The sequence below is a fragment of the Oreochromis niloticus genome, linkage group LG7, assembly GCF_001858045.2.
Source record: "Oreochromis niloticus isolate F11D_XX linkage group LG7, O_niloticus_UMD_NMBU, whole genome shotgun sequence".
Taxonomy (NCBI): domain Eukaryota; kingdom Metazoa; phylum Chordata; class Actinopteri; order Cichliformes; family Cichlidae; genus Oreochromis; species Oreochromis niloticus.
In genome coordinates, this window is record NC_031972.2 from 27,371,603 (window position 1) to 27,515,781 (window position 144,179).

Here is a 144,179-nt window from a genome sequence, read left to right on the forward strand (position 1 = left end):
ATTAAAATGTACAAAGGTAAAAATGATAGTAGATGGTAGTAGATTTGTGTTCAGATATTCTCTTGTTCTTTTTTTATGTTTAGACATACTTCTTTAAATTGTAAAATGTACACCATCTCACAAAGAAAGCTTGTCTCCTGAAAAAAAGTGGGGTTTTTTGTTGTTGTTGTTTTTTTGGGGTTTTTTTTTTTAAGTTCCCTCATTACAGCTATCAAAGACTATCATCCTGGACTTCCATAGGTTTAAAATCCCTTTGATGCCAAGCTTGCCAGAGGTGCTCAGTTTCGTATTCACTCTGTTCAGAGGTTTGTCACTGAAATGAGTCCAGGGCTTCTGGGGATCAAGACCAGGCCTCAACTGAACAAGATCTCATTATCTCTCCCTCACACAGACCCATGCGTACACATACAAAGGCACAGACTGTACAAAGACATAGACACACACGCATTTATGTATTCACACATGCACACACCTTGTCATGCCACACTGAGCAGCATGTCACAGTGAGGGACCATGTATGTATGTCACCGTGAACAAGATACTGAAGTCTATCACATATTTAACTGAGATTATATATTCTGCTAAAGGAGCTCAAAGGCCCAATTTGTTCTTACACTGTGTCTCTTACACACACAAATACACACACACACTTGCACTACAGGTGAAAATGTAGATTGGTATACTTGCAACCACAAGTAAATGAACCTGAACATACTTATCTAGAGAGACTTATTTCCTCTAATTACTAATGGACACTCCCATGCACACACAACCTGCATGACTCTTCGATTGGTAGAGATGTAGAGAAACACCTGTACCCGCACATCCATATCTATACACTCAGTATTCACCTTTTCTGCTGTCTCTACCAGGCAGACTGGCATACTCCTCACTGACTCCCACATTCTCCATGCCCACCTACTTTGTAGTGCCATCAGGGAGAGATTTGAAAGGTATTTGAAACTGTCTTCCTTAATCATTTCCCGGATCCCGCAGGACACTGCGTGACGTGATGGAGGAAGGACTAGGAGAAGAGGAGGAAGAACGAGAGGAGAGAAAGTGATGCCAGACATCAGTCAAGCCTTCTCTAAGGGTTCAAGAGGAACGCCCACTGACACAGTTGAGTGATTGAGTGAGTGAGTGAGTCTATTATTGACCAGAAAAATGTAATGTTTTGCACATTTCTAAAGGGAAAGAATTATGAATTTAAAATATTTATGACATATATTCCTTTTGCAATGAGAAATAAGCCAGGCCATAAACCCCCTTCAGCCATCACCTCCATCTCCTCCAATTCCGTAACACAACTAATTATATTTCAAATAGATAACACATCCTGTTGTGGGAAGCTGAATTTACTCCATGACCATTAAAAATTTAATAATTCATGCTTTTTGTTCACCTTGGTATACCTCCTCCTGATTTATTGTTCTTCAGGCACATTTCAGCCAAACACTCAAACAGGCCCTCATTGATCCAAAGTAATTATAACACACGCCAAGTGACCTCCCCATGTAATTTCAAGATTATAAGCTTGAGGAAAAAGTTTTCAAAATGAAGCCCTCCCTTTGTGGTACATCGTGGTGAGAGCGGAGGAGAATTTGCATCCAGGTGACCATTCGTCCATTTTCTTAACCACTTCTCCAATTTGTGGGTGCAGGAGAGCTGGAGCCTATCACAGCTGCCATACACATACACAGGTTGCCAGTCTACCACTGGGCTAACACATGGAAAAAGAAATATGTGAAGATATTTAGAATCACCAGTTAATCTAACGTGCATGTCTTTAGACTGTGGGTGGGCAGCACACAGACACATCAGATACATTTGAATTTGAATTGTCATTATACAACAAGAACAAGGAAATTGTACGCAGTCCCATTCAGTGAAAAGAAAACAATGTAAATTTCACATTAAACATGTTTTCTAAATAAGGGGAAAAAAGGAAAGAGGTTGAAGCTGGTCAGTAGATTCAACCTAGAGGCTAGGTCGATGGGTTGCTAGACTGAATACTGGTTTCCCCTATTATCATCAACTATTTAAACATTGAAAATCAAATACTACAATCCAAACCTGAACACCATTTATGAACAGAAACTACCAATTTACAAATAAAATCAAATGTGAAATACCAAAACAGGAAAATATGGCTTCTGTCATTTAAAAAAAAAAATGAGGGGGATAAAGGAGAGATACATCTTGGAAGATCAGGGAATATGTTTGACTATAAAACCCTGCATACCTATACACACCTCTGATGCTCTTATGATCCTCAATCACTTCAACATACAGTTGTCATGCTGAAAGTTAGAGCAGATGTAAATACCAAAAGTCTGTGCAGAGATGGAAATAGAGAGCTTGTATTATCCAAACAGAAAGCCATCACAGCTCAACCAGTAAAGCAGTTAAATGACTTGATGCCTATTTGACCTGAATAAAAGTTTTAACTGTAAAACACCACATGTCTAAATCTGCTATCATCTTTAAAAAAAAACAAAAAAACACATGCACTGAAATTTTGTGTCAGTGCTGTTACAGTGTTTGGAGAGTTGTTTGAAAACTACGAGTTATTAATCACACATTATTCACTACACTGGCTGCTTGTAAACCAAAATAATACCTTACCCATTTTCTCCACTAATAGAATTGGATTAAGTCATGAGTTCAAACAGAGGACTCGTCTCTGTTTTTAGCCGTACACTATGCGTGGGTGTTTATAAATTGAGGGCAAAGCACTGTGGGCAGCAAATACACTTATTAATGAGGCAGTATATTACTCTCAGATATATTAATCAACTGAGAAATAATCAGGAATGAAATCTTTGTCATTTAATTAATAAGGTTTTGATTAGTTGCAGTTAATGTCACAGTGCTGCATCAACATATTAACTAGATTTAAGGTGTGATATTATTGGATGCTGGGCTACATTTGCACACTCTGCATAGTGTGCACGATGTGCAACACATATGAAAGTAAAGCTCAGAAAAATATTTGGCCTCTGGCTGAGGATGAACTACAGACTGTACAAGCGTGTCATGTATAAAAAAGACAGGTGCGACAAGAAGGATTTGTCAGTCGATTAAGGTTGAAAGATGCAGAAAAAAAAGTAGTTGTCATGCAGCAGTTTAGACATCCCTTGGGAAATTATATTTTCTGACAATTTTATAATGGTTCAGGCTTTAAAGGGTTAAATCTAAAGCAATGTCATAGATAAAATTGGGATCTTGCGGTGATCAGTGGCTGAGTAGAAAAATAGGTTCCACTAAATATCCCTAATCCAAAGGATAATCTATAAATCCAACGTGAAACTTTTTGAATGCTCCTCATTTTAGAACTCAGCAAGAAATAAAGACGTGAAGATTGTTTCATTTTCAAAGTTCTGATCTGTGTAAGACTGACATCTGTTTGGAATTTACACTTTTCACTTAGGAAAATCAACATGGATGTAACAGGCAAAATTGACTGTTACATCCAGGTTACCTATTTTATTTTTATAGGCTCATACCAGCATCTCTTCAACTAGAACACCACAACTGTATAGTTATCAACTCAGAACGCTGCTACAGTGAAATACTTACCGTATCAGCATCCCTATAATGCTTTTAAAGGCTAAACTGAGTGTATGTACTTTCAGTTTCAAGTGACTTTCAAAGGTTTATTGCAGTTTATCTGTGTCTCAATAAGACTGACCATAAGTCTTGTACTTAGCATTCAGCACACATCAGCTTAATATTATTATTATTCAGGTTAGATTTATTTATTTATTCAGTTTTATTCAACTTAATAAACAAGGTCAGCGCACAAGGTTCAGCTGGACACTCTCTGGTGAATCTGGTGAACTGAACTGTTGATGCTTCTCAGGATCATACCTAAATATTTTTTTTGTTAATGGACATGGTTTAAAACAACTTGTTGAGCAGCTTAAATACTTAGGCTTTCTCACACACAAATAAATTGCATAAGAACAACACAAAAATGCAACGACAAATATTTAAGGTCTCATGGTTCCATTTGCAGCCTTAAATCTCTTAGCAAAGAGAAGAGCGGCATAGAGTGCATTTAAAGATCTGCTTTTTCTTAAATATCTTATTTGTGGCCTCTGTTTTTCAAATACAGCTTAGAGGTTGAGCTTAAAGAGAGAGCAAAGCAGGAATGTAGAAAGAGTGAGAGGAATATTTTAATCTGTAACATTCACATAGAGATCAGATACTGAAAGAGGATCAATTTAAAGCCGTGTCTCACATGTCCCTCCTGCACTCTTGGTTGAGTATGAAACAAAAGAGTCACCTGAACTGTCACTTTGCCTTCTTTTTTAAAGTTTTTATTTATTTACTCTATAATGAACAATGCTGCTGCATTATGCAAGTTCTTACATGTGTGTGTCACGTTTTTTTCTTGGTGCACTGAGCACTAAAAATGTGCCTTTAATGCACCGCATTAACCATCTCATGATTAAAGTTCTGGGCCAATCAGATCAGCAGAAGGCCTGGGATTACAGCAGCAACATCTGGGGGCCATGGTAATGGACTGCATATGTTTTCAATTTTAAGAGTTTGAAGTCAACATGTTGCTCTTGATTTCATGTAAAAGAAGGGGAACGGGTGAGTGAGGATGGTGGGTGTGGGTGGAGCTGAACGATAACTCTCCCTTGCTTTCTTTCTTTTAAAATAAGTCAATCACAACTGAGTGCAGCTGTCATCATTAACCAAAGTACCGTTGATGACAAGAGACCCACCCAAAGTGTGTGAGTGTCCCTGAGCACTAACAGAAACCCAAATAGCCCCATCTGTCAATTTTACACTCTATGATTTTTACTTAGTGCACACAGCTTCTGTAAGTGTAATATGCTGCTGGGATTTTATAAAAAGCAAATACACATGCTGAAGAATATTTACGCTCTCAACTATGTTTTTTAATCCACATTTTAGAGCGGAAGCAGAGTATTTTAAGAGTCAAACGCAGGTCAGCAGGGCCATTTCAAGGCAACTGGTATTAAACTTTTTGATTTGGGGTGAATAGAAAAGTCCAGTTCGTACTAACCATCTACTCTGGTGTGTTTATGAAAACATGAGCTTAAAATTTTAAACAAAGATAATTTTTTTCTTTTTAGAAAGGGATGAAAAATAATGTTTAATTACAGCTGTGTGTGCAAAGCTGTGTATAAAATGCCAGTTTAGGGGGTATTTCCTTCTCACTTTTGCTCATGCAAATAAATCTTCTGAAGCTGGTGCTGCATAAATGTTCTTAAGTCTTTCTCTGGCTTATTGGTGCACTGAAGGAAGCTGTGCCACAATAATTAGAATGTAAGTTTTACAATAAAGTTAAACAACGAGGTCAAGAGTCAAAAACAGAAACGGTTCTCCTTGAAAGTAATAGTTACACATTTTAAAGAACGCCAGCTGCAACAATGAATTATGTGGGACTAAAATGCTCCAAAATGTGCAAATTTTTTTCTAAAGGCAATACAACTGGAATACAACGGAGCCAAAATAAATAAATACAAATTTTTAATGATTTTTTTAAGCTGATAAACAGGAAATGTCAAACACGCCTATCCATCCATGTATATATAAAGTCAGCTTTAACCAAATTTCATAAACTAAATATAAAGGTGAAAAAAATAAAGAAATACATATTATGCTTCAAAATGGTGAATTATCTGTGATATGAGTGAGTGGTTTCACAGTCAGACATGGCCCTCCATGTCATATCCAGTTTTCTGAAACGAAAACAGCGACAGTGTGAATGCTCAACCTTAGACTTCAGAAATCAGTGGGTGATGACACGGTAGCTACTTCTATACTGTGTATGTTGTACAATTGTTAGGCCATGATTTAATGACCTCTTGATGAGAATCTGTTTAGCTTTTTAGCAAAACTAAAGCTCAGTGTCCCAAACGCCAAATAGTTCAATGAAACAATCACACTCAGGTCATAAAAAGTTGATTCTGTTCATCTGGATGTAACGTTTCATCATTTCACCCCAACCTTATAAACAGCACATTTGCATAACGATGAAACTAGCACAATAGGCAAACTGATCAGTGGCCACTGATCAGTTGTAAATGGCCATTGATCAATGATGTTCAATGATGATCAATGATGAAGGGAGTTTTTCCTTCCCATTGTCGCCAAACTGTTTGCTCATAGGGGTCATATGATTGTTGGGTTTTTCTCTGTATGTATTATTGTAGGGTTTACCTTACAATACAAAGCACCTTGAGGCGACTGTTGTTGTGATTTGGTGCTATATAAATAAAATTGAATTGAACTGAACTGAACTGAAGTGATGTCCAGATGAACAGAATCAACTTTTAGGGATTTCCTTACCTGGATGATTGAGCAACACCAAGATAAATCACTCTCAGGCTGAGTAAGATTTTAGGGTGCATATTAAGAACTGAATAAGGACTTTTTTCATGCATAATATTAATAACCTACTGCAATGAATGGGGTAATTTCAGGTGCTCTTTTGATTAAGCTTTTCTGTGTTTTCAGTATCTTCTTCTAGATTATCTGTATTGAGAACAATTTACCCCTCATCCCTATCTTACCTGTGTGTCTATATTACTCAAATACTGGCACTATATCTAGTGACAGAGTTGCAGATCATTATGTGAATGTGACAAGTCTTCACTAATCATCTATATGCCACACATATTTAGGTCCAAGTTTATAGCAGCGTGGAATGCTTTAAAAAGTACTTCAGGCCAGGTGCCAGATTAGCTCACAGGGTGACGAAGCAGCCAAATGCCCGAAGGCTGAAATGCAGCAGCCTGAGTTTGAGTCAAACCCGAGGCCCTTTCCTCTTTCCCCACTCTCTCACTCCCGTCAGTTTCCACTATCTAATAAAGGTGAAGGCCCAATAATAATTACAAATTCTGAATCAGTCAGTAACTGGCATGTTAATCTAACTTACTGCTAACTTCTAATTTTGCACAACCTTGCAAATCCTCTATCATCATTGTCTGGACACTTCTCTTTATTGTAACGCCTAGTAGAACAACCACATTGATCATTTTATTGGTGCTGATCGAATCTGGATAGTTTTAAACTGTCAGCTGTGCCTCTGCGCTTTTAGCTTTGGGGAATTGAAAGGGAACTTTGGATGTGGAAATGGCTATGACATCAGACTTAACACTCAGATAACAACATGTTCTCATCCCAGTATGACTAATACTCTTGTTTTATCAGAAGCCACTGCTGCCATCACAGAGATATGCACCAGGCGTCCTTTGGTGCTGGCGCCTTGGTACACTGATGGCAACTAGACTGGATGCAGAATTTTAAAATGTATTCATAGCAGTTGCATGAATCAAATGTTTGTCTACTAAAAGGCTTTGCTGCTTGGATGCCTTCAGGGGTCTCCAATTTTAATTGCTAATTTTCTTTATTTATTTTCAAGTTTAAACTACCAAGTTACAATTAGGATCAAAAACCTCATATACTGCATACAGCACTATACACTGATCATCTCTCCCAGACCTAATCAAAACTTTTGTAAGTCTTGTAATTATGTGACGATAATGAACTACATATGAATGACCCTTAGTAGGTGACAAGTGTAGCTGTTTTTATTATCTTCTTTCTGTATAACATCTGTCGGTAGGCATTGAAATATCCTAAAGATTATATCAGTGTTTGGGGCGAAATAATCCATCAAAAATAGAGGTGGAAAAACATCTTGTTGGATCTCATGTTTGGCACCGTGTTTTTGGGGGATACTTAAGTCAATGAGCATATCCTGTGATGTGTGTGTGTGTGTGTGTGTGTGTGTGTGTGTGTGTGTGTGTGTGTGTGTGTGTGTAAATGTGCACATGTGGCTTGAGCTTGTTTGGATGTCATCATCGAAAACAACAAAGGCTTATGTTTCTGTCATCATTAACGCCCTTAACTCTGTCAGATCACTGCCATGCGTCCCTAATGTCTCTCAGTTAATCCCTCAGTTCACACAATGTTGTACAAGGGTATTAGTGCATCAGTGGTACGAGATCAGGCACAATAATAATAACAATAATAGCAAGAAAAACTGTTTTTGATGCTGAGCTTTAATATGGGGGGGATCAGGACATCACAAACAATACAGATGTAAAATTGATCCATATGTGGCACTCTTGATCTCATTTAGGGGGGAGAGAAGAAGTTGTTGGTCTGTCATTAAAGAAAAATGTGTTTTGATCGAGCGATGAAATGTGAATTTGTCATTTTTAGTGTAGTTATATATTAGCTATATCATTAGTTGTGCTGAAATCGTCACATTGTTTTACTTTAAATAAATTTTCCTTGAAACTAAATTTTGGGACAAGTTAATTAGAAAGTTACCAAAAAGTTATTAAAATATTTGAGCCTGAATAATTTACTTTGTAATAAAGAAAGCTTTTTCGGGAAATAACAGGCTGTACATGTTATTTCTTATCTTTAAAACCCGCTGTGTGAGTTTTAATCTCCGGCTGCATGTGTACGTACAGTACGTGTGTCACATTGCCCGCCTATCAGTGTCCTGCATGTGCGATTCAACTTAAGCCAACCTCTTTCACACACACACATATACACACACACACATATACAGAGGGAAAGAGAGGGAGAAAGGCAGCTAATATTCATTGTTATTTAAACACCAGAGCAGATAAGCAGCTGAACAATAATTATTTTCTGGAACAATAATTATTACCATTTAATTCTGTTGTTTACCATTTTGCCCAGTGGCCCATCTTTAAAAGCCAGCCTCTATCTATAATGACAAGCCCTTGAGCAGAACTACATTTAACACAAATATCAAATAATTAAAAATCAAATAATTGAAAAGTAAAAGTGTGGCTTTTTTTTAAAACATTAATTGTCAAAGAATTTGCAGGCTGGTTCTTGTCAGTAGACTGCTTTTGTTCTTGTTTGTTTTTCCATAATTTGCAGTGCAGTGAGTGCGATGAGCATTGCTGGAATCGGTTTGTGTGAACTCAAATTTGTGTTTTTGTCATCTGTTTTGTCAAAAAGTGTATTGTTTTAAAAAAAATCTATAGAAGTTGGATTGTTATTTTTGTAGATGTTTAAGTAACAGGGCTTCTAGTTATTAAAATAACTTGTATCTGCTCCAAAGTTAGTTGACTGGTTTATATTTTATCTAAGACTTATGGCACTTGACTGATTTATATTTTTTAATTTATTGAGACTTGCTGCATTATGACCAAAAACAAAAGGCTCTTTCTAGCGCATGACTTGACAAAAAAAGCAGCAAAACTACATAAATAAAACTATTATAAATAATAATGTTTGTGATCATGGCTGATTTTGATTTCACTGCCTCAGTTTCAGTCCCTACATTGTGCATTCTGTCTCATTGTCACACTGCTTACTGTGGAGTAGCAAACAAAGCTGAAGCCGTCATTAAAGTATATTTCAAATCCAAAAGAGATGCAGGTAAAACAGCTCGTCGAAAGGAATAAACATTTGTATTTGTGAAGGATTGCTGTATTTGTGCTTTGAGGCCTATCCTGTTTACTTTCTCTCTTTTTTTTTTCAATAAAAGCAAGAGCAAAATCTGTTGTTTCCACTTTAATCTGTGATGTGAAGTTGTGTTTGTGAGTGCCTATGGATATGATCACCCATGTACTGTATGTTTGAAAGGATTACAAGCCGGATCACGGGATTACACAATTAAAGCTTGCCTGGGGTGAGGGAGCCACACGAATGTGATATTATGACAAGAAGAACTGAGGTAAACTCACACAAACACATGGGCTTAGACTTGTGCATTTGTTTCAAGTCATGCAAACACATACCATTCCCCAAAAACATACAGTGTGGACACAATAAGTGTCATAAAGACACTGTTAAATGTACCATATGTAAGTGCCATGTAAAGAAAAAAAAAACTTTTTTCTTTATATTTACTATTTGAATGTGTCCCTGACATTCCTGTCGTAACAGCATCTTTATCTGGTGCACTTTGAACTTTGCCAGTCTATTGCATGGGACCTTAGTAAGTACAGCGCAGAGTTTTTGATATTTAAAAGTCGTTTCTTTGTGACGTGTTTTCACAAGCTTGGCTGCTGCCATACTTTGTGTGTAGAGTTTGTCTTTGTTTAAACTCAGGCATGTATCTGTATGTGATGAGCGAGGAGTGAGACCAGGCTTGAATGGCACTGTTGAAGCACATATTTGATTTCATTTGACATGTAGTGAGGCAGCTCAGCAAAGGGCAGTATATTCAAGTATATGCAATATTAAGCTAAATGAATTTTGTATTGAATAGCGTTCAAAACAATTATGCAAAGCATGTGAAAAGAAAGTGGTTCATAAGCTGGGCCAGAGTAAGCTCAGCTTATCCAGCAAAAAAATGTCAAGGTCTGGCTGTGTGGCAAGCAGAGGTTTGACCCAAATGCAGGACTCCAGAGGCAAAACATGAACTTAAACAGCTTTATTGCTGAGAACTACAAACTCAAAGCACAAAACAATAAACTTCTTCGCAAAACATGAAGCACACAGCACAGGGGGGAAACATGGCGGAAGGACATGAAGACTGACTACACAGCATAACGAGAGGATGGGCAACAGGTGAAAACACAGCAGGAACAAATCCGACTAACGGAACAGGGGAAGCAAAACAACATAACACACGAGATAGGGTAGCTTCAAAATAAAACAGGAAGTGACACCCACTGTGAGACCCAGACAAAGACACGCGAGCTTAACAATAGGAGAGGGACACAAAGATGGCGAGAGAGAGCGACAGAGGGACAGAGACACTAAGGAGTGTGCTAAAGACAGAACACAGAGACAAAGACTATAATGAACATGAAATGACAACGAGACTGACAAACACAGGAAACACTGTGGACAACACAAGGAAAACACTGAGGGAGCTAAACCAGCACCAATAGGGATAAATAAGAAAAACTAATAAATATAAGAAATACTAAACTAGGAAATATGAATCTAGAAACACCATAATGATTAGTCAAGAAATCCATAAACACAAAGCAATTGATCAATGACCCAGGACCATGACAGAAATTGCTTTTAAAATTATTTTTTCAAAATTAATTTTCCTTGTGTTTTTCCTTGAGGTATTTTTTTCTCATAAGGAACTGTTTCAAGGAGGATCAAATGTTTAGATTTCTTTCAAAATGACTCTTAATGTATGAAAAAGTCCAACTACACCACAATGGGATGATTTGATCTTTGACTTACAGAGATGATTAAATATTTGTGGGCAAATGCATGCTGATCGAGGTCAATGATGGCTGTTTCCCTTTATTTTTTCTTTATTTCACTTACTGTGTTTGATTTCCCTTCTTTCTTTTCTCGTCTTTTATTTATCCCCTCCATCCTCGTATCCCTCTCTATGTTGTCTGGTGATTAAGAGGTAGTTTAACCTCCAGTCCTCATTAATTATAGACGAATAGAAAAAGCCTGGGTTGTTCCACTTCCTGTCTGTAGCACTAATAGAGCCCTTAACATTCACATTAACATAGCTCTTGTTTACTCAGGGAGATGGACAGACAAGTCAGAAACATGGCCGAGTGGAAAGATGAGACACATAAATGCACCATGTCAATAGCGTAATGCATGCAAACTGCATGAACAAGCCTATGTGGGCACCTGAGTATTACACCCACATGTGTGCGATAACGCATTTAAAAATGCTCCTTACAGCAGCCTCCACTTCTCTTCACTTCTGGGATATTGGATGTGACCATGGGCAGACTCCTAATTGTTATCTGTAAGTTGCAGCATATAAGCTAAAAGGAATGTGTAAACACACCCGCCCACACGCACACAAGACAAAGATAATCATGATGTTAATCATGCCTTTTATTTTTAAATGCACTCATATCATTTTGGAATTAAGCTCTTGTACAAGGTTAAATGAGCAATCTCAATCTAAAAAAAAGATCTCCCTCTCTCTGTCTCTTTCTTTCTCAAACACACACACACACCTCTTTCTCTCATGCACGCACAGCAAGAAAATACTGTTTGCAGGCCTTATGGGACGACATTTGTGGTAATTCATTCAGAATCCATTTTAACACATTGTGCAGACCTAAGTGCCAATCTTCCTTTTTGGTGAGTTTCCATGATTTTATGTCCCATATAAAACGATGCAGTTTGCTCCACAATGGCCTATTTAAGTTACATTACCGCCGAATATTCCCCAGTAAAGAAAATTAAGCCGTGATACTGAGAGATCATCTTGGTTAGTTATCTTCTCCCCGCCGAGATGTGTCGCTTTGACACCCCACAGAGAGAGCTGAATGATTCTCTTGGACGAGAGATAATAGTCTTGTAGTGCGTTACTTGCCTAAGACCTCTCTTTCTCTTTCCCTCCCTCTCTCTCTCTGCTTCTTTTCCACCTTTTAACAAACCTAATCCAAAAGGCTTTTATAATTTAAGTTGCATAATGCTGTTATAATAATTATCTAACACATCTATGGGTTACACAAGACAAACAATATCGCAACTTTACATAGTAACCTCTAAGAATCATAAAACAAATTTGTCAGTGTGAAAAAAAGACATGATAATGAAGCTAGGTGAAGTCACTGTTACTTCCTTTTGTCTTTTCTTTTTGTTTTTCCACTTTTAACTTGCACTGCTAAACATCATGAGAAAAATCCCCCAAATGTTCCAGTGTAAAAACATTTCACTCAGGAAGGGTGTTTCTAAATCCTGTTTCTGGATTATATTCGTAAACACACACAAACAATCTAAATGTACCATTAGTTCTACTGACTTGCTACTGCTTCAAAAGCAGCCTGCATCACATCAATCTGAGCTATATTCAGAAGATAAAACATTTAAAGAACAATACCGGTGGTTTTACATGTTTTAGGTTGTTAACCACAAAACGTATTATGAGCACTGCATTACTGCAGACAGCTTTCTATAGCATAAGTTTTTAATAGATTTCCCAGCTTAGATTGGTATCCACGCTTCCCATGAGTGCTAAAGACTTTTATCAAAACAGTCCCACTTCTCCAGTCCATTATGATGCGATGATAATGCAGCTTTGACCACAAAAATAAAACCAGCTAAACGGCCAATAAAATACATTTCCCATGTCAACAAGCTCTTAAAGTCATCCTTTTGGTGGAAAGTGCACGTACCATTGTGCTCTAGCTTGTGCACAAATGTGTCCAACAAACCGAGAAAACGATAACATCAAGCCTGCAAAGATGGACACACACACCAACACACACTCACACACACACACAGCCAAGCCCCTTCTGACCTTGCAGGCTCTCTGCTTGGCTTTAAAGCGCACTGTAGCGCCCAGCAGTCTGCCTGCACTGCAGAGCTAATTGGCTTCAGCTCAGTGTTCACTGTTAACGTCTCATTACTCATTCCACTTAAAATAACTTACACGAGTTTGCTTGTGTTCAGGGGTCATTAAAAGTCAAGCAAGCCTTTAATTATGAATCTGAGTCATTCAGTAAATAAAACTGTATCTTCCTACAGCTCCAAATTGTACAGTATCCTTTTTTAAGTCCTTCCTAACACACCTGGTCACACAGTGAATGCTCTGAAGGACCAAACATCACGAAACTTGAGATGACCATGGAAAAACTGATAAGGCTGATAAGTTAAAAAAATATTAAATGAAGGAACTCCAGGTGGGACTTCCACAAACATACTTCAAAACTTAGGTCACACTCGTAGATGAGTAAAAGCTCACAAAGAGCAACGTAACAAATTAACACAGGAAGTGGTCAACTTATTCTCATAAAACAACCTCTTTTTAAATAAACATACATTCATATGGGGACTCAAATCAGCAAGAATTATATTGTGAAAGATTATAGAGAGTATATCTGAACACACTCTGCTGTCTCAGAGGAAGGTATGTCTGTACTTCCTTAATTAATTAAATTAACAGTGCAAGGGTAGTTTTGTTACAAGTTGAACTTGAACACAATGAGGGCCTCTGCACATATCTGAAGCAGTAAAACACAGCATTCGTTACTTACACCTCCATTTGCCTGAAATGAATCTGGACCTGGAAGGACGATGTAATTATGCAGATTCATGTCAGGATTCATATTTCTAGGACTTAGCTACAGTATAGGCACACTAAATTAAATAGTGTTTTGGGACTTTCTTTACTTAAACATTTGCACTAAATTTAACACCTTTTTGAGACTAAGTTTTATTGCTATGTCAGAACAATGTTCACACACACACACAAATCTCTGCAGAGCAGGCGCGCACACAAAATATGATCAGATGAATGAGTATAAGGTTAGACTGGGAAAGAAGGTGGTGAATGTCTAAAAAGTGAAAACAGAACGTATGCGCTTATTTACACACGATTTAAAAGAGCAATGTGCCTTTTTGCTTGATTAAAAATTATTTTCTGTGAACATTGAGTCACGTGAATTTGGCACAATTATAATTTCTCAATAATTCACTGGCTAATGTTCCAGATCTTCGATGAAATATGGGAACCTTTAGTTGTTGGTCTGTTCTGCTAATTGGTACAAGCGCCTCGGGCAAGCTCACATCTAACAAACTGAGGACAGCATCACTCACAGGGCTGAGTCTTGATACGGGAGCAGTGTAAAAATAGAACCATGACAAATAAAATCTAAATTAGAACAGATGGCACCTGGAGTTGATGATTTACACCCATATATGAGAGCACTTGAAACATTAAGATTCCCACAGAAAAGAGGGGAAAAAATCGTGTAATACGTAAAAAGAAAAACTGTTTTTGGCCCACGGCTTTAAATAGGCGTTAAGATTCAGTGTAATAATGTAACCTAATAGGCTGTGACAGGGCAGCACTAATGCTGGAAATAGACCAGCACTGTTTCGGTATTCTTTCATTCTAGTCATTTATTTAAACTGGCAAAAATAAAAAAATAAAAAGAAGTAAAATGAAAAAGAAAATAGAGGAAAAAAAGCCAATATAATATTAAATTTAATGACTTTTTCGTATTCATTTAACATGTGTGTTAATTGTAATGCACTGTAAATCTTCGCTGCAGAACTGAGGACTCACTAGAAGGATTCAGTAGAAGACGCGAGGCATTAAGTGAGGATTTAAACTGGGGAGTGCAGGACGAGTGTGCGCCATATTGTAGCCTACATCTGCCTCTAAATCCGCAATAAATTAATATAAGCTCTGGTGAGTTGTTACAGAACCAACGTGAATATATTTTGTAGTCAAATATCAGTTTTGTTTTATATGCTGTCTCGTTTAAAAACATAAATAAATACAATATTCGAACAGCTTGAAGTAGGATGGATCTGAATGGCAGTTTTAAAGTTTATAAAACACATTCTGTTCTTGTTCTGTAAGTTGCATGTGTGTAACTGTTTCAAGAGAATGTGGGTTACTAATAAAATAATGAAAATCAAATCGATGCTGTGGGGTAATTCAGTCTTGATCCAGTGCTTTTTGAAAAAAGGAGGTGATGCATTTCAGTATGGTAATCGCTCACCCGGGGCATGTTTCACTTATTGACAGATTTGATGTTAAATGTCTCAAGATCACTTAGTGTTGTAGCTCTTAATTTATTATGTTTTTGGACGTGCAGCACTCGCTCTCCCTTTTTTTTCATCCAGCTTTGACCCTCCGAGGTCACACAAGCTTTTTTTTCCTTTAAACGCATGATTAATTTCTCAGTAGGGCGACCGACTAATGCATTACGAAAAAAAGTGAAATGTATTCCAACGGGACTAATAGCTCTATTGTATTCCAATACGTCTTTTCCTGCTTCACATGGTTTAGTCATGCTCGGATTTTGATAACATGTCAGAGACATCTCTGTCCGGGAGAAAGAAAGTTAACCCAACAAACGAGTAGACATTCATTTACTTCATTGCTGTTTATTATTTTACGGGGAATTTACACATCAACGCATTATTAGTGAGACCAATTCAAAACAAACACATCCACACATAAAAGTTATTTCTTATTCTACATTATTTCACATTCTGCAACAAATTGCCACATATTTATTTTAAATATCTGGTAACCACGTGGTAAACATAGATAATATAATCATGTCTAAATTTTTATTATTTTAAATAGGCCACTTCTGGATAGAGCATTACGTAAGTGTTTGCCAAAACGCATTTCTGAAGAAGGATTGGGTATCAGCTCTTGAAGGTAGGCCTACTTTACCTGGTTTTTACACTTTTTTATTCCTCTCGCCCTCTATTGTGACGTCACCAAGCACCGTAACTGCGGCCCGTGCGTGACTCCGCTCTTTGCCCCCCTTTCCTACCAGCCCCAACCCACCTCTTGTCCCATTGCAGAGTGTTCCCGTGGCGTCCGTCCGCGAGACAAAAGCACGCGCAGTGACATCCTAAATTGGTTTGAAAAGGAGCAGATGGGGCTCTCGCTCTCCTCTGTGTCGCACACACACACACACGCGCGCACAGATTTAAAGCAGAGCCTAAAAGCGATTCTGTCATGTTTATCAAGATGCTATTGAGAAAAGATTGGGCGAGAATAAATTACAGGCAATCTCAATATCCGGCAGCCTTTTAACCAGACTGACAGTTGCTCAGACAGATGAATGCGTAATTTGGATTTCGCAAGGAAGAAGTTGGATTAAAAGCGGGCTTTCCAAAACTTTCAGTTGATGACTTTTATGAAGAATCTGATGGTGTGCAGGGAAATTAATGGGTGGCATGAAAGTAAAAATCTAGGGACTGGATGTCTCTCGACTATGTTAAGATATGTCGAACGTTACAACATTTATGTGTAATTTAGAAAAAATGAAATATTAGTCCGCACTGCAGCTTTTTAAGGGAAGCGTTTTATTTATCCAAGCAATACGGAGCAAATAAAGATCCTTGCGTGTTTTGCCCCCGTGGTAATTATTTATTTCACCTTCCGACAGCTAAGATAATAATAAAAGTGGGGATAAAATGCATAATTTATTCCAATCTTCGTGTCTTTTCAAAAACATTCTGCTAAAAAGTTCCTTAGAGGTTGAGGATTTTACTGTAAAGCGATACCTCAGTTATAATTTGCAGTTCAGAGACAAACACACCTGTGTTGATGTTTAACATGCATACAGTTTGCTTTCTGAGACTGGTCTCTTTCTTATTTCCTACATAAAGTTTCCATCCTGCCCCACGACGAGCCACAGAAGAATCTGTCCTGAGAGCAACTTTGTTATCAACGTGTCTTAATTAACAAGGACGATCAGTATTTGGAACTAGGACTTCCCCATGAGTGCACTCGCATGAAGAGTTAAACGAGATCGTTTTGCGGATAACTTCAGATAAATGTGAGGCCGCTAGTATCTGGGTTATGGACTTCATATTGAGGTCTTCGCTTCACATCTGTAATTTGCCTGCATATTTTTAGTGGCAGGAGTAATTCAGCAGTTGCAAAAACACCTGCTTCGGAGCTTGGAGTAAGGGTTTGGTAACAAATGATCTGAACACCCCCCCCCGGGAACACTTATCCGATCCCTCTGCTGAAATTTTTTAAGGGCCCTTATCAGGTGAATTGCACCTTTTATAGCATCGTGTGTTAGCTGGGAGCATCGCTGAGCCTCGGTTACAACATATGATATAGATTGCAGTATGCTTCCTGCTGCCGTTTAAAAGTCCTGGAAACGACCTGCACATGTTTAGACAGTCATATTTCCAAAAGCCTGCTCAGGGTTGAATGTGGGTATCAGCTGCCCTGACAGATATTATTCTGATCCTCAGACTGTCTGCCTGCCTGTCTGTCTGCTGTCTCAGCTTTTATTTTTCCTTTCTTCGGCCCCCACGGCCAAGCTAGTGTTTTACTCCACACCATGTCTGTGTTTAAAAGCCACATTTCCAATTCAAGTCTCTTCGGCTGACCGTGTGTGCTGCCAGCAGTCTCTTTTAACAACAGTTTGGTGGTAATTAATTTGCAACTCGCGGTGTGCGTCCCGCGGACCAACAGCAGACAACCATCTGATGGCAACAGCTTGTAGCGTAGTTATGGTTGGTTCTGGATCTGTGTGGAAATAACCACTTAAGCTGAAATTAATATTCATTAGGCCGATGATATGGTTAGTAAAATAGCTAAAATTGCGCCCCTCCTAAATCCTGGGTTTGTCTTTTTTAGTGTAGGTGGCTGCTTAAAGTTTGAAGGCGCGCGCTCTGGACGCATTCCAGTGTCGTGCGTATGTTACCCTGGACCTCTGTGGCGTTAATTTGAGTTTTCCAGCGTTTCGCTGACAGTTAGGGAGACGTCATTTTAGCTGTTCACTTGGACAGAGCGGCGCAGTGAGGGAAGGCGGGAGGTGGGAGGTCTGTGTGCGCGCGTGAAGGTGTGCGGGTGTCTGTCCTGGATGGTGGGCTGAGCTCGCGCCACACGCCAATCAAACTCGAGGCAGGTGTGCTGCCGGGTGTGAGAGAGAGAGAGAGAGCGCGCGAGAGAGAGAGAGGGAGAGAGAGAGGAGGGGGGATTAGGACTGCGCGAGGTGTCTCAGAAAAGGGAATAAAGCCGACGCCAGTGCCGCAGTTTACTCACATCTCATGAGCAGGCTCTCTCCACAGTTAAAAAGTAAATAAATAAAAAATAGCCGGAGCCGCTTCCACGTGTTTCCCGGATACAATTCAGGTTTCTCGTTTGTTTGTTTTTGTACGTGATAAAATGAGTCTTTTAAAGCTGCGCAGGATAAATCGATTTCTCTCGTGACAGGGATATTTTTGACGCGTTTTGGGATTTTCCCCAAAGTCGAAGGTAAGGACTGCTCATCATTCCCGAGCTTACTCTGGTTAAAGTGTTGTAAAAGTGACCGTTATCGATTTGTGTTACATGAACAGTGGGGACAGAGAACAAGCTTGTAAAAATGATTCAAAAATGCGATGCATGTATAACTCACAGTCCTCTAGATTTCTTTGGAATATATTGTTATTATTAATGTTGTTGTTGTTGTTATTATTGTTATTATTTTGTTGTTGTTGTTATTGTTGTTGTTTTTAATTTTGTTCTACTGTTCTACCGAAGTTAAACGTGAAACCCATTTGTGAAAACTTTAATGGAAGCATTTGTGTTTTCGGCGAAAAAAGAGGAAAAAACAGCATAAGCGAGAAAAAAATAGAAATATGTAAAGAAAAATTTTAATATTGTAAAATTTAAAGACGGACTGAATTCTTGAGTTAAAGTTCTGATATACGGAGTCCTGCGTTTCGTCTTTATGCTGTACCTATGAGTAGTTAAATCAAATAGAAGAAGAAAAAGAAACGCTGTTGTTTTACATTGTTGGACCCAGTGTCCATTTTCTGTAATACGCAATGTAATTATTTAATTTCTTAGAATGTATAAATGTATTGTAATTTCTTAGCAACGATCTCTTTAATTTAAAATTTCGTGAAATGTTCGTAAAATATTATACTGGTTTTTAAAATATATCACAACTGTGTGTGAATGCAGAACCAATATAAAATAGATGCGCTGTGAGTGAATTATGGAAATTTCTGACATGCAAATTTGCTGTTTCTAAAAAAAGTAAAAACAATACATTTATAATACATTTACAAATAATAACTTTTATTCTCAAGAAGCTCATATAAATCTCTTATTTTACACTATTCGTTATATTCAGTAATTATCATTATCATACTTAAAATATATGCAAAAATATAAGGTATATTAAAATGAACACAATAAACAAACACAATAAAAAGTATATGAAGTAACGCACGAATGGGACATCTGAAGTGCCACAGTTCTATTAAAGGCAATAAGATTGGCATCATAGTTAAAGCAACACCTTATGAATGGTACAGAAATAATAATAATAATAACTATATGCAACCTTACTAAAATACTGTATGTGCTATTGGTGGTATTTACATTATTTTATTTTAAATTATTTTTAAATGATTCTTTTTTTAAAGTACACTTCACAGAAGTGCTTATGAAAGAGTGTTTTTTCATCCTCCTCTTTTTTTAGTTTATTGCCTATGAAAGCTCCCGCAGGCTAACACACATTAGAGTTATGAATCATTTTTCCCATTTGATAATTCAAAAATTCACAGGAGCCACATGAAGATATACCTCCTAAGCATTAAAAAAATATGTTTGCTGTCATCAAAACAAGTAACAGCAATAATATTCCATCTGCACAATTCAGCTTCGTTTTCTGTGCCCCTTATGAAATTGCAAGAATAGTTAAAATTAAAATACATTAAAATATTGAAATAAGCATTTAGTTGTGATGTCAAAATATTTCTAAATTAATTGTTCACTTTCTTTAAAAAAAAACAGACTTTAAAAGGGTAATCAGATACATTTAATTCAAAATATTACATTTCACTGGATTTTTTGTTTATTCTCTTTGCTCTCCCTTATCCACTTCTCTGTTATTTATTATTTTGAGGAATATTTATTTGGTTGAAGTGTATATTAGGTAATCAGAAACTCATTTCATATTGCTGATAATACAGGTAGAAAAGAAGTGCTCGTAAACTGTTTTAAAAGGTTATTTATGAATTAACAAATGTTGAACTTTCTTTCTTTCTTTCTTTCTTTCTTTCTTTCTTTCCAGGTTTTTTACTTTTCATCTGAGCATGGACAAGACTCATCTTTCAAGCCCTACTGATATCATAATGACAAGCTCAACAGGCCCCTACCAACAGGAACCCCTGACTCCACCCAGGCCCACCCATCTCCACTCTTCATCCTCTTCCTTATCGTCACCCTCTCCTTCTTCTTCCTCCTCACCACTCAAACCCAACCAGGTTGGCCAGGTCTTCCTTTATGGCGTTCCCATTGTATCACTGGTCATAGATAACACAGAGAGACTTTGCTTGGCGCAGATTTCCAACACACTCCTCAAGAATTACAGTTATAATGAGATTCACAATCGTCGGGTGGCACTGGGCATCACCTGCGTTCAGTGCACGCCGGTTCAGCTGGAGATACTCCGAAGGGCCGGCGCCATGCCCATCTCGTCACGACGCTGTGGCATGATCACCAAGCGTGAAGCTGAGCGTCTGTGCAAGTCCTTTCTCGGAGAGAACACGCCACCGAAACTGCCTGACAACTTTGCCTTCGATGTAACGCATGAGTGCGCCTGGGGTTGCCGTGGTAACTTCATTCCTGCACGCTACAATAGTTCAAGGGCCAAATGCATCAAGTGTTCCTTCTGCAACATGTACTTCTCCCCAAATAAGTTTATTTTCCATTCCCACCGCTCAACACCAGAAGCCAAGTACACCCAGCCTGATGCTGCCAACTTTAATTCCTGGCGACGACACCTCAAACTCACCGACAAACATCCACCAGAGGAGTTAATTTATGCGTGGGAAGATGTCAAAGCTATGTTCAATGGAGGCAGCCGAAAGAGAGCCTTGCCCTCGTCTGCTCAGTGTTCTGCTATGGGTCCCATGAAGAGTCTGTCGGGTTCGGTGGTGCCTCATGTGATGGGACCTGAGCTGGGTGCTCAGAAAAGAACCCGCTTTGAAGATGAGGACGATCTGGATGGAGGGAGTCTGTCTCCTCGTAAGACACCACGTAGTTACCCTGTCATTCCTGTCCCAAGCAAAGGTTTCGGCATGCTGCAGAAGTTCCCTCCTACATCACTCTTCCCCTCCCCTTATCCCTTTCCAGCATTTGGCCTCTGCCAGCAGAAAAAAGAGGACAGTGATGTGCCAGCTGGACAGAAAGGGGCAGGGTTGTCTGGTCTTTTATGGCCCGGTCGAAAAGACTCTTTTTATCCTCCTTTCTGCATGTTTTGGCCGCCAAGAGCAGCAGGAGGAATCCCTGTCCCCACTTACATCCATCCTCAGCCCAGCACCCTCTCCTCCCTGACAGACAACCCCTCACTCAGGCAGGCCTTTCTGGATCTCTCAGACCCCAGTGAATCTGGAGCTGTGAGTGGAAATGGAAATGGGATCAGTGCAACTATGACTCCCAGTGGCGGGTCCACCACACCCAAATCTGGGCTGTTTGACACAGAGTGTACAACAGTTACCACCGACCCTCGCCCTGTCACCTCAGAGGGCTGGCTCAAACTACTGGAGAACCCAACTCTCCAATCAAGGAAGCCAAGCTATGGCTCTGCGTTCCGACCTGTCATCAAAGATGCAGAAAGCATTGCCAAGCTCCACAGCAATGGCGGAGGAGTCACTGGAGCAACAGATGAGGACTTTGTAGTCACCAGATCAGACCAACACCCGCGGCTATCACCAACGAGCAGTTGCAGCTATGGAAGTGAAAGCGGAGGCGATGGGGAACCGGAGGGAGCAGAAAGCGAGGAGGAGGGGGAAGTGGATGTGGAGTCATCAAAGCAAGATGATGAAGAGGAGGAAAGCTTTACAAACAGACCACCACAGACTCAAACCGACCTGTACCTCTCTGCGCTGAGTGACAATGCTGGAGAGGATAGGGGGAAAGATAGAGGGAGTGGCGCAATGTATCCCGGTACTTCCCCTCGATCATCCTCAGATCCGATCCAGCAGGAGTCTCCCAGCCTGCCCACCTCCCCTCCTGCCAGCTTACCTCTCTCAAGCTCCACCCCACCTCACCGGGAGGACACAGCTTACAAAAACGTAAATATCCCCACAGGCCACTTTAGCTAATTATTATTTAAATGGTGCCACAGTCAGGCAGTGGTGTGATCTGCATAAGCAGATTGATAGGCTGGTTTCTCCCCATAGACATGAAGACAGTCACCTCACTCTGATACTAGCTAATAGGCCCAGGTGTGGCTTGTTTAATGGCCACATTGTGTTTGTTCTCCCTCTGTCACCCCAGCTTGTTAGGGCAACTCTAATCTTTAACCTGTCGACTCCCATGTTAACCAGGAAGTAGAGGTTCAATTATGACAATGGTTTTCTTTGGGGGGGTTAAACTATCAATCTAGCAACATACTGCAGATTTATCCCAGTATTCCTTTTGAGGAATAAAAGCATAGTCTCCAGTATATTGCAGATTAAATTATTATTAGTATTAGTATTATCAGTAATCAGAATCAGCCTGCCCTGCCTCAGTGCATGTTCCAATTTTTTAAATTTATTGTCTTATGCAACATGTAAATTAAATATTTATCAACTATATTTGATTTCCAGGTTCACAAAAACAGAGACGAAGGACTTCCTGCATATGCAACCAAAGACAATTCCAGCATTTCCGGTAAGCGCAAACATTTTAATCTTTTGGAACAGTTTTTCATTTTAAAGTCTCCACAACACAGAACACGGCATTGCAGAAATCTAATTAAATGCATTAGTTTTGAAACTGAAAAATAGTTGTTGACACAAAAGTTAAAAAGCACATTAAACATCATCCTTTTTTTTCTCCATCAAATTTGCAACAGCAAATAATCTCTCATATATAATCTCCAGAAATCACTATATTGGTTGCATGGTTTGTTGGACGCTACATCTTCCACCCTGCAGTTGTTTTACGATGTCTCAGTTTCATCAAATGTTTTTTACACTGTTTCATCAAATAGCATTACACAATCTATTTCAGCAAACTGTTACTATTTGCTTCATCAGATGTCCGAGTCTGTTGTATTATAGCATCTTTGTTTCATTTATTGTCTGAGTGAGTGGTTTTATAGTGTCCCTGTGTTCCTGTGAGGCTCATATTCCTGTGACGTTTCATTTGCTCCTCTCATCTCCCACTCTGACCCCTTTCCCGAAGAAAATGTCTTCCCCGTGTTTTCTCGCAGTGCGTTGACAAACACACATGCGTACGCTCGACCATAGCTCCCAAATGCATACACACAAAGGAGACGCACACATCATGCGTACACTTAGTTATCTCCATGTGTCCGGATAACCAGCTCAGCCAATGGCCCTTACTGAATCTCTCTTCCTGTCTGTCTTCCTGTCTTTCGCTCTCATCTTTTCTCAGATGAAACAAAAGAACAGAATAGTTTCTTTGTACCAGAGACTGAGACGTCGGCCCCGGACTACTGGAGGGAGAACTCAGGTATAAAAACTCACGTTTTTGTATTTATTCTTTTTTTTATAAGTGGTTGCAAAACAGCTGCATTCAGATAGAACACAGAAAATAAACTAAAGGCAAAAGTTGAAACTGGTAAGTCAGACACCGAAAGTATAATTACTGGGATGGAATGGGTACCGTCTGCTTATATTTGGTTTTTGATGACACTGATTATTATTTATATTAAGAAATAAACCTACTTGTGATTAAAATGCTGATTAAAAACTGACACTTTATGACTTTATTTGCAAAATGACACTGATTTCTTACACAAATGACATTCAGAACAGTTCAGCCAGTGAGGGAAAGCCTTTGACTCTTAAGCTTTATCCATCTCCATCTCCATGTCCTCTCAGATGGCAAGTTAAGGGATTCATATAAATACACACAGAGATGAAACAGCAGTGCAAAGCTGCCTCTTTCGCCGCTCTGCCACGGCTCCTCTCTTTAGTGGCGTTGTCGCTAGGGCTGTTACTCTTAGGGGGGCCGTTATAGTTCAACAAGAAAACATCAGCTCAGAGATAAGCAGCCGCGCTGGCAATCTCCATCCCAGACCCATATCGCCCCCGACATAATTGCCTTTTTTCCCCTTTCTCAGCGCAAAAAAACCTTTCCCGTTTGAAAAAGATCACAGCTTATTACCTTTTTATATCTGTCAGGAAGACATTAAAAGTGCTTTATGACATCTGTGCCAACATTTATATCTACCCCCCCATTCCCTCAACCCCCACACGCACACACATCGTAATGATCCCTGTGCATAATGTATAATGTATTTCGAAAAATTACACGAAACAAATTAAATGAGACCACCTTTCCCCTGATTGCCAAACGTCTCCCTGGGCGGTGGGAAGCTCTACGTGATTAGAAGGCCTGATTCCTCCGAGTCCCTCCACCCCCCTCCACTGTCTTTAAACTCTCCCTCTGTTTCTAGGGAGAAAAAATAATCTAATTTTCCATTTATGTAATGCAAACCGCCTTGGCTTTGACTATTCACGGTTAATTGACTGTCAAACGAGGTTGTTATCCTCGGGCACTGTCTGCAAATTTGCTTGTCAAATGAGACAGAGAGAGGAGAGGAAAGGAGAGAGGAGAGGAGAGGAGGAGAGAGAGGAGAGCTCTCTCTGTTCTAAATGAGAGAGAGAGAGAGAGAGAGAGAGAGAGAGAAGCATAGGGAGGCTTAAGGAGCCAGGACATGAAATGACTGGAGGAGAATACACATATCGAGGGTGCTCACTTGCTTCATTAAGGCATTCAATGCCTCATTGTCACAATTCAGACATTAGCTCAAACACACACATGCATGCTTACCATGACAGACACTGGAAATCTGAAGGAAAAACACAGCATGTAATGGAGATATTTGTTCTGAGGCAGACTTTCAAAGCAACAAGTAGATTTATCCTCCAGGAGTTTTAAAAAAAGACAAAACATATATTTTATAAAACATTCACACTTTTAACTGTGAGGATGTTTTTTTAAACCATATTTATGGCTTTGAAATCCTGCTTTAGTTTGCACGAACCACTTGTATTGGTCAAAAAACCTTAACGTTTGTAGTAAAATCAAAACTTTCCACATCTCCGCCCTTCTTCAGCTTTAACAGCCACCAGATGATTAACTCAAATCTCTCTGACTAGATTGGACGAAGCATGATATTACAATAAGAGGCCAGAGCAGTAAAGCTCGTCATAGTCTCCTGTCATTATGAGTAGTTTCCATGAACTTGTACTGACACCTAGAGGCCAGAACATGAATTGCAATGCTTCACTTACAGCTGACGGGAGAAAATTCACAACTTAAGACGTGATGCACACAAGGGAGGAGGAAACTAAATTAGTCCATGACAAAATAAAAACCAAGTAGTTCTGTCCTAATAATGGAGACTGCAAGCTGTTTTTGCAATACTTCACTTTACACTTACACTTCACTTTGGCTTTCTGCACACAAAGTCAGCTGACTTACTCTTTTAGTTTCTGAAGGGTTATCACTCTCTTTTTGATCAGTCTTTTGATCAGCAAATTTTATTGTATTTTTGTATTTTTTCTTTGTTATTCATACTGATTTATTAGGTGTTTATGGACATTGTTTCTCCTAATTTTTCCTCACACTTTTGCCATCCAGTCTGTTGCTTTTCTTTTCGGGTCTCACTGTGCACATTCTGTTCTCACCCTTATCCTGATCTAACAAACAGACCTAACCTCCTTTGGGCGATCAAATGATGCCCGATGCTTTCACTTAACTTTACTTACATTTGTAGCTTTTCCGGTTGCTTTTGAATAACTGATTTCAAGATCATTTATAGTTTATGAGCATGGCCTTAAATTCATTATTTTTTTATTTGTTTGTTTTGTACTCGTTTCCTGTTCATGGATCAAATCCCAGTTTAATTAACAATTCATTTCAAAGTTTGAAATGAAGTCTTTTCATGTTTTCAGGCGATCAAAGCCAGGGTGCTGCTTCTCCTGTGCAGCTGAAAAAGGATGTTGAGAGCATGGAGAAAGGTAAGGACTGTTTGAGTACATCTCAGCTGCACTGACCATAGAAAATTAGTAATCTATACTGGATGGACATTAGTGGACATTTGTGAGATTGTGAGAGAATATTTTAATGCAACCAACTCTCATATTTTCCTTCTGCTTTCTTCTGTCCTTCTGTAGAGGAGCTCCAGAAGGTTCTGCTGGAACAGATCGACTTCAGGAGGAGACTGGAGCAAGAGTTTCACGCTTTGAAGGGCACCTCACCATTTCCTGTCTTCCGTAAGTCAGTTTTTTCCCCCTTACCCTGATTTCCTTTTAGTTTCCATACTCTGAAGGGCAACGTCTCCTTTTCTGTCTTTCTTGCGGTCTCTTATATCTTTACCTTTATCCCCATTTTTACCTTTCAGTTTTTTATTTTCCCCATTTTTTTAGCTCAACCCTTTTCTGTCTTTATCACTCCACTTAATAATTTTCCAAAATGACAACACACACTCCAGCTAATTAAGGTTTGTTTTTATTGTACCCTAATTTCAGACAATTTTCAAGATCAGATGAAACGAGAGCTCGCCTACAGAGAGGAGATGGTCCAACAATTACAGATGGTAAGACTACTAATGGTAGTACTTAACACTGATGGAAATATGCTTTTAAATGACAAATTAAACACCCTTTTTTAGATACACAAATAAAAGAAAATCTTTGTGATTGCCTTAAAAATGTCTGCAAGGATTTCGAGAAAAAATATAATTAAGACTAATTATGCAGTACTTACTAAACTACAGTGACATGACATGAACAGAAACAAAAAAAAAATCAAAAACCGATGAGGAAATGTGCCAGTCAATTCTCTGACTACTGCTAGTATATGCATACTTGGGAAATCCTAGGCATGGGTTAAAACAAACACAAAAATTAAATGATGAATAAATGAAGCCATCACTAGGACTCGACCGGACACGTACGTTTGCTTATTTGTCCATCAAAAGACAGAGCCAATCATCTAGTTTGTCTTTCACGGGTGAGAAGTTCCTTTGCAGCCATCTGAGTGTTTCCGTCGACATCAATCACTGGAGCAGCTGGCAGACAGGCTGACAGACGCTGTTTGTCTTTGCTTTCTGACACATGCCACCACTGTACACGCTTGTGTGCACACAGTGGCAAGGCGTGCGCCAAAACGCACACAAGAACACGCTGCATTCATGTAATCACAAAGGCAGGCGATTATGAATATGGGTTCAAGCTAATTTATAAGCCTGTATGTGCACACCAAATGCACATACTCACGTAAACAATTGACAAATGTGTCTAGAACCAGCAGATGGATCTGTCTGAGAGTAATGACACATTAATTTCACACAGACATGCAAATGAACTCCAAAAAATGTTTAATTTGTGTTGTCGTGTGATAGAATTTTACTTTCACCAGCTTGGCTAGAGTTTTGGATTTCCATATTTCTACCAATGATAAAATCATAATAGTAAAGTTTACTTTAGAGAACCTTTTTTATTGTTAATTGTATTTCTTGAAGATGAATCTAACATTTTATGTCTTGTTTTTGCCTTTCAGATTCCCTACGCAAACATCATCAGAAAAGAAAAGATCAGCTCCCATCTCAACAAGTAGCAAAGAGGTGAATATTTTTCAGTGTATTTAAAATGAAGCTTGAAGAAATGTAAAAATAAGTAGTTATCACATTTAAAAAATAAAGAGAAAAAGCCATTTACCAATTTGACACAATGGATGTAGAGTTCAGCAAAGTTTCTAATGAGCGAGCTTTAAATTTATTTTATTATAGCTTTTGACAAACTAAACCGCATTAAGCTTCATATTTACATCATAATAGAGATAATGGCAAGACAGTGAAATATACTTACTTTTCATTTGATTGATAGTAAACTATCTTATAGCATTAACACACTTGGCTTTACTGGCTAAATTTTATTATAATTATCTGGGGTGACTCTAAACAATCAGTTAAATCAGTGTGGAAAAACTCTTACCCTGAATGTAAAACTAATGTAATTTCCCTTTTTTTAGGATGAGCACACAGAAAACTGACAGAGACCATCACCGACAGAGAGGATGTGAAATTATATCATACATTATATTACTTTTCGTGGGACAGCAATTATTCTGCTGCTTCTTCGATATCGCCTCTGTTAGTTGCTCTCTACACACTGCCTGCTAACTCATGTGAGGCTGTGGGACATCACACTGGTAAAAGATTTCTAAAGTTTTTCCTCTTCTTCCCTGGTTCAAGTTCCCTGTCTGACTGAGCTAAACTTAATTGACTGAAACCTGTGACACTGCGAGTGTGTTGGCAGTCACATTCAAAGCATTAACCAACCGGGACCAAAGCAACCTCAGCCTTTGAGGACCGCCAGGAAGGCAGTTGTAGATGTCAGAAAACTCATTTCCAGGCATAAAAAAAAGTAAATAAAGACTGGATGTTTTTATCTGCCCGTGGACTCAACTGTACATTGGCCAAACTCTGGATGAAAAAGGACTAAGATAGGTTGCATTTGTATCACCAAGTGATGGCCCTGAAGAGAAACAAGCACGACAACATTTATTTATTATCAACATTTGATCCCAAAGGGACTTCATCATGTTCAACTCTAATCCTTTCCTGTAAACACGAGCCACCACCACCAGTTTGTCAATGGCTGGACACACACAACCTTGGTTTAGTATGTCAGATGAATTAAAATAAATAAATAAAGCACTTGGTGAATCTACAATGGTACCATTACAACATGGTACCACAAAAAAAAAACCTCCAAAAGACTGTATATGTTCATACATTTTCCAGTTTACACACCATCTGATGTTTTTACCTTCTCCTTAATTAATGTCAGATCTGATTATGCATTTATTATTTTATTTATAAAGTCAAAGTTACCTGAAATGATATCCTGTGTCACATTAACTGCAGACTGTGTACCATATGGAACTGAGCAGCTGTAAGACACAGTGAAGGTATGGTTCGTTCTCCCGCCAGACGTTTTCCTGTTGTAACGTCTTATGATTATCACCAAATAAATATTGCTGCCATCAGCTGCAGAATCTGCCTCTGGGTTTTAGAAATGAAAACTCTGTACACGTGCTGTCTCTCCAGAAAGAGCATCCAGAGCAAAGGCCTGAAGTTTGTCAGTGTTGTATATTTATATGTAAATTATTTCACCTTATTGTATAAAATGTCATACATATGAATACTGAACTTCATAGTCATTCTACCTATCTCTGTGTGTGCGTGTGTGTTTTTGCTTTTTTTTTGTTTATTTATTTGAGTATCAACTCCTGAGACCCCAATTGTGAAAATACTATTTATTATAATGTGAAATGAAAAAGAAAGAGACACAGGGGTGGTGGCGATGATGGTGATGTTGGAGCAAAATCAAAAAGAGCAAAAATGACAACCCACCCATCTTGTTTATAAAATAAATGGACAAAGTTGTCATTTACTGAGAAAATGTTATCATTAGAAGCTGTTATTGCAGATGTATTTCAGAATGTTCTTGTAGTTTCTCTACTATTTATGTGTAAATTAAAAGTCTATATGAAAAACTGAATGTGGAGAATTAGTTCATGTTTGTGTGGATGGAGTCCCTTTACCCAGAGCATATTTACACGCCTGAAGTTCTTTCTGAAACTAAAAGCAGGCTGTTAAGAAGATCCCGGTTATTATATCTAAATGCAAACTTATGTTTTGTGGGAGGTGTGGTTCAGAAGATGAAGTGGGCTGTTGACTAGTCAGAAGTAAGTGTTTTTCTATATGTCAGACTATCCTTCAGCAAGATACCGAATGCTCAGTGCATCCATGAGAGTGTGAGTGTGGGACTGTTAAGTTAAAAGTGCTTAGGCATAGAAAAAGGTGCTTGTGTAAATGTATGTGTGTGACTGAGTGAATGAAGTTTGCAACAAGCAAGCACTTAAGGATCTGCATGCATGCTTGTGTTGCCTCTTAAAGATGCTGTAGAGAAAAAAAAAACTTAAAAAGGTAAGAGTGAAGTCAAACTGATTTATAAGACCAATTCAAAACAACAGCCGAACAGCTAAAATGACATGAAACAACAGGGCAGGTAAATCAAATGAAAATAGGATGAAAAACACCAATGAAGCAGTATAAGAAAAGAGTAATTGAGTGATTTGGTCACTTAATAGTAATTGCATGTGTGTGTGTTTTAAAAATATAATTTGGTGTTCAAAAAGAGAAGAAGAAAAAAACAAAGTTTATAGAAAAAAGAATTTAAAAGGTACCTTTTTATCTTGCTGTTGAATTGCAATACTATGCAGTAATATGGCAGCCGATTCCCACATAATCGAAAATAAAGGAATGAATGGAACTAAAAGTCCCCTTTTTTATTTACGAGACAAAAAAAAATCTAGCGACCCTTCAGCGTTTGCATTTACACCCGTGGGCGGGTACCTCTGTTGCACGACGTCGGCATGCCTGTTTACGGCAGCAGCATCTCTGGGAGTGGCGGTAGAAGAAGGAGGAGGAGAAGAAGAAGTTGCCAGCATGGCGTTTACTCTTTACTCTCTCATCCAGACCGCTATTCTGTGTACCAATGCAATCGCTGTGTTGCATGAGGAGAGATTTCTCAGCAAGAGTAAGTGTTTAAGTGTATTTTATGTCACGTACATCATATAGTGAAATAACTGGTTAAAAGCAGCTAGCTACGCGTTTACACTTAGCTGGCTGCCTCTTGGTTAATGAAGAGGCTCCTGTTTGGGATTTATAGGGACGAAATTAAGGCTTAAGCATTACAGAAAAAAATGCAATGTTTTGAATAACATTAAAGGTGCTGATCTTTTTTTTTTAACTGGAAAATAAACACGTATACATGCATCTGCTATCTCGTTTACTGGTGTTTCTCATCTTTCTTCCCATCTTTGTAATCTGTCTCCTGTACTTTCTCTTCTCCTTTATTTCTCCGTGTGTCTGCAGTTGGTTGGGGTGTTGACCAGGGAGTTGGAGGTTTTGGAGATGATCCAGGAATCAAAGCCCAGATTCTCAATCTCATCCGCTCAGTCCGGACTGTCATGAGAGGTCGGTAAGCTGCATTGTTCATAAATCCTTAGCAGATCTTAAAAATAGGTAAATGTACTCTCAGATTAACTGTAACTGTGAAGCTACAACAGAGTAGAGATAGTGAAGGCTTGAGGTTAAAAACCTGGGGCAGGCATTCAAAGAAGCGGACAGTGCACAAGAGAGGTGAAGAAGAGAGGGGAGACGGGGTGGAGTCGGTGGAGATGAGTGTTAAGAGGGATTTGTGGCAGGAAGAGTGAAGGGGAATGTTTAAAAGACAGTAGTGAGACCTGCTGTTATATATAGTTTAGAGATAGAGGTGACACAGTGACCAGAATAGCCAGGATTTATGAGTTTCATGTAGTGAAAGAGGACATTCAGAGGGTTGGTGTGTCAGAGGAGGACCTCACGGAGAGGGTGCATGACTTACTTTGGACAGACAAGACCAAAGTGGAGATTTGGGCTTGTTTTGCACCCACCGGACCTGATCACGGCCAAAATTGGGTCAATCAGGATGACAATGATCCCAATCCCAGCAGCAAATCTACAACAGAATGGCTGAAAAAGGAAAAGAATTCAAATGCTTCAGTGGCCCAGTCAAAGTCCAAAACTCAACTCCAATGAAATGCTGTGGCAGGACCTTAAGAGAACTGTGTGTACATGAATGACCACAAATATTAATGAACTGAAGCAACCCTGAAAAGAAGAGTGGGCCGATCCACAATGATGTTAGAGACTGATGAAAGGTGATTTTACAAGTTGCTCAATCGTGGGATGCAATTAGTTTTTCACACACTGCTTCTGCATTTTGGCTTAGCTTTCATTAAATAAATAATGACTTACTGTAATATATCATATGTAATTATTCATTTGCAGTTGCATTTGCCTATTTTTAAGATCTGCTAAGGATTTTTTGTTTAATACACAAAATCTTAAAAATGAAAGAGGGCGGACTTTAAGTTTGTCATGACTGTAAACAAACATTTTTTCTGATGTTAACAAAATCAAATAACTTTTTCCTAAATAACTCAGTATTAAATGAGCTAAATTGCTGGTTTGCTCTTCAATTTTTAATTCACTCTGCAACAGATGTATTTGAGTCAAGAATTAGCAGTTGTAATATTTCTGCGGTTGCTGATGGAATCAGTTTGATTGCTTTGTGTTTTGTACTCTTTTGTTTTTACAGTGCCTTTGATAATAGTGAATTCTGCCTGCATCGTCCTGTTGCTGCTGTTTGGTTGATCTTCGCCTGCCAAACTTAGGTGGACGAACACAAACATGCCAATGAAAAGCCACTCGCACAAAAACCTGAACTCTTTGCCATTTAGAGACTCCTGCCACTGTCAGTTATTGGGAGGGTGGAAATGTTTCTCACATGACCGGCGCTGAAATAGAAGATCAACTGCAGATTTTTAAATGCAAAGAGAAGAAGAACTGAAAAGTAGCTGGTGCAGACTTCCTGTTGCGTTTCATCACAACTAAAAGGACAAAATTGATGTAATTTTGTCGAAGTCATGACCACATAGGATGATGGTTTCATCTTGATCCCCAATATCATATCATTTGCAAATGTTTTTTTTAAATCAGTATTTAAATATCCTGTTTGTACAGACAGATTGGCTGACACTTCTTACTGTAAAATGGGCCTGCAAAGTTTTTTGTTTTTGTTTTTTTCAAACATTTATGGGGCATCTCACAGCAGGTTCAAAAAGGAACACAGTTCACAAATCTCTTCATAAATATGTGCTGAGTTGATTTGTAATTGGCCCACCTCTGAGGACTGAAAAGGCTAAATGGTATAAATGTAAATTTTAAGCAATGCTGCCAAGCGCAGCTCCAACCAATATATTTTGAACTGTTTACACTTCAGTGCCACAAAAATTGAGATACTGTCTTGAAATAAATGTATCACTCAGTGTTGTGGAATTCCTTACATTATGTTGCTTTCTGTGTGTGACAGCAGACAAACGGAAACAAATGACATTTCGATAAAACTTCCAGCTGTTTTGTTGATGAATGAAATATTAGATGTGTAGCAAGTAATGAAGATAAATGTTGCCTCTCCACTGTGTCAGGATGGTGCCGATTTACATTGGTGACCAACGTGAAACTGAATTTAAAAATACGGTAGTTTATGGTTACCTGGTGGCTTTACACATTCACATACAGTATTGTGCAGAAGTCTTGAGACACTTCCTGTTTTGTTTTTTTGTTGTTGTTGTTTGTTTTTATGTTTCTAAAGTGGTCTTGAACAATAGTTCTTTGGGAATTCTGAAGGCCTTTAAGTAGCCTGGAACCTATTGGCTGCTTTTGCACTCATTTCAGTGCATTCCTTACACTTTATTTTTTTATTTTCAGAAGAATGGTTTTGTTTGTTAAGCCCATCATACAAAATGCACCTAACTCAAGCTCTAAACCAGTGTTATATCTACCTATAACAACTTAGCAAAGGACCAATTTTAAACTGTGTCTTTAAGCAATTTGTTACTAGCAGCCTGTCAAAAAACACACAATTTGTTCCCATTTTTAGTTGAATATAAGAAAAATGCCAGAGATTCGAGTGTTATAAAACAAGGTGATTCCCAAAGAGCAATTAGCCAAGAACTTGGCAAAGAATATTCTGGCACAGCATGCAATGTGTCCTTAAAAGTACTGAGGAAACTGGGCAAGGTGGAGGACCTAAGACGGATAAACAGTATCTGAAAGTCGTGTCCTTAAGGAACAGGAAAAACGTCATCAGAAATTGTCTCAGTGGAAGGGTGGCTGTCAAGAAGCAGTGTTAAGCAAGGAAAACAGTGAGAAAGGACTGAGATATGCCAAATTGCACAAGAACTGAACCAAAAAACAGCAGCAATGGGTCTCATGGAGTGATAGTCCTCAGTATGTAAGGAGGAGGTCAGGAAAGAGGTGAAATGGTGAGTGTTTACAGTCATCTGTAGAACACATGAGGGCTTCATTTCAGTCTCTGGTTTTGGGGATCTCATCAAAATGGAATTATGAATGCAGAAATTCTTACTTTGTGAGTTTCCTTCACACAACTAAATAAACTTAACTCTATTTATTATTTTCTGTGCTCACAGTGGAGATTTTTTAGTTAGTTGTTTATTTAGTTGTGTGAAGGGAATTCGCAAAGTAAGAATTTCATTGCAGCGTAACCACTTGTGTTTTGCAGTGTATATGACAATAAACTATGAATCTTGAAAAGTACCATTGGATTTTCACTCTCCTTGCAATACCATCTGGAAAGCTGAATAGCAACAGGTGTATTTTTCAGTTTTTTCAGTGATTCCATGCAGTGCAGTAAAAAGCATACCTAGAATTAAGATAAGTAAATAAATCACTCAGTGATGGATTGCCCTTCCCAGAGCCCAAGCATCTGTATTACTGAAGCAGCCAACATCCAAAGAAGAGCTTTGAATCTCCTTCATGATGCCTGGAGAACTATTCCTGAAGACTACAGAGAAATTAAAAGAAAAGAAACAGTATTACATACACATAATAAGGAATTTAAAATTTTGAGTAATTGTATATGTCTTAGCTGGATACACTTAATAAATAGCAACTTTGTGTTTGGATTTACTGGGGAACAAGGGTCACATGCATCACTCTTTATTACAAGTATTTTTAACAAACTTCCCTTTTTTTTAATTTTACTCTCACTTGACCAAAAGTGTGCACTTATACCTGGATAAAGGACATCACTGTGTAAATATTGACATACACTATTTCTCTCATCTTCCTTTTTCTCTGTCTGTCCAGCTCCACATCATTAATAATCTCCATATGCAGTGAATTATCACCATTCCCTTTCCAGCTAAGCTCCACTTTTATTAACATTAGATGGAGGAGGGTGTGAGGGCAAAAGGGGATCTGCTGGAATTACAAGCATATGTTTATCAGAGAGATTTTTGCTGTAAAGCCACTTTGATATGTGATTCGTTTAGCTTGGAGGTCAGAAAAAAAAACTGTAAGCAAACACGCAATTATATCTGAATATGTGTCTGCAATTCACAGGTCAGGATGTGTGGTGTTTTGATCTGTGGGGACTTAATAATAAATCACAAAAATATGTTTTGAGAGAATTGTGGTGGGTCATTGTGCTTACTTTAAAGTTTAATTCGAAAAGTATTCATAATTTGAATATAATTTACTGGAGCTATAATAGAAAAATACCCATACTGTGAAAGAATACAACACATACAACAGAGATTAAAGAAAAACAAAACACAACACAGATCAAATTGCTGATTGGAGTTTTTAAAATACATATTAGATGAAAAAAGTGCAGGGAAGAGAGAAGCCTACAGTTGTTACAGGTGAAATTATAATTTAATAACAACAGATCGATAGCAAGAGCCAGTGGAAGTGTGAAAAGAAAGAACTACTTAAAACAAACAATTAAAATCAGAAACAGATCAACACGTTAAAGTTGTGTTTTTGTAGGAAGGGCCTTAAGATATTGTATATATTTAATACATTTACATTGTGAGATTAGCTTGTGTTTTCATGTTTTCCACATCTATCATGTGCTCTTCAAAATATTTATGCAAAAAATAAAACCCGAAAGCTAAAAAAACAACAGTTGTTATTCACTATGTGGAGGTAACATGCAAAGAGGATTTGATCAGCGGCCTCTGGCATCCTGTAGAGAGGTCTTTATCGCTGCGTTAATACCTCCCACCATATTAAATCTATCCGAATGCACTGAGCGACCTACTAATGCGATACATCTGTTACTTGTTAGTGTGATAGGACACATATGTTTTTTATTATTTTAATGAGTGATTAAGTGGTTAAGGAAAAACCTCTTAACTGATTACAAATAGAAATTGAAAAAAAAGATATAATAACACGTCAAAAAGAGATTGATATTGACAAGAGAGAGGGATATTAAACACATGGTACTAAGATATTTTTTTTCTCCATAAAAATGTAGAACAAGTTTTTTTCTGTGGAGAAAATATAATCCAGTACTTTGAGCTGCATTTGAGCTGCAGGGGTCAGCAGTGACCACATAACAAACCCGTTTTAAATCTACGAAGAAGAAAACGTCAACAGGAAGTAGGAGGGTTGCTGCTGCTGATGCTGTTGAAGGTTAGCTGTACAGGCTGTTTACGCTCTCAATAGGTCAGTTTTTCGCGCTTTTGTACCTTTTATATAAATGGAAACTTTTATTATTAATTCTCTCATTTAGGAATTAATAATAAAGGTGTTTTTAATTATTGTGACATGTATATAATTCCGAAAACATTCGAACCATTTTCTGTCTCATCACAAAATATTAAAGCTTACTTATTGTTATTGTGTACATTACAACTCTCCTGATACAGCATGTAAACCCGGTTTTTGAAAGAGTGGTTCAAAAATATTATTTAAAATACTAAATAGCTTTCGAAAAAAACCTTCCCCCTTGTGTTTTTGTCTATCTCCCAATTTTTTGACAACTAAAGTGGCCAAAAGAAGAAGAAAACCTGCTCCTTACTGTTCGAGGTTTTTAATTTCTCAAAGCAGAACGTTTTAGGGCCAAACCTTCAAAGCTTCAGAGTTTTGTCATGAGATGTTTTAATGCGACTTTTATTCAAAGATGTATTAACAGTTTTATGTATGCTTTTATTCGATTAAATTATCACACGGATAGTACACATTAAAGTTGTCAAACAGACAACACATCAGTTTATACACGTTTTCTCAAAAACCAGCCATTACAATGTTTAGTACAATTATACAAGCATCGTAAGTGCTGAAAGCTTTAAATATGGAACGAAAAATGTGTACGAGATACGAATATGTGTTAGATTTTATTCTTTTCCTGCCTGTTTCCCACTTCACTGTACGCACACTACAAGTGTGCCAGATATTAAATAAACATACAAAGTGGAGTAATGTTGTACAATACATCAGGCCTGAATGTAAGAGACTTGTCAAGCCTGTTAAGTTACATCTTTAGGTTATGTTTTAGTACCTTTACCACACACATAAACCAGGTTTATTATTTTTATCCTAGCACTTTCTTGACAGTTCAGTATTTTTTCTGTTGTCTGTAGAGATGACTGCAGATGTTAGATACGTAGTCTTACACGCTCTGCGTTTGTGTGTGTGTGGTTTTAGGTGGGTATTAAGAGCATTAATTGTACCCTTGCACTGATAACTACACGACGGAAATCCAAGTATGTCTAAATAATAGGGACTCATAGCCTGAAATCAAATACCTACAGATCCGTAAATCTGTATTCTCGGCAGAAACCCATAACAGAAACTGGTGAGTAATCCTCTCAGTTTGTCCAGTAATCTGACAGATTCTGCCACCACCACTGTGAATTATGATTATAAACATATAATCTCCAAAATAATAAATTATTATCAAAGAATAAGCTTTTTTTTAAAAACCAACTAAAGCTCCATTTACAGTGGACGATGGTCATATGTAGCGGTTTAGAAATCGTAATCAGATACTGCGTTCCAAACAGGTCTTATCTAATGTGTTATCTAAAATGTTAAGAACATCCTGTATTTGTGCTCTTTCAGATTTGTTCACAACAAGTGAAAACATTGTAAAGAGGATTTTGATCATTAGTTTAAGCAACAACAAAAAGGAAATGTCCCAAATTCCGACTTTGTAAATACTGCGCTTTTTTTCTTTAAATCTGAATAAATGTAGATAAATTTAGATTACAGAATATCATTCACCTTATATTGCAATTTTTAGTGTTTCCTTACGAAAATAACAGATTAATTTATTAAGAAAATGACTGCTTGTGACATCATTGCCTTTCTTTCCTGTGCAGGCCTCCAGGATGGCAGGCAGACGAGCGCTGAAGGCTGTGCTCATTGACCTGAGTGGAACTCTGCATATAGAAGACACAGCAGTGCCCGGGGCGCAGGATGCCCTTAACAGGTAGATGGCAGGAGGGAATAAATCAGACATAAAATGGCGCATTGAGAGTCAGGATGTTACTTTATGAATGAAAAGAAGGACTGAAAATTATTTTTTTATATTACTTGAACACTACTCAAAAGCCTTTTTCTGTCTTGTGCTTGCTGCATATCTTTATCTTAGATCAGTTCTTTTCCTATGATAGAGTGCTGTGAATTGTAAACATAGTTTGAATTGCTAGATGTTTGCTTTTTTGTTTTTGTGCGTTATCAGGTTACGGCAGGCGTCTGTAGCTGTCAAGTTTGTGACCAACACAACCAAGGAGAGTAAGAGGATCTTATTTGAAAGGCTGAAACGCCTCAATTTTAACCTCCAGGTAAAATAGCCACACCCTTTCTTATAGCAGATACTTTTACTGCAATACCAAAAGAAATCAAAATGACCTTTAGAAGGGAAGCCGCTGTGATCTTGTTTTGTAATGTCTGTGTTTTCCCAAAAGTAAAGTGATGAAAAAAATGTTAGTGCAGAAGTCAAAATTAGGCAAAGAAAAGCAAAACTGGTGATTTACTTAATAAATCAACAAACTGAAAGGACTGTAATGCCATTTTGACCTCTAGAGTGCTGCCTAATGTGATCTTGAAAAATGACCTTTACTGTACAGGAAAATGAGATCTTCACTTCTCTGAGTGCAGCAAGGAGTTTGTTAGAGCAGAAACAACACAGACCCCTGCTGCTGGTGGAAGACAGCGCCCTGGAAGATTTCACTGGTACGAAGTTGAGAGTGTGTGGTGGTGTGTGAGTGACAGAGAGGTAGACCTGAATTTATGTTGTTTTGCTTATCATTTGTTTCAGTAACCAAATAGGATAAACTATTTATGTTTAAGACATTATAGCTTTATAAAAAATTCAAATTTTCTACAAGCATTTTGTTAAAGATGAAGCATAAAGAATTCATAAATCTATATCTCTTTAGCAGTTACTATAAAATTATATAGATGAATAATAATTTTTTATAAAACCTCCAGTTTTATTAATTTTTTCTTCCTTTTGCAGGGATTGAGACGTCAGAGCCGAATGCTGTCGTCATTGGACTTGCTCCTGATCACTTCAACTACTCCACACTCAACAAGGCTTTCAGGTATTAAACTTGGTCATAAGTTTAGCAGCTGACATATATATCAGACAAAATCTTCAGTGTGTCTGATATTTTTACTCAAAAATATCAGATACTTTGTATTATTTATGTATTTTTTTGATATACAGTAGTAGCAAAGCAGTTATGTCTTATTTCTTGAAAAATGAGACCATATAATAAACTTGGTGTTTGTGATTTTGCTTTCTAAAATGTAATTGTTTTTAATGTGTATTTCTTTCAAGAATGATTCTGGATGGAGCTCCTCTCATCGCCATCCATAAGGCTCGCTACTACAAACGTAAGGATGGTTTGGCCCTCGGACCCGGGCCTTTCGTGACGGGACTGGAGTATGCCACCGACTGTAAAGCTACTGTAGTTGGAAAGCCTGAAAAGACATTTTTTACACAGGTGTGGAATTTATCCTGAAATTCTTTTTCCTCATGTAATAAGACGATTGTTGATTTTATAACAGATACGTCAAAACACAGCCTTACTTGACATTATAGCATCTATACAATCTTTTTGTGTGTAGTATTTGAATTTTTTTTTAATGCTTTTTGGTACTAACAACCAATGAAGCCTCTTCTCATTTCTTCAAATAGGCTCTGTCTGATTTAGGATGTAGCCCCAGTGAAGCTGTCATGATAGGCGATGTAAGTATATTATCATTTTTGACAGAAAGTGAGCTTTTGGCATTCTCTTGTATACAGTATAACCATTTTTTGTAATGTTATTGTTGCTGTTGACAGTTTTAGTACCTCTTACAAGATATAATAATTTTAAAAAATCTTTTTTTTTTCTTCCTAGTGGTAACATTAAAATAAAATTGTGGTCTTTACACTGAGTGGCCCTGTGATATCTATTTCTTCACCAGCCTGTGACTGATTAACACCCTCACAATTTACTAAAAGTAGGTCTGTGTTTTTTATTTTTTTGTTTGTTTGTTTTCTCCAACAGGACGCCAGAGATGATGTAGGCGGGGCTCAAAATGCAGGAATGTTGGGTATTCTTGTCAGAACCGGTGAGCTGGGAAACAGTCAGCTTCTCATTTCATCTTCAGCTGATCCCTTCAGCTTTCTCTTCCACTGTGGTGTCTTTATTAGAAGCTACATTTCTAGCTATTTCATCTGTCATAATTTTTTTTCTTGTTGCTAACCATCTTGTCTCCTGTTATGTTTTAGGTAAATACAGAGAAGGCGATGAGAATAAAATAAGCCCAGCTCCCCACCTGACATGTGACAGTTTCCCAGATGCTGTTGAACACATCCTGCAGAATCTGCTTTGAGCGTCAAGTAAAAATAAACTTCCAGTTTCATTTGCACAAGTAAACACTGCTAGTGTTTCAACAGTGGAGAGACTTAAGATACAAAATGATTTTCTTCAGAACATCCTGATAAATCGAAAACAGTCATGCTATAGTGGTTTGACTCAAAGTACCAGTCACCATAACAAAAGTTTTGTTGTATTAGGTTGTACATTTTTTTCAGATAATAAAAAAAAGAAAACAAATTCAACCAGCATTTTTTTTTTTTAAATTGTGCTGTACTAGTGTCAGACAGATTGGTACTCTCTCTCCCAGTCTGTGTATCTGTCCATCAGGTTTCGTGCTGAGTGTTTGGTGTGTTCAGTCACATTCAGGAAATCAGCCGTTGTTACAGTTTCCAGTTGGATGGCAGGCTGTGTCATCCGTAAAAGAGAATCAAAGTAAGACAGAGAAGATGGCTGTTGTAGAGGTAAGTCTTGACTTTCAGAATCAGAGAAACTTTATTAATCCCAGAGGGAAATTGAGTTGTCATAGCAGCAAATATACAACAAACAACAAGCACTCATATAATATGTAGAAACAGAGATACTGGTAGATAAATATTAAGATAAATATAGAGATATAAGTATAAATATAAAAGGACAAGTATGTTTGCAAATATGTGTTGTGGTGTACAAAAGTGACAGGGTGCACTGAGGTGTGATTAATTCTGTTCCACATGTGTGGACCTGACCCATGTGGATGAATGAAAGAGTCTGATTGCAGCGGGAAGAAACGACCTCCTGTAACTTTCCCTCAGACAGCGAGGTTGAAGGAACCTATTGCTGAAACTGCTCTTCAGATTGTCCAGTGTGTTATGGAGGGGGTGGGAGTCATTGTCCATGATTGCCAGCAGTCTTGCCAGCATTCTGACACTGATCACCTCCTCCAGGGTGGCAAGCTTCATGCCAGCAACAGACTCGGCCTTCCTGATGAATTTTTTTCAGTCTGTTTGCATCCTTTGCTTTGATGCCTGCACCCCAGCATGCTACAGCAAAAAAGATGGTGCTCGCAACAAAAGACTGATAAAACTTATAGAGCAGCCTGCTGCATACATTAAAGGATCTGAGCCTTCGTAGAAAGTAAAGCCAGCTCAGACCCTTTTTGTAGGAAGCATCCTTGCTGGCAGACCACTCCAGCTTGTGATCCAGTTGAACTCCCAGATACTTATAGGATGTGACTATTTCGACATCAGTCCCACCAATGCAGACAGGGGAGGGTTGGGATCTGTTTCTACCACCAGCTCATTCATTTATAGCTACATTCAGCTGCAGGTTGTGTGTGTGTGTTGTCCTACCATCCTGATGTGACTCCAGAGCATCAAAGATTTTTCCAACTGGTCTCATGGCAGCTTCCTTACATGCCATCTTATATCTGAGCCAGAGTCGCCCTCCATCTCCTGGAAATAAAACGCAGAAGCACGTGAATGAACACATTTCCTTATAGATAACATATATAATTTCATGAAATCAAATAGTAATTGAAAATTGTGAAGCATAATGATTAAACACCTTTGCCAATGCGTCGTACTCCAGTACAGTGCATAGCTCAACGCCTCCTGTGCAGCTGAGAGGAGGCAGCCAGTGAGAAGTCATGGCTTGGCGAGCTGGTGAAGAGGGAAGACTCATCCATCTGAACCCGTAACTCGGTTTTTATCCTGCGACTCCCCTTGTGCTCACCTCTGAAAGCAGTAAACAGAGTTTTTGTGGACAGCAGCAGTGGCACAACAAGATTTTACTGCACTTTGTGGTTGAGCTCACCCCATGCTGCTCTCTGGCCCATCAATTGACTCGAGCTCATCCAGGAAGATGGTGGATGGAGCGTGGTACCTGGCCAGCTCAAATAGAACCTGCAGACACATGTATTAAATCATTTACACTACATACATGGTCAACATATTTGTACAAAAGTCATGTTACTGAAATAAAATGAGTCATTTCTTAGCAGTTTTAATGTGCTCAAAACAAATATGACAGTCAAAATGCAAAATTGGCTCTAGTTTTGTTGTAATCTGCAATATTTATTGTTTACATCACGAAATGTATGCCAATAGTAATAGCCTATGGTTAATACCTGTAAAAAACCAAGTCATAGACTACTTCTTAGATTTCTTAGCCTGTCTCTTGTACAGCTGTTCAGGAGCATCTCTGGGGAGTGTCCAGCAGTAGTGAGCCAGCATGGTAGTGGACCATTTTCCCTGGTATCTTTGATCCATTTTTGCGATATATTGATGAAAAACTTCGCCATGTCCCTCACTAACCATACCACAGTTGTCAGGAAAGAAATCCAGATGGATATGAAGAAAGTGACTCTTTAAAGACATATTGCAGCCAAGTTTCTGATACTGCATCAATCATTTGTGTGGTTGTTTGACTCTCTTCACACCATGGAGACTGCAAACGGGACTGATGGTGTTTTGCCATTTAACCACTGTAAAAGCTGTGTTGTACATGTAGCATAGCATATATGCGGGGCCCAAGGCTTGTCTTGATCGCCAATCTTGCATCCGAAGTAAAGATGATATGCCTTCTTCACTTGAGAAGTGATACTTTCTTCTGGTTGGCAAATGTCATTTCCCCACAAATATAGCAAAAATTGTCCACGGTAGTAACACACTTTTGAGGCATTAGTGTTCTGTATTGTAACTAAATGGATAAAATAAAGACAATTTTATGTAACAGTAGCTTAAACTGTATCCCATGAAGTCTGAAATATTTCTCAAATTTTCCAGCTAGGCTTTGTATAGTACACTGCTGATGTCAGCTTACTTCAGCAGCTGCCTGGCAGTAGTACTGCATTGCATCAGGAAATAATGGAATAAACTCTGGATGATGTGTACATGATGGTATTATCCAATGTGATGCAATATTACATCATTCTATGCTTATTTAGGATGTTGTTACAGTCCTACTGGATACATGTACACAGTGAAACAGAGAAAAAAAAACTATATAAAATATCTTCCAAACGAGAGCAAATAAAACATTTTCATGCTCATATTTGTGTTCAGCACACCAAGACACTACAGATTAGGACCTTTTTAGGTCAGTAACAATTTCAGTGTTGACCAGTGTAATCAGACCTAAAAAACGAAACACAAAGTATAGTATACAAACAGGTTTTTGTAAAATTCTTCCTATAGCTGAATGACAACCTACCCTGACCAGTTTCTCAGAGTCTCCCCTCCACTTGCTGACAATGCTGGAAGCTGAGATGTTGAAGAAGGTTGTCTTACACTCTGTAGCTACGGCCTTGGCCAGCAATGTCTTACCTGTACCTACGTGTGTGAGGCAGTGTAAGGTAAGTTTTCATAGTGAGCCCCTGACATGTTTTAATATCCTGCACTTGAGTCCTTACCCGGGGGACCATAGAGCAGTAAACCCTTCCATGGAGACAGGATGCCTGTAAAGAGTTGGGGATACTAAGGAGGAGAGACTGAGTCAAAGAATGAGGGGGAAACATGAATAAAACAGTATAGATACAACTTGGGTAAATCACATCCTAGCTCAGTATGAGAACACACCGCATTTCCATTTTCAGCACACCAATAACAAACTGAGCTCTGTGCAAAGAAACCTGATAAGCCTGATTTGTAGCTGATCAGTGCTGCAAATACCACACACAACAAATTAGTTTAAATTTTAGGTGGCAAACACAGGCAGGCTCAAATGACCAAACTGACCTATAGCTCAGAGAATGAATAATAATGGGAGCAAAAGTTTAGGATTGTGGGAAGGCAGAGAGACGATGTTCAATAAAACAGGCTAGCAGAATATATACAAGGAGATGGACACATCAGTCCTCATCTTCGTCTGTAAATGTCAAGAGGATGCAGACAACCTGATTTGTTGTCATCATATCCATGAGAAAGGTCTGGGCGATGATGACAAAAGTGTGTGCATCTATTTCTGTGTGTGTGCGGGTTTTTATCTATTTGCAGAAGCACAAATTGTGTGATTGTGGCTGTGTATAATAAATTCTACATGGCATGCCACATGTGTCTTCCTATCCATCTCTGTATCTGTGTTACCATAATATCCCAGGTATAGATTTAATGTCACTCTAATAGACTGGCCTGACCCCACTGCCCTCCTTCTCTTTAAGCCCTTTAAAAGAGATGTATTCAGAATCGAAGATGGGCGACCGGAGCTGAAATACCAGCATGCTCGGGTAGCGGCCGCACCTTAATGGGATAAACGACGGCCTCTTTGACTAATCGCTTGGCATCCTCCAGACCGATGATGTCCTCCCATCGCACATTGGGGCTGTGCAAATAGATGTCCTTTGGAAAAACATACACACACACACACACACACAACAGAGAGTGAGTGATGCATGTGGAAGACATAAGCCAGAAATTGGCCCCCACACATGTCCCGGTTGCGTAAATAGGTGTCTTTTAGAATGAAACATCGGGTAAGTCTAATGGATAGAGCCTGGGCCTTCATTAATACAAAAGATCAATTCATTCAAAACAAAGCCCTCTGGTACTCTGTAGTGGACACATTCAGCAAGAGTCATATGGAGGATTTTCATATTTTTACATTATATTCCAAGGAACAAATTAAGATAAAATCAGCTTCTCCTCAGGCTTGTTTATTAAGGTGTGTGTGTGTGTTTGTGTGTACATCAACCAGTAGAGGGTGTCTCTAGGCAACCAGTGGATGCCGCCACTTAAATGTGGCTATGAGTGCATGCAGAACTTAGCTTAATGATTAGCTCAACGGCTAACTACCACACTTGTGAAAGCAACAGTGTAGAAATCCCATTACATGTGTAAAATAAAACAACTGAATAGAGGCTGTCAGGTGTTGCTTGCAACACTCGCAATGTGATGAAGCACAGAAACAGGAGTGACTCACTTAAAGAAAATAGTACATTTCAGAGTACTCTGCTTCCTGAGTCTCAAAGTAAAGTTTAGAGGAAAGGCAATGTGCACAAAGACAAAAAGGCTGCACTGAAGGAAAAAAGAAGGTGAGAAAAGAGTCAAAAGACATGCGTGCCAATGAAAATAAGGTGAGAGAATAAAAACAAAAGGAGGAAAGAATAGAATAAATGACACAGAGTTACCCGAAGGAACGAGAGCCTTCTACACTGCAATAAGCATTTAATTTCATTGCATACACACTGCTAATGCAGTTTTTTGGGAGAATAGAATCAAACAAAGGAAGATGCAGTTAAAACATAATAGGGAGACAATGAAGAGGACGTTATTATGAATTATTATGAATAAACTGAAAATAATCTGAAAAAGAGCATTCTGCTTAAAAACTGAAAAGTCATTTAGTCAGGCCCTAGTCAAACAGGCCTAGACAGTGCTTGCAATCACTGGTTGCTAGGAGGAAATTATTATTCTCTGTCTGGTTGCTGGCAGTCACTGTGAATCTGATTGCTAAACCAGCAGCACGGAATCTGATAGACTAGCATTCCCATCCTGTTTCCCGATACTAATAATTCCCTACTGCAACTTCATCTGTCATAATTTTTTTTCTTGTTGCTAACCATCTTGTCTCCTGTTATGTTTTAGGTAAATACAGAGAAGGCGATGAGAATAAAATAAGCCCAGCTCCCCACCTGACATGTGACAGTTTCCCAGATGCTGTTGAACACATCCTGCAGAATCTGCTTTGAGCGTCAAGTAAAAATAAACTTCCAGTTTCATTTGCACAAGTAAACACTGCTAGTGTTTCAACAGTGGAGAGACTTAAGATTTGAAATTATTTTCCTCAGAACATCCTGATAAATCGAAAACAGTCATGCTATAGTAGTTTGACTCAAAGTACCAGTCACCAAAGTTTTATTGTATTAGGTTGTATACTTTTTGTTTTCAAATAATAAAAAAGAAAACAAATGATCAATGAACAAATCTTTTCTGCATGTCAAAAACAGTTTTTCAAAGCTCCACAGTTATTAAAATGTACACTGTTCCAACCTGCAGTAGCTTGTCACAAATATCCAAAGTATAGGAAACATTTTAGACTAATATATAGTCATTAGTATAAATTATTAGTATAATGCAGGATGTAAATTTGTAACAGTAAAAACAATTTATCATCACATTTAGTGGCGTTAGTATGATGGTATTTACATTCATGTTATGTGTACTAGTGTCAGACAGATTGGTACTCTCTCTCCCAGGCTGTGTATCTGTCCATCAGGTTTCGTGCTGAGGGTTTGGTGTGTTCAATCACATTCAGGAAATCAGCTGTTGTTACAGTTTCCAGTTGGATGGCAGGCATGTCTGTGTCATCTGTAAAAGAGAATCACATTAAGACAGAGAAGATGGCTGTTGTAGGGGTCAGTCTTGTGTGTGTGTGTTGTCCTACCATCCTGATGTGACTCCAGAGCATCAAAGATCTTTCGAACTGGTCTCATGGCAGCTTCCTTACATGCCAATCTTATATCTGAGCCGGAGTAGCCCTCCATCTCCTGGAAATAAAACACACAAATGTACAGATGCACATGAGTGAACACATTTCCTTCCAGATAACATATATGATTTATGAAATTATATTAATTATAGAAAAATTGTTAAGCATAATGATTAAACACTTGACAAACTCCATACACACTTTTGCCAGTGCTTCATAGTCTAGCACAGTGTGTAGCTCCACCCCTCCTGTGCAGCTGAGAGGAGGCAGCCAATGAGAAATCATGGCTTGGCGAGCTGGTGAAGAGGGAAGACTCACTAGAATCCGCTTCTCTAACCTCCTCAGCATTGCGTGGTCCAGTTCCCTGAGAGAAGATTTATTAGAAACAAACAAAGGCAGATTTAATTGTCATATCTTTATAGCTGTCTTAGTAGTCATCATTTTTTATTTATACAGCTGTGACTTTGAGATCATAACATCATATTCTTGTGTTTGTCAAGAAAATGAAGGGTCTCTTTTCAAATGCATTCAATGCAAGAAAAATGAATGAATGTTAAAATCAGGCTGAGATGATGCTGGCAATAAATGTATGAGGAGGGTTGAAACAGCAAAAATAGTGAGTTGTATTATTCTGTCTTCCTATTCATTTGTAAATGCAACAGAAGGCCATTAAGTCCAAATGTGCATGTGATTAATCTACCAAGGTAGGTTGGAGGCAGCAAGTACAAAAACCAGGTCATCTGATCTGGCTAGTCCATCCATCTGAACCAGTAACTCGGTCTTCATCCTGCGACTCCCCTCATGCTCGCCCCTGAAAGCAGTAAACAGAGGTTTTGTGGACAGCAGCAGTGGCACATCTACATTTTACTGCACTTTGTGGTTGAGCTCACCCCATGCTGCTTCCTCTCTGGCCCATCACTGACTCAAGCTCATCCAGGAAGATGGTGGATGGAGCATGGTACCTGGCCAGCTCAAATAGAACCTGCAGACACATGTATTAAATCATTTACACTAATTAGACCCCCCCCAAGGTATAGTTTTCAAAAATGTTTTTGTAAAACTTCCTATTGCTGAATGACAACCTACCCTGACCAGTTTCTCAGAGTCTCCCCTCCACTTGCTGACAATGCTGGAAGCTGAGATGTTGAAGAAGGTTGTCTTACACTCTGTAGCTACGGCCTTGGCCAGCAATGTCTTACCTGTACCTATGTGTGTAAGGGAATGTGAAGGGTAAGTTTTCATAGTGAGCCCCTGGCATTTTTTAATATCCTGCACTTGAGTCCTTACCCGGGGGACCATAGAGCAGTAAACCCTTCCATGGAGACAGGATGCCTGTAAAGAGTTGGGGATACTGAGGAGGAGAGACTGAGTCAAAGAATGAGGGGGAAACATGAACAAAACAGTATAGATACAACTTGGGTAAATCACATCCTAGCTCAGTATGAGAACACACCGCATTTCCATTTTCAGCACACCAATAGCAAATTGAGCTCTGTGCAAAGAAACTTGATAAGTCTGATGATGCAGTTTTTATCTATTCGCAGAAGCACAAATTGTGTGATTGTGGCCGTGATTGGAGTAGTGTAAAATAAATTCTACATGGCATGCCACATGTGTCTGCCTATCCATTTCTGTATCTGTGTTGCCATAATATCCCAGGTATAGACTTAATATTAGTCTAATAGACTGGCCTGACCCCACTGCCCAACTTCTCTTTAAGCCCTTTAAAAGAGATGTATTCAGAATCGAAGATGGGCGACCGGAGCTGAAATACCAGCATGCTCGGGTAGCGGCCGCACCTTAATGGGATAAACGACGGCCTCTTTGACTAATCGCTTGGCATCCTCCAGACCGATGATGTCCTCCCATCGCACATTGGGGCAGTGCAAATAGATGTCCTTTGGAAAAACATACACACACACACACACACACACACACACACACACACACACACACACACACACAACAGAGAGTGAGTGATGCATGTGGAAGACATAAGCCAGAAATTGTCCCCCCACACACGTCCCGGTTGCGTAAATAGTCTTTTAGAATGAAACATCAGATATGGGAAGTGGATAGAGCCTGGGCCTTCATTAATACAAAAGATCAATTCATTCAAAACAAAGCCCTCTGGTACTCTGTAGTGGACACATTCAGCAAGAGTCATATGGAGGATTTTCATATTTTTACATTATATTCCAAGGAACAAATTAAGATAAAATCAGCTTCTCCCGAGGCTTGTTTATTAAGGTGTGTGTGTGTGTGTGTTTACCCTGCTGACGATCGTAGCTAGTTCCCTCATCTCTCCACTCATTCCAGAAAAGCCACTCAGGGGCTTCAGTAGGCGTTCCTGCAACATAGACTTTTTATTATTATCAGTAGACATTTTGTACTTTTTGTAGCCTTCAAATTGTTTTTATTTTAACAATTTTGGACAATTCAGACTGTTACCAAAATATATTTTTACACGTTTCACAGTTGTTTGAAGCTTGTCTGAATATTATGACCTTTTTTATAACTCAGTTTAGCTCAAAGGCTCCAGCATAAATACCATATGGTCTGAATCAATCCCAGCTCCTCTGACAGCATCCTGGATTACACCTTTGGCATCAGTTATCTGCCCCCAAGATACGTAAGAGAACATAATAGGAACAAAAGTGACAGTAGTATTTTTGTTTTCAAAAGAGTGAGGACTTCTTTTTTATGTTTTTGCATTTGGCACAGCGAAATCAACCCCAAATCATAAAGGTGCTTGTTTATGTTGTAATGAATTAAACATAAACAATTTTGTTAGCATCCTGCTGCAGCATCATCGTAAAATGAAAACCATCTCATAAAAGTCGCGCTAGAAAAAATTGTGATTAACTTCAATTGGGACGATGAGGTTTGCTTCTGTTCTCAGAGTATTCACTTCTCCAGTACCTTCCTGTTTGTGGCACACTCTCCAGCTGGTCTATTTTTGATGGAGGATACGCTGAGACCAAAGTCCGATGACTGTGGAGCAAGATAGGTGCCATTCTCCTAGGAAATTAACACAAATGTCAGAATAATTGCTAGCTAGAGTACAGAGTTGTTTTGATTTGACTTCATTTTTCCACATTTTCTTGTACACTAGTGGCTGGCTTCTTTGCTCCAGTTCCTGTGTTTGTGTTCCGGGATGGGTTGATTTCTGGGAGGGGTTTCACAGCTGAACAGGGACTCCTGGGGACAAATAAAAAACAAAACACATGTATTTTTTGTTTTTTTAACTGTCATGCATGGACTAGCAGCATGGCAGGCTCACTATTATTGTTATATATTTAGGTGGGAATCACCAGACACACCCATGATACAATATTATCACAATACTTCACTCATAATTATTATTGTGATTTTTAACATTTTGTGACATGCTGAGTTTTGCAATAACATATTTGCAATTTATCACCCATTTCAACTACAAATTTTCTCCTCAAAGTTCAACTTGTCAATATCTGTTTTATGCAATAAGTTTTTTGTTTTTGCTGCCCTAAATGTCGCCATAAGACAGAGTCTGTGTTGCTTTATCGATACAATATCGCCACAGAAAATACTGAGATTCGATGTTGTATCGATTTTTCCCCACCTCTACTGTGAGTATGTATGGACAGCATACTTGGTCCATGACTGACTCACCTCTTAGTTGCACTACGTGTTGGATATTTTCTTTCACCTGGACAGAAAAAAATATCAGAAAAAAACATGCTAAGACTATAAGTTAGTTTTTAATAATTTTACAGAACATGAGATATAATTTTCATTGCTTCTCAGTGTTTCAGCAGAGTTCTTGTACCTGCTTCTGCTATTCTTCTGATAAGTTTGGGATACTTCTGGAATTTGACGTAGTGGTAGCTCTCATACTCCATCAACACCATCTCCAGATCGATGTTATCGCTAACCTCGAACCTCCTCACACCTCCATTTGTCTCTTGGTCCAAGGCCACTGCTGCAGCTACATAGCTGGTGGACAGACACATTGCAAGGAACAGATTTTTGATGTGCTTGTCTTGATGAATTGCACTTCACTTTTTCTATACAGACATACAAATATGACCTTTTGGTTGGTTTGTTACCATTTATCCAATAATAAACCAGCAATGCCATTTTGCATTATGCCATTCTGTTTTGAAGTAACAAAGAGTGAATTTATGTTTGCTACCTGCTCTGATCAAAGAAACTCACCCACCTGTTTTAAAAGTCTGTATCTAAACCTGATGCTAAAAACCTACTTAAAAGAAAAGTTCATCTTTTTGATCACCACTTGATGCATCCAGACACACACAATTTTATACTGACCCTTGCCCCAGCAGGTGGTGATAGATGAGGATGAGGAGACTTTTCTTCCTCATCTCGGTCCTCTGCTCATCCTGTTGGACAGCAACAAAAACAGCAGCAACAAGGGGACAAAAGGGGAATTCAAATGGAGCTGTTATATGAGAAATAACTACCAAATAATATTGTTCAATTTGTCACAGGTGTCATGAAGAACAGATAGATCTAATAAAGACCAATACACTCCCCCCAAAAGTAAAACATTTTAGAAGAATATTCAGATTTTTTTAACAGAAGGATATGAAGTGTCACAACTTACGGATAAACAAAATTTTAAAGTGAATCACTGAAATGCAAAGAAATTAGCCACTCTATATATAGGTTATAGCAAGATATAACATTTTACAGTATTATTTTAGGCCATGGTGCTATGCATAATAGCAAAAGCTTTACACAAGCAAGCCACAGCACTCAACAAATACTGGTTGGAACTCCATTCATTCATCCTTTTACTTCGCCTTATCCAATTAAGGGTCACCATTAGGCTGGAGTCTGTACCAGCTGTCATATAGTGAGAGGCATGGTACACCGTGGACATGCTGCCAACCTAACACAGGGCTAACGCATTCCTATCTTATGATCAAGTTTAGAGTCACTGATTAACCTAATGCCCATGTGTTTGAATTGTGGGAGGAAGCCAGAGTAGCTGAAGAGAACCCACACAGACACGAGGAGAACATCCAAACTCCACACAGAGACACTCCAGCTGGCCTGTGGATAGACCTCTTTGGAAGGCAAAACTCTTTACCACTGTGCTACCCACGGGCTTGAACTGTATGCCTAATTTCAGTAAAGATGGAAGTCTCAAGAGCTTGAAAAAAAGAAGGCAACTGTACTTCTTTAAGCTTGTGAAAATTCCCACTATTGGCTAAATACCTTGCACCCTCCACCTGTGTTTTTAGAACTTAAGAAACCTCTTGGGTGAAAGATGAAACATCATCAAACTTAAAGAAGTCCAGCTGCTTTCTTTTTACAAGTTCTTAAAGACTGCCATGACCCGGATGACTAAGAACCTGCACAGACAATAAAGATGGAAATGACACTCCCTAAAGTATTTATTTATGTCTGTGGTCTAACTAAATGTAGCCACTAATTATCAGCTAACGAGTTAGCCTGTGCTCGTTAATGCTTCAGTTCTCTTCTCTTCCCTGGTTCAAACATGTGGAGGAGGAATATTTTATATAGGACTGGAAATACAGGGAAAACACAGTTGCCAGCAGAGGGGGCCAGCCCACCACAAACAACAACCAGTTGACGGTGTCTCTAGGCAACCAGTGGACGCAGCCGCTTTATTGTGGCACGAATGCATGTAGAACTTGGCATAACGATTAGCTCGACGGCTAACGACAATGCTCGTGAAACCGACAATATAGAAATCCCGTTACATGTGTAAAATAAATCGACCAACACCTGGATACATATGCCTTTAGCTTAACACTGCTTGCAGTACCAGACAGTTCAGTGCCCATCTGTTCACTGTCACTGCTAGTTAGATAGCCACAAGTTCATATCTGAAAACAGTTGTGCGTCAAATTTGCGTAAAACAACAAGAAACAAAAGCCCGTGTTCACTCACCGCCTCTCGGGCCTGGTGGGCGATTTTCATTGACTGATAATTGAGCTCCATTACTGTTGTAAAAAATTCGTAAGGTCGATATTATTCGTTAAGTGATGCTGAAGTTGGTCCACCGTGTAGTTCTGTCGGGTCTTACGTTCCCCTCGGGGCTACCGTACTTAGCAGTATGCCTCTTCTGTGAAGCAGCAACGGTGGTAAAGAAAAGCATCATCTATGCTTGCTTTTAGATTTAGAAAAATCTCAATGACAAAATATTTGATTGACTTAAAGTTTTGCAAAAATGAGACGTTAAAAGCTCTTTAATATGGAGGACCACAAGAGCCTCCATAATATTGTACTTTTGTACTCAATCACAAATATTTTCCAAGTTTGACATGTAGCCTGCTACCTTTAACTCTGATGTTATTATCATTTGAAAGCCTCGTGTAGAGCTCACATTTTATTTCTTTTCAGGTTGAAACTGATCAATTGATGTATGTGATCCTGATTATCTCCACTAGAGAGCAGAAGAGATCTATATAACATGCAAATCACAGCGGCACTATCAAAGGACACCCTTTTAAGCTACTTTAATTTATCAGAATGTGTGTGAGTGTTTTGTAAATGTGAATATGGGTGATGAATAGATCTGTTTTTGCTGTCTGGTTTTTGAGGGCATGTTTGTGTCCATCCTTAGTAACTATTGTGCTGTAACTCTTTGTGTGCATGTGTGTCTCCAGGGGCAGACATACACACAGAGACATCTATTTGCACAACTCCAGCAACCAGTGGGAGGACATAAACACCCTGGAATAAGCCAAACAATTAGTCAAAGAGAGCGTTGTCTATCCCATTAGGTGCAGCTCCTGCTCAATCACGCTGGTATTTCAGCACTGGTTGCCCAGCTTCGATTCTGAATATATCTCCCCCAAAGAGCTTAAAGAGCAAAACGGTAATGAGGTCAAGCCAGTCTGTTAGGCTGACATTAAACCTATATTTAAGATAACATGGTAACACACACACAATGGACTAGCAGGAATAAGGGAATATATGCATTTGTTGAAAACTTTAATAGGTACACCTGTTCAGTTGATTGGTAGTGCAATTATCTAATCAGACAATGACATGTCAGCAGCTCATGGCATCTAGGCATGTCGATGCCATCAAGATGACATGTCAAGGTCATGTGCAGATGGTAGTCAGAATTTGCAATAAACAACATGAAAGGGTGCCGGTGGTGTAAAGTTGTGTGGGATATTTTCTTGGCACAATTTGGACACTTCAGTACCAACTAAGTGTTGTTGATGCCCATGTCCATTCTTTTGTGAGTACAGTGTACCCATCTTCTAATGGCTGCTTCCAACAGGATAGCACACCATGTCACAAAGCAGCTCAGATAAAAAAAATTCTTGAACATAACAATCAGTTCGCTTTACTAAAATGGTTTCTACAGTCACAGGTCTCAATCCAGTAGAGCACCTTTTGGGATATGCTGCGATGGGAGGTTTGTGTCACAGATGTGCACGTAATAAATTTGAAGCAACTGTGTGATGCTCTAATGCCAATATGGACCAAAATCACTGAGGAATACTTCTGAAGGCAAAAGGGGGTCCAACCCAGTACTAGCAAGAAGTACCTAATTGTCTAATGAGTGTATAATATATACAGTATACATAAATAGGTGAACAAGCAACAGCAAGGATATTCTACAGCTTTAAGCAAATGTACAACACAAATGTCTATCACACTTCCACCTCTGTGTATATGAAACACAACCAGGTTGCCTGGGACATTTACAGACAGAGATGAGGACTGATATGTTTGTCTTCTAATCTGATGACCAGATTTATTAAATACCATTTGACCATGCAGTATTTATAATAAAGGATTTGGAGTGTATGATGTCAAGTTTGGGATTTCACTCATCTTCTGTTTAGCATTGGAGCATCATGGCAAAGGCACCTTTTATGGATTCAATACCATTGTAATAGTGTGCAATGAAATATTAAATGTCATTTCACAATTCTATTATGAATAAAGCAGCCAAGATCAAATATTGACAGCTACTGTTTATATGCCAGTCGTCCTCTCGTTGCCTTGATTAAATACACAGTATAGACAGAAATAAGCAAAACGCATTTGTATTAAGTTCAAAGACATTTATTTCTTTTGGCACCGTCAGTTTCATTCTTAACCCCGAGTAAATTGCACATCTGGTACAGTATTACAATTCATCTGAGAATGCACTGCTACTGATGCTGCTTCTAATTAACATCAGTTAGTGTAGTAACAGCACATTTTCACTAGACTAGAAACCCTACATAGCTCTTAGTAAGTTCAGCCATTAGTCTGAAAATAAGGCTGTTTTACATGAAAAGATACAAACTGAGAACACGATCAGCAGCAGTGTAAAACACCACAATTACATTTATCCACAGTGCTACAATAGGATGTAGACATGTAGCCCTCCCAGTGGGCCAGTGCAAAATTCAAGACCAGGAACGGAGGTTGCAGACACTGAAGCCAAGTAGCTTGGTCAGAGTCCAGTATTATTCAAGTTAATTTATAGGCTATTTGAGCTCAGAATGTTTTTGACAAAACAAAAAGTAATCAAGTTTACATAATTAAACCATTCTGTAAAATTAGAAAATGACAGAATTACAGGTAAACCTAGCAGAGGTCTGTAGTATGATACAACCGTGTTTTCCCATTTTCTTACCTTCCATGACTTGCACAAACATTTTAAAGAGTTTCTCCAAATAACATCATTGGGTGTCCTACCACAGTATATACAGTATGTGATGTAAATGTTTTGCTTTATAGTTTGAAAGGATTTAAATTTTCCACCTTAATCTCCACAGTTCTGAGAAAGAAATGTCAAACCCACACACATCTAGTCAAAAAATTTGGTGGTTGCCACAATGCTGCAGCTCTGAAGATGAGCTCATGCAGAGACAGGTTAACAGAAAAATAAAACCACCAAGGTTCACACAGCTGACAAGACGAGAGCTTTCATTAGCATATCCTCCCAGGTTTTTAACAGCTTCAAAAGACACACGGTACACAAAAGGTGAGCTTTGAATTGGTAAATGGTGGCCAATGCCAAGCGAAGCTTTAAAAGCAAAGAACAGAATTTCTCTTTTTTGCATCTTCTCACCAAGAGTAGCTTAGGGAGCCCGAATCCTAATGCAGCTACATTTACAATGGACCTTACCTGCAGAGAATCTGCACAAAGTGGAAATTGGCATCTAATGAGAAAATAGTGACTTTAGCTGTGCATTATATACATTACTGTAGGTTTTACAATCCAGATTAAGCATTGCATATTTGTTTTGAAAGATTTTCCTTGGCCTGCAAAAAAAACACTTTGAATATCAGTATTCATTTGTAAAAATCATTGGTTATGAAGAAGTGAATACAACCAAACCTGGTTGCATATATTGCCTTATTTTTATCAGAAGAATGATAGATTTGGCAAAAGAAGCTTTAAGGCTTTTATCTTTAAATTGGATCCTAATAATACCGATTTTTATTTTTTCCTTTTATTAGTCATTCTGACTCTGGAGGCAGTCTGAGCTCTCAGTGGAATGTTTAATGACCTGATGCTTAGTTTCACTGTTAAAATCGAGGTAAAGTAAGGAAGGCTGCCATTCAGAATGAAGTGTTTGTTTGGGTGATTTGGCTCAGTTTGAAATCTCATGCGAAATGTTAAGACTACAAGGTGAAATGGAGTAAGACATTTTCTTTTGCATAGGCTTTATGAGGGTCAAGAGCGTCAATGAAGATAATCAACTATACCAATGTAAATTTGGATTGTCTACAATTTCATATAAAAATATTAAATGTCAGCACTCTGAATTATCAGCAAGACTCTCCTCTACCAGATTTTAGTGGTTGGGAAGAAAATATCACAGCACAAGTTTTGATGGTAATGTCCATGTGCAATCATCTAGGACTCTATTCTGCCTTAGAAAACTCCAGCTTCTGTAAGTAGTGTACCAGCCTCAAGTAGCAAACCCTTCATGTAGGCATTAAAAGTGTAGTACATTGTGAGGAAGTCCTGGGTGCTGAAAAAGGTGTCTGCTAAAGCAAAGCCCAGCGTGGAAGGGATGAAACCTCTGCCGTATTCCACCATCCAAGTCCCGGCACTCCACTGGACTGACGTAGCCTCTCCTACAGCATGCACAATGGTGTCACCTGTGGGTAAAGAATATGAAAGAACAGGAAAAAAATAATTACTATTACTACTACTACTACTGCCACCCAATAATACTACAGGAGTTTAGCTAATAACATACTGTGCTGTGAAAACTTATTTACCAACATCCTGATTTTTTTTTCTCTTTTGCATATTTGTTACACTTACATGTTTCAGGTAACCAATTTTTAACATTAGACAAAGATAATTCAAGTAAATAAAAATGTCGTTTAAATTATTTTATTTAAAATGGGAAGCTATCCAGAGCTACCTGGCCCGATATGACAAAAATAAATGCCCCCTCTTGTTAAATCATAAGAGGGTAATTAACCAGTTTAATTTCAGTAGTCACACGCAGGCCTGATTTCTGCCAGACCTGATGAATCAAGAAATCACTTAAACAGAATCTGTTTCACAAAGTGAAGTCCTCTAAAAGATCTCAAAAAGCAACATATCATGCCACAATCTAAAGAAATTCAAGAACAGATGAGAAACAAAGTCATTGACATCTATTAGTGTGGAAAGGGTACAAAGCCTTTTCTAAGACTTTGGAACTCCAAAGTACGAGCCATTATCCATGAATGGAGAAAATTTGAAATCTGAATCTTCCCAAGAGTGGGCAGGTTACCAAAATTACCTAAGATGACTCGTGCCTCAATGACTATTCCGGGAGGTCACAAAAGAACCCAGAACAACATTTGGCAAAAACATCTTGATCCTCAAGCTTTTTGGGAAAATATTTTAGTGAAGTTTTGAAGAAGTTTAACATTTTGGAGGGTTTACGTCCCATTACATCTGTTTAAAAAAAAAAAAAATAACATACCATTTCATAAAAAGAACATCATCCTAACAGTCAAACATGGTGGTGGTACTGTGATGGTCTGGGGCTGCTTTAGGAACTGAACAACTTGCCATAATTAAAATCATCATCCCTGCTCTCTATCAACAAATCTTGAAAGAAAATGTCCAGCCGACTTGTGCAAAAACAAAACAAAAAACAAACATTAAAAAAACTATTATAGTTACTGAGATACATTAAAGTTTCCATTGTGTATAAATGCGAAATTGAATATTGTAATGAGTTAATGCATTACCAGGATAGTATATTTCACTCTTGGTTGTCCCCTCTTTCCACTGTCTGAAGGTTCCAGAAATAATGGTATCAGAAATCTCAGCCCAATAACGACCTGAGAAAAACAGCAAGATGCAAAGAGTCAAAATGATACAATTCAGAGTATTTATAGTTTTCTAAACATACAATTCTAATAGTCTTCTGTAAATCATCTCACAAATCAAATATTATTGTTGGGACCAAGAATGGGACAGTTTATCAGCATCTCCTAGATTGCAAGGATCAAGTTGTAGCCCATTGTGCACTATTGTAAGGACATGGACTGGAATGGGGGTGCTTCAGACTGACTTTACTTTAGATCATAAGAGGGGCAATTCATTCCTTGATATCTGACACCATACTGTAAATAACTCCAGCAGATTTCAACTTTGAGATCAGAGTATCCTGCTCTAGAGTAACTTGTTCCCCAAACAAACACTTTCCAAAACCATTATGTCTGCAGATGTTTACTTCAACTTACACAAAAAAATATTTTTTGGAGCTGATCTATCTATGAATCTATCTATGTAGCTCTCTTTAACTGCTCTCCTTCCTCACCTGAGTGTCCTCCAGTGTCCACCGCAGTGCCAAACAGTATCAAGTACTCTGTGAGAGAGGCATGGAGGACACACATGGAGCCCATCCAGCCTCCAGCATTCACAAACACCCACTGCAAGTCCTCATCAGGGAGGATGTGTCCAGGATACCTAGTTCAAATACACTTTGTTAGCCATTTATTTAACATTAAAGAACTATAATCTGATATCTAAAAAATAATCTGAATACCAAGTGAGAGTTTTCAGTACAAATTTACCAGTTTTGAGTTTTAGTAGGAAAATCGGAGGAAAGTACCTCAAGGTCAAAGAAATCATTATGGACAACTTTCACTCTGGCTTTATTTTAGACTACACCAATTTTTGACATAGTATTAAAAAAATGAAAGTGAATAAGACATCCATACCATACCAAGGAAGAATGAAGTGAAATGAGCACATACTGAAGAGATAAGGTGCATCATGCTGCAGCTAGTAAGTAGCTTAAACAACCTAATAGTGGTGGAAATTGTACAGAAGCAACCACAAGCTGCCTGATACATGCAAGCCTGCACGTAACGGTGTCGTTACCTTTTTCTCAGCTCCACCACCACTTTGGAGAAAGCCTGCTCATGGTCCTGTCCTGAGAACAGACACATTTAAAATGCACAGGGCATGCAGATATGGCAGTTCAGGCAACCAAAATTAGCTTCAAATATAAACAAAATGAAGTGTAGGAGCAACTTTTTTTCACATGCAAACCCAAACTCACCTGCATACTGTTTGGCCAATTTGGCGACGTCTTCTTTGTTGAACACATACTGCTTGCTGGCCAACCAATGCCGCAACAACAGCACGGTCAGGACGGTGACTGCGGCGAACACCAGCAGTCTTGAAATGATTTTGAGCAGGGACATGGCTGAAACAAAACGCACAGACACACACAGACAGGTTTGGCTACATGCATACAGGGAGGCAGGCTGGCGTGGTGCTCCGCTCACAGCCTCTTCCTGGTCAGGTGAGGGAGGGATCTTTACGCTTAGCCAATCATGGGCCGACTCAGCAGCGTAGGCAGCGCGCGACTCCAGGGTTGCCAGCACAATGCAAAACCGTCTTTTTCTAGTTTACATTAAAATATCATATTTTTTAAAAAAAACAGTTGACCAAAGCTAAACATTTCAGGCTGCTGTATTGGGTGGCAACAGTCTAATGACCAATTATCCTTAGTTTGACTTTTTCAGTCTTATTTACTTACTTATTTGTTTAGATTTTTAGAAGTGTGCCATTGCATACCGGCATGTGCACAATAGCAACCTTTCGCTTGTCAACAAAACAGGAAGTAGGCCAAGGTTTATTGAGGACCGTGTTGATTTAGCATCATATGCTAAAGTCCAGAGAAAGCTCGTGGTTCAAAAAAAGAACACCGGGGAGGAGACAGCTGTGAAACATCAGTGAGTGACCGACATGAGCGGGAAGCAAGACGTCAGTTTTGACCCAAAAGGTACGCATTTTTTGTGAATTTACAAACGTTATAAAGCTAATTTCAATCACTCACTATATCCAATGACAGGCACTGGATAATGAGTAGGACTTCTTAAATTTGTCAGTTTGCCTTATTGTTTAAGCGTCAAAATGACTTGTGTAATTTCCCGAGTTCTTCATCACTGTTTACCAAAAAGGTACTGCACTGGAAACAGTTAAAGCTCAAATGCATTCAGTCATGCTTCGGGGCTTGTTTACTACTCGAATTCACTGGTAGGTTATAGGAGTTTACACAAAGTCTTTAGTTATGTTGTACCCTGCACTTTTTCCCCTGTCGGCCTGACAGACATGCTGACTCTGCCCGCTGTCTTGTGACTGTAGTTCCTGTAGTTCAAGTTGTAGCTACAAAACCTGCTCCTGAATGCTTTTTGAGGTGTTTCTTATAAGTAATAGTAAATGTTTAAATCGGGGGTGTCAAACTCATTTTACATCGTGGGTAAGATACACCCCATATTGATCTGTCACTGTAAATAAGTTTGATACACAAATGAAACCTTGAGATATTTTAATATAAGAAAAAAGTGCAGTTTCAAAAGGAAATCACAGTTTTTCTACATGGCAAATAACTTGTTCTGTAGTGAATTAAAGAAATTGTAAGAAATAAATGTGTAAAATTACAGAAAAAGTATAAAACACAAAGTTTTTTGTTCTGTTTTGGGGTTTTTTTTTTTACGTAAAATGTCCTTGTTTTGTAGCCATTGTAAAAAACACCCAGACATTTCTATTGAACAAAAAGGAACTTCCTGTTGTTTAATTTTCTATCTGTTACCTAATTCCTTTGGTATAGCATGGCCCACAGGGGAGGTTTTTTATTATTAAAGCTGTGAAACGTATGAAAATAAAGTTAAAAGTCCAAGATTTATGCTTTCCTTCACGCTTTCCAAAGCTGTCCAGTGGGGCCAGATTGGAGTCTTTGCCAGGCCAATTTTTGCCCCCGGGCCTTATGTTTGATGCCTTTGGTTTCAATAATGTGTGTGTGTGTTATTACATTGTCTTGTTACATTTTATCACTTGTCTTGTGTAACTTTAGAGCACCAGCACTTGCGTTACAACCCTCTTAGGGACAGCTGGGTTCTTGTGTCCGCCCACCGCATGAAGAGACCTTGGGCAGGTCAAGTTGAAAGACCACCTGAGGAGCACATACCAAGATATGACCCAAATAACCCACTCTGTCCTGGGAACAAAAGGGCAAATGGAGAGGTGAGAAGAGGCATTGAACAGCATTCTTTGGTTCTGATCACAACAAGTAGTAAATCCACAAACAAGGCATCCATTGGAAAACATATCGATAATGTCATGGATAGTTCATCTATTCTTATCTCCATTTATTATTGATGTTGTGGACATTAACAATCATACATAATGCTAAATTGCACTGTAACATTGCCAGCAGTTCCAAATAAGAGGTTTCTTCACTCCTCGTTCTGCTTGGGTTTTGAAAGCAAAATGTTTTCTGTCTGCTGTTTTCTAATATCTCTCCAACTGTCTGTTTTTCTCCAGGGGAATCCAGATTATGACAGTACCTTTGTGTTTGAGAATGACTTCCCCGCTCTTCAGCCTGACGCTCCAGACCCTGGTGAGTTGTAGTGCAGCCTAAATACTGTAAGGAAAAGGAGAAGTAGCTGCAGTACCTTTTTAATAAAATATTTAAGCAAGTAACTGCAATTCTTTCTTTCTTGCAAACTCGACTTTCGTGTAGCTCTTTAGCTATTTGGTTATAATACTTAAATATGATAAAGTATATATTGTTGTTTTGTTCTTCAGGTTCAGAACAAGATCCATTATTTCAGTCTAAAGCTGCAAGGGGTGTCTGGTAAGAACAAATCTTAATATCTCAATCTATATGTGTATGAAATGCAGTGCTCATAATGAAATGTATAATACATAGTATAAATTAATATGCAGTTGGTGCGTTATAATTTAATCTAGGACACGATGCATCTTAATCAGTGTTCCTTTTCAAAATTATGATGCATTCAAATGTATGACTAATTAAATCTAAGCTGATGACTGCAATCAGAGCAGTCACACTGAGGCAACTCTTAATTCGTTGTTGTCATCATCTTCATCATAATCAGCTATTAGATGACGCTAATTTTGTTCATCAACGCACTGCATGCTTCCTGTTTTCAGGACATCTTGAACTTGAGCAAAACAAAATCACCAAGCCACCGTACATACATTAGAAAGTGATGTTATTTTGTGCAACCAGCAGATGGAGATGTTTTATCAGTACTCTATTTTGTAGCTCCTTGGTGCATGAGTGATATTTTCCTAAATCCATCCACACTGATAAATAACATGTCCTTCTGTAGCTAAAAATGTCTATTCCTGGGTGTATCTGTTTTGTTCTACAAAGGTGAGCTTAAGAAAGTTTTATAACAGGAGTCAGCTCAATAAACACTGGCTGCTGGATTTATACATCTCCCGAGAAGCTTAAAAAAAGACCTAAATCCTTTGTTAGCGCACACTTCTATAATACAATACACAGCATTTTCTATTTCAAAAACTCACAGATTACATTTTTCCCTCTTTGGGTACTTGGCCACACATGATTCTTGCTATGCTATGAATCAAAGATATATAATTGTCAAATTGGTTTAAGGAGCGCTTTCAGGGTAAAATATTAAAAAACTAACCTAAAACTCCAACAGGTTGTGGCATATAGGCCTTTATAAGAGACAAAATGAGTGGTTGAACATTTTTTAAGTGGTGTTTTACTAGTAGCAAACTTCAAGGTGAAAGTGGAAAATTCCACAAGTAAAACTCAACCAATAAGAGTGGACAGATGTAAGAGCCCAGAAATCAACAAAATCACCAAAAATTCACCAAAGTCAATTCAAATCAGACAAAAAAGACCACACAGATAACATAAATGCATCTTCAAAGGCAAATTAAGTCTATAGGAACAAAGTAAAATTTTTCTTAAAAAATAAATTTTACTACTTTGTTATAAACTTTATTTGTCTTCGAAGGTTAAATCTAACCATGCCACGAGAATAAAGGGATTTAAATTTTATATGAATAGAGAGTGCTTTGGCGTTTTTTGATATTTTTGCATAAATAATTTTCAGTCTGAAGGTAACATTCCCGAACAATCCTGTGCTTTGGGAATTCTTGCTTGATTCTGTCTGACAGCAGAGTTGCATAACTACTGAATAATAGATTTAATCAAAAAATATTGTGCTGGTTGAAAACTGAAGACTGTTTTTTTTTTTGTTTTTTTTTTTTTCTTTCTAAATCCCATGTGCTGGCAGATGTAGAGGCCGTCAGGTGTTGCTTGCCACACTCGCAATGTGATGAAGCACAGAAACAGCAGTGACTGACTTAAAAAATATAGTACATTTTAGGGTACTTTACTTCCTCCGTCTCACTTTAGGTGAGAGTGTGTGATTCTTCTTGCAGTGTGAGATTGTATTCATATTTGTTCACACATCCAGCATGATGCTGCTTTCCTTTTAGTGTATCTGTGATCAGTATATGCTTTTGTGGCCATATTAACAGAGTAATAAACTTGAAAAATAAACTAGATCTTTGTACCCTGCAGCAAAGTTCAGTGCCAATTAGAGGGGAGTGCAGAATTGGAAATGTAATTTAGGGGATCTGGGTCATGGAAGACAATAGAAAGTCGTAGTGCAACAAAAGAAATGAGAACGTTTTTAACACTTTATCATAGCACCCCTCTCAGCACTGTGGTGACAAGAAATTGGTCTCACTTTATTTTACAGATCTGACAGTGTCTTGTTTTCCTAGAAAGGAAAACCAAGTATAGCTGCTCAGGATTTTTTCTAAGAAGGACTTTGCAATTTGCTAAAAATTATAGCAATGTCAGTTGACACCTTAGAATAATTATAGTTATTTAATGGTGTCATTTATTGTCAGTACAGGTGTCTTTTTGTCTTAAATTTAACTTCAAGCAAAAGGAAGATTCAAGAGATAATTAGGTGTTTTGGTTTTGTTGCTGTGTCAGATTTAAGGTAACTTAAGCTTATATTTCTTGAAAAAATGTCTCTGGAAATCAACAATTTCCATCTAATTACTCATTTACTTTCAAGCTAGCTTGTGTATACAGTAATATGACAAAAAAAAAAAACAACTCAATTTTGTTTATGCACAGCTCTGTTAAAGTCATGCTACAGCATTTCATTTGGGTTTGTACTTTGACTGGACCATTACAACCACCTTGAGTCTTGTCTTTCATTTGCTAATGTGACCCCTTTTCGCCCAAGCTTCAGATGTCCGACACATGCCCTCAGATTGGACTCTAGATTGCTCTGATATACAGAGGAGTTCAAGGTTAGCTCAGTGGCTATACTGCTATATTTTTTTAAAGAGAAGAGGCTTTCTCATAGCAACCCTTCCTAACAAGCCAGACTTGTTCAGTCTTTTTGTAATTCTGCTGTAATGAACATTTAACATGTAGAGTAGTCTGATAAGTACTAGAGATGGCACAGTACCACTTTTTTTATGTCTGATACCGATATGATAAATTTGGATATCTGCCGATACTGATATAAATCCGATATAGCATATTTTAAAATCAATAAAATGTTTTTTTTTAAATATTTTGCTGCATTTTGTATAAGTTCATACTCAAGTTTAAAAAACAAAACAAAACTAAAGCTATTCTGTTATACCTGTATGCAAAAAATACACTGCACCCAAAATATTTCATAGATCAGCAATACTGATCAATCTAATAAACTTAAGCCTACACCATCCTCCCTATTCTGGTATTTTAAAGAGTACTTAGTGGAAATATTAAGCAACCTAACTAATAGGGTTGCCAACTCCGAGCAAACAAAAAAACCAAAAAAAACCAAACAAACCACCCCCCACCCTCTGCCTCATAATGCTTAATTGACGTAATCAACCTTAATTTAATGCATGTGTAACAAAAAAAAAAAAACTCACAGAAATCAATTATTTTTCCACAATAATTAAATAGATTCAACATCTTTCTTCAATAGAATTGCAGACTGCACAGATGGTATCTTCCCAAAGGAAAAAGTACTATAGCTTAGTAGGTTATAAATTTGAGTTAATAGTTCCTATATACAATAATGGATTTCTATACATTTTACATCAGGTGAAAACTTTGATTGTAAGATTCAGATAATTATTTATTAAAAGCTAGACATGACAATAAGAAAGAAAAGTATTTCTTTGTGCTCCCCCTTTCCCTGTTCATGCCCTATCGACCCCCCTGGCAAAACCTTGCTAGATCCGCCCCTGCACAGTTACCAGCCGTCAGCTACGTAGAAAAGGATCCTGATGTAGAAAGTAATATTAAATAAATTCTAACAACAGCTTATCAAGCTTAAACGTGCTGCTGTTGTTTATCCGCTGGTTTCCTCTTTCTGGCGCAAAGTGGGCGATAAACAAACAAGAGACGGGAGTCGTGACAGAAAAGCCGATCAGCTGATCATTGATCAGTTTCAGAATGATAGGCATTCGCTGGGAATGCTTTACAAACATTCAGAGATGAACTTACACACTTGCTTTACTTCTCTGGGATAACTTTCTCGGAGATTAAATGCCGGTTTGGAAGCACGTAGCGAGGCTCCAAATGCTCAACCAGACCGCCGACAGGTCTCGCACGCCACAGCCACTTTATCAGGAGAGGCATACTCCTCCGACGTGCTAAGGTTATGAGCTGGGTTACGCTATGTCGCAAGTTTTGTGAAGTCCTGTTGTGATATTGAATGGATCGGATTACATTTTTAATTTCTCTCCGATATCCGATCCAGTAATTTAGGTCAGTATCGGACCGATACTGATATGTAACATCGGATCGGTCCATCTCTAATAAGTACCCTTTGGGGGTTTTTTTGCAATTTGTCTCAACATTGCACGGTCTGACCTTAGGGTGAACTTGCTGGAACATCCACTCCTGGGAACATTATTGCATTGTGTTAAACAACACCTGAATGCTTCAGGCCAGCAATCTGCCCAAACATCTGCTTTTATAGAGGTGATTACATTTGCTGAAGATCAATTAATCAAGTGCGTTTTATTAGCAGCACCTGGCTGTTACTCACCCCCTTAATTCCTATAGAAGCAATACGGATGTACTTAATTTTTCACAGGACCTCATGCATTAAAAAGTATTTTTGGCATTTTAAAACAGAGCCCAAAGTAAAGTGTTTTAAAAGAGAAAGCTCACAGCTGCTTGATGTTGTCTTAGCTGCGCTACATGGTTTGGTGAGCTGATCAAACTGGTGCACAGTAAAAACTGCTGTTGTAAAAAAAAAAAAATGTATATAAATAAAATTTATGCTCTTCTCATAGCAAGTGCTGACACCTTCAGTGATCCTCTGACTTTTTGCTTTCTATCAGCATCATTGTGTCAGATGTTTAATTTGTGCTGTTTGTTTACAAAAGTTGGTTAAAATGCCTAAACAACCCCCCACCCGTGACCCTGAAAAGGATAAGCGGAAGAGGATGGATGGATGGTTTTGTATGGCGATCTAAAAGCAACCGTATACCATACCACATTAATGTAAAATTAAACTAGTCTTAACCCCAACTACTATTTTCCTAAACTTAACTATACACTTTAAAGATGTTTTGACCTCAAACTTGAATCATTCAGTTTTAGGGTTAACTGCCCTCATATATCTGTGTAAACACTTTGGTCAAAATATGACTCATGTTGGAAACACCCAGCTCCCATCTCCTCTATTAGCCTTCTCATGAACAATGTATAAACCAGTATTCAGTTTTGCTCAGAGCATAAACACCAAAGTCGTGTTCAATTATTGATCACACACTAGCTGCTTGGGCCCAAGAAGAGCCTGCCTGTTGATAGAAATTTCATTATTCTCACTCTGACAGTCAAGTTGATTTTCCTTGCTACTGTAGATAAGCCTGAAAGCAAACACATGGAGATATGTCTTCTTGAAGTCGTGAAGACGTAGGGATTTGAGTTACCACTACTACATGCACGGACCCATGCGCACACACACACACACACACACACACACACAAAACTAACATCTGTGCAAAGTTGATAAAGCATTGTTAACCAAGCTCATTCTTTTTATTTTTTGCTTTTTTTTCTTAGCTGAATAACCCTTTATTATCGTTAGGAGTCTGACACATTAAATGTAACATATGATGTTATAGTTGTGACAACTATTTTGATTCCTTAAAAAAGGTGTTTTGTTTGGTTGCACAAAGAAAGACTCGCTAAAAATAAGGCAAATAGTTGATAAACAGCTGTCGCAGAATTCATATTTCTATTTGTTTAATTTGCCCCCCCCCCCGTTTTTTTTTTAAAAACTATAGTTTAAATCTAAACTTTAGACGTTATTGCCAGGTGAGGTAGTTTAACTTTAAAAATTCCTTCACTTTTATAGTGGACATGAAGAATACACAATTCATTAATGGCACCTTCACTTTCTCACATATCCATCCTCTTTTTTTTTTTCCTGCAGACATGTTTTAGGGTTATTACTCTGCGTTCAGTTATTTGGCTCTATTTTTCATAGACCAGTCCCATTCTGTTTCCCCCTGATTTTGTTTCCACTGACTATTTGACTTCACTTTTTATAATATTACCTCTTAAAAACAAGATTGAACTCAACGAATAGTTGTAATCCATATCTGTTTGTGACATTCATCTAAATCTGAAAGGAGCAAAATGTCAGCTTTGCTTTTATGTGCAGTAATTTTTCAACTGAACCCCAGAGCACTGCCAATGTGAGAGTCAACAGAAAATCAAAAGCAAAGGCTGTGTAGCTGTATTTGACAGGCAGTTTATGGGAAGTGCATAGCAATGACTTTTACCTTCCCCCAGATTATCACTTTGCTTTAATTAACCAGGGAATTCAAAAACAGAGCAAGGGTCTGTTTTATATTAAAACAAAGACAACAGTATCAGTCAATTCTTATTATTCACAAAAAGAGCAACAGCAACAATGTAATGTGTCATATTAAATGAACCTGTAACAACGAAAGGAACACATCACCCCAAATCCCTGCAAAACTAGTGACATTTCCACTGTCTTATCTGCATTTAATGCTATTTTAAGTGCGTAGACTGTTGCCTGTATAGAAGATGGATTAAGCCACTATGACATTACCCTCTGGTGTGCAGGCTCAATTTCTGAAGACTCAAATTTGGCATTATTATAGGCATCATAATAGGTTTTCTTGTTTTTGGTTTTTGTTTTTTTTCTTTTTGGTAGTGCAGTGTTAAGTTATTAATGTTAATTAATTATGAGAAGCTGATCCTGGTTAATTAATTCAGCAAGTGTTAGATTCTGTTTCAGTTTTTTAACACCATTCCTTCCTCTTTTTCTCTTTTTTTTCATTTTTAAATGCCTTCCTCAGTAAGGTCATGTGTTTCCATCCCTGGTCGGACGTCACGCTCCCTCTCATGAAAAAAGAAGAGGTTGTCAAGGTGATAGACAAGTGGGCGGAGCTTGTTGAGGAACTAGGCACTATTTACCCATGGGTTCAGGTATGCAATATTCTCACTTTCTCTGACACGCACACACACACAAACACACTCAGTCACATTATTGATTTTATTTTTCCCAGGGCTGGATACATCTAAAATTGTAACTGCTAACCTTTTTACCCTGTCACAGATCATTCAGTTTTCTGCCGTCTCTAGTTTTTCACGTTAATATGTCTTTTATTGGATCACATAAAACTTTAATGACGCCTCCGGTCAAATTCACAAATTCAAACAGCTGTTTCAAAGAAAGCAGGACATGGGTAAGATGTCTAACTTCAAATGTGCCACATGCCAAATAGTAAATAATATTTTTGGAAGCTTTTTTTGTTCGTTTGAAGGATGTACACTTATTTGGACGCAGTTAAAAAAATACACCTTTTGTTTCAGTTCAGCATGTTGTCATAATTCCTTAGATATGGAAATTCATATAACACCTAATACTCAGATACTCATACTTGGTGTCAACCAGTCCAGCCCAGAAAATGCATGCTGTTTAGATAAGAACAGCTATCTAAATACTGTGTTAACTTCTGCTGCTTTGTTGTTGTTGCTGCTGTTGTTTTTAGATCTTCGAGAATAAGGGTGCTATGATGGGTTGTTCGAATCCACATCCTCACTGCCAGGTAAGCGATGCACACATTACCTGATTTGGCACATGCACTGCAGTCATGGTGATGCTTATTAGAATGCAAATGACATAATGAGTTGAATCGACCATTAAACTGTCTTTAACCTGCGAGCTTCCTAGCAAAAAGTCTGTGTGATGTCTGATTGTGGCCATGTGAGAATAGTCTGTCCTTCCTTTTGCATGCTCTGCGTTGGCAGCGACCTCACATTTCAGTAGTAATCTCCTCTTGTGTGCGACATGTGAGAAAGGGCAAATTAAAACAATGCTTGGATCTAATTTCCCACAAGCTTATCATCTTCATTGATAAATGAAATGTCCTCACAGTGAGAATAAGTGCAAGAATATATACATACACTCATTCCAACTACTTTCATGTTGCAGCATCAACACCTTAAATTCTCTTATCACACATTTGCAATACAAATCTGTCTCGTTGGTCCAATTTGCACATCTGAGCGACCAGTTTATGACAATGAAGATGAGAAGTGATTTAAAAAAACAACAACAGCAAAGCTTTCATATAAAAGTTTTTGAGCCAGACAAGCCTCAGCACAGAAGCTGTTAATTGACTTTTCATCCAGAAATCATCAACAATTTTCTACTTGTGTGTCTGTCATTTCTTCCTTTATTACTTTTTCTAAAGACAAATCACACCTTACAGCTTTGCTATTTTCTTGTGCTCATGTTTTCCTGCCTTTTAATAAGGCAGAACTAAAACTTGAAATAGGGAGGCATTTCCTGTCAAACTGTCACCTCACTGTGTGATGTTGAACAAACAACAGGGACAAAATCATAGAGATGTTTAGCTCTGATAAAGACCGCTGGGCTGATTTTCTTATGTTTTTTTTAAAGCATAGTTAACTCTTAAGCTGTATTAAAAGGATTTCTATTGGCTTAGTTGATTAGTTTCTTCCCTTTTGGCAATCAATGAAAAATAATAAATAAAATCAATATTATGCTCATCACTACACAGATAGAAACAAAACCATAATAGAATCTGAATCAGCTTCTGTTTTCTGAAATATAGAAATGACCAACAGATGGCAGTACGCAACCTCAAAATAACAGGGTTGTAATATAAATAATCCAAGTTTGTTGGAGATACGCATACTTTCTATACACAAAATTTCTATAATACACTTGCATTACTGTAAATAGATAAAAAAGGACACATATGTATTTTGTTTTTCATGTCTGTTATAAAGATCAAGAATCAAACCTGGATCCAGTCTTTGGTGGGGCTTTTTGAAAATGTTTATTATTTATTTATTTAGGATTTTCCTGCAGACTAGATTTCCCTTGCTTTAGACATCAAAGTCCAAGAAAAGAGTGGTTTAAATGTGTGTTCGTCTATGTGTACAGCCAGGCAACCCCTCCAGGCCAACACGTACGAAGGATAGATCTAAGACTTTGAAGAATAATCAACAGAAAATGTTAATCATGTTCTGGAGGCAGCATTGCTTCTGATAACTTTGGTCTCAAAGGAAAAGAGCTTTATGTATTTTTATGTAAGTGGAGGAAGGAAAACATATGCCTCTGGAATAGTAATATTATTTTTTTATGTAAGCAGTCCAAAGAATATAGAAAATTAATTTTGCAAAGTGCTACGAATAGACTTGGAAGAAATCGACCGTGAGGACCAGATATTCATTGAGTTAATATTTATTTCCAGAGTATATATTTTATTTCAAATTTTATACTTGGAAGCTGAAGTAAAAGCCATGATGACGTTGTTATTTCCAGTAAAAGATAATACCTTTTTTTCAGAAGTTTTATCTTGCCAGAGTAATTACATTCTTTGTTTTTCTTGTCTGTGTTCTCTTTAATTTTCTCTCTTTGAGAATTAGCAGTCTCCTGTTGGCCATTAATTAATGTACACAAAACACAGGTGTACAAATAGACCCACAACTGCAGATGTTGGCAGGCATATATGTATCTACACGTACCGGGAAGTATGAAGATAAACAGCATTTGCACGTTTAATAAAAACACAACAAAGTCTGTTTCTTTCTGCCTTCCCAGGGTCATGCTTGAAAAAGCATGGTGCAGCCTTTAGCCAAAAGCCATTAATATGAACATAAATCTAGTTTCTACAACAGTGATTGTGGAAAGGGTCTTATCGCAGCTTGAGGCAACATGCCAGGAAACATTAATAACTTCCAGCTGCTTAAAAGTATTACTTTATTGCATTTGTTTTATTACATGCTAAGTATTATTCATAAATCCAAACCCATGTTAATATGACAACTATTGGGCAAGGCCAGCAGAACTCATACACTGACTGAAAGGGAAGAAGAAAATCTTGATTATCATCCATCTATTTTCTTCCACATGTCCAATTCAGAGTTGTGAGGGACATGGAGCCTATTTCAGGATCCTATCCTGGATAGATCGCCAGTCTGTTGCAGGTTTAACACAGAGCGACAGACAAGCATTTGTGCTCACATTCACCCCTACAGTTAATTTAAATCACCAATTAACCTAACATGCATGTCTTTGGACTGTGGGAGGAAGCTGGAATACTCAGAGAGAAGCCACGTAGGCACAGTGAGAACATGAAAGCTCCAGCCTGCACTCAGTAGGAAGCATTTTGCATTTCCACCTATAATTTCTGTATTAAAAGCAGGAAAGGTTGACAGGTTCAAATCTGTCACTGTGTTATCCCTGCACTACATTATGGGTAAAAAAAAAAAAAAAAAGTCTGAAATCAGAAAGCAATCTCCGACACAGTGTAAAGCGGTGGTGTTTAAAGCATCAGAGGATGCCTCCGGTTATTACTCTGTTCATCATATAGTGGAATGATTTAACTGGAAAATCTACTCCTGATGCCTGACACAAATATGCGATTTTCAATTTCAGAACATTATGGAAGACCTAAAAGATTCCAATAAAATTGACAAATATTAAAAAAGATACCCCACTAGAAAGCGAGATCACCGTAGTAGAAAGAAATACCTTAAGAGAACAGACACACAGACGCATGCACACAAAGCAGCCACATACTCAATACCTAATCAATATTCTGGTGAAGTTTTCAGTCTTCAGAGGATGAATATACAATGCATTGCCTACTCTGCATCCACACTAATGAGCACAAGTATATGCAGGGAGGCAGTGTTGTTCTTAACAAACCCTAAATTAAATACAGTGCCTCCTATTCAAAACCTCAGTAACAGTTGTCTTAGGCAGTCATTTAACGTGCACTGTCAAGTTGAGTTATTTGGCACTGCTTTTACAGCCATTAAAATCCTATATTTTGCATGGGTAATGCAAATGTCTGGTCTGATGCTCACTATTATCCATATAAAGCTTCCCAGAATGCAGCTGAACTATATTGTGAAACCAAAAAATACTTTTGTTTCATAAATCTGCATGAATATGTTGCAGCATCATTTTCTCCAGGGATGCTCACTTTCTCAATCAGAGATAATACCATTGTTTCATTTAGAGTAAACATAGCCTGGTGGGGAATGCCAGTTGGTGGTTGATGAGAGCAAAGTTTGAACAATTTGTTTGTCTCTGTTAACGATCAAGACAGTTGTTTTATTTTTAATTTTTCTTGCCAGGTGCAATTATCACAAGAATTTAATTTTGTGTGTGTATGGACAAAGCAAAAAACTGCAAGTACACCCTTACTGCTTCCATAGGAATTAACAGGGTTATCAGTAACCAAGCACAGATAATCAAATACTCTTGATTAATTGATCATCAGCAAGTGTGATCATGTCTATAAAATTAAATTATATTCAGTATTATTTATGTAGCACCAAATCACAATAACAGTCAGCTCATTGTGCTTTGTATTGCAAGGTAAACACCCCACAAAAATAGAGAGAACCCCCAACAATCAAATGATCCTCTATGAGCAAGCACTTGGAAACATTGGGAAGGAAAAACTCCCTTTGAATAGGAAGAAACCTCTGGGAGAACCAGTATTGGGTTTGGCTGGTCTGGAACATTAACACAGTGCCACAGTTTTCCCAGGAATGGATGTCAGATGTCAGATCATGCAGTGCCCAGTGAAACTGCCCCCAATTTTTTATTTTTTATTTTTAAATTAAAAGCTACATCTCAAACTCATCTACAGGCTTCAGTTAGCATGTTAAATATTAAAATTCCCAAGGGCACAAATAGAAAAGTACCAAATAAGCATGGCTTGTTTGGAAGACAAACAAGCCATGCTCGTTCTTAAAAGAACATGACAGCACATCTTAGATTTGCAAAGTTGCATTTGTAGAAACCACAAAACTTTAGATTTTTCAGTTATTACGTCAACCACAAACTCTTCTGTATTCCAAAATATTCAAGAGTCAAATGTGAGGCCAGTTGTCTGAGAGCTAAGGCTTGCCCAAAACTGGGTAATGTAACAGGGTAGTGATCCCAAGCACAGTAGAGTAGCAAAAAAAAAATGCAGCTGTCGCAATGACAGAGATTTGTCATTTTTGCTAACTTTAAATTATTTTCCTGGAGTATTTTCATTATGCGTTACCTTATAATTCACTTTCTTATTTACTTCCTTACTCACTAGAGAGTTTATTCACGCAAGTCTTAAACCTTAGAGCTCCAATTCTTGATTGGTAGTTGTCGACAAATTAAGCTAAAGCCCAACAAATGTCAATAGATTATAATTAGCTTATCTGCAAAATCTGGCACAGAAGCATTTGGCACCATATTTGGAACACAGCCTTGGTCAATTTGATTAGTTGCGTGTGGTGAGCTTAGACAGTAGCAGAACAGCAGATTTCTAATGTGTAACAACTGTTTCAACTTCAGTAGATAATTTTGAGCCCATGTACAATAGGATCTTATGACTTGCAAGTAATTCTTTTCCAACAGAAACTTTCTAGACCCACCTGAGTGCCTCAGATGAAGACCCAGGTGTCGGCCAGATTTCATTAAGAATAGACAAGAACTTTATTGGAGGCAGAGGGAAGGGTGTCACAATAGTCCAAATCTATTTTTGTGAACCAAACCGGGCAGGTTCTGACTGGGGAGCACATCGAGAAAATACATTCTCAGGGCCAGTCAGTGCTTATCACATTGATAAAGTACCTGTCTTAATTAAGTTTTAGTGTCTGGGAGCTGATTTTTACTTTGTATTGAAATAAATGAAAGCCTGTGGCTGCAGGGGAAAACCCATTTATCAATATGAGAAGTCTGAAAGAAAAGAAAGTGTTTCGAAAGCCTGAATTCTGCATCTGTAAAACATTTATTGATTGAGTGATATTGATAAATCACCCTATTAAATAGCAAATCTAATGTGGTCATTTGGAATCAGGGCAGTGGGAAAAAAGTGGGTAGATCCACTTAATAACTCTTTGATTATCTAAACAGACTGTAGTGTAACCGCATGCACACACACACACAAACATATATATTAAGTTATTCTAGATTCTATGTTTTTCCATCTGTCATCATCACCATCATCATCATCATAATCAGCTTTCTACTTTCATATAGGTGTGGGCCAGCAACTTTCTTCCTAATGAGCCGGCCCTGTCAGACCGCTGTCAGAGAGCATACTATCAGAAACACGGAGAGCCAATGCTGCTGCAATATGCCAAACGGGAGGCTGAGAAAAAGGTACAGCTCACATATAAACACATTGTTTTGGTAACCTTTAAAGCATGTGAACATTTTTGAAATAGTAATTTGTAATCTGTAATTTAATACATTTTAATTCACAAAATAAACAAAATATATCATTAATAATGTTTCTGAATGATTAGTTACGCCATAATTTGTTTATTCAATAATTACATTGGGTAATTTATATGGAATTATAACAGCAAGACTTTCTTTTGCCGTGTGTCTAAAACTGTTGGACACAGAGATGGATGAAGGTGTACTGTGGTATCTGTGCCATGGCAGGACCCCATTTTAATGCAGTATGCACCCTTTAAGCAAAATTTTCCATTGTCCAGTTTTAAGGTTGTGGATGAGTAGATTTTAAGCATGGTTTGTTAAATCCTACACTGTAGTTTTGGTGCATAAACCTAACTCATTCCATTGTGTAATTTTGTAATTATCTTTTAAGAGAAGTTTAATTACCTGTCAAGTTGCTATTTAATAACAGTGGCTATTATAAAGTGTTCCCAAAGCTTGTATTTTACTCTTCCTGTGAGGTCTAAAATTTCTAAAGTCATGAATTATGGAAAGTGTATCCAGTGTATTATCTAGAAATTGATGTCTTGTCTAATGTGTGCTCCACAGGGAGATGTACAAGAGATCCGGTCTCCCAGGTCAAATATGCAACTCAAACCATAATACATGATTCTGAAGGCGTGTTTAATCAAATAATTTGCTTAATATATTACGTCAGTGATTTTTTTGATATAATGATGATGGAAATTCCTCGAAATGCAGGATGCCTGCAAACCTCTGCCAGGTGTTTTTCTCACCATGACTGCCCTCTTTATCCGTCTACTTTACTACACTTTTCTACCATGCTGCTCTTTGCCTCTCTCTTACTTATACCTCACCATTCTCTTTTGATTTCCCATCCACATCCTCTCCCTGTCTCTTGGTCAGTGAAGCGTGTGATTGGACAGCAGAGATGCTCATTAGCATAATGCTGCAGCATCAATCTTCAACCTGCCAGAAGATCAGGAAAACTCAGTGTGGGTGTATTTGAGTGATCTTTCAGTCATGTGTACAGCATCAGCAGCAGTAAGCACTGAAGACAGCACTGAGTACATTTAGCATGTTGGCAAATGTCTTATTAGTGAGCATACACTTAGTAGAAACCCAGAACGAACTGGGAGTGAATTTTTACCTCACTATCTGAAACCATGGAGAACTGACTTACTTATGCCACTTTAATATACTTAATCTCAGGTTATATTCACAGCTTAAAACCCTTTTTTTGAAACCTGCTTCACTTTTGTTTATCCACCTATAAGCTACCCAACCACTGTATTTTTTGGACCGTAAGGAACGCCGGATTATAAGGCGCATTAAACGAAACAAAATCAGATCAACTTTACTCAGCTCATTCTTCTTGCTTCCTCCACTTCCGTACCATTGATTCATTAATGTTGAACTCTCTCGCAGCTGCTCCATTCCCGTGTTGTTGCAGTATATTAATGACTTACCTTGTATTGTGGATGGATTATCTCAGTTCTTCTCCTGACTGAAGTTTGGTCCGTTTACAGCATCGGGAACCCTCACATTAACTTTTATCTAGTGGAAACAAGTTAGCATTCATCCTCCAGCTTCACTGTGTTTATGTTATGCTAACATAGCTGTGTCGCTAGTGATCACGTAGCACAACATTATATACCAGCTAGCCAAACTTCAGTAACCCTACAAACGTCACTGCTGTTTAGTTTCCTGTCTACATTTATGTTGGAAGTGATAGCAGAGCTGTACGTTTTAATTCTTTCAGAAATCTCTCAGTCAGAACATGGTATATAATGTTTAGGTAGAAACTAATGAGCTTATTTCCTGCTAACTTCTAACTCCGTTAAATTTAATAAATTCTGTTTTCATGGATGCCTGGATGTTAAACTTAATTGTTACACCTGGTAAAACAGCAACGCTGATGATTTTATTAAAGATGAAAGAATTTAGATAGTTTTTAACTCTCAGTGATGCTCCAGTGTTCGTTTGACTTTGGGACCTGAAGAGAACAGAGTTTTGGACCCAGATTACTCCGCGAGGCTCTTGACTATGGTAGCCGTAATGCTCTGACAATCCATCAAGCGGTGCGGCTTCGTAGCTTACCAAAGTCGTACTAAAACATTTCTTGACAGATTTTTGAGCGCCGTGTACCACATAAAATTGGTTCAAAGTCAGTAAGCACAACCAGAATTCATACATAAGGTGCACCGGATTATAAGGCGCACTGTGAATTTTTGAGAAAATTAAGGGATTTTAAGTGCGCCTTCAAGTGCGGAAAATACAGTATGCTACCAGTTGATCTTGTTGTAATGAGATTACCTATCTGTGCCTTCAGTTTTAGACTTCCACCTGTAAGTTTGATGTAAATTTACTGGGGCAACTATTCCCAATTAAAGTAATGATATCACATTACTAATATCACAAACTATATTTTCTACCAAGATGATGAAAATTACTACACTCTCCAATGTCTACATTATAAATTGATTGTGAATTGATATTAAAACCTGCAGACAAAAAAGTCAGAAATCTGACTTTTTTCATAATTCTAAGAAAGAAGTCAGAAAGTCGGGACTTTCTAAATAAATGTCTTTCTTTTATTAATTCCTGCCTGCATCCTGTGTAAGGATCTTGGGCCCTCTTCTTCACACTTCACACACCGTGTGTGTATAACCTACACACCGTGACAGTTAATTGGCTTGACTTCACTTTTTTCGATATATTAAAGAAGGGAAGTGCACAACAATAAATATACAACATTATTAAATAGTGATGATCGTGGTAGTTAGTTTTTGTTTTTGTTTTTTTTGTTTTTTTAGTAGCCAGAGTAGCTCTTCCTTTTAATCAGCAGTGTTTGGGCAAAGTCAGACTGACGAGCACCACCTGCATACTTAGTGCACAGGCCTTGAAAGACTGATACCAATCATCTTATATAAGTCATTGCAAGAAAGGAAATCATTTTGTATCCATAATGTTGAACTTTTTTATTTTACTTTTTAGTTAGGATGATTCATCAGTTAACATTTATGAACACACACATACACACGTGCACATGCACGCATAGACTCAAATAAGCCTTTTAAATATAAAAAGATCCGTAACTTCTTTTCTGTTAGTTGCTAAAGTTTCACTTTTGGTTTGTAAACTGTTCATTTTCCTGCTCATTTACCGTAAATTGTGGTCATTATTATTTTGATTAGATATTAAAAATGCAGCTGAAAATCACATACAAGTAGACAGTGATAGTTTTCTACTTGTATCCTACTCTTGAATTGAAGGTGGGTTTTTTTTTTTTTTTTAATGCCAAAAAAGTATTTCAAGTTTAAGAATGGGTGAAGAGCGTGTCAGATTAACTGAAAGGAGTAAAGTAAGATGAAGGCAGAGGAGCAAGTAGAAGGAACGAGAGACAGGAAGAACAAAAGAAGCCTGCAGGAGTCGAGTGGAGAGAGGAGTGAAGGCACAAACAGAGATGCAAAGTCACAAAGAGAGAAAGACATGCAGGTGAGAGGAAAAAAGCGAAAATCAGACAGCCTCTGATTCATTCAGGGAATGAGCTGACCTGTTCTACTGGGAGTGTGTGTCTGTGTGTGAGGAAGATAGAGAGGATAGCATTAAGGCTTTGAGAAGAGCAGAGTAGACACTTGAATCTCCTAGACAGGTACTCATGGGGACTGACCTTTATAAAATCAGTGTGAAAGTAGAAGTGTGTGTGCAAAAAAGCCTTGTCGTCTTCTAACGTCTCTCTCCTTCTCTCCCTCTCGCTGGCTCCTTGCTCCTGTCTCTCTGACCTCGTGGTCAGGACCTTAAATTGGCACACTGCCGTGTTTAGAGGAGTCTGAATTGGTCTTAGGCTCCCAGGTGACACTCTTGACTTTGAAACAAAAACTTTCTAAGCTAATTGAATAAAACTCTTTGGGATTTGCTGTCCGTGAAGTGTCTGTTTTAGGACACCCTTCGCTTCCTCTCTGTCATTTAATAGCACCTCCTCTTCAATCTTTCCTCACCATTCTGGCTCTCAGTTTTCCATCTTCATTGTGTTTCTCTGTAATTCTGTTGAAAGCACTGAAGACAAAAGAACTTAAAAAAAGTGAGTAGGCTTGAGAAGAAAAAAACTCAGTGTTAATAGAACAAAAATAGAAGAAACTATGTAGATATATGTAGCATAAGTGTTTTTAGGTTAAAAGATTTTTAATGGCCAACAGCATAAAATGTGACTCATGCTGATTTGATTAAATAATCTGCATTATAAAATATTATACAATTTTCTTTACAGTGTTGCTCTACATCATCCCTTTTAAAAGATAAAAATAAATAAAGCGTATGTGGTGAAACAGAAGCCATGGTCTCCGTGGTATTACTCTAGGCACTAAGTAGAGCAAATTCACTTGATTAGGAGAACTGAACATTTTGTGATTCTGTTAGATTACTTTGTGTTTCCCCCCCACAGTTATTTAACAGCACATTATTCCCTGTAGATCCATTAATTATGCACTAATGCCTTTCTGGGCAAGCTTGTTCAAACCTGTGGGAGAATTATAGCTCCGACTCTTATCTGGCTAGAAGTGTGATTACTGATAATTAGGTTTATAGTAGTATTGCACAACAACTCTAGTTCTGGGGTTAGAAACACAGTGATGGGAAATGACAGAATGAGTCACAATACATTATTTTCTGCTGGTGTGGGGGATGTCTTGAATACCTGGAGGAAATCCGGGGTCCAAAACTCGGCAATCACCACACAGAAGGTGCAACAAGGGTGAACAATATGTTGGTAGAAACATGTTCAGTATTTAAACCTTTGAACTATTTTTAATTGTTTTCTGTTAGTCTAACTCCCTTTGCTCAGGTTGGATTGTAGGTATGTTGCTAGACTCTGATAAAAGTTATGATTTCTGATGTGCAAATGGTTGCAAATAAAAGGAGTGAGGGAAATCAAAAATCAGGCAAACGAGGTGTACACTGAATAAATTAAGCACCTTTCAAAAACAGAATTTGCAAAGTACTTTCAGAGGCAAGTACAAGTAGAAGACTAAATTTGAAAAGAAAGCCAGAGGTTATGGCCAGAAATAAAACTGTAAAATTAAACAGAGGTTAAGACACAGAAAACACTGCATACAAAATACACAAGAGAGTCAAAAAAGACACACAAATAACTACAAAATAAAGAACAAGAAAGAGAGCACAAACATCACATAAAAGCAAATTTATGAAAATGTGTTTTTTGGAATTAATTCGAGACAAGTCACAGATTTTCCAAGACTTATATACTCAGGTGGGTTATTCAAAAGGATATTCCAAGCCTTGACTTTGGAAACACCAGGAGGGCAGCACTTGAGGATCTAAAGCTGTAAGATGGCTGATATCGGGGTAACACATCTGCTATGTAGCCTGGAGCCAGATCAAAACATGCTTTAAAAGTGATAAGTAAAATTTAAAAACAATCTCAAAATGACAAGAAGCCAGTATAGAGAAGCTATGTGTGTTTATTTCCTTTGACAATGGATTGTGTTGAGTTGTTGATCTGCGTATTATTTTATTCCTGTCTCTTATAAACCTTATGATTATACACAGCACACTATAAAATCATTTTAGTACCATTTCGAGAGATGTGATTCACTGAGTGCTCCATTCAGCATTATCAATTTAACACAAACTTTACTTTTGCAGTTAGAAGAAGGGATTTACCAGAGCCTATCAGTGATCCTTGGATTGTTTCTGCTCGTTGACTTGAATTCAGTTCTTATTCGAGACTTTCCAAATGTACTGCTACTATGTCTTTTTATGCAAGCAAAATCACACATCATACAAGCCTGTGTGCAGTGTGTCAATTAGGTGCTATGGATGATGGAAACCAAGACGTGCAGTTCTGCAGCTCATGATTTTGGCTTTCTGCCACAGTTCTTTTCAGTCTCAATACACTCACAGATCATATTTCAGATTTCCAGCAGGCAGATTTTTCCATCAAACGAGCTCTTATAAATTCACTCTTCACCTGGTAGTACTAAGCAACAGACAGGCATCTTAGCTTCATATTTTTGGTTAAAGAACCCTATGAGGTGTTAATTTATCAGGTCTGTGCTTTGATCAAACTAAGCAGTGATTTCTGTTAGGAAATACATACAAACAAACAAACAGAACCTGGAAGTAAAATGCAAAGAGAAAAAAAGATTGCATGTATTCTGTTGGGATTACTATGGAGCCAAGTTGCATCAGATTCATGCTAGTGATTTAACACACGCACACACTTATCTATTTTTGATGGATTGTAATAGCAAGGTCAGGGCTTGTTTGTGCCCATTCATCAGCTTGTTAATTCTTGGCTTCAGACACATTTTGCATATAAACAATTTATGATAATTAGGCTACTTGCTGCGAACAGCCAAACCTGACTGACCCATTATATTACCATTTTGAACCCACTTTGTTAAAGCATTCTCTTTCCTTTTTTTAACTTTATGGCTCCTTTTTCTAGTGTAATAAGCTAAAGGGATCAAATTATTACATTCAACATGTGTAGGGTAATTTTAGTTTCGCAAACATGAGTGTGAATGTTTCTGTGTAGCATCGGGTATATCTTTATGTATCATGGGAATTTTTTTTTCTCTTTTTTTTCTGTTTGCATAAAATGACTACTATTAGTCATTAGATATTATTAGCTTGTATTAGTCTGTATTAGTTATTATTGTAATACAGTGGAATAGCCAGAGAGAAAAGCCATATACAGGTATACAGTATCTGTATGACACATACCATAAAAGGTATAATTACAGTATACAATAATGTGGAAAGTTCCTAAGCAACCTGTCATTTCTTTTTCTTTTTCTTTTTTTTTTTTTGATAGGAAAATGGGAAATGGGTACGGTACATGAAACAAATTGAGATGCACAATATAAGGCAAAAACTAAGTTTGTACAATTTAATGGGCTTGAGAAATCAACATTTAGTTTGATCCCCTTTTATTATTCAATATAGCATGAACTATCTTCATAGCTTCTTGAAGGACTAGTGCCTGAAATGCAGCCCCAAACCATGACAGAGCCTCTATTGTATTTTACAGTCAGCTGCAGACTTTTACTGTTTACCTTTCTCAAATTTCAAATTTGGATTCATCACTCCATAAGACCTGTTGCCACTGATCTTTCTTGTCAGTTCTTGTGTAATTTGGCAAACCTCAATTTTTGTCTCGTTGTTTTTCTTGCTTACGAATAGCTTCTTGACAACCACTCTTCCACTGAGACCATTTCTGATGAGGTATCAGTAGATGGGTCAGATGCACCTCTCAGGTCCTGTGTCAGGTCTTTGCTGCACTTTTTCCTGTTTCTTAAGGAAATGACTTTCAGATACTGTTTATCTGCTGTAGGTCAGTTTTGTCAATGCCTGTCAAAGTGTTATCTTTGGCTTTTTCATAAATTCAAGGAAAGCACGTGACCAAAAATACCTAAAGATACAATTAAATGTTGCTTCTTTGCTTTGTTGTCTGTTAGGTGTACATGGGACACTGTTGAGTCATCCCTTGAGTCAGGTGTCTTTTTTATGCCTGAATGATTCATAGGTTAGTGTTAGGTGTCTCAATAAATAAACATGCATTCCTATGAAAATGGTCGGGTACAAGGACTGGAGTGAAAATGAATGTAAATCAGCCAATGTACAAAGAAAAGCTTTGAAAGTTATTCAGAAAGGCTGAAGAAACTATTGCTAAGGCAACTTTAAAAAAATATTAAAAAGTCTGGCTTATTGGAACTGAGATTTAAATAAAACCTTGGAGGCTAAAGACTTTTGCACAGCAGAAGTAATTTGGATTTGTAAAAATGGTAATGTGATGACCTGATAAAGTATCTGGGAGGCCACTTTAGCTTTATATCAGCAATTTAGACTTCATATTATTCATATGTAATACATAATTCTGCTTCTTTGCAGACTCTAAAACATGTTAATGTGTATCCTCTTAGGAACGTGTTGTGGTGGAGAGTTCTGATTGGCTGGCAGTGGTTCCATATTGGGCAACTTGGCCCTATCAGACATTGTTGTTACCAAGACGACACGTCCTCCGAATGAGTGACTTGACAACAGAGGAAAGAGAGGGTGAGTGTGTGTTTTAAGACTGTCTGTGTGTAAGGATTCTTACAGAGTCAGTGACTGAGAGAGTGATACGGCAATTTAGAGTTCTCTGAGGTGAAACTGTGATTGAGCAAAGAACCTGCAGCTTTAATTTCTGATATGTATCATCTTCAAAGTAGAAAAAGTATATAATTTTATACCCTTTTACACACTTTAAGTTCATAAAGTGTTGTCTAAGCTGTTTAAGTACTATGTAACTACAGAATATTACAGAGTATTGCCTTTTAATACCTTTGACAAATCCTGCAATATGTGAAATTATTGTAACTGATTACTTAATTTTTTGTTATTGTTGGGCAATTTTTTTTGTAAAATAATGATTAACTTTATCTTTCGGTTTTCGTGTTAACACTATTCCAAATAATTCATCAATGTTAAAGTATGGTTTAATGGTTTACATGCATTTAAGATTAAAGACATTATAGACATTATGTACTTGATTAAAAATGCAAATACATCACCTTTTCTCCAACATATAGGCCAATGACAGAATGTTTTTGAACTGTGTTACAAATATTTTAGCTCTCAAAGATAGAGATAGATAAAGATAAAATTAAAGAAGAGATCATATTTTAGATATTAGAAGTGAAACTAATGATTAATTGTGACAGATTCATTTTTTTTTATTTATCTGTCGTGTGTGTGTGTGTGTGTGTGTGTGTGTGTGTGTGTGTGTGTGTGTTTGTAATTGTTTGTATACTAATAATTATGGACTTTTTTCTGAGTTTTATATTCCAGTTTTCCTCCAAAATACAGATTTTTATTTTTTCATTTTTCAGTTCAAAGCTGTTTTGCTTGCACATTTGTTTCTCATTTCACATTTAAAGTTTTTTTTTCCACTCTTACATCCTTGCTTCAGCTTCCCTTCCTCATCTAGTTAATTTTTAACTATGCGCACAGGTATATAAGTATATGTAAATGTATTCATGCTCCCTATTTTCCACACTATTTGCATTTAGTCATTGTATCTATGTCTGTGTTACTGTTTGTCAGGTCTGGCTGCCATTATGAAGCGACTACTGACCAAGTATGACAATCTGTTCGAAGTGTCTTTTCCTTACTCCATGGGCTGGCATGGTAAGACACAAAGTGGGATGGTCGGGGGGGAATTAAAAAGAAACAGTTCTGGCATAAATATTTTTATGATATTTTAAGAGAGTGAAAGAAATGTGAGAGACAGATAGCAGAAAACTTTCAAGATAATTTTAGTTTAAATAAATAGATGGATGAATCACATGTAGACTACTACAAAACTGATACTCTTTGCATATCAGCTTAGTTATTTAGAATCAGGTCCATATAATATATAATATAATATATCCATATAATAATATTTGGAAAATGACACAGATTGTATATCTTTGCCTCTGTGAACTGTCACAGTGGATTTTAAATCAGTCAGTCAAGGTGTGATTGAAGTGCAGACTCTCAGCTTTAAATCAAGGGGTTTACTAAATGTATTGCCTTAACTGTTCAGCAATTACAGCCATTTTTTTTATACAGTGCCCCATTTTCAAAATTAACTGAAAAAACTAACATAATTTTAAATATTAGGAAGTTTTCACTACTACTGCCTGACATCTAGAACCCATGGGCATCACCAAATGATGTATTTTCTCCTTTGAGATGCTTTGCTAGGCCTTCACTGCAATCACTTTGCTTGTGCTTTGTCCATCTTTCGTTGGTTTTGTCTTTAGCAACCGAAGTGCATGCTCTATTGGTTGAGATCAGGTGAGTGACCTGGCCTTGAAAGGATGTCCAATTCCTTTTCCTTGAGAACCTCTTGGGTCGCTTTTGCACTGTGCTTTGGGTCATTATCAATTTATACTGTAAAGTTCCATCCAATCGATTTTGCAGGATTTGACTGGATCTGAGTGATCAGCTAATGCAGTTATTATAGAATAATCTGTAAAAATGTGTGTTTTCAAGTGTTTTCATAGTCAGTATTTAAATGATTTCTCATACCAAACCAAATTGGCACCAATGAGAAGTCATATGGAAGGAGAGTGATTAAAATTCTGTCACACCTTATGTTTTTGACAGCCCCACAGATTTTTAATACCCCAAATCCACCCCACTTCCACTTCATATGCATTATATTTTCTGCAACACAAGATGCCACTTCTCGCCTTTTTCCTTACATCCTTCTCTCTCATATTGTTTTTCTTTGAGCTTTCAATTGCTTTCCACCACCTCTTGTTATATTTAATCATTTGTGCCACCCTTTCTCCATGAAGTCAACGTTCACCCTGTGACATGCTTTTAATAATGGCAGATCGGCATAATTAACATGCAGAGGACTTCTCATCCCCAATCTTCCACCTATCTCCTTGTTTGATCGGTCTTTTCTCTCCAACATAATTTTGCAAAGGCACTTCATCATACACCAACACAAAATGAACATATGAATATTGATCAGCTCGTCCAATGTCACTGGAAAGATACATATTCGTTAAGGTGCAACACACGTTTTCTGATGTTTAGATAGCTCTTGCTGCAATTTCATCATCTCTGCTGTAATAAATTAGTTGATAAAGTCTCAGCTTTGGCATCAGCCACTTACTGTGTTACCACTTTAGTGTGCACTCAGACACATTGAAATATTTACATTTTTAAAACTTCTACAAAGAAGACAACCTTGTTGTCTCTTACGTAAAACAGGAGATCTTACAGATAAAGAGGACTCACACATGGTGTAATTTATACTCTTCCAGTTTGGCATATGTTAAATGCCAGACTGGCATTTAACATATTTCTTTTTTTAATAAATCCATACTGACTGAATGTTATCATAGATAACATTTAGTTTTGTAGCTTGCCATCACCAGTGTGTGAATGTGTGTGTGAATGGGTGGATGACTGGTTGTGTAAAGCGCTTTGGGGTCCTTAGGGACTAGTAAAGTGCTATACAAATACAGAGCATTTACCATTTTAGTTTTGATTTGAGATTCTACTTAAACACATTTGATTGATTTCTAATTGTCTTTTTTGGCCAGTTAGGGTAGGAATAAGATGTAATCACCTCAGAATCATAGTTTCCTGGCAATCAGTGTTTTCCATATTTACTCTCTTTTAGCTCTGTTTTGGTTCCCTTTGGGGAAATATCAGCATGCTTTGCAGTTAACTTTGTCTGCTTACCATTTTGTGCAGGGATGAAAGTGTTGAGACACACCTCTTAATCATGCTTTATTCAGTTTCTTGCGACGGGTGTATAAAGTCATGCACTCAGTCTGTCTTTACAAACAATTATGAAAGAATGGTTTGTTCTTAAGAGCTCACTGAGCACGGTGCTGCAATAGGATGCCACCACTGCAGCAAGTCGTTCTGTGTAATTCCATTCCTTATATATATTCATTGATCTGACCAAATTCTACAAAAATAAGGCTGGGCGACCTCCAAAAATAAATGTTATTTTCAACCATTTAGTGCCTAAAATTGCACTGGTTTAAATTGACTATTGAATATTTTTTTTCTACTTTGAATACAAAAAATCAGACTGAACTGAAATATTTTATTTTAACGATTTTTTAACCATTGGTTGCACACAGAGATATTTCACAAATGACTATACTGTTACCACATTTTGTTTGACATCCTCATTGTGAAATCCAAACGACATCGAGTCTCATTCCCTTGCTTGTTTAAAACTCCCACTGTCACCATATTTTTCCCTATAGTAGTATATAAACACACATGCTAGGTAAAAAGTGTTCCGGTTGGGAAGGGGAATTAATGATGCATTCGCAGTGTGTGGGAGAAACCCCCCCACAGTGAATTACATGCAGACTGGCTTAATATTGCTAAGGCAATTTATACTCAGTGGTTACAATATAGCCTTTTGAACCATCGTACGTGGAAAAAGCTGCGATACATAGAGTATATTTGATATATCGCCCACCCCTACACCAAAATGGACCACCTCCATACCTCCCCTGCCACCTGCTCCTAGATCAAAGATTTCCTCAAAAACCAGCCTCAATCAGTCCGACTCAACCCCCACCCCTCGCCCCCACTGTCACTCAGCACCAGATACCCTGTACACATATGACTGCACACCTACCCACCTAACCAACCTCATCGTCAAGTATGCCAAAGACATCACTGTGGTTGGGCTCATCGCTGATGGAGATAAGACAGTGTACAGGGTAGAAGTACAGAACTTCAGAAAATAACCCAAAGCTGAACATCCTTAAAACAAAAGGACTCGTAATGGACAGACAGGTCCACTCTCCTCTCATTATAATTGGAGAATGGGAGAAATCTGTCTCCACCTTCAGGTTTCTGGTCACCCACCAGTGGCTGCACTTCCTCTGTGTCCTGAGGAAGAATAACCTGGACCAGATGCTGCTGTCCTTCTACTGCTCCTCGGTAGAGATCGTGCTCTCCTACTGCCTGGGTGTTTTTACTCTGGAGCCACAACCGAGAGCAGGAAGGCTGTGCAGAGGGTAATTAACACTGCCACCACAAAAAATCATTGGCTGCCTTCCGCTGCCCCTGGAGACCATTGCTGGATTCTCCTGTCTCATGAAAGCCAGGGCCATCACAAGTGACCCCTTGCACCCCGCCCACCACCTGTTTGATCCGCTGCTCTCTGGTTGGTGCCTCAGGTCAATCAGGTCCCACACCTCCAGACTCACAAATAGGTTCCTCCCGTGGGCCATTCGGACTGTCAACAAACACTGTCTTCCCACACCCTACCCCTTGCCCACCAGCATTGCCGCATAGAGCTATGGTCTAAGTAACCTTAACCACTCAGGCCACTCACACGCAGACTCTTTTCAGACCAAGTCTTTTCTTTGCACTGCCTTCAAGCAATTTGTAACTATTTTGTTCTCCAATGTGTGCCTTTCTCTTATTTTTGTATATATCCCTCTTGATTGTATATATTTTTCCTGTTTGCTATTTATTCCTACTGTCTACTATTTATACTTTATTCTGGCACAGTTGGTGTGAAGCACCTACAATTTTGTTGTACATGTAGAATAACAATAAAGGACTACTCTATTCTATTCTACTCTATTCTATGCTGTGCTGTGCTATGCTATGCTAATATTGTGAAGTGGACATGTTTAGGAATTGCAATAATTTAGTCAAAAACTGGCAGACCATGTACAGATACAGAGCAGGGTCGCTGAGTGCTGATAGCATTGTGCATAAAGCCACCAATGTTATGGTGATACAACAATTGCAGAGTTGCAAACCTCCTATGGCATTAACATTAGAACAATGGCTAGAGCTTCATGACATGGGTTTCCATGGCCAAGCAGCTGCATGAAAGCATTACATTATAGAGTGGTTTAATGCACTCCATCCACCATTGGACCCTTGAGCAATGGAAGTATGTTCTTTGGATTAATTGTGCATCTAGGGCTGCAGTTTTAATCTTAATCATGATTTTGGCTTCTTAAAATTAAATGAGGATCATCAAGTGATGTTTAAATTGCCTACTCCACCAACAGAACACAAAGCAAAAGCAAATAAAGTGTCCCCTAAATATTCACTGCCTGAATATTTCCCTGAGTATACCAGTCACAGTTTTTTTCCTGTGCCATGCAGCTTGAAGTTTCCTGCACCAGTCTAGAAAAGTAACAATACATTAAAAAGAAAAAGATGTACAACAAAGTTCAAATGTCTGCCACAGCAGAAGTTGAAGAACTTTCCCTTGAAGTGGATAAACATCCATTATTTATAAGTACTTTGGACTGAGCAAAAGTGATGTTAACCAAGAACAAATCATATGCAAAGAGTTCACTGCAAAGTTACACAACTGCCTGGAAACACAAATTACAAAACTACAGTGTAACTAATGCTTGAAGGCCAAGAAAAGCAATGCAGCTGCTGCTAATATAAATTGTCCAACATTAACAGTCCATCCAAATCAAAAAGATCCACTGAAGATGTGAAGATAGTGTTCTGTTTACAGATGCAATGAACAAATTCTGTCAGTAAAATCAATGAATAATCATGACAAATAATCATGATCTCAATATTGATCAAAAATAATCATGACAATCCTTTTGACTATGACTAAGCAACCCTTGTGTCAGCTATAGTGTTTGGCAGAGGAGGGATGCTATTTTGTTTGAGGTTTTTTTGTTTTGTTTTGTTTTAGTTCTGGGTTGGGCTGTGCTCCTAAGTGCCAGTGAAGGTGAATCTCAAAACTTTAGTTTACAATTTTAGACAATTCTGTGCTTCCAAATTTGGATGAAACATGGTTGGATGTCTTTGGTGAGAAAGAACTTTGCTGGCTTGCATAGAGCCTTGACCTTAACCCCACAGAACACCTTTGGGATAAATTGGAACAGAGATTGTTGTTGGACGGTAGGATCTCACTTGCAGTGTCTGACCTCATGAGTTGTTTTCCTGGATGAATGGGCAAAGATTCCCATAAACATACTCCAAAATATTGTGTAATTCATTCCCAAAAGAGTGGAAGCAGTCAAATCAATAGACTTAGAATGAGATATCATAAAAGCCCCTTTAGGTGTAGGTGGCCCATTACTTATTTATTTATTTTTTCGTCCATGTAATGTCTGTAGAGCATTTTTGCTAAAAAAAAAGAAAAAAAAAAGAAAAAAAAAGAAAAAAGCTGTAAAGTCAGAAAAGGTATTTGATCCTCTTGGAGGAAAGCTGAATTTGTTGTTGAGTAACAAGTCATTGCGAATTGAATACATGGCAGTGGTTTGGCATGCAACTGAAGACATGTTTTGCCTTTGTGATGAAATAAATTTACATATTTATAAAATGGTGCAGGTGGCTCTTCTAAATGTTTTGCTGCTCTTTTATATTTTCAGTTTAACTAACGTTTATTTGCTGTCATGTATTTCAACGCTGCACCCATTTTTCTTGTACCTCCCCGTAATTTATAACTCATAAGGGAAATGACAGAGCAGCAAAGGAGTACATAGCAAGTGAAAAGGAAAATAAACTTGTGGGAACTGTAGAAAAATATCACTTTTGCAATTTATATTGGATATCAAATATCAATCCAAAATAAGTTTTCCGAGGTGAAGAAGCAACTTGTACACAAAAACAAGATTTCAGACTTTATCCAGAAAGTTCTCTGCTTTTTACTGAGCTGCTTCGTGAACTGGCTGATAGTAACCTGTACTTTAGAAAGTAAAGGAAATACATTACATACTGTGAGTCAAGCCACAGAAATGTCCTTGCATCGTGTTCAAGCTGGGACAGAGGTTAGCAGAGTGCAGTGATGCGATAAGGTGATGAATGACAGAAAGGACTGTAGTGCTATCATGGCTGAGTGGACAGAGTGATCCTTGTATAAGCTAAAGGTTGCCGGTTCAATCCTTGCAGCACCTGTGCCCTGTGAGTTGTTTTACTGAAAGGAAATCTCACTGCTCACTGACTGTATGTGAGAAGACAAAATCAATATTTTATTAATGATGACCAAAACTACTGTATTCCCATCAGTCTCATCTGGTCTTTGCATTTAGTAAGTAACCAAGTAACACATTAAATTAATACTGAGACACAGTACCTGTCAGACATCAGATTTTTCATTTCAATACATGAAATTATGAAGTTAGCATTGTCCTTGTGAGTATATCAGTATGCTAAATTTAGCATTTAGCTTAAAGGTCAACTGTCTACTGGTATTTGGTCTGTTGTAATTCCCCATTTTTTAATTTTTGTTGTGACTTATGTCTTCTTCCATTAGCATCCTCAGACCAGGGAAGGGTTTGATAGCAATCTGACTGGAAAGTAGTCTGTTATGTTCCAGAGAGCCAGTTTTTGGTCCATAAATATCTCTTGACAGATCAGTTTCAGAAAATGAAATCCTGTATTTTTAAGACCTACCACCTGAGTTGTCATGCTATCATTTTTTTCTAAAGGAGGTCACTAGGAACAAGGCAGCCCACATGAAAGATAGTTTTAAAAGGCGAGATGAAACACTCCCACCCAAACTGCAGTGTGGTGAAAAGGACAGAGGGCACCAGAGGACACAGTCATCGAATCACTTTCTTCTTTTTATTTTATTTGATATCAAATCTTTGAAGCACTCTAAAGTTGCCCATGGTGAAAGATCCCACAGATCTTGTGTTAAGTTTTGACTTTAATCTTCTAGTCTGTTTCATTTCTTAGAGTCTAAAAGACTCAGGTCAAGTTAAAGCAATGTGTTGAAGGTTGTAAGCAGGGACTCAGTAGCTGCACCTTTATTTTTTAGCAAACAGAATGACTTTGATACATTGGAGAATTGTCTCAGTTTAACAATTAAGACACCGTATTTCAAAATTAGGCCTTTAAATGTTAGAATATTAAGCTAATACATATTTTGTTCAGTTTTGTAGTGTGCACTTACCCAAAAACCTATAGGCAGGTTTTTATTGACACATTCTGTACTTGCAGATGAGGCCTGGGGATTAAATGCCTGCCTGTTTCCTGCTACGTTTTGTATATCTTGAAAGATTTCAGAGAGTTATGAATGCTTTGTCAACATGGTGTGTTGTACTTTTTTCCACATCATTCACATCAGCATACTTTTAACTATTGTTCCATGCATATGTTTAAACATATTTAAAATAGACAGCTCATTTCAGATCAATGACATTTCAATGGAATTTAAACCTGGACTTTTTCCCCCTTTACCCTCAATTTCTTATGTTTGTGCAGTTCTTTGGTGTATTATTTTAAGCATTATATAATTTAAAACATATAGTTAGATCACTGACCCCAAGCCTTCTAGTCCTATAGGCAACAACTTTACTTTAAACTTTGTTTAAACACACTGACCTCTCACTCTATGTATACAACACATAGCTTTCATATCAGTTTCTACCTGTTTCTTTATTGTAGTTCATTTGGCAGAAGCCAGCTCTTATTATTTAGTGCTGGGCTTATTAGTGTCAGAGTGGTGACACAGAAAGATGGAGGACTGGGTGGATTCTGTTTGAGTCACCTGGGAAATAATACATTATATTAAACTACCTTTCTGTTCCTTCAGGAGGCTTGCAGAGAGATGTGTAGCACATCACAGACAATATTAACAGGCTGAGTAAAGGACTAGAACACAGATTGAGGCAGACACTTAGGGAGTGGAGTAAAACTGGGACCACAGTATGCAGGGTAACAGTGATGTATGGTAGTCGTAAAACATCTGTCAGATATATAGTGTTATTGCTTGTCTTTGAAAATTACACTGCTAACTGTTCTGATTTGTGGCCCCATATCCAGGAATATCTGTAACTTTGTTAACTGTGAAATAATGCACCCAGTAATATACTGAAACGCATGCCAGCAGAGCAAACACACCCAAAGACGATTTAAAGCTAGGTAATTGTCTTCTAATAGGAACATCTGTCTCTATTCATTCTTTATCTGACTGCTTCAGGCTTTTCTTTGTTCCTCCTTTTTTTTTCTCCCCCATCCATTAGTTTTTTTTATGTCGCCCTCTTGTCATCTGTATCTGTGTCTGATCAGACCCCATTGTCAGGAAACTCACTCAAAAGGAGAAGCTTTCTTTGCGAGTACAATGTCCCAAGGGATATTTCATACTTCTTTTGCAAAGATATGTGCCACTGCATTTTTTTCTTCCCTGATCACTTAATTACCTTGCAGTAAGATACAAAAAGTTATTTAAATGCTTCACTCATAAATCAGTGAGTATGTATTGTTGGTCTTGGCACTTAGGGGATTTAGAGACTCGATGTAATAACGCAAATGTTTTCGCAATTTTCTGCAAGTTTTATGAATTTACATATGCAGATGGTAGCAAATTAAAGGCAAAAGGCAGAATTAAATGGCAGACAAACATGATGAATGCAAATGATCGAATGACCATGAAAGTTATGGTAATTATAAGCTATTGCTTTTGTGAGTCACCAGATCTGAACCCAGCTGAACAGCAACAGGAGGCACATTTGCACACTGTTTTTCTTTTAAATCAGAAAGCATGTCCTCATAAAAGCCCAAGTTGGAGGGAGGCTTTTGTTTCTGTTACACTACATCATGGGTTATTCTTTAATTTACCATGTTAGTTAACTGATTGTTAACTAACATGGTAAATTAAAGATCTACAGCTCAAAGTGCTTAATGAGCAGAGCGCCTTGTTGACACAGCGTGGATGGCACAGAGATAAATGAGCTTGTTGTGAGCTGGCAGTGCATATTTTTACCCTTTAGTGTTCTTGATTGTGCTCTCGTCAATGTGTGAGTGTGCTTGTGTATTTATTTGTTTCGTAGTTTCACAGGCACACTGAGGAAATAAATAATAAGATACTTTGCTAGGTACGCATGATCCACTGCTGGTCTGAGTAGAGTTTCAGAAACTCATGATCTCCTGGGATTTTTCCACACAACCATCTCTAGAGGTTACAGAGAATGGTATGAAAAAGAGAAGGTATCTAAACAAAAACGCCAAATGAAATGACCAAACTGGCTGCTCATCCTGTCGGCTAAGAACAGGACACTAATGCTACATTTTGCACAGGCTCATTAAATTAGATGGTGGAAAATTGGAAAAACGGTCACTGGTCAAATGAATCTCGATTTTTGCTGCAGCATTTGTATATTAGGGTCAGAATTCGGTATAAACAACATGAAAGCATAGATCCACCCATCTTGTATCAATTGTTCAGGCTGTTGGTGTTGATGGACTGCTTTCAATAACACATTATGTCACAAAGCTCATCGTTACTGGTTTCTTGAAAATAACAACGAGTTCAGTGTACTCATATGGCCTCCACAGTCACCAAATCTGAAACCAATGCAGTACTTTTGGTATGTGCTGGACTCAGACATTCACATCACGGACCAAAATATCTGAGGATCTTGTGGAATCAGTGCCACAGAGGCAGTCCTGAAGGGAAGGGGTCCAACCCCTACTAGCAAGTTGTACATAACAAAGACGCTAGTGAGTGTATTTTAACATGCAGTGTCATACTGTCCTTCGAAAATTACAGTTCCTAGACTTGAAACATGGTGTCTTAACATCAAAATATAAAGGAGCAGGCATTCATGACTCTTTCACCAAGCCCTTGATGTGATATGTCAGATATATTTTTCATGGCTGCTTAGCATAGGCATCCTTTTTGTCCTTTGATTTGCCTTCTTGATTTTCCATGTCACCGCTAGACCAGACTGGCTCTCACAGAAACGAGCATAAACAGTTTCACCACAACAGACTAACAGTTTAACATTATCGTGCTTTCATTCTTATTCTTCAGACTGATCCTACACAAGGTTCTTCAGGATCTGTGGACCTATCAATATGAAAGCATCAGTATGCATATATAGAAAGTCTCAGGTCTCTAGGGTTGTGGAAGAAGTTGAACATTAGCAACCTTAATCTTTCTGAATAATCTGTAGTCTCAATCTGTAGCAGGGGTGTGGTCTCTGTCTCCACTGCTGTGGAGGGGTGGTGCAGCGGGCTTGAGGGTCAGTGCTGCTGTGGTTGGCAGGGCAGCTGCTGCTACTCAGTAATTAGTTTCTCCCTATTTCAGTGACGCAGGGGCTCGAGAGAGGAGCTGAGTCTGGAGTGGAGAAGCAGCTAAAAAAGCTGACCTCCCAACATAAGAAAAAAGAAAAGACGTATTGTGCAAATAAAACATGACAAAACTGTCACCTGAGATGGGGTCCATTCATTTCACACAATCCAACTCAAGATTCTCTTCTGTCTTCTTTTTTTCCAGGAGCGCCTACTGGCCCATATTTAAAAGAAGATAACTCCCACTGGCAGCTTCATGCTCACTACTACCCACCTCTGCTGCGTTCAGCAACAGTTAAGAAGTTTATGGTGGGTTATGAGATGCTCGCCCAGGAGCAAAGAGATCTCACCCCTGAACAGGTAATACATTTATGCACATGCATTTATACCGAGCAGAGAACATGAACTTTCTGCAGTGTACAAAACGTAATGTGTTTTCTGATTTGTTCTCATCTCCATTGAGCCTATCCAGACTACAGTCAAATGTCATAGTAACTATTTTTTACTCAAAGCTTCCTATAGTGAGTAACTACTGTAAGTAGAAGCTCAGCATCATAAACTGGATAATATTCAATCATAAGTCAAAGTTGTCATTTTTATTATGGGACCGACACCTTAATTTTTGATTTCCAAATATGTTTGCAAATATTAATGTTGGGGATAAAAAGCTAATGTCTTTAAATCAAAAAAAAGAAAAAAACATAAGTACAGGATTCAACTGATTCATGCTTCTGCTTTGAAAATGCATAAAACTCCATAAAATTGCATAAAAACTATGTCAAACTGCATAATAACTTTGTGTTTGTTGCCTTAGGCTGCCGAGAAGCTAAGAAACCTGCCAGAAGAGCACTATAAAACCAGATAGATCCATGAAAACCAGAGCAAGAAAGGCATTGAATTGTAACAAACTGTGTGAAGGTTGGAAGACATGTATTTAAAAGATTTGTTATTTTAAAAAAAACAAAACAAACAGTCGCATTTGCAAGAGACAAAAACCTCGTCTCAGAGTTACATGGTTAAGTACCATTTCCGACACAGGGCCGAAAGCTTTTTCTACATGCACCGATCAAAGGAATATGTGAATATTTTCTATATTCAGTACACATGTACAAAATTTGGTACTGGATTTCTGACTGTAATAAAGGACTTTAAATAAAATGTGTGTGAAACCTCTCCTTTATACTTCAAAGAAGATAAAGAGCAAACAGTATTCTCCCCTTCCTCACATCCCTTCTGTTAAATACTTTGTGTGGTTATATTGGAAAGTGTTCAGCCACAAAGGCGTTTCCTCAACAAAAACACAGAGTGTTTTGTTAGTCAAATGAAAGTCTTCACTAGAATATTGAAAAACTGGGCTAGGTCTAAGACTGTGCTACTCTTATTTTCATTATTATTGTTTTTTTCTGTTTTTTAATCATAATGTCTTAACGTTCAACACTGAGAAGTTATCCTTCTTTCTGATACTAAATCTATGGTCAGTGGTGATGTGGGACAAATTAGAGCTATTAGAGGACTCGTGAAATAAAATGTTCTACCTGCTACAGTACGAAACACAACAGTAAGTACTGTACTCGTGACATGTTAAATGAGGTGTGCTCTCACTATGATAACAGTAGATGGTACTGTTGTTTAAAAAGTAAGGGGGATGATTTGGTTTAGGCTGAGAATTGACAAGGCTTTAGTTAACACCACTACCTTCCCAGTCTCCTTTTCAGGTTTTGATGTAGCCAAAACCTTTACAGTAGTAAACATTGCCTTTCTCCTTAGAGAATTTATCAACAGTGAGTATGACTTTGCTAAAGGCCTTCTTTGATCCATTTTTATTATTAATGATTGATTAAAAATGGGGGCTTCAGGTCTTTTTCAGTTGTGACGAAGAAAAAATGGCACAGTGTGTAGCTACAGAACATTAGAGCAGGGTATTCATATTCATACCATGTTGCTGCACACGATAATTCCCATTGTAGACATTCGTTATTCATCTTAAAAAATTACTGCAGTGTCACAACGGGACTTGCTCATCTTTACTTCCTAAACACGTTTCTTTTTATTGGGATAATCAGCGCTGCCTTAAAACAGAGCCAAATAGCTGATAATTAACAGAAAACCACACAAATTGCCACATGCTGTGTTCTGGGGAAAGTGTTGTTTCATGATCATGCCGCGTTCCCCCTTCATTATGCAGTTAGCAAGCGGAGTTTGTCTGTGCCTGCAAATCCACAAGGGGATGAACCCAACAGTGTCAGAAAGCATCGCCGGTACTCATAGAAGTTAAAATAATTGTTTTTTCCTAGTAAATGTAACTCTTTTTAGGTGTTATCTGGTGCTTAGAACTGATTAGATATTAGACTAGAGCGGTGGAAAATCTGTATATTTTAATTAAGATTTTTAGCATCATAGATAAAACTATTCTTTATCTATATAAAGTCACTTTAACAAATGTATCAGTTTCACTAAAACTCAGCATGCAATCATGTTGTATTCCTCGACAGCCGCTATGAAAATCCAACAGTATGAAACTGTAACAGCATGAAAATCCAAGCAAAATATGGTTTGACAGAATGAATCTTTCAAAGCAAGACAAAAGGGGTCATACTTGCTTAACAAGTTGCACAAACATTTAAAAGAAATTAAAAAAGAAACAGATGAAACCTGCAGAAGCACAGCAAACCGCAACACACTGTGGATCGCTGTTTTTTCCTTTGTTTTTTAAGCTCCTCGAACTCATTTACTTTAATTGGAATGCACCATGTACATGGGTGAGCACACGTTGTACTAAACCCATAGGGGAACATTAGCCAAGAGTTCTCAGAGCCTGCTGAAATCCAAATTTGGCTACAGAAACACAAACATACACTTTAAGGCATCAACACAGGAGTAAATAAACTTGCTTCAAAACAGTTTTCCTTCCTTCCCCCACTTGTCAGCAGTCAGCAAGTGACTTCCTGTCACTTGCTGCTAAGAGAAACTGATGATGTGCAACCGTTTTCATCATGGCTGAATTAAGCAAAAGCAAATATCATCACACATTACCAGAGTGGTACCTTTAAGGACATCATAACCTGTTAATGTTATGTTAATGAGTTACTTATCTCCTTTTCCACACACTGTGCAGCATTTTTGTTTGAAGGCTGGCAGCCGGAATATGCTGTTACATTTAAGAGGAAACATCAAACATGAATCCAGCAATGTCAGTGTCAATTAGATAAAATAAAATCATCTTTCCATCAGCTTTTCTTTCCATCAATAGAGCAGCTACTTCCCCCTCTGTCAAGCATAGAAGTGGATTTCAGGCATGCACAAAAACATTGGCAATATCTGCACACGCAATGTCAAATAAGCAATATCAGCTACAGACACACATCACTTTCATTATTTGTACTGCTTCCACTCAACCTCAGCTTCAGTTTTTCTATAAATATTAATGTCGATTCCAGGTTTTCTTACATTTTATGGTTGAGCAGTAGAGATGTAGGTGCAGTTTATAAACAGAGAGGTTCTTTGGAGTCATGGTTACTGGTGAGCTTGTGTGTGAGTGTATAACCCTTTTTATGTACTGTGACAGACCTCATTCATTCAGGTCAATATTTATCCAGTCCTCCAGGCTCACCATGGATCCCCTTCTCATCTCTTTCATCACTCCTTTGAGACTCTGTGTATGTGTGTGTGTGTGTTTGTTGACAATATATATTTTCTATCTCCACACACAAAGAGGAGTCTGTGTTTGTGTCTTACCCTTGTGAATCTCCTTACTGGCAGAGGAAAGAAGATAGGTTGGCTTCTGTGCCAAATTGTTGTTGCTTGTCTTTTGCAGGCGTTCTGGTAGAGAATTGTTCTCCCAGTGCTAGCTATTGATGCCAGATGAAATCTGGTTAATTTGCATGGCCCTGTTGTATCAACATTTTTGTGTGTTTTTAAAAAATTAAGCAGTAGGCAAAATAATTATTGATTAAAAGACTGGATGCGATATCAGGAACATGTGCATGACTTCCCAGTAGAATACAGTGAAACAGCATTCACAGTTTACACAGAACTGTGTTGATTTGAGTCAACTGGGTGCATGTCTTTACCAGATTTTTAGGAAAATTACAAAAATGTCAAGCTGTTAGCACTAAAGGGGTCACCAAATCAACAAAATTCATCTCATGGAAATAAAAAATGTGTGTGCAACTGGTCACAGGTTGATAGTCCAACAAAAAGAGCTCGTGAACAGATCCAGCTATCATATTTGGCATTCTAATGTGATCGCGCTTTCAATTTAGGATGCAAATTCAGGTTGGCAAAAGAGTTTATTTCAAAAGATTTTATTGAAGAATTTGGAACCCACTCCCCACTCGTCTGCTGGCTGACCAAAGAGAGTGAAATAAATCCAGGCATCGCTAACAGCTCAGCAGACTCCAATTAGAGGGCAGCGTGAGCAGGTCTCTCACCTGTTAATCTGTCACCTCACTGGGTGCTGTAGATCCTGAGATGAAACAGAAGAAGGGGATGCAGGGGGATAGAAAGGTAAGGAGGAGGGCACACACACACACACAAAACATAAGAAGGATGAGGAGGAGGTTGTGGCAACAGTTTCTGAGGACACCGTAGAGTTACTTAATTAGATTTTGAAAAAAAAAAATGAAATAAATAAAACTAAAAATTCACTTCCCACAGGCTGCAGCCTTAAAAAAAAATCACAATTTCAATTTATTGTTACATAAGGTTGTTTATCTTTATTGGCTATTGAATTTGATTTTATTATATTGCAGGATGTTCCTGCAATTTGTTCCATTTTATAGTCTGAGTCCCTTTTTTTTCTTTTACGGGGCTCTGACATGTCACCCTCCCACTCATCTGTGCCTGACCACATCAGCTCTGTTTCCTTTGCACTTAGCTCAGCACAGCTCTGACATATTATTGCCTTATAAATGTGCTTTCATTATAACAAACAGTTTCCTGCATGACCACCAAACACTGGGATTCATTTGGAGTCATGTTTCTGCAAGCAGTTTCTAAGTTGCTGTGGGATGCTTGTTGCTAATATGGTCTCAGCTGGGTTGTGGAGATCAAGGAGTACAATGTAAAGGTTATTAAACCAAAATGATAGCGCTACAGTATGTATCACCACTGGGGGGGGGGGTGTCTGCACTGTTTTTTGATTTACTGGTAGTTGTATGTGTTGAACTTAAGTTATGTGGAAATTATTTTCTGATGCCTTTGCACAGCTTTTTATTCTTGCAGCTTCTGGCAGCAGCAGCAGCTTGTGGTGTTTCTGACTGACCATGCAAATTAATTTTGAGAATAAACACCAGTGACAGTTGTTAGTTATCCTTTTTTAAAGCCCTCGCAGTGCCAGAGGAGACAAATGATAGAATGTGGTAGTCTTTTGTCCCCATAAACTACAAGAAAAAAAGATAAATCTCTCAAAGACAAAATGGACTTTGGTTTTAGCAGTTTTGACAAAGCTGGGAAAGTGGTCAAACTTGGGCACCGTGGATAAATATGGATCCTCTTTTTCATGCCTTTCATCACTTTGTTGAGTCTTTTGTTGTGCATATTTCTGTATTATAGACGTATTAAAAGGTCGCCCTTACTGCACTACCGAGAAGCTTTTGTTTCAGATAAAGGAAAGTCAAGACATAAGGGATATGTCTGTTAACTGAAAAGGAATTTCTTATAATTACACTTTTCATTGTGTTTTCACCTTTATTTATTTATTTATTGTTCCTTGGAGCTTAATTTTAAATCAGGTCAACAACAAAGCTAAGAACTTTCACAGCTGGTTCCTAAACCCATGCAGTTCTTCTTTTTTGTTGCCTAAGATTTGCAGAGTTAAAAAAATGCTATCTGAATAACTAAAATATGATGAAAAGAAACATGGGAAAGATCACAACAGAAAGACTGTTGTGTGTCCGTCTCATTTAAGTTTCTTAATAATAATTCTGAATTAATAATTCTAGCTAATTCTGCTTTGTCAAAGTTTATCAGACATACAGTGACTTATCTTTGCATTAGAGGTCTTAAAAAATACATAAATGAATAAATAAATAAACGATTAACTAAATGAAATAAATAAATAAATGAATCAGACCAGCAACAGAATTCGGACAGAGCTGAAAACTTTCACAGTTGCGTCCTGGAGCCATGCAGAGCCGCCATAATGAAAATGAACAAAGAGTGATGGCTTCTACAGCATGCAGGGAGTTTCTAGTGTGACAATGAAAACACTGCTTTGAAAAGATGCAGCAGAATCAGTGTACATACATAAATAAAATAAATATTTAAATACTGTTTGTGGTTTTCTTTCTTCTTTCCCTAACCCTGGTTGTAACAAGCGGTTATTTAAGTTGCTGTAGCCTTCCTATCAGCAATCTGTCCATTCTCCTCTGACCTCAACAAGGTGTTATTTTCCTCAGAAAACTGACACTGACTGTGTAGGAAAATCCCAAATGATCAGCAGTGTCTGAAGTACTCAGACAAACTCCCTTAACTACGATGCCACATTCAAAGGGACTTTCCACTGCACAAAGTGACGTCATTTATAAGTAATTTTGGGCAGTCCAAATTGTATAGACATTGTATAGATATACAGAATTGGTCGTGGACCAGTGGACCCAACGATCTGATCTGCACGTCTATCCAACATCCAGTGTTTAGTGGGTTACATCACCTTTCTTGTTTGGTTTAAACTTTAGCATTCCCCTGTCTATATGCCTAAATATGGCAATTTGGCTGATTATATATATGAATTAAGAAGCAGTTGAACAGTTGCACCTAATAAAGTAACCAGTGAGTGCACTTGCACTTTATATTTTAGCTTTATTAGACAGTGGAGAGAAGAAAACAGGGAAGAAGAAGACACACTAAGAGGCCTTGGAGAAGATTCCAATTCCAGGCTCTGCATTAGCTTTTTTGGCATTTGGTGAGCTACCTGCACACAGTTACTTTGCATTTTATGCTACAAACTGATGATGATTCAGCCTTTGGTTGCATTCACAATAGTAAACTACTGGAAAACACCATTAATCGCTTTTTAGGCTGAATCTAAAGGTGTTACATAACTTTTTAATTTTTATTTTACTTATTATTTATTGATTTTTTTTTTAAATATAAGTCCACAACATGGGGCAACATTAGCACTGTTGCCTCATAGGAAGAAAGTCCAGAGTCCAGTCCTGGGCACTTCTGTCTGGAGTTTGCATGTTCATGTCGCGTCTGCATGGGTTCTCTCTGGGTGCTCCGGCTTCCTTCCACAGTCCAAAGACATGAATGGTGTGAATTTGAGTGTGAACGGCTGACTGTCTCTGTTAGCTTTGTAATAGACGGGTGGCCTGTTCAATTCAATTAAGTTTAATTTATATAGCGCCAAATCACAACAACAGTTGCTTCAAGGATCTACGAGTACTCTGCCTCTCACCCACTGGCAGCTGGGATAGACTCTAGTACCCCCTTGGACCCTGAATTTGATAAGTGGAACAAAATGGATGGATGGATGTCAACAATATACTATACCCTTATTATTAAAGGTTATTATGGGTGGTGTTATAAAAATCACAAGTCTCATTTGTTCTCTTTCCAGTTAATTTTGCTTTTTTGCTTCCCTAACTTTAGACTTTCCACTTTCTTTCTTTCATTTTCCTTGATCATCACCTTCATCCTTTTATCCTCCTTTTCCTTACACTTGCCTTTGTCCTTTCCTCCCACACACATAGATAATTCATCTGTATGAGAGCTGACTAAGCAGCTGTTTGTGTTATTGTGTTGTTGTTGGGTTTTTTATTTTAACATTGACAAGAGAAACAGATACGATCAATAGCCCCACTTGGCTCTGGAGGAGTTTCATAGCTGCCATGAGAATTAACAAGCAGATGGATTTCAGAAACTGAATATTAGCTGCTGCAGCTCAGCACAGACCCAGTCTCCCTTAACTCCACTTCATGAAGCCATAGAGATGGGCGTTGGATTATAAAATTCATTTGTGTGTGCAAGATTAACTGGATAAATCCACTACTCCTGACCCAGTATGAACCTTCCAGATCCCTCAGGTCATCTGGATCCTGTTTTTTGTCAGTTCCCAGAATCAGAACCAGACATGGAGAAGCTGCATTCAGCTTTTATGCTCCATATAGACAGTTCACTTTCCTACAAATCTCACATCAATAATCTCACCCGTTCTGCCTGCTTCTATCTATGCAATATTAACAGATTACTTCCTTCTCTTTCCACCCAGTCTACGTCCATTCTTGTCCACAGTCTTGTTACACCCCGTATTGACTATTGCAACTCTCTTCTGCATGGTCTCCCCCAAAAATCCCTCCATAAGCTTCAACTGGTTCAGCACTCTGCTGCTCGCATTATCACCAGAACCCCCTCCTACCAGCACATCACCCCTGTTCTTCAGGAACTTCACTGGCTCCCTGTGAAATTCCGGATAATATTCAAACTTCTTCTGCTCACCTTCAAGGCCATTCATAACCTCGCTCCTCCTTACCTTTCTGACCTGTTAACCACTACCTGTTCTGCCCGTTCACTTCGATCTTGCTCTTCTATCCAGCTTGCTGTACCTTCCTTCCGCCTCACCACCATGGGAAGCAGAGCTTTCAGCTGCTCTGCTCCCAGGCTGTGGAACTGCCTACCCCCAGAAATAAGAAACATTGGTTCTCTCCCCCAGTTTAAATCCCAACTCAAAACTCATCTGTTCAAATCTGCATATTCACTGTGAATCCACTGTTTGTTAATTTTATCTTGTGCTTTTGTTTTATTGTTCTTATTTTGTCTTTGTTTTACTGTGTCTTCCTATTGTAAAGTGTCCTTGGGTGACTTGAAAGGCGCTCATAAATAAAATTTATTATTATTATTATTATTATTATTATTATTATATATCTGGAACAACCTCCCAGAAAGCCTCAGATCAGCTGAAACACTCAGTTTATTTAAATCCAGGTTGACGACTCACCTGTTCTCAGCTGCATTTGAATAAAGCACCAAATCTGCACAGTTTTACTTTTAAGCTTAAATTTCAAACCTTACATATTAACTACTGATTTTATCTACTGTTCCTTTCTTTCTTTTTTTTCCTATTTTAAATCATGCTTTTTATTTGTTTTTGTGCTTTAATGTCTCTGTAAAGCACTTTGAATCACCTTGCTGTTGAATTGTGCTATATAAATAAACTTGCCTTGCCTTACTATATTCCTAAATCTTTACACTCATTTTAGTTCTTATTCTACTCACATATTTAATATACATAGACCTTCTGACCGTCTCTAGGGACCCCAAAACATGAAGCAGAAATAACAATGTGGCATTATTAAGAACAAATTGATTGACAAAGTGATAAATAAAACTGGAACGATAGAAAAAAAAAAACCCAAACACCTGTGAGATATGGCAAAAACATATACCACTAGGGGGTAGTAGGTGGGCAATGGAGGGTTGGTTAGATCTAAAGAGGAGGCAGATATGTCTCCTCCAACATCAGATCCTACAAAAAGAATTTACTTTAATAGATAATGAAACACAAACACACACACACACACACACTGCAAGGCTGCAAGTAATAACCTGAGCTCTAGTTAAATCAAGATAGGAAATATTGAGCGCTGTATGACTTCTTGTATCAGCCTCTGTGCCTCTGGGCTACAAGAAAACAAAACAAACTAAGTATTTTATCCTGGTTTTCCAAGCACTGTTAAACAAATACTTGTTGACCTGTGTTGTCCACTGCTGCTACAGTTTGTGGATGTTATCTCACTGGCCACTCCATGTTGTTTATTGTCTCGTTCATTGTCTTGTAGAGTTTGTTTTATTACCAAAGCGAGTTACTGAAATCTAATTTAAGCCTCTCTAGGGGGCTGATTTACTTCCTAAATATAAGTCAGTTCTCACTATCAGCTCTGGAAAGTTTGTGAAAGGATCTGACCTTACATTGTAGGAGGATGGGCTATCCTGTGTCTCTATGCTGCTCACACTTTAATCTTTGAAGTGTAGTAAAGCATGTTTCCACCTAACATCTAGCCTTCACTATGTGAAATTGCCACTGGGATATTAGGCAAACATTTGACCTGTTGAATAATGTCAACACAGTATTTTCACACAGCCACAGATGGTGTTAGAGAGAAAAACACGTCTGTGCACATGGTGATCTTCACCTTGATGCCTTCCTAATGTTTTTATTTTTCATAACTTATCAGAGATGTACAAGATAGAGAGATGAAGTATGATGGTCTTGTGAAGTGAAAAAGTGAAGAAGATTCACCCTGAAACAATTTAACACCCCTGTTTATTGCTGGTATTTTGATATTCCAGTGATCCCAGTCAAATTCAGAATGTGTGACATTATGTCGCCAATGACTGATTTTAATAGAACTACGTATTTCTGCTTTATACAACAGCTGTAAATGTCAAATTCTCGTGTGACTTGCATTAAAATCAAATAACTTGTTTTCTGTCTAGCCAGACCAACACCAGTACAGGGTGACACTAATTGGAGGTGAGGCAAGTATATTTCATCTAAAAGCTTTACATGATTAATTTTGATTGCTTTTTGAGTGTTTTTAAGAAATAAATTAATGAAAGTAATGCAATAACTGATCTACCTGCAGTTATGAAGGAAATTTATTTAAAATGTAAGAGATTTATATATCTTAATATATAGTAAATATTATACTTATTATAGTATAATGTATGTAGCATAGTATGAAGAAGAAACAGATACAGCTCTGTCTACTTTATTTAGAGGCTGTTTGAAAGATGGTCCATATGTGAGGCCAAAAAACCCCCCAAAAAGAGAAAACAGAGGAGGCAATTACAACAAGGTGAAGCTTTATATGCCAGAGAATGTGGAAGAGAACAGACAGAAGAACAAAGGGACGGAAACTAAAAAGAAAATTAGGAGAACAGAGAAGGAAGAACAAGAAGAAGGACAGAAAGGGAACTACAGCAACAAAGAGGGTGAATAGACATCAGTGATTAGTACAGGACAGAGTGGTAGACCTTGGGGACTGTGTATGCCTGTGCATTCGCCTCCGAACAAAGCATCAACACAGCTGCAGCATTAGAAACATCCAATGCTGCCACAAAGATGCAGACACACACACTTTTACAATAACATTTTACCATTGTTTTAAATTGCCAGTTCTTTTCATTCTTTCAGCTTTTTTTTCTTCCTTTCAGCTTCTCTATTTAGGGGTCGCCACAGTGGATCATCTGCCTCCATCTCACCCTATGTCTTGCATCCTTTTCTGTTACACCAACCTTCTGCATGCCAGCAGATAATTATTTAAGCTAAATTCTGACACTAATAATGTATAATATTTAACATTTTCACATCTTAATAGTATTTGAACACATTTCCATTTGCTGAAAATAAAGCTGAGTCTGATTAAAATGTGATTAGGTTTCTGTTTGATCATAACCCAAAAAAGCCTTAGATCAACTAACGTTTTGACCAGACAATGGGTCTGTGACACATCAAGGAAAAAATGACTGCCAAATGATTTTTAGCATCATCTGCCTCAGCATTGACCAGGCCCTTCTTTTTCAAGCACATTTCATATGCAAACTGTTGTTGGAATCCAGATCCTCAGCATCTTCATCTGCTCGCTTCATATCACTGACTACTGGCAGACTTTGAGTGTGTACTTGCCTTAAAACCAAAAGACTACTCTGAGTATGCAAGTTATCCTTAGCCAAATTGTGATTTCACTTCACAGAAGAGAAACTAAGTTGCCCGACAGAGTGAAGCTGCAGCTTCCAGTGATTCAGCCAGGTGCTGCTCTAGTTGCTGTGGATGCTGCTGCTGCTGCTTTAGCTGGCTCAAGTCCAATCTCTCTGCCCCAGCACTCTTCTGTTTGTTTTCTGGTGTCATTGTCATTGCCCATTGGATGGATATTATCACAAATATACTGAAAACTGAAGTAACCATGTCCTCTACTCTGCAGTAATTATAACAGACAGACTGTGGTCAATAGATACAGTTAATGTTAACATTTTCAACCTCTGAAGTTTGGATTGGACTTCTTTATGTTAATGTTTCTGGCTTATCAAACACTAACATCAGCACTGCAACAGCTACTTTATTGCCACAAATGCGCAGCAGCTCACTCAGAATATGATTTGCTGAATTATTTAATAAAAATTACTGTGTTTACTGTGTGGGTTACCATGGGAAATTAATAGAGATATTTAGTACACATCTACAGGATAATTTAGAGGGTCCTCATCAATCCTGTAGTAAAAGTTATGATAATGTTGCCTTCATGTTTGCAGTTTATCTCTACTATTATTTTGCTGCTTCTCATCAAATGTAACTTAATAATATGACACCTGAATGTAATTATTTTTCTTGTTAAAAATGAGCCTTGAGTGAACATAGTTTCTATAGTTTGTATTGACACAATCCCAATAAGTTAGTGTGCAGAGGTGGAAACAAATAAGTTGTTTCAACAACTTATTTTCCAGGGTCTGACTCTGACTTTTGCACAACCAGTACAATCCCTCGACAGAAGAACAAGCCAATCAATGTACTAGGAGCAAGTCTGCATCCACAGCAGCCTGGCAACAGCAGGTAACTAGCCACATAGTCAGACAGTAGCTGATGGCTGCACAGAGAGTCAGCCAACAGCCAGTTAGCAGCCATCTGGCCTTCCAGAAGCTCGTAACTAACTACCGAACTCCATCAGGCTGTTACCGATCAATCACAAGCCAACTGGAAAAAGCCATAAGATAAGGTTCACAAAAACAACCTCACTGAGTCAGAGGTGAAGAAAATTGAAGCATTACAGTAGCTAAGTAGTTTAAGTCACCGTATGTTGTTCATAACTGATCATGATCTTCATCTGGCTCATTCTTTGAGCTTATTTATGGTCTCACCAAAATGCCAGAGGCTGAGAACAACAAGCATAAAGAGAGAATTTGCTAAGATTTCAAACTGTAAAGCATTGTTACTTGGGAAAGTTTGCATATGTGCAAGCGTGTTATGTAATATGGGGCTGGAGTTTGGTGTTCTAGATACAATTTCAAGGAAGCAAAAATAAGTTCATAAATATGTTCCTTTCAGTGGCCAAAATGAAAAAACAAAACAAAAAACAACTAAGCAATGGCCAGTCAATTAATCCTTAATGTGAATAGTTTGTTACACTGATCTGACTTCAAAAGAAGTTACTGGACTCAACTTTGATGCATGCATTAATCAAATCCCTTAAGTATATCATATTCATTGCACAGATACAATTTTGTACATGTTTCACGGTACAATCACTGACATAACCCCCACATCCAGTAATAACAGTTAACAGGTTATTACATGTAAAATGACAAATATCACCTTCAAGCCTTCAGCTGAATGAGCTAAAAAAATAAAAATAAACAGGCTATAGTTTTACATTACTGATATATTACTGCATATTTATATGGTTTCACATTGCAACTTCACCTTTGTTGGAGGTTAAGTGCTGTGGCAAAGTCCAAACAGAAATTAACATTTAGATGCTTTGTAAAAAACACATTTTTATATATCAGTAAAAAGTGGTTGAAAAAACCCCCAGACAAACATGACCTTTAGTCTGTTCAGTAGTGTCTCTCACCAGACTTCACATTGTATCTTTGTGAACTGTATACAACACCGCTAGCTAACATTTATCCCAGACAGCTGAAAAAAAAAAAATTGGCAGCCTGTATATCTTTTTTCATATCAATAGCGCACTGTGCCAGGGAAAATGTCCACAGATAATAGGCATGCTTGGTAGTAGTGATACTGTACATGGCACATAGCACAGAAATACTAAGTAATATTGCCTGACACAGCTCTCTAAATCTCCATGCACTGCATCCAAGTGTCTGAATTTTCTCTTTGACAATATAATCCAATCATAGACCAGCCATCTGTTGACAATGCTGATAAAATTAGCACTTGACTTTACATTTAATTTAATCTTGGCAGTAAGATTGAACATTTCAACAGTAATAAAAGAATAGCTTAATAAAACTGATTAACATCAATAAAAATGATTTTTCCCCCTCAGAGAAACTGTTAATGTTATTCCTTCTGGTACAACACATGTAAACACACTGTGGACCCCTCTGATTTGGTCTTCAGCAGTATTCCTTTAGATTTTTGTTTAAATCACTGAAGAAGAATCACTTACAGTATATAAAAGCAGCCCATACTCTGTCACCTGATGCCCCGGTTCCACTTTTATAGACCTCTAGAGAGCTTGTTACTATATTTCTCAGTCTGTGGGAAAATGGGTTTAATCTAATAAAACTGTTCTCCTGAGAAAGCATGACTGCAAACCATTTACTGCACATGCAGTTGCACATGCATACACATGGATTTAAAGAACAAGAAAAACACAGAGGAAACACAGGTATCATTTGCTGAAACATCTATCTATCTATCTATCTATCTATCTATCTATCTATCTATGCATTAGTTCTTTTAAAGCTTTTAAAGCTCAAAAGATACATCTGCGTGTTATTTTTTTATATGATATGTCAGCATTTACACAATATAGCGGATGGCCCATGACATCCTACGGTGTGAGAGTTTAAGCCAATGTGACTGGAGACACTAATGTCAACTCAAAACTGGAGAGTTTTGAGATCTGTCTACATCTATCTATGATAAACTCTTTGTCTTTCAGATGACAGAAGCAACTTTTGAGTTTATCACCACCTTTTTTCTGGAATAAATTCCAAATGTTGAGCTGTCAGCCCTAAAACACTCAATCTTTACAGCAGCTGTTGAGGGATTTTGAAGCCGGGATATTACCACCCTGATGTCCAAGCTAATCAACCACCAACTGCTGGTAACCACAATCTTTCATAGATTTCATAGGCAATTTTAAAGGTGCCTTTGGTAGAGCTGAGGAATAATGCACACCAGAAACCCCATATGATCTGTATTAATATTCTCAAAGTAAGAGAATATTACTATAAACTGTTAAAGTGCTTGATATAAGATATAAGCAATGCTTTGTAAAATATTTATTATTTGACTGAATTAATCTAACACATAGTTATAATAATAGCTCAGAAAGAAGGACATTTAAAAGCTATGCACATTGTAATATAGTAGCCACAAGTTATCCCATTTACTTTAACTTCACAGTAATGGCACTTCATAGCACGTGCTATGAAGTGTGCATGTCTTACAACAATGTAAATCATACAAATCTGTTTTTACCTGGTATTTTCAAGAATTACTAATTTACAGCAGCCACTGATGCTGATACCAATTTACAAATTTACAGTAAAATTTACAATAATATTTTAAATATTAAAAATATCAAAATGTTATTTAGAGTAACTTCATATAGCCTACCACAAACTGATAGGTGGAACCATGTTAAGTATCTTTCAAAAATCTTTTAAAAAACTTGTTACATTACAGATATGTGCATACATGGTCCTGCTCGTGTGACCACCTATATAAAAACATAGCTTTTGGCTGTTTGCTGGTCAATAACACTGCCAAGGAGGAAAGACATCACCACTGGCCTTGAAGCTCATTATTCTACATTGAGAAAGACTATTCGCAAGTGGAAAACAGTTGCCAACCTTTCCATCCTAAGGTCAGACTATGCATTGCTTAGAAAAACTGGAAAACAAACAAACAAACATCTCAGATGCTACAGTCCTCATTTAATGCATATTCAATGCTGAAGTTCGTGACAGTGCAATTAGAAAAAGACTGAACAAGTGTGGCTTGTTTGGAAGGGTTGCCAGGAAAAAACACCATGGCTTAGATATGCAAAGTTGCATCTGAACAAACAACAAGACTTTTGGAACAATGTCCTTTGGACAGACTAGGCTAAAAGCTTTAGCAGTCTAGCTGCTGTTGTTTTGAAATTCTAGCACCGATTCTTTTCCTTCACGGCCCACTAGTGTTGTGGAGCTGATGTACTAAGTTTGCAGGTGTGTATGATCAAATCTGAAGTGGGGCTCCTGGCAGCTGACAGATACCTCTTATCAGCAAGACCCAATTTACATTGAACTGCTTTTTTTCTGTTCTATTTTGTGTTGTTTTGTTGCTGCAAACTGTAGAGGGTAATAAAGAAGAATTTAAAAAAAATCTAAATAAAATGCAGAACAAAACAACAAGTACCCTGCGATGGATACCATATTTTGATGACTTATAGTTTACGGTGTTTGATTCCTTTTTAATTACTCCAGTAATAAAATGCTGAAATGAAGAATGTGGTGGGTCAAAAATTAAAAATAGAAAAAGAAAAAGAAAGAGTTAAGCTTGAAGTTTACATTAGATTTGTTGTGCTTCAGTGTGTAAGCATTAGTGCTGTTAGACACAATAGACCCAAAAGGAAATACACTGCCTGAAAACATGGCTATCAATCATCGGCTCTGTGGAAAACAAGACCATAGTTGCTTATAATAAGCAGACAGGGGAAATATAAGGATGGCAGCAAAACAAAAGTAGCAGATTGAGGTGAAAAAATGATGGAGTGGATACGAGGGGTGAAGGCAGAGGAGAGTGGAAAACTGACAGAAAGAGTGGTGAGAAGAGAATTATAACTACTGTATGTAATTACTGCAATAACAACCTATTTACCCTGTGTGACCAATTTTAGTTGGTCGATATGACAAGGGGGAAAGATGGTAATTGGTGTCCTAAGAACAATGTAGATTGAAAAAAAAATGATGAGCCCATCAACTTAGATGAAGGCAAAGCGCGTGTATGTGTTTCTGTTTAATTGGGTGCTCATTACAAAGACTCTGCAGAGAGTCAAGGAAAAGGTGTGTGTATTCATAACAAGCTATATTAGCGTGTTCTAGAAAGTTAAGTTCTCTGTGTTTAGAGTGGCAGTATTTTATTTATTTATTTAGGTTCTTTTGTGTGTGTGTGTGTGTGTGTGTGTGTGTGTGTTTTGTAGATGACAGAAAATGACAGCTGCTGGGTTATACTGGATCTCACAGCTTTGTGAACACTGACCGAGGATAATGAAGTAAGGCTGCTTGCTGTTCATACTGTCTCACTTTATGAACACTCACTATGCCAGCTTCTGTTAGAATTTCTAATCATTTCTACTCCACTTATTTTCAGGCTTTTGTCCAAAGTTGTTTTATTGGTGCTGATCATCACAAGTTGAAACCATGTGCAAGTGTTTGTGTGTGAGTAAGTACCAGCTCTTGTACGTTTATTTTTGTGCAGACCAATTTGAATTTTTATCAGTTTTAGAAAGACAAACCCCCCCAAAGCATTTTGCTTATAACACTGTTAGATAAGGGGAGGTAGAGAAATTAGGTTTATGATTAGATTTAGGTTATCTTAGGGTTATATGGAGTTCAAGTGGATAAACACAGTAAATGAACAAAATCTTAAAAAGGCTGTAATTAAATTAAATTTAATTATATTAATTTAATTATGAATTATGTTGTTTGTGGCAACAAGGACAATTAAAAAATGCATATTGAATGAATATGGCCCTGCATGTGGTTATACCAAAAAGTCATTAGTGAAAAACACACTTACCATAATAAGTTCTTGGGATGAAAATATGTCAGTGTTGTGTTTTGAGGTTGTTTTTGACTATAGACAGAAAACATCTCCCAGGTCAAAACTGGTTGTGTCAAAAACTGAACTGCAGATTGAGAGATGTGACACTATTTGAATGCAGAATAAAGGTCTGTGAGGTGTATTATGAAGCAAGGTTAATACCTTAATGAACCTTGTTGAGCTTAAAGTCAGAGTTTAAGACATACCTTACTAAAACCACTGAATGAAGTGCATACTATGTGTCGCATTGTCATGGGAATGTAAATGTATTAATCTGGTGATTAATTGATCTTATCATTAGAAGACATAGTATACATTTTCACTGCTATGCTGATGACACCCAGCTCTATCTATCCATGAAGCCAGATAACACACACCATTTAGTTAAACTGCAGGAATGTCTTAAAGACATAAAGACCTGGATAGCCGCTAACTTTCTGCTTCTTAATTCAGATAAAACTGAGGTTATTGTACTCGGCCCTGAAAATCTTAGAAATATGGTATCTAAGCAGATTCTTACTCTGGATGGCATTACCTTGGCCTCCAGTAATGCTGTGAGGAACCTTGGAGTCATTTTTGACCAGGACATGTCCTTCAACGCACATATTATACAAATATGTAAGACTGCTTTCTTCCATTTGCGCAACATCTCTAAAATTAGAAATATCCTGTCTCAGAGTGACGCTGAAAAACGAGTTCATGCATGTATTACTTCCAGGCTGGACTACTGTAATTCATTACTATCAGGATGTCCTAAAACCTCCCTGAAAAGCCTTCAGTTAATCCAAAATGCTGCAGCAAGAGTACTGACAGGGACTAGAAAGAGAGAGCATATTTCTCCTGTATTGGCTTCCCTTCATTGGCTTCCTGTTAAATCCAGAATTGAATTCAAAATCCTGCTCCTCACATAAAAGGTCTTAAATAATCAGGCCCCATCTTATCTTAATGACCTTGTAGTACCATATCACCCTATTAGAACACTTCGCTCTCGCACTGCAGGCTTACTTGTTGTTCTTAGAGTGTTTAAAAGTAGAATGGGAGGGAGAGCCTTCAGTTTTCAGGCCCCTCTTCTGTGGAACCAGCTTCCAGTTTGGATTCGGGAGACAGACACTATCTCTACTTTTAAGATTAGGCTTAATACATAAGGTCCTGGAAACAATCTTCCAAAAGAAAATACTATTTCATTTTGCAGTACTGTACCTAGGTAACTTAGAGAGTCTTTCCTCGCTACCTAGCCTGACCTGTCTCCCCAAAGTGATGTTTGTGTATTGTATGTACGGTCGGCAAGGTCTGTCATCTCGGAGGAGGCGGACGCACTTTTTCTCCTCTCCCTTATCTTCCCTGCTTATGTCCTTGTCTAGTCTCGTGTTTTTCTTTGTATTTTCCCTGGAACACTCTCTCACAGTCTGTTCTCTAAAACCTAAAAGAGGAATTATGGATTGGATCAACTGGTCCCTAAATGCAATGACACCCCTTTCTCAACGAGAAGTTTGGGCTCGGGTGAGCCTGAGTGGTGAAGATATCTACCTATTCAGAACCATGGTAACAGGGTTCTGGCTGATCGGAGCTGGCTTGGCCCTGACTTATCGAAGAATTAAGAAAGCGGAACCGGCTGTTCAAACCCCCACAAGGCTGCCCGCTGGGATTAGAACGATGGGAGAGGCGTGAGTTTCTCAAAATGGGCTCATTGAGTCAGCACGGATACGATCTTGGAGAGGCTACGGCTGCTGTGAATACTCAGAATAAGATCTCTGACTGCAGACTGGATACATCTCGGAAGGGCTAGCCCGGAATAACATCTCTGGGCGCAAAATTGGATGACATCTCGGGGAGGCACACTGCCGTGAGTTCTCAGACATTGGCTCCTTGAGCACAAGAAGTGACAACATCACAGAACGCAAGTATGGCGAAGCTCGCGGCTCTCCAACGGGAGATTGAGAGACCAGTGTTGGACTGTAGAACTGCTTTGAAATTCATATGAGCTGTTCGCACTAAAGTAAAAAAATAACATCACTTATGCGGATACCCTCTTGGCGCCAGCTGCAAGGCCGGAGCTGAACAAAACACCCTGATAACGACTGTGTTTAGTCTGTTCCTTCCCATTCCATGCAAGGCCACCTGGGTTGGCTGGAAGACTGTTTACTTAGCCTGGCAGGGCGAAGGTCACTGTCTCAGCTGAACTCTGGACACGCATACACATACATATACTGATACTGATAAGCACTCACCGACGCATCACCCTCCCTACCCCGGATCCAACGCCACCTCCCCTCTGATGTGGACATCGGGTCAGTTGGAGGCGCAGTCGAAAGATTGCAGCGGTCCCAGATCAGATGTACACACTGGAACTCTTTCACATGTTGCTTGTCTGTGTTTATTGTGCTATGGTGTGTTGATATCTGTGCATTCCTGTATTATCCTTTTGTGTTACACCTTTCGATGTTTTTTTCCTCGCTACCTAGCCTGACCTGTCTCCCCAATGTGATGTTTGTGTATTGTATGTACGGTCGGCAAGGTCTGTCATCTCGGTTGCGGGCAAAAGACCTGCAACTGACAAATAAAGGCTATCTCATCTCATCTTAATCTATGTAAACCAGATAAATATTTGTTCAGTGTGCTGTTGGTAGCTTCCAAAAAGGCCATAACCCGCCGTTGGCTTAATGAGGATACTCCTACTATAAATGAGTGGATTGACGTGATATATACTATTTTTGTTATGGAAAGAATAACCTTTAGGCTAAAGTTGCAGGTGGACTCATTTGACGAATACTGGTCAGAATGGTTGAACTATGTACAAAATGGGAGGCCCGATTTTGTATAATCTCATTGTATTTTCTGGTTTGTTTGTTTTTTTTGTTTTGTTTTTGTGTTGTTTGTTTGTTTATGTTTTTTCTTTTTCTCCCCCCCCCCCCACTGTGATTAAGTTGTATTGTTGTACATGCTGTATAAATAAAAAAAACCAATAAAACATAAATGGAAAAAAAAAAAGATTAGGCTTAAAACTTTCCTTTTTGCTAAAGCATATAGTTAGAGCTGGACCAGGTGACCCCGAAGCCTCCCTTAGTTGTGCTGCAATAGACGTAGGCTGCCGGGGGATTCCCATGATGCATTGAGTTTTTCCTTTCCAGTCACCTATCTCACTCACTATGTGTTAATAGACCTCTCTGCATTGAATCATATCTGTTATTAACCTCTGTCTCTCTTCCACAGCATGTCTTTATCCTGTTTTCCTTCTCTCACCCCAACCGGTTGCAGCAGATGGCCCCGCCCCTCCCTGAGCCTGGTTCTGCCAGAGGTTTCTTCCTGTTAAAAGGGAGTTTTTCCTTCCCACTGTCGCCAAAGTGCTTGCTCATAGGGGCTCATATGATTGTTGGGTTTTTCTCTGTATCTATTATTGTACGATCGACTGTGCAATATAAAGTTCCTTGAGCGACTGTTGTGATTTGGCGCTATATAAATAAAATTGAATTGAATTGAATTGAATTGATGCAGAACATGTGTAATTGTTGTTATACTTGATTTCAATCTACTGATAAATCTGTTTTACTCTGCTGGAATTGCTGAAATGAAATTGCAGTCTAGTAGCTGCAGTTCCAGCAGTGTAAAGAAGACTTAGCAACAGATTAGAATCAAGTATAGAAACATACATTTTGTGAATTACCAAATAAATAATGCACATTTCCATGGCAATATGATGCACAGTTTGTGCTTTTAATTCAGTGGTTTTAGTAAGGTATGGCTTAACAACTTGCTCACAGAAAATGTAGTCCCACAGCAGAGAATCTATAATGCACTTAAAACAAGGTGTAAATCAAAGAGTCAGTGAAAATACCACTTCCAGCCAATTTTAAATAGAAACTTGGAACATAAACTGCTCCTGACCAAATTCTGTGTTCAGCATAAGTTATCACAGTGATTTAGCCAAGTAAAAAGAGATGGAAAACTCTACCTTTCTGAGCTTGACAGAAAGGTAGAGTTTACAAACAGTTTCCCTGTTTGTATGTATTTTTGTTTGGACATGTGTTTCCGGAAGTCCAGTTTCAAGAGTCATCAGAGTGGGAAGAGTTCCCGCGCTGAAGTCAGCCACACCTGCTGCTCATCAGCCCTCGCCAGCTGCAGCTGATTGTCATCACGGGCAGTCTCCCTACTTAACTGTGTGGCTGAGCTTCAGTCGACGCTGGATCGTTGAGCTTACTCGTCGGTGAAGTCTGGGCTCGATAGTGAAAACTTTGTGTGTGTGATGCTCACCAGATTAATCTATGTGTTTTTTCTTGCTAGGATTTGGGAACAGAGTTTGTCACGGGAGCAGAGCCACTGTACAGATTGGGATTTGGAGTTTCACGATTCACACCACAGGCACGAGCACTGTGTGGGATTTCGGCCCTAAATGGGTCCCACCTAGCCGACATTACTCACTGCACTCAGGTGATTTAGCAAACGTTGTCTGGCAATCATCTGGGTGGAGTACTTGGTGCCACGAGAACTGTGCCTAGCATTGCAGTATCCAAACCTCCCGAGCAGTTAACTAAACCTGACCTCTCCGCCGTTCCTGAGGTGTATCAAGGTCAATAAAGAGCTGGTTCTATCACTTCCGCCACACTGACCTTATGACTGGAGCATAGACCTGTTTCCCAGTGCTCCTCTGTCTACTAGCTGGCTACACTGCCTGTCTAAACCCAAAAGAGAAACGATGGAGCACTACATCACAGACTCCTTAATCATTCGGCCTTCCACATCCCCGGTCGGTGCGGGCTTTTTCTTTGTTGAAAAGAAAGACAAGACCCTCCGTCCCTGCAAAGACTTCTGTGGCCTAAACAAAATCACCCTAAGGAATAAATATCCCTTATCTCTGCTGTCTTCTGCATCCAAGTTACTGCAGGGAGCCACCATATTTTCCATACTCATCCTCTGCAGTACTTACCAATTGGTTAGTATCTGAAAGGGTGGCAAGTGGAAACCTGTGTTCCATACTCATCTAGGCCACTTAGCGGATCAGTCCAAACAGCATGACTAAATACTCAGTCTTCCAGGGCTTAGTAAATGATGTGTTGAGAGACTTTATTAACCATTTTGTTTTTGTCTATGTGGACGACATCCTCATCTTCTCCAAGAGTCACGCCAACCATGTGAAACATGATTTAGGCTTGAAATTTTCCGTCGCAGCCTTACAAGCTAGACGTAAAATTTTCATAAGCTAAAATGGCCTTAAAATAACGGGGCTACGTGTGGTGATGCTAGCGTTAGCCATGTTAGCGCGTTACCTTCAACAGGTGGTCGGACTGAGTAAACAGGCACACAGTCAGAGGTTCAGCTCTCCGTTTCACTGCAGGGTTCCTTCATTCTTCACATATCTGTGTCGAGCCGAGTGTAAATCCCGAGGCTGAACGGCCTTTGGACAAGCAGACACGCTTCTTAGCAGGGCGAAGCTATGAGCACAAACAGCTGCATAGAAAAATCCAGGCAGCCAGCCTGTGTCTGTCCAACCAATCAGAAAGCTCCTTACATCCCATGGTTTGGCTAATTTGAATAGCAGCAGGATTTTTAAAATGAAGTTGCTAATCCAGCTGCTAATCCAAATGTTAATCCTTGAGCTAATCCTTGAGCTACTCCGTGAGCGAACAGGAAAGGGAAATGGATTTTGAAATGAGGAGTGGAATCGCCATTTTAAAAAGCATTTTGAAAATCAGTGTATTAAATTGGAATTCAAAAATGAATTTACAAATGCAAAGTTTATTCTACAATTCATTATTTAAAAACAGAATTCTTTAATTCGATGCGCGTGGCTCTTGTGGACCTCCATAAGCCAAAGATTAGGGATTGTCACATTGTTATTCACTTTTGTTCACTGTAAATAAATTCACTGTCTCCTTTTTGAAAAGACCTGCGTTTGGGTCTTATTTTTACCACAGACGTGACAGAGAGAGAAAGGGATCTGCACCTTGGAACTGTTTCATAGTATAACCTTCACATACTTTATCCAAAGCAGACTGTTGAATCACCCACGAGTTGTGTGTCTTTAGGGACTTGCTAGCTGGCATAGCTTTTAGCTTAATTATTAGCATCATCCCACTTTAGATAGAGCAGCTCTCATTTCCAGAAATGGACAAATTTATTAAACCTCCCAAAATATGTCTATCCAGAGTTCAGTCGAGGAGGCAGAGTTGTAGTATTACACAACTCTCTGTAGCTTCTCTTCTTCTGTCTTCTCCCTCCCCCAAAAAACATCTTCATCTGCTCCCAGACCACCAAAAAAACCAAACTTAACAAAAAATTATTTAAGCATAAAAATTAACAAAGAAAAAACAATATAGCAACCCCAGCTGGACCAAAGAGTAAAATAGAAGAGAGAGACCAAATTTTTATAACCCACATTTAAGTTCCCATTTGTAAACGATTTAATAATCAACCAACATATTGTTGATTAATTATACAGGGAGTGCAGAATTATTAGGCAAATGAGTATTTTGTCCACATCATCCTCTTCATGCATGTTGTCTTACTCCAAGCTGTATAGACTCGAAAGCCTACTACCAATTAAGCATATTAGGTGATGTGCATCTCTGTAATGAGAAGGGGTGTGGTCTAATGACATCAGCACCCTATATCAGGTGTGCATAATTATTAGGCAACTTCCTTTCCTTTGGCAAAATGGGTCAAAAGAAGGACTTGACAGGCTCAGAAAAGTCAAAAATAGTGAGATATCTTGCAGAGGGATGCAGCAGTCTTAAAATTGCAAAGCTTCTGAAGCGTGATTATCGAACAATCAAGCATTTCATTCAAAATAGTCAACAGGGTCGCAAGAAGCGTGTGGAAAAACCAAGGCGCAAAATAACTGCCCATGAACTGAGAAAAGTCAAGCGTGCAGCTGCCAAGATGCCACTTGCCACCAGTTTGGCCATATTTCAGAGCTGCAACATCACTGGAGTGCCCAAAAGCACAAGGTGTGCAATAATCAGAGACATGGCCAAGGTAAGAAAGGCTGAAAGACGACCACCACTGAACAAGACACACAAGCTGAAACGTCAAGACTGGGCCAAGAAATATCTCAAGACTGATTTTTCTAAGGTTTTATGGACTGATGAAATGAGAGTGAGTCTTGATGGGCCAGATGGATGGGCCCGTGGCTGGATTGGTAAAGGGCAGAGAGCTCCGGTCCGACTCAGACGCCAGCAAGGTGGAGGTGGAGTACTGGTTTGGGCTGGTACCATCAAAGATGAGCTTGTGGGGCCTTTTCGGGTTGAGGATGGAGTCAAGCTCAACTCCCAGTCCTACTGCCAGTTTCTGGAAGACACCTTCTTCAAGCAGTGGTACAGGAAGAAGTCTGCATCCTTCAAGAAAAACATGATTTTCATGCAGGACAATGCTCCATCACACGCGTCCAAGTACTCCACAGCGTGGCTGGCAAGAAAGGGTATAAAAGAAGAAAAACTAATGACATGGCCTCCTTGTTCACCTGATCTGAACCCCATTGAGAACCTGTGGTCCATCATCAAATGTGAGATTTACAAGGAGGGAAAACAGTACACCTCTCTGAACAGTGTCTGGGAGGCTGTGGTTGCTGCTGCACGCAATGTTGATGGTGAACAGATCAAAACACTGACAGAATCCATGGATGGCAGGCTTTTGAGTGTCCTTGCAAAGAAAGGTGGCTATATTGGTCGCTGATTTGTTTTTGTTTTGTTTTTGAATGTCAGAAATGTATATTTGTGAATGTGGAGATGTTATATTGGTTTCACTGGTAAAAATAGATAATTGAAATGGGTATATATTTGTTTTTTGTTAAGTTGCCTAATAATTATGCACAGTAATAGTCACCTGCACACACAGATATCCCCCTAAAATAGCTAAAACTAAAAACAAACTAAAAACTACTTCCAAAAACATTCAGCTTTGATATTAATGAGTTTTTTGGGTTCATTGAGAACATGGTTGTTGTTCAATAATAAAATTATTCCTCAAAAATACAACTTGCCTAATAATTCTGCACTCCCTGTAAAATCAATTAGAGAAACCTGGTTTCAGCAGGATGAATGTGATAACAGTTTAAATGGATTATCACCTCAAAGTCCTACTAACTGTCAGAATCTTCGAAGCGCAGGCCAAGGAGGAGGAGTAGCAGCAATCTTTCCAGTTTATTTACCAACCAAAGACCCAGACAGCGTTTTAATTCATTTGAAAACCTGACTCTTAGCCTTGTACACCCTCATTGGAAAACTCAAAAAACAGCTTTAATTGGTGTTATCTATCGTCCACCTGACCCTTTCACAGAGTTTCTATATGATGTAGCACTCACCTCTGGTAAAACAATTATAGTTGGTGATTTCACCTGAAAACAACATCAGCACCGCCCACCCGTCACTTACAACCACACTCAGGGTACTGTCCTGAAAGTGGTATAGAAACTGATCACGTACTTTGCATGTTCTCCTTGTGTTTGCATAGGTTCTCTCTAGGTTTCTCCCACAGTCCCAGTTACTGGGTTTAGGGTATACTAAATTGCCCATAGGTCCAAGTTGCGGGAAATTTTTCCCTCCCACTTTGCCAAATGATTGCTCGTAGGAGGTTGTCTGATTGTTGGGGTCTTACCCTACAATGTAAAGCACTTCGAAGCAACATGAAGCAAGATTATATACCTTTAGAGCACTTCTTATACCATCCAAATGCCTCTCCAGTTATCTTATTTTTTTTTTCTCAAAATTGTATGAGTATTGGAACATGTTTCTATAATGCAACAAATCCATATACTGTATATGTGAATGTGATAGCTGTGTGTGTGTTTGTGTGTGTGTGTCTGTGTGTGAGACTGTGGATGTAAAACAGAAATGGTGAGTAAATTTAATTTTTGAATAAACAGACCATGAAATAGTTTGTCAAGATCTGATGACACTCCAGCTGTCTCAGATGTTCTGTCTGGTTGAATTTAAAGCGTTAAAGTGTGTTTGAGGATTTATGTATGTTGTGAAATAATTTGCATGAGGTTGGTTGTACAAGGTTGTGAATCCTGTACTTTGTGACTCACTCCTTTCACACTGTATGTAATGATTTCACATAACTGCATGCATCTGTGTCAGTAGTTTGTTTTTGCTTTATGAAATTTGGAGAGAAATGTATATGCATCTTAGCACATGTGCATGTAAGTATTGAACAGTTTCCTGTTTGATGGCTCATGTACAGGTGTGGTTACATGAGTGTGTGTAATTGAGTTAGAGTTGACATTGCATTTCATATGCATTTGAAGGCAGATGAACAAATATATAGTGACTGTCTACAGGGACTCCGGATACTGGGAGCATACTCCTTTGGATTTTTGCAAGCAGTATTTCAGTGACATATCAACGGAGTAACAGAGATTTTCAAAGGGGGCCATCAAAGCTGTCAGAAAACATAAAGTGTTCTGCAAAACACTCTGGAAAAACTCTTCACTTGCTTTATTGCCTGTTTCAGCTTGTTTTATTCCTACAGGACACCTGCTTTGATCTTTTGATGTTGTTTTGAGATCTGACTTTTGTCATTTCAGCAGACCAGTATAAATGGTTGCAATGTTGTGATGATATCACAATTCATATGCACAATGATGGGCTTTAGCTGTTCCTAGGACTGCATTTTTCTGGGCAGAGACCTCAAATGTGGAGCCTGGAATCTGCCAGAACCACTCTCCCAATTTGGGGGTTACAGCCTAAAATGTTTCAGTTGTGCTACTTTGGACTTCATATTCCACATCTGCTCCAATTGTTCCTTCAGCCCCTTGTATTTCTGCCGAAGCTGCCATTTTATGCTCATCATCAACTACCACTGTGTCTGGTTGGTTGGCCAACAGCTGCTTGTCTGTCTCGAACTTGTAGTTTCACAGGATCTTAGCCCTGTGGGGGAACTTCTAATCCATAGGCAGCACAGATGTTCCTTTTCACCATCCCAGCTTGCATATTAAATCCTGCCACTATCTGTGGGACTGTTGCTGGGACATCTTTGCACAACCTGCAATTTGGGCACTGTCTGTTGTGGTAGGCCTCTGTCTCTATGGCTCAGCTAAGAATAGGTCCTCACTGTAAAAATATGTACTGACTATTTGCCTGAACAAAGTTAAAAAAGGAGTTAGGCAATAACAGGAACAACTGAGTCCTGGTGTGCCATATCGCTCACCTGTCTAAGCCCCAGCTGATATGCTCCTTGCCATCCCAAACACATGGTCTCCTTTCCTTCCAGTCAGTCCACTGCCACTGTCTAATAAAAAAGGCAAAAACCTAAAAGGTTATCTAAAAAAACCTACTAAACCTATTTAACTGTAAGTTTATATCATGAAATAAGCTATTGTACTTTTTCTTAATCCATAAATCAGTAAACCTTGAAGACAAAAAAGGGACAGTTCATTTTCATTTGTGTTTGCAAAATGTATATATTTCAAATTCATAAACTGATCGATTTGTAAGCATTGCAAAAAAAATATGTAATTGCAGTCTTGGGCACCAATCTGTTTGCATGTTGGCTGCCTTTTGTTCCATTCTGTTTAACGATGATTTCACGCCTTATGCTTCAGTATTGTTAAGATCTGAGATATGGGGTGGCCAGTTTATAACTGATAATGTCCAATTGTGCGTATTTCTACCAAGGTATGCTGAAAAATTAAACTGTTGCCAATCAGGTGTGTTCTATAGTTTAATTTACAGTGGATCAAAATCTTTTTGGCATTCATAATTACATCAATTTTGTTGAGTTTCCAATACCCCTGGCTATAATGCAGCGCCAAACCATGACAGAGCCTCCACCGTGTTTTATAGATGACTATAGAAACTCGCCACTTTCTCTCTTTTGACCTCCTATGTTTGAAGAACTGACACTGATTTTTAGTGCAGTTCTTTTTTAATTGGGTAAACCTCACCTTTTTCTCAAAGTTCCCTTTCTTTAAAAACAGCTTTTTCACAGCTACTCTTCCACTTAGACTATTTCTGATGAGCTTTCAGTGAACAGGAAATGAAAAAAAGTTTTTTTTAAGCCTACCACTTCTTTTATCCTCCACTTGTCCTGTTTCCTCACCTTATTAAGGACATGATGCAGAGTTTACATTGTAAAAATGTCTAAAAACATAAAAAAATAAATAGAAACATATACTGTGATCATCCAAGCCTTCTGAAGGCCTTTTTAGTTTTTATCAAATGTATGTTTTATAAATTTTATGGATTACTATACACTGTTAACCTCGACACAGAAATAATACAGGATTAAATTTGGCAAGAATAGACAGATTTGAAATAGCTAACCAATGATAATCGAACTGAAGTTCTTATCTAGCTTCTCTATGAGTACCCTACCATAATAGTGTACTCATAGTGTCCTCTGTGCACACACAACCACTATGATTTAAAATGTGATAGAATCCAACTTTCTTTATCCTTAATATGCCCCTCCATCCCTCTCCCCTGCGACAAACCTTGCCTTTGCGTTTATATTCTTGACTGCCATCTCCCTCTCTTGATTTTGGCAACGGGCCTCTCTGGTGTCTGAGATTGTCCTGCAGTTATCTTCTGGCCAAGCTTTGACAGATTGCCTCCTGGCAGGACCTTGTCTCAATATCACTAAGGGATATCAGCTTGCATGTTTGTGTAAGAAAATGAAAGGCAAATTAACACAATTTTAATTTCAAAGGTGGAAACAGGGCGGTTAGTGGGTGGAGGCGGGGCAAGTTTATTGTAAAACATTTTTAATAAACATAAATTTATAAAAAATCTGCTGTCAACACCAAAACCAGGTTGCTTCAGTGTAATTTTCTGGGAGCCACAGAATGAAAATACACAGACAAAATGTAGTTTCACATTTTTCTGGTTGAAAGGTCAGGGATTCATATTTGGTGGAGCTCTCCATGGTGCTGAAATACAGAAAGAGTGATCTGCAGTGAAGTGGAATAGAATAGAATAGAATAATCCTTTAATTGTCCCACAAGGGGAAATTTGTAAAGGTTTTACAAAGTTAAATATAATAATAGTATATTACTGCATGACTGTATGGAATTGGTTTAAGTTGTACTGTGTAGGATATTATAGGGTGCACACAATGCTACTGAGTTAAAGGAGAGTCACAGACAGATAGATGTAATATGACTTAGTCAAAATTCAGTTAAATAAAACATTTGGTATAACTAATAAATTAATTAACTTGTAAAAAGCAAGCAAAGAAACATAATCAGTTGAGACCTTGTCCCACAGAACATGAGCAACCACACAGTCGTTCCTGTTAAGGTTTAACTATATTAACACCATTTTTGGATAATATTTCAAGACAACTGTATGGTTAAGGTTATTAAGCTTAGGCAGTTTTAATTTATGCATGAAGGAAAAAAGTAGCACTTTTTGTATTAATTTGCTGAACGTGGGAGGCGATATGCTCATCATCCAACTCTAAAACGAATAACAATTTATTTTTTTATTTCTTCTTTTTTATTTTATTTTTTTCAAAATAGACAATTTGTTTTCTCATCTAGCTGTTCCTAATTGAAATGATGTGTTTACCCTGAATTGTTAACACGGTAAACAAGTTTAAACACACTTCTCTTATTCCCTTTCTCTGCCAACTTTTGTCTTGGCATTGGTTCAGCACTGAAATGAAGTGAGGAAAGATGTGAGACATAGCCTCCAGCACATTAAAAAGGTATTAATAGATTAGGACCAAAGGACGACACTGCAATTGTTTTGACAGTTCAAAAATACAGCAGACACTTTTAGCTTTGACAATTATAGTTGTAACAAATTATAATTAAAAAAAAGTCTATAATAAATTATAATAAAGTGTACAAAAAATACCAGTTTTTATTCATTGAAGTTAGCAACATAAAATGCACAACATTTGTATTTTCTAAAATGCTATGTCCAAATGAACAGAATCAACTTTTTGGGATTTCTTTACCTCGATGATTGAGCATGCATCAAGACAACATCAGCACAGATTTTCCATGGTGCTGCATATAGCTTTATTAGATGTCATTTTTGGGAAAAAATAATTTTAATGCTAAATGATAGTGGCGTACACCCTGAACAGGTTGCCAGTCTGTTGTAGGGCTAACAGCTAAACTTATCCCACTAATTGCATGTCTATGGACTGTGGGAGGAAGCTAGAGTACCCAGGGAGAAAATGTAATCTTCTAACAGAAAGAAAGGCCCCAGACAGATGATGGATTCAAACCCAGCACCTTGTTGTTGTGAGCCAACACTGCTAACACACAGTGCCAACACACCCTGCCTCTCGCCCTATTGCAGCTGGCATATTCAACAGCGCCAGAAAGGTACTTATGTATTGATTGAAAAAGAAAAGGTAATCTATTTAAATATTATATATTAGTGAGAAGAGGAAAGTATATGTGCCTCTAGGATTAGAAATTAATATCAAAGTGTGATTATACTCAGATGCTTTCAATTTATGAAGTGTTAGAGGGCATCATGATGCAATTTAAACAGCAAACATCTGTCAAAGTCTGATCAAAAACATATTTGGATTCCAGCGATATTGATACAAATCTGGCTGTAAAAGCTTACAAAAGCATCTCATTGATGGTTAAACCTCTCCAGTCCACCATTAGACAAACTGTTTATGGGGATAACACAGAACAGCAATGATGTGCTTAGAGGAATATTAGAACAATATTTAGTGAACAGGTGAGCACCAAAGTAAGTTGAATTAAAAGTGTATTTGGGGAAAGAAAACAGCGCTTCAATCTGTGAAACATAGTGGTACCATCATAGTTAAAGCCTTTGTTGTTGTATCTATACAAAGACAAATTGATTTTTGCAAATTCTAAAAACCTCCGGACACCTTTCCATTAACGGAATCTCAAGACCTAGTGTCCCATATATGTCCTTTCACAAAAAGAATTTATTCAGTATGGTTCAAATTTTCTGCTTCTGCTCAAAAAGGTAATGAAATCTTATATTTATGTAAAACAGAGAAGATTCAAAAAGGGTTCACAGCATGTGATGCCGTTATAGTTCCCTGTGTATCGTAATATTGTATTTAAAATCACATAAAAGATCTGAGAGGAAAGACTGAACACACAGAATACCCTTCAGCTTCAACAAATAACCTGATTTTAACCCGGTTATTATAAATGGTGATAGAGTAAATGGACAAAATAGTCTGGAAAAAAGCTGTGCCACTCCATTTCACTATACACAATTTCAGTGTTAATCCAAGCCACATTAAACAACATTAAACAACTGTAGATATTTTTGAGAAGTGATTATCCTGCCACCCGTGACTGCCTGCTTCAGTTCAAACCACCCTGCATGTCACACGTATCGAAAATCATTTACTAAGTAGCAGCCCTGAGGAATTCACACACTGAGAAAGAACAAACACAGACAAACATGCTGTGCATTGTCCTGCTGGCAGAGAGAAAGGAGGACACCAGGAGAAGTCTCCATCGACCAGCAGTCAAACTTTTAATAAACACGTTAAATCCTTATGGATCCTCCCACTGAGCTGCCACTAAATGGCACTCATGAGGAATTAGCACTAGGCAAGATTAATTGGCTGCCTGCAGAGGAGAGGAGGGAAGAGAAAAAAGAAGGAAGGAGAGGGAAATCTGAGCTGGATGAAAGGGAATAAAAGGAGAATTAATAAAAGACTACAAAACAATAGTAAAGGAAGAGGGGTAAGAAAACTGAAGAGGAAAGACAGAAAAAGACTGAGAGGTGACAAATAGAAAATTAGAGCAGGTAGGCAGTGGGATTAAGAGAGGAAGTGAAGAGAGCGCAAAAAAAAAAAGAGCAGATGAAAGCTCTAAGAGGGAGCAAATGCATGGCAAGACTTTAGATTCAGGGTCACCCCAAGGAAACCTGATGGAAAATTAATAACAAAATGTCCAAATTATCATTAAAGATGGATTAGAACATCTTTATGTTCAGTAGCCAGTCATTCATCAGCCCGCTACTGTGAAAAACTAATTATAAGTAATTCAAAAGTTTCCCAAGAGATACGTCATGTCAGACAAGACTTTTTATATAGGACCAAAAAAGGTAAAAAAAAAAAAAGAAAGAGAAAATCTTTTATTTATGATTCCTTCATGTCTAAAATAGGAGTATCACATGAGTAAGCTTTAATTTCCTTCAAAGTAGAGAGGAGAGAATGTTTCCCCCTTTTCAGATGGTAGATTTTACTAAAAGTGTCCATCAATGTGCCTCTGACCCCCCACCCCATTTATTTTTTTAACCATAGTAGAAAGCATTTTAGATTTTTGAAGTGCTGTTGGATTTTCCTAAACAAAAGCGAACTGTCTTGTAGATCCCATTGTTTTTGCAGGTAATAGAGACAGACAATACATTTCCCAAATGCTTTGTACTCTGCGTGGTGCAAAAGCATTGCAAATGCTCATTTTTTGTGGTTCCAAAAACAAACACACATCAGTTGCTCAAATTTAATAAAACAAGACTGTTTACTGCTGTGGGTTTGCATTTCTGATTTAGTCCTTTTCTGTTTTATTTTGAAATCTCACTTCGTTTATTCACTTTGTTTATTTCAGTGTGAACTTTCAGTCTTTTTTTGTCCCTCCACTTATGTGTATTTTCTTTGTTCAATATTCCAATCAATCATCATCTTGGTTTACCCCACAGACCACCAGAATATCAGCAGCCGGGTGCCCAATTGTCCTTGTAGTTAAGCCTTCCAGCTATTTTCAACAATTTTTTTCTTCTTGTTTTCATGTTTCAAGTTGATGTCCTTCTGTAGTACATTTGTGCATGTTTCCTAGATTTTTGCCTCAGGCTTATCCCTTGTTAATCTTGCCTTGTTATGTTTCTGGATTCTTGCCAGTTTGGGGATTTTGCCTCTCATTTGATTCCTGCCATAACTGTTTGACATGCTGACTGACTACCCACGCATGACCTCAAGCTTGTTAAGTTTTTGGATTTTGACTTTGCCTCCCTGTGGTGTTTGGGACATCTCCTCTTGTTAATGCTCCCAAATGCAAATGGCTCTGTGAGTCAGTCAAAATGTGATATATTTTGCTCATCTTGTACTCATTACCGATCTTATAAAACTTAATGTCACAGCTGATCTAGCTGGACATGATTCACTTTTTTCCTGACTTAAGAGATTGTACATTAGCTTTCAGCTGGTTATATTCTTAACAGCAGTCCTCTCTGAAACTAACCACCCAAAAGAAAAGGCACATTGGATTCCTTGAAACGGACACACAGTGCCCTCCATAACATTTGGGACAAAGACACAGTTTTTGTAGTTTTGCCTCTGTACACAACCACGGTGGATTGTAGGTTAAACAATTACTATATGACTGAAGTGCGGACTTTTAAAATTTTTATCCCTCATTTTGAAGGTCTAGCGTTATTGTCATCACCCCGCCCCTGGGCATGTGCCCAGGATGTCCATTGGACAATCTGGCCAAGACGGACACCCAACCCAGGCGACATTTTCAAATTGATACCATAGCAGTGTCTTCCAAATATTTCAAACAAGTTTCAATTTTGTTGATGTCAGAGGATAAGTTTACTGGAAATCTTGTGAATGCCAAAAGATCATGCAGCCTTACCATAATAATGCTAATCGACCTAGACCTTTATTGCAGTCAACTTCTACTGCAAAAAAAGGTTTTACATTTTGCAGCTCTGTTTCGTGCTTATTACACAGAAACTACCACAGGTAATTGAGTGGTAATAACTTAGAAATTACCACATTATTAAGTTCTTGTTTCTTCTACTCTACTATTACCCCTTTATTACTGAGCTGTAATAGAAAGTGCTACCTAGATTTCTACTAGACCTATATTGCAGTCATCCTTCTACTGCACCAGATTATTGATTTGGTGCTTTTCTGGTTTATTTGGATTTTTAGCCTAATGATGGCCTCTGTTAGTCACACTAACCTGTTTTTGGGCCTCATGTTTAAAATTCGAATTCAGAACCTTGAATCAACTTCAGATACTATATATAGAGAAATAGTAGCAAGAAAACTGAGTGACCTCTAACTTCCACAGTTAAGGCTTCTTAGTATCAGTGTACTTATACAAAGCAGCTCCAAGGCTTTAGTTTAGAGACTGACTAATAAATTTGAGGCATGTTTTGTATGCATGCTTTGTTGATTTCAGGATGAAAAGAAATTGCTCAAAAGAAACAGTTACTTCAAAGTGGGTACCCTTTGGAAGTGAAGAAACAGACCTGAACTCAGTGCAGGTTAAACATGGGATTTGTAAAACTTTATTGTGCTTCATGCTCCACCCTGTGATCAGCTTCAGAGTGTATATAAATTAATCAAGGAAAATGTTACCATTTTACATTTATTGTTGGCAACATTAAATGTTACTTGTAATCTTTATTGTGCTTGTCACACTTTCCACTAGACTTTTTAATGTCCAGTAAAAATATAATCCTATTTCACAAACGCACAGGTGGGAGCAGTTCAATGACATTTACTCATGTGCTAAATAGTGTAGTCATATGGTTTGGTCTCAGATGAGTGAGCTGCTCTGTTGTCTCAAATTCTCTTCTCTTAAAACACATCATGCCCTATAACTGGGAGAACAGATGGTACTACCTGACTCACAAACTAAAACACACACACTGATACACGCTTCTGACTTGCTGGGTCAACAGTGAAACACATGGTCTCATTTTAAGGTGGAAATGTACACGTACACTCTCTCTTGGTATAAAGTAATCCTTGTGGTGACAGCTGTGAGTGTGTAACCTCCGATCTTTATCAAAGTGTGTGTATGGATTATCAGTCAGCATGTGTTCAGAGATCTGCTTCATCAACATATGGTTAATTACTTTATCAATTACCCATGAAAATGTTAATGTGAGTCTCACTATCAATTATTTAATCAGATATATAACTTATTAATCAAACAGAGTGTAAATTAGCATGAGTCAAGGGCAAGTTTAGTTTTAAATCCGAAATACTTAAGCACAATAATTCATGATCTAACTATTGATGAAATTACCTAATTTTATCCGTTAGGATCTTGGCCTCTCTAATGGTACGTTTATACTGCAGAAGTTTTGGGGGTTATTTAGCCTCTACTCACACTTCCTGACTTTTGAAAGAAAAATATATTTAGTATTGTTTGACATTATAAATGGGCTCTGGAAGTTTATGATTATGAATATATCAGCATTTTTTACTCCTGTCAATGAGAAAGAGACTAGTAGCTGACAGAGAGAAATGGGAGGACATTTTCAGTAGTGCCAGCAAAACAAAACTGCTCCACACAGCTATACTATAAAGAGTCAGTTTGCCTTTTGCTTTTGTTTTCCAATACAAACGATTCCTAATGTTATTAATTCTTTCTGATTTTTGTCATTTTTAGTTGTGATAGGTATGTAAAATCAAGCACCTAGCAATGCAATTTGCCTTTACAAACATTTTTGAAATAACTGGTTGTTCGAAAGATCTCTGTGCATTCGAGTGTAGTACTGAAAAAGGGTGTGACATCTGCAATAAGTCAGTTGGTCTAATTTCTTGTGTTTTAGAAATTTCTCTATTTATTTTAACTGCACTATTGCAAAGCGGACTACAGCAACTCAGTGACCCTGTGCTTTATCAGTGCTGCTTTGAGGCTGAGTGCTGTGGCACAGTGTGTAAAAGTCACTAACACTCTGCTAACCAAACAACTGCAGTTCAGAAAACTCTAGCATTACTATCAGCACAAAGGCTGTGTGGCAGAAACTTTATGGTATGAATTTCTAAGCCTGAGCAGCTCCTCCAGGTATAAGTGGGACGGTACTTTTCTTACTGCAAAAGGTCGTTGGCTTCAAAACAAGCTAAAATCATCACCCTTACAACACTTTACTTGATATATGGTATGAAATGTTTGCCACGGACCGGCCAGCCTGGACATTGCGGTGACACTGGAGGAAGACCACCTGTCGATGGGGGGGCCACAACCGGTGGCATGAAATCAGCTGGTCCCTGCTCCAAAGAAGAGACTCAAGGGCACATCACCACCACCACCAAACCCTAGTTTGGCCAGGGACGTTGGCTGAGGCAGTGTAGGTTAGATGTGTATATGGGGACATACACAAACATCCCTTTATTGCTATGGAAATTACAAGAGCAAAATGCAAATTCAAGACTGCAGTTAGCTCCCGCCTGATGCAGTTTTTAATTCTGGGAACATATTGACTGGGGTTTAATAACCTGTTGGGGCAGTGTGTGGGGATGCGTTCATGAGCAATAAGCGATTTGTAGTGTCTTCGCTGCGTTCAGTGGTGACGTGGGGTTGTAGTAGTGACAGCTTCTCTTCAGTGACAGAGGCTCCGCTGTCTCCAGTGAATTATTCTGTGGGAGAATTCCCACTAGAACAGTCTCAAGATGACAATTGACCTTCGACAAGATGATGAAAATCAATGTTCAAATGGTGCACCCTGATGTTGCACTGACCTACCCACATTTTGTGATGGTTAGGGGAAGACTATATCAACTGAGTCATGACAGTTGCACGGAAGAGGAACACTGGTAACAAAAAGCAGCGGGGAAATTATTTTCCAGACTGCTCACTACAACCCCATGATGGGACATATGGGATATGACAAATCTCTGTAGCAAACATAACTAGTTTGGGATGTTAGTGTTGTCTTTTGTGGATGTCCAGACCTTTTAGAGTGTTTTTCTATTTGGGTAGGTTCTAAAATAATTGGCATAGATGCCACTTTAAAGCCTAAAGACCACCTCAGAAACCCTTGTGGAGCTGGTGGAGACTTATAATCAAGGACAGCTTCTTTCATTTTAGTAAAAGGCTATATCCAAATGTTCACTTTTTATCATTTAAAGCTTGTCAAAGTAACAAAATTTGAGGATATGGTTCCATCTAAAAGCACCCAAAAGGAATCCAGAGAGTGATTTGAATCTCCAATAAGATAGTGTTGCTGGAGAAGAGCTTGGTGTTTGATCAGCAAATTACAACAAACAGTCAGTTTGCTCTCATTTGAGATGGCGGGGAAGAAACAGATTGTTTTCTAGTGTTATCGCTCCAAAATATGAGGCATTTATATGAGTATTTGCTTCAAAGGTCCACTCCATAATTACCATAGGGAGCCAATTACTTGCTTTGCCTACACCGATTTATCACCATCTCCCTGAAATGATGTCAAAAATGTTAATGAAGGTGATATCCCACACAATTACAAACCCATGAATTTCCAAGCGTTTTCCCTGTGTCCTTGGGATAGCAGGAAAATAATGACTAAAATTGCACTTCAGGTCTTCTGAAACTGCTTTCAGTTGCCATCAAAACAAAAACAAGATTGTACTCAGAAATAAGTGAGTGGCAAATTAGAGGTCTTGTACAGAAAAGGTTGTCGCTGTTGCTTTTTATTTTATTTTATTTATTTATCTTTTGCATTGCAATTTGTGGTATTTTTGATTAGTTAGCATTGACCACTGGTGGCATTAAAGAAAATAAACAAAAACCTCAATCAATTTACTTTTATCAACCCAGACACTGTTTACAGCCTCTCAAATTAAAGTTTTAGAGAACTGGGAAATTCAGAAAGGCTGCCAATTATGTAGTCATTTATCTCTTGTCAGACAGCTATAGTTAACAAAATTAAGTTAGACTTGTAAACCACAAAGCACAGAAATTAGGGAATTCAGAACTCTAACACTATTTTCTTTTTTTCAATAAGTATGCCATTCATAAAAAGATGAGGCAGTCTCTACAGTTGCTAAATTGTTAAGCAAATAAATGAACTTTATGGCCCTTGTTGAGGATGCCCAAAACATCCTCAACAGATGAGAAAACAGAGGAGTTGGAAAAGGAGGCCAGCAGCTCAAGAAAAGATTCTGTAAGAACTGTGGACAAAACATGAAAATCATTACGTTTTGCATATATGTTGGCTTCATATATTATGTGTACATACATTATTTATCTTACAATTATGACTGTCTTTCAGTCTAGCGATGGCTCCGAGGATTTCATCTTCCAATTACAAGAATCCTGCTTGAGGTCTCTGTCTCAGATGCTCTGCAGCTGCCAGCAGCAGAAGGGGAGACCACAATACCAGTGGAGCTAATTTAAAGAAACCCTCTTCATGTAGCCAAAGGCTAATGCTTCTGCCACAAAGTTCAGCCAAATTCTTCATCTCTGTTCGACTGAACTTTGAGTGTTTTGGATCATCCATCCCAGTAGGAATGACATGGCCAGTATCTTTAACTCTGTTTCTGGGTTTGATAACTTGACACTTGGATAGTATTATTATGTTAGCATGTTAGGTCACGTGGTGATTTAAAAATGTGTTGTAGGTGTGAATGGAAGTTAAATGCAGTGCTGAAGGGCATGCAAATAAATTGCTGTATGAACATTTGTGAGAAAGATGAATGTGAATGTATTGCAAAGTGCTCAATAAGTAATTTTGTATTTTGTATTTTTTTTTAGTTGATTGCAATCCACAATAATTAATACATTAATGTACATAATACATCTTAAATAAATTACCCACTTAATAAACATTATGTTGCACCTAACAATAACTGTTGAAAGTTTCCTACAGTCTTGTAGGAAAGTGTTCTGTCTCATGCTTTGGTGAAATGGCGTGTTGGTTCCCTTCTGCTTAAGTCTTTTGCCAACTCAAACAGCTACTGTGGGGCTGAAATTGTGTGAAAGACAAGGTAAATTTTTGGTATGTGTTAAGTTTATGTTTTAGGTCATTATCAGACATTGCTACTGCAGCTGGAAGCACTGTATTAGCGTTGTTCTAAATGGGAATTGGTAGTTAGAGAAGCAGAACTGCGAACAAAACATTGCAGGTTATTTCATCTTTAACACAGTTACTGTGCTCTTGACCAAGGCCCTTAAACCCAACAGCTGAAGCAGAGTTGCTCAATGTCCAGCAGTTTGGACTGTGAGCGTGCTATGAAACTGAGTTGACTGGACAGCTTCTGCTGTGAATGTTTTTTCAACTGTCTGATTATAGTGTACCTCTAAAAGCAAAGCCTCCTCTTCCTGAGTAATCCTGTAAAAATTACAAAATAAAAATAAAAATAATGCACTAAACTTAGGGGTATTATTTAGGAAATTTTAATGCCTTTAATGTTGAACACACACACTCTATCCCACACCTTCAAAATTATTGTGCTATCAAACACACTACAAAAGGCTAATTAAGAATATGCATGGCTTGGACTTAACAAGCTCATTTGTCTCAAGCTATCCACACAGTACTAACGAGGCCCTCTGCTCATTAAAACCGTTAAGCTGGAGGCCAGACAGCCCGCTGTCAGTTAGCTAACAAGGTAAATGAAGGAGGCAGCCTCTGTTGATTTTGCACAGGAATCTGGAGGTGGAAGATTAGGCTGCTTGACACTGCACCAAGACAGCACGGCAAAGTTTGTTTGACCCAACAAGCACCGCCCAGAATTTGCACCCAAAAGAGTGCAATCGTACTAACAGGATGACTCATACACGCATGCGGTTGCACTTGTTTGCTGTCATGCACCTGAGGGTGTGCTGGTGGGAGGTTAATATGCCTCCTTGACTTATTTCTGTGATTGAAAGTATTTTCCCAAAGGAAACAAGGTCAAAACAGTGTAATGGCATCTGCAAGAAGACAGATCATACAGGAACAAACTTAAAAACAAGAGCATGTGATTTTCTTCTTGCTGTCTGTCTTTAGGAAAAATATGAAAAGAAATGGTCAAGACCAAACATAGGACACAGTTTTGATGAATATGGATACGAATAATCTCAGGTGAATTCCTTAGTCTTCTCTTTTATTGCTATCAGCAAGTATTTAACTGGAAAAAAAGGTAAGTTTTGTAAAATGAACAGATGTCTGACAGATGAACTGGAGAAGCCCTGTGGTCTTCACAAACCCATATTCCCAGGGATATTAAAGATTCTTCAATCAGGGATAAAAAATGAGAAATGCACTCCCTGTGAGTCTGAGATTGAGATTTATTATAACATATTGCCACTGCTGCCACCAGAACTAAGCTTCAGGCACATTTTTGGGCCCTGGGCCTACTTTTATTCAGCCCCTATGTGGCAAAAGTTCCAGCATGTCTTAATGAGGCTGGGATCCACTGTGAGATAAGGTAAGGCAACATAAGATTAACTTTATTGATCCCTGAAGGCCAGGCATGCTAGAGGGGAAATTGAGTCATTACAGCAGCAAAGCATAGAGGTGTAGGATGGAGGACAGAGTAAAAGGGGCAACGAGGTGGTGTATTGTGCAGAGAGAATGGCCTCCAATCAGCCTTCTTAAGTCCAAGCCTAAGGCAAGCAAGGAGTAGAGAGTTAGCAGTGAAACAGTGACATGCAAGTATACTTCAAGCAGAACTTTCTTCCAGGGTGATGTTTTCATTGTGCAGTGTTATTGGCTGTTATTTCTCCACAAAACTTTTAATGTGTATGAAGACGTCTGCTGTATATCTCTGTGACAAAAATTAAGTTCATAATAAATACTAATTCAGTGGTCTTGCAACTAACTGAAAATACCACCGCAACAGTTACACTAATGTGATGTTTATTTATTTTTTGTCAACACTAACACAACAAATTCCATTAATTTTCTGGTTTCAAATAAGTGAAAAGCTAGAAAATTCCTCCAGAAATCAAAATTAAACCAATTTCTGATGTTCCAAACACAACACAAGTCACCCTACTAAATTGTCATTATTTACTTTCTGATATGCACATGAAATTACTTCAGTATATCCATTGATGGGGTCAAAAGGTAAGAGGTAAATGTGATTAAAAATACGTTGTCAACTGGGACTATGGATTTTTGAATGTCATCTGGGATCACTTTTAGGATTAAATTTGCTTTTACTTGACTTTTACTCAAATTGTTTGGATCTAGGAACAAAAAACGGCTTCCTTGTGATTTGAAAGAGATCATAATTTGGGTTCAAAACATCCTTTAACTGTGTTAAACACATTACAAGCTTTGTGTGTTTACACGGTGCTGAGATACGCTCTCTCTAAAGGTGACAACAACAACACACATTCTCATTATAGTTCTTTACAAATACTTTACAGGCTGCTAAACTTTAAAACATAATGACAGGCTGTCTTAACAACTTGAATAGATGACCTGTAGGGTTGTTTTCTTGGGCGAGGACAGTCTCATTGAATAGCAGAACTTTTGTCTCAGGCATGTCACGCAGACTGCTTTGTTTCAAATGGAGCCAGGCTTTGAAAATAAAAAGGCTGATGTCTACAAAGACTGCAATTTCATTAACCAGAAATAATAATGAATGTATTTCTTCTTAGAATGTTGTACACTGCAAGTTGTGTCAACTAAATTGCCTGATTTATTCTTTAGTTGGAATTAGCACTAGACTCAATCATACACACATTATTTCCTAAATATTTTGGTTAACTTACTTATTTTTTTAATGATTATTATATATATTATCTAACAATATTGCACTTGAAGACTCTTTCAGCCTTGTATAAGGAAGATGATAAACCTTCAAAAAAGCTTTCCTGTCTTTCATGCTTTTGAGGCAGTAATAAAATGTATTTATGAATTGTAAAGACAGCATTGTTTTGATTGAATTGGAGAAAGGAAAAAAATCTATTTCATTAATTCTAAAGAGCACGGCAAGTTCTATCATGAAGGACAGATGTGTTTTTGTTTTGTTTTGCCTCTGACTTTAATAAACCATCAAACAAAAGAAGGAAGGGAGACCAAAAAAACAACAACAACCGAAAACCCAGAAATGAAGAGGTACACAGAGGGAGTGGGCGAGTGGGAAAAAACAAGTGCAGAGGGATAGGCAATAGAGATTGACAGACCACGTGACTTTAGCGCATTGCATGCCGGGTACAAACAATCAAAGCAATGCATCAAACGCAAGCATTTGCAACACCGCAAAACGTTCATTCTCCGGTTCCAATACCTTCTTGCTTTTTCTTTGCCCCCCAAAAAAGTTATGTACAAAACTAAGGAGAACAATGCCGGTCCGTACAAAGACAGACTTGATGAAAAGTCAATGAAAAGATACGAGGAAAAATTCAAAGGAGTGAGAGGGTCAGACCCTTACGAGCACACAGAGTGGACAAAAGACGTTAGCGTGCTGCCCAACTTTCACCACGCTCATATTTATAATTATACGGTTCTTGGAGTGAGTTCATACACTCATGAAGTTTTTAGTAACTTCAGGTCACTGCAACAAGCCCAGGTACAGTTTACCAACGGATGGGTACAGGACCTTGAAATGCACCGTGTAGAACGAAAGACCATCGTACGTATCGTAAGTTTACCAGTCTCACAAATCGTCTTCATAAATACACATACGTAACCGTTTATTAATAAGACCTTTAAGCTCAACGGTAATTAATTAGTAGTGGAAATAATTTCTGGTACATTACAGAAATGTAGCAGTGACAATAATATTGTATGCTGTAATCGTACTGGGCAATTAGTGATACAAAAAACCTGTTTTATCCTGTGAATAAAAGTATACGTTTTTGTCAATGTACCATGGTAATAACAGAAGCGAAACGCAATATTCTGTCAGGACAATTCACTATTTATGCACAATAAACAAAGGAGCATAGCGCGACCATTTCTGTTCAGCGCCAGACTTGCTTGTAACCTATATCACCAATTATGTTAAGAAAAATGACGTATTAACTACTACAAAACACTGACCTTTGTGGAAATGCTTGGAGCAGACTAACATGTGAGCTGGAGTGTTCTGGGACGTTATATTTGGTCTTCGAATGGCTGCAATCCAGGCCATCCGTCGGCTCTTTGTTACTTCGGAAACATGGCTTGAACAATTTCTCGCTAGTACCTCTTGCCACGAGTTCCCAGCATCCTTTGCGGTTTTACCCCTGAATGACGTCACATTTTCAATCTCTATAAAGGTTCATGGTGTGTTAGTAAGCATGTGTGCATGTGGTAGTGGTGGTTGGGGGACAGGTATGGGTGAGCTTGGGCTGATAACCTCAGGCTGTGGTAAATAAGATTCAGTCCAAATAAGACATTTCCTACGATTAAGAAAGGTTGTGGGATGCAAGCTACAGGTTTTTATGAATTGTGTTTGCACACTTGCCCCTCTATGTTACGGGGTGGTGAGTAAGAGAACCCAGACGCGGACCTCTCGTTAAAGTTGAACAGTGTCTTTATTTACAGTGAAGCCAATCCACAGTTATCCACAGTGCAAAGTCCCTTCAGTGCTCCCCTCATGTGTCCACACAACTCTCGTGAATAGTGACGTCTCTCCTCTCGTCTTTCCGTCTCGCTCGTTTCCTGGAAAAAGGCAAACAGACGCGATTAGCCCCCCTCCGCTAACAAACACTTGTCTTACACTCGCTGAGTTCGAATCGCTACCAGGCTTGGTGGAATACTCCAGCGCTGTCTGTCACTCAGCCACACCATTAAATAGCTCTGCCAACGATGGTGGAAGATTGGCAGCAGCTGGCGAGGAATCAGTCGCAGGTGGGACAGCTCAGAGTGGCAGCACTTCCGGGTCGGAGATCTCCCGTTGCTACGCAACCGCGTAACAACTGCAGCGGAGCCGGAGACAAAAACAGAGCGAGAGAACAAACACACACATACACACAGGTCGCCGGTCGGGGCACCGTCGGACCTGACACTCTAAGTGTTTTCCTCTGTACGTATTACACAATCTCTTGGTCTTTTCACAGCAGCACCTCCAGCCTCAGCCACCTACAGCACAGGCTGTGGCCTCACCAGGCTATGGGCTGAAGAATAACTCACTAATCTAATGTCCCTTGCCTTCACACTCTTTGAAAACATACACTGAAACTGAAAAACCTTCACACATGCATATGTATGGTGAGAGACCATCACACAGTATTCCAAAAAATAATCCAATTTAAAAAAAAAAAAAAGATTTATTTCAGTAACTTGTTAAGTGTCATGGAGGAGAAATTAAAATAATATTTGCCTCAACATGACTGTGGGGTCTATAATTAACTGTTAGCTCACTTTTACACATAAAGATGTGAAAATGGCTTGTCCAAATCATGCTATTATCACATCAGCCATTCAAGGAGGAGGAATGCAATTTTCACATCATTAGTTTCCATTAAACATATTGCAGTAGTGGCAGCGACAAATGAAAAGGTCAGTTTTTGAATTAATCACTGTAATTTCACACAAACTAACCAGGTCACTGCAAATATAGCTTAGTTATGCATGCTGTCGTTGCTTCCCCTTTATCAGTGCATTAGGCATTTATGCATGTATTTCTGTTTGCATGATTTAAATTGCAGATGCGTGATATGATGGTAGTTTAATACTGCGATACTGAGTTCAACAAAAAGCATGCTTTTAAGTAAAATTGAGGCCTTGGTCACACAGACCTAAGAACTGATTGGTGACCCCCTGGTAACCTCTGGTTGCTAGGGAAAGATGTGTGTTCCCTGACCAAATGGTGAGTGTTTTCCTGAAATTGCTAGAAGTTGCTGGGTGAAACTGGTCAGAAAGAGTGTGCTGCATGTTATCATAACTTTGGTTACCAAAGTGTTGCAGTCACTCATAGTTTGCATGGAAGAGCTCGACTTGCCTGCAAAAACTCACTAACCAACCACACGTGAAATAATGTGATGCAAGCTGGAAACAAGGCCATATCCTTGCAAAGTAGAAGTTGTGCATTATTGCTGAAACCAATAGTTTCAAAAGATGCAACCTTTACTTTGAATGGCCTCTGTTGTTAGTTTACATCACACTCTTTGCAGTTTAGCAGCTGCCAAATGTTTGGGGAGAAATTGTCACCTTCTGTACAAACTACAGATGACTGTGACAATTTGATTGCAACCTACACATATTGCAAGGAGGTTTTCGCTGCAGCATTGTATACCTCTTTGTAAGCAGTTTCACCTAATGACTCCAAAAAACCAGCAACCATTTACCATGGGCTACTATCTGGTCTTTAGGAATACATGACTTGACTGGGAATTGACTGGGCAGTAACTGCAAGCATCTTCAGCAGTCACTCTCAAATGCTCAGGGAAAACTTTTCCCATAGGGACGCATGGTTGCCTGGTCCCAATGAAAACTGGTCTCTAGGCTTGGGTGAATGGGGCCAAATCTGTTGTGGGGTTTGTGTTTCAATTTAACAACAGTATATATATATATATTTTTAAATTGAGCCCTAAATATAACCAATTAGTTCTGATGCTTAAGATGGATCAAAACGCAAGTGAAAACAAGCCAAAACTAAAATGTCAAACTGGAGACAATCCATGATGTTGTAAATTTATGTTGTTTACCTGTCTGTGTCAAGTGCTCAGCTTTATAGCACTAATGTAAATAGTCTCCACTTCTGTAAAGTGATATGATGATAACCTACACAAGAACCAGCTCATTTAACATCAATACTATACTATGATGACATTACAAGGAACACAGTAACACCATAACTTTCCACAATGCCAGAATTTTTTTTTACTATCACTGACACACCATTACCATACCACTGTTAGCTGTATCAGATCACACACACACACACACACACACACACACACACACACACAGATTTATAATAATTTCTACACCGCACCTGTGGCACTTCATTACCTACATATACTCATCTTTTCTTTATTACTTATCAGTCTTATTTTGATCCCAAATTTCGGTTGTTCGTCAAAGTTTTGTTGGTATAATGTAAAAAAGTAGAAATATGGTTCCACCGCGAGTACAGCGTTGTTATCGGCACATTTGTTAGTTGAGCAGCTAATTAGCTGACTTGCCATGGCTACAATCTGTGTTCTGCGTTAACACACACACACACTCATGCACAGATACACACGCCAGTGGCTCTGCGCATTTGTCCATGCACACAGAATAAATGGACAAGCTTGAGAGTACAACACTCAGCGCTCACACAACACTGAAGTGGCAGCAGCAGCCTAATTAGAAGTAGTGGGAGCTAAGTGGGTGAATAAAACAAATGGGAAAGATGAAGAATAAAGTAAAAGACAGCTCAAGAGGCAAAAGGAATTCTTTATTGATTGTTGCTTCAATGCAGCGCAAGTTTTTTTTAGGGGGGATTCTGACAGAGTGAACATCTTCCTCTGCCCAATTATAACACTCAAGCTCTAAGGAGTTGTCAAACATGGAATATAATATGTGCTCTGAAAACAGTGTAACAGTGAAATGGAACCACAAACAGATGGGGGGAAAGATAGGGGGTCCATCAGGGAGAAAAAGCAGGAGAGGGGAAAAACGAGGGAAAAATACAAACCGAGTACAGACAAAACACGACTTACATTTTGCAAATAAAACTTCAAAATTTCTATCAAACATATAGATGAATAATGCCAGTCTAAGGAGTAATGTGTTAAACAGTAATGCAGCTGAAAAGTAACACATGTCATTAATCAAGTTACATCTCTGGTACAGTAATGTGATATATTACCAGTAGTCACACAGTAATTATTAATCAAGCAGGGATGCCATTTCTTATGTCTCATAAGCTCTTCAATTACCTGCATGATAGGAAGATAGAAAAAGAAGTGTAATCAAATTCATATGCATGCGCAGGATTCTTGGTACTTACACAGCACTATTCTTAATGAGCACTCAAAACTCTTTAAGGCCGCAGGCCACTTTCACCCTTTCATACATATATTCATGCAGCCCTTTATTCTATTCATTTAGGCATTTTTTACAGAAATTATACAAACGCATAATAGCTTTACACTGTTAACTGGAAGCTACACGATGATGCACAATTAAACAAAAATCCTTTTCTATCACTTAGGACTCATGATTTTTTAAACACCATGTCACCATCAAATCTCATTGAAAAGTAATAAATGCCCTGTGTACTACATCATGAGAGTGAAGTTGTGAGCTGTTTATATGTTGATTTCCAGCTATTTTTTCCCCACTGCAATTTTTCACATCATCAGATTCAATCATATGCATTAAAAATAGAGACACAAAACTCTTTATTATGATAATTGACAATAGAAGTGAAGAATTGCATCCGACTTTTGTGAATGTTGTTTACTTCAGAATAGGAATGTTATCACTTACTAATAGTCATCATGCAGTAGTTAAAAAAATGTGAAAAGTTGTCAATAGGTTGTTGGAAAAAACTTTCAGATGGACATGAAACAAAGCAGATGGAATTTGTTATTAAAGGAGAGATGACGTCACCTTATTACTCAATGCATTAGTCAGGGATTGGACTTTAACGCTCCTTAAAACTTGTAGTGTCTGTTAGAATTCACATTGCTGTGAGATAGCCAAAACATGGTGTATCAGGTGTAGGGATGTTTAGCTTATTTTAGAGTTTAGACATGTAGGAATGTTTAGTTTGCTTTAGAGTTTAGAAATGTGTTAAGATAGAATGTAGAATTATGGTAGAGACACTGACACTGCCCTCAATATAATAAAGGCCTGATTGTGTCATGAGCTTAGAAGTAGATTTGGAACTGGATAACTGTGGTCTGGAGGGGAGATGGTATTTATGGCCCCTAGGAAGAGACACATACCCACAGTGTTTTAACTGATATACTCCCACACCTATATGCACACTCACTTACATGCACGCATATATCAGCTATGCACACACAGTCACTCACGAGCACTCACATAGACACGCGGGAACGCGCACATGTAGGCATTCACATGCTTGCACACACACAAGTAAAAGTAGGTAAACATAGCACTTAGTTTTATGGCACCTCGTAGAGGGATTAGAAGGGGGGTCACTTATACAAAACTGCATGTAGCAGACAAAGGGGTTGAGATCTGCAGGGAAAGTCCGGGGTTCTGTACATCTCCCTTCTAGAAGGTATAATCAATAAGTGTGTATGAATAAAGGTATTGTTAATTGACTACTGAGTCCCGGTGTTCTTTCTGGAAGCCTGACGAATATACGAACCGGGGTGAAACTGCTTTTCGTAACACAGGATAAGCAATACCATAAAGACAATATTTTTGACTTGATGGTTATGAATAAAGTTGTTTCACTTGAACTATATTGAATGTCTTTTTATTCCACTGACCGAATCTGAACACAACTTAGATGCTTAGTCTTTTTATTGCTATACTTTTGCTTGGGTTAAATCCTTTGCAGATCAATGTATTTCTCTGTCTAGACTTCAAACAATGGACCTAATCCCTACAGGGCGAGCTGTTAGTTTCACTTGTGCAGCATAATCTAATTGCTGATTGTTGCTTTGTCTCAGCTGGTAACACCAGTGGGCTCTCTGTGGGAGACGTTTTGGCCCATTTCTCTTCCGGTTGATTCTGTGGTGGCACTGGTTGAGCCCTACTATTAGAACAACCTGTCGAAATCGACATAACTGTTGGACTCATTAACTGTATGGACATGAATTAAGCAAAGTTCTCTTTGAAGGCCCTGTGGGACACGAAAGACACAAGTAGAGGGTGAATTATTGGTCTGTGTAAATAGTTAGAGAAAAGACACACAGAGAAAACAGAAATCCTTTCACATATACTAAAATAATGCAAAGATAGATGCTTTTTTGGATGGTACTAAGTGGTAATCCATTTTACTAGCTTGTTGCTGGTCTATCACAGTAGCTCATTTCCCAATGGACCTTCCTCACAGGAGAAATTTTGATGTGTGGGAAAGTACTGGGCCACTTAATCTTGGGTGCAATGTGAAAAAATAAGACAAAACAGAACACTGAGAAAAGTCAAATGACACCGTTGTAACTAAAAGTGATCCACTAGCCAGTGATTGGAAGTATGTTTAGCCCTCAAGAAGACGAAGAAGAAGACGAAGAAGAAGACAAAGAAGACGAAGAAGAAGAAGAACACAAAGAAGAAGAAGAAGAAGACGAAGAAGAAGACATTCAACTTTACTAAAAGGCTTTGTCCTAGTTTAAGTTATGCCATGGCTTCATATATTTGTCTAGCAAAGTTAAAACATGAATATATAAACTCTTGCCTGCAGTCGCAGTTGAGTATTTTTCATTTTTTGTGCTGCAGAACCTTCCTGGAGATGCTACTATTTTCACAGTCAACTGGCCTCATTAAATCCATTACACTTTTTTGATCTTCCACCACAAGCCACAGGGACAAAAACTCTTCAATACAATATGGAATTCTGCCAAAGCCCTGC

General features: G+C 38.3%; 6 protein-coding genes and 2 long non-coding RNA genes across 12 annotated transcripts; 4 read left to right on the forward strand and 4 right to left on the reverse strand.

Annotated features, from left to right (window-relative positions):
• The first annotated feature begins 18,424 nt into the window (after nucleotides 1–18,424).
• skor2 (SKI family transcriptional corepressor 2) lies at nucleotides 18,425–30,231 on the forward strand. Its single transcript, XM_019361239.2, has 9 exons — nucleotides 18,425–18,682; nucleotides 20,493–22,497; nucleotides 23,017–23,080; nucleotides 23,810–23,887; nucleotides 26,341–26,406; nucleotides 26,563–26,661; nucleotides 26,917–26,984; nucleotides 27,950–28,013; nucleotides 28,421–30,231. Exons 2-8 carry the CDS (start codon nucleotides 20,515–20,517, stop codon nucleotides 28,004–28,006), a joined length of 2,415 nt encoding a protein of 804 aa, XP_019216784.1. The 5' UTR covers nucleotides 18,425–18,682; nucleotides 20,493–20,514; the 3' UTR covers nucleotides 28,007–28,013; nucleotides 28,421–30,231.
• A 605-nt stretch (nucleotides 30,232–30,836) lies between these two features.
• Nucleotides 30,837–33,348, forward strand: ier3ip1 (immediate early response 3 interacting protein 1). Its single transcript, XM_003444368.4, has 3 exons — nucleotides 30,837–30,996; nucleotides 31,335–31,436; nucleotides 32,602–33,348. The coding sequence occupies exons 1-3, from the start codon at nucleotides 30,906–30,908 to the stop codon at nucleotides 32,655–32,657; spliced, it is 249 nt and encodes an 82-aa protein (XP_003444416.1). The 5' UTR covers nucleotides 30,837–30,905; the 3' UTR covers nucleotides 32,658–33,348.
• A 3,044-nt stretch (nucleotides 33,349–36,392) lies between these two features.
• Nucleotides 36,393–40,938, forward strand: hdhd2 (haloacid dehalogenase-like hydrolase domain containing 2). 2 transcript variants are annotated; one of them, XM_019361245.2, is made up of 9 exons: nucleotides 36,393–36,542; nucleotides 38,201–38,310; nucleotides 38,563–38,665; nucleotides 38,951–39,056; nucleotides 39,343–39,427; nucleotides 39,667–39,832; nucleotides 40,027–40,077; nucleotides 40,382–40,445; nucleotides 40,606–40,938. In XM_019361245.2, exons 2-9 carry the CDS (start codon nucleotides 38,210–38,212, stop codon nucleotides 40,707–40,709), a joined length of 780 nt encoding a protein of 259 aa, XP_019216790.1. In that variant the 5' UTR covers nucleotides 36,393–36,542; nucleotides 38,201–38,209; the 3' UTR covers nucleotides 40,710–40,938. The 2 variants fall into 2 exon arrangements, with proteins under 2 accessions (XP_019216790.1, XP_019216789.1); XM_019361244.2 differs by having other exon boundaries at nucleotides 36,434–36,509.
• Nucleotides 40,939–41,163: 225 nt separating this feature from the next.
• On the reverse strand, nucleotides 41,164–46,950 carry LOC102076281 (katanin p60 ATPase-containing subunit A-like 2). The gene is made up of 7 exons (XR_003221123.1): nucleotides 46,816–46,950; nucleotides 44,911–45,009; nucleotides 44,085–44,148; nucleotides 43,886–44,004; nucleotides 42,488–42,576; nucleotides 42,239–42,408; nucleotides 41,164–42,126 (listed from the first exon to the last, which is right to left on the reverse strand). It is a non-coding gene; the product is annotated as a katanin p60 ATPase-containing subunit A-like 2 (long non-coding RNA).
• katnal2 (katanin p60 subunit A-like 2) lies at nucleotides 46,280–53,227 on the reverse strand. 3 transcript variants are annotated; one of them, XM_019361241.2, is made up of 16 exons: nucleotides 53,024–53,224; nucleotides 51,413–51,483; nucleotides 50,910–51,076; nucleotides 50,753–50,789; nucleotides 50,209–50,299; nucleotides 50,021–50,119; nucleotides 49,650–49,715; nucleotides 49,371–49,448; nucleotides 48,898–48,996; nucleotides 48,386–48,449; nucleotides 48,185–48,303; nucleotides 47,989–48,080; nucleotides 47,799–47,909; nucleotides 47,300–47,462; nucleotides 47,054–47,156; nucleotides 46,280–46,977 (listed from the first exon to the last, which is right to left on the reverse strand). In XM_019361241.2, the coding sequence occupies exons 1-16, from the start codon at nucleotides 53,072–53,074 to the stop codon at nucleotides 46,838–46,840; spliced, it is 1,551 nt and encodes a 516-aa protein (XP_019216786.1). In that variant the 5' UTR covers nucleotides 53,075–53,224; the 3' UTR covers nucleotides 46,280–46,837. The 3 variants fall into 3 exon arrangements, with proteins under 3 accessions (XP_019216786.1, XP_019216788.1, XP_019216787.1); XM_019361243.2 differs by lacking the exon at nucleotides 53,024–53,224 and adding an exon at nucleotides 52,110–52,578; XM_019361242.2 differs by lacking the exon at nucleotides 49,650–49,715 and having other exon boundaries at nucleotides 53,024–53,227.
• A 2,263-nt stretch (nucleotides 53,228–55,490) lies between these two features.
• Nucleotides 55,491–59,868, reverse strand: sigmar1 (sigma non-opioid intracellular receptor 1). Its single transcript, XM_003444444.5, has 5 exons — nucleotides 59,617–59,868; nucleotides 59,436–59,487; nucleotides 58,870–59,018; nucleotides 58,295–58,387; nucleotides 55,491–57,199 (listed from the first exon to the last, which is right to left on the reverse strand). The coding sequence occupies exons 1-5, from the start codon at nucleotides 59,759–59,761 to the stop codon at nucleotides 56,970–56,972; spliced, it is 669 nt and encodes a 222-aa protein (XP_003444492.1). The 5' UTR covers nucleotides 59,762–59,868; the 3' UTR covers nucleotides 55,491–56,969.
• A 125-nt stretch (nucleotides 59,869–59,993) lies between these two features.
• Nucleotides 59,994–95,821, forward strand: galt (galactose-1-phosphate uridylyltransferase). 2 transcript variants are annotated; one of them, XR_002062789.2, is made up of 12 exons: nucleotides 59,994–60,345; nucleotides 61,417–61,586; nucleotides 61,887–61,962; nucleotides 62,151–62,199; nucleotides 68,724–68,853; nucleotides 69,420–69,476; nucleotides 74,942–75,064; nucleotides 83,053–83,185; nucleotides 84,215–84,298; nucleotides 84,919–84,952; nucleotides 94,869–95,023; nucleotides 95,478–95,821. XR_002062789.2 is itself a non-coding variant. In XM_003444445.4 (11 exons), exons 1-11 carry the CDS (start codon nucleotides 60,309–60,311, stop codon nucleotides 95,526–95,528), a joined length of 1,065 nt encoding a protein of 354 aa, XP_003444493.1. In that variant the 5' UTR covers nucleotides 59,994–60,308; the 3' UTR covers nucleotides 95,529–95,821. The 2 variants fall into 2 exon arrangements, 1 of the variants encoding a protein (XP_003444493.1); XM_003444445.4 differs by lacking the exon at nucleotides 84,919–84,952.
• A 42,391-nt stretch (nucleotides 95,822–138,212) lies between these two features.
• LOC102082754 (uncharacterized) lies at nucleotides 138,213–138,705 on the reverse strand. Its single transcript, XR_266093.3, has 2 exons — nucleotides 138,440–138,705; nucleotides 138,213–138,358 (listed from the first exon to the last, which is right to left on the reverse strand). It is a non-coding gene; the product is annotated as an uncharacterized LOC102082754 (long non-coding RNA).
• Between the last annotated feature and the right edge of the window lie 5,474 nt (nucleotides 138,706–144,179).

Coding starts and splice junctions, on each gene's coding strand:
- katnal2 (XM_019361241.2), bottom strand. CDS start 53,074: ATGGAGCTCAATTATCAGTCAATGAAAATCGCCCACCAGGCCCGAGAG. Junction 50,790..50,909: donor CAGAAGAATAGCAGAAGCAG/GTACAAGAACTC, acceptor TTTTCTGTCCAG/GTGAAAGAAAATATCCAACA. Junction 48,997..49,370: donor TAGCTACGATCGTCAGCAGG/GTAAACACACAC, acceptor GTTTTTCCAAAG/GACATCTATTTGCACTGCCC.
- ier3ip1 (XM_003444368.4), top strand. CDS start 30,906: ATGGCGTTTACTCTTTACTCTCTCATCCAGACCGCTATTCTGTGTACC. Junction 30,997..31,334: donor GGAGAGATTTCTCAGCAAGA/GTAAGTGTTTAA, acceptor GTGTGTCTGCAG/TTGGTTGGGGTGTTGACCAG. Junction 31,437..32,601: donor AGTCCGGACTGTCATGAGAG/GTCGGTAAGCTG, acceptor TTGTTTTTACAG/TGCCTTTGATAATAGTGAAT.
- skor2 (XM_019361239.2), top strand. CDS start 20,515: ATGGACAAGACTCATCTTTCAAGCCCTACTGATATCATAATGACAAGC. Junction 26,407..26,562: donor TGTTGAGAGCATGGAGAAAG/GTAAGGACTGTT, acceptor GTCCTTCTGTAG/AGGAGCTCCAGAAGGTTCTG. Junction 26,662..26,916: donor CTCACCATTTCCTGTCTTCC/GTAAGTCAGTTT, acceptor CCCTAATTTCAG/ACAATTTTCAAGATCAGATG.
- sigmar1 (XM_003444444.5), bottom strand. CDS start 59,761: ATGTCCCTGCTCAAAATCATTTCAAGACTGCTGGTGTTCGCCGCAGTC. Junction 59,488..59,616: donor ATTGGCCAAACAGTATGCAG/GTGAGTTTGGGT, acceptor GTCTGTTCTCAG/GACAGGACCATGAGCAGGCT. Junction 57,200..58,294: donor GAGTGAAATATACTATCCTG/GTAATGCATTAA, acceptor CTTTACCCACAG/GTGACACCATTGTGCATGCT.
- galt (XM_003444445.4), top strand. CDS start 60,309: ATGAGCGGGAAGCAAGACGTCAGTTTTGACCCAAAAG. Junction 75,065..83,052: donor AACGGGAGGCTGAGAAAAAG/GTACAGCTCACA, acceptor GTATCCTCTTAG/GAACGTGTTGTGGTGGAGAG. Junction 95,024..95,477: donor GAGATCTCACCCCTGAACAG/GTAATACATTTA, acceptor TTGTTGCCTTAG/GCTGCCGAGAAGCTAAGAAA.
- hdhd2 (XM_019361244.2), top strand. Junction 38,311..38,562: donor GCGCAGGATGCCCTTAACAG/GTAGATGGCAGG, acceptor GTGCGTTATCAG/GTTACGGCAGGCGTCTGTAG. Junction 39,057..39,342: donor CGCCCTGGAAGATTTCACTG/GTACGAAGTTGA, acceptor TTCCTTTTGCAG/GGATTGAGACGTCAGAGCCG.